This window comes from Spermophilus citellus (genome assembly GCF_964194105.1).
Source record: "Spermophilus citellus genome assembly, chromosome: 2".
NCBI lineage: Eukaryota > Metazoa > Chordata > Mammalia > Rodentia > Sciuridae > Spermophilus > Spermophilus citellus.
This window is the reverse complement of record NC_138183.1, coordinates 81,029,556-81,173,734: the sequence shown is the minus strand read 5'-3', so window position 1 is coordinate 81,173,734 and position 144,179 is coordinate 81,029,556. Positions and strand designations below refer to the sequence as shown.

Below are 144,179 nucleotides of genomic sequence, written 5' to 3'. Positions count from 1 at the left end.
AATGACCTATTCTGTGAATATTAGTCAGCCTCCTGGCTCTGTCACCCTAATCCTCACCCAATGAATAATGAATGAATTGGCCACAATTTTAGGCTTAAGCTTAAAACTATGGGTTTCATGTCACCAAATGAGACTTACTTATATTTTTTCCTGGGTGGTTAACCAGCCAGGACACCAACTCAGCGTCTCCAATATGACATCTTTCTCTGCGGAGAACTGGCCAGCACCTGGGTGTCAGGTATACTACTTTGGACTTTTTTCCATCATGGAGACTGTTTTGATTTTTCTGGAACATGCTTTGGATTTGCCCTCCCTACCTGCAATGCTCTGCTGGCACCATTTCATGGACTATATTTACTATCATGGTAGTCCACACTACATTGTTTTTGACCAGGGACTCATTTTACAATGAGGTACTGCTGCAATCACCTCAGCTCATGGAATTCACTGGATTTACCACATACTGTGTCATCCAAAGCAGTTGGAACTGTGAAATATTAGAATGGACTATTGAAGACTCAGTATAGCATTGGCTGAGAAAATTTTCTTTTTCATTGGTAGAGTTCTATAAGGCCATGCCCTATAAAATACAATATATTCTGTGAACCAGTGACCAATATATGGTCATTTTTCTCATAGCAGGAATATATACGCCAGAAAACCAATGGGTAGAGGTGGGAGTGGTTCTTCTCCATGTAATTTTACCTCTCTTTACTTTAAATTTAAGGTTTTATTAGGTTAAAAGTCTTCTTGCTAAAGGATGAATTCTTCCACCAGATCACACAAGGTCCCTTTGAGCTTGAAGCTGGGACTTCTGCCTGGCTGTTTTGAGTGCCTCCTGCCAGTGAACCAATAGATAGGTGTTAGTTAATTACCCTAGTTGGGTGATTTGTCCTGATCCATCAAGGGGAATTTTAGCTTACTTCTATACAGGAAAGGGATGAAAATGTCTGAATCTGGCATATTCTCTAGGGAGTCTTCTATTAATTCCTTGCACAGTAGAGTAAGTTCATGGAAAACTGTAGAACTCAGTATTGGCAGGGCCATTAATGGCTCTTTTGGAATAAATGTTTGATTCACCAGACAGGTAAAGAATGAAAGCACATGAATAAGATGTCAATGGCAATCCCTTTGTATTATAGAAATTTAATTATTCCCTGCATGTGAAGTCTAGGTATTACGTCCATGGATCATGCTAATATCAAACTGTATGTTAAATAATCAGATAATCTTAATTTACTTCTTAATTTTTAAAATAAACACAAATAAAGGACCTAATGTTTTCTTTTTGCTCCTTTGTGGGATGTATTTTACAAATCAGGGGTGAACACACCCATTTTGAAGATCATTGACCTATATTGTAGATGATTTTATGGATTAACTGGATAGAGGAATGATTTCAGGGATGTCAGAAAGATTTCCCCATACAAAATAATATCTGACCTTTTGAGTATTTAACTCTGAAATTATTCTGGCCCAGACCCTTTGTGAAAATCAAAATCATTAAGCATCACTGACAACAGACTAAATTCCAGGTGAATTAGTTTATTAGAATGTTTTTTATAGATATTGTTAAGGGAAGGAGACATGGTGGAAAGGGAGGAGAGTGGAATGAACAGATCTTAATTTAGTACCTTTTTGTTGTGCTATGAAATTTAACACATTTATCTGATTAAGTCTTTGAATAATTCTATTAATGAGAATTATTGATGTTCGACAGATTAGAAATCTCTGTTTCTAGAAATTAAGTTGCTTGTTCAAACTCATACAACTTCTAAGTGAAAAAGCTGTTTCAGCTGACTCTGACCCATCCTGAACTAGGTTCTGTTATACCTCATTATTTGAAACTTTATTCCTTGGACTTTGTAACTGATTATTATTAGTTTTCTTTATTTGAGAGAGAGAGAGAGAGAGAGAGAGAGAGAGAGAGAGAGCCTGGACTTACGTAGATAGTTCGCAAACAGAAACAGGTATTGTTGTTTTGTTTTATTTTTTGTAAATTGTTTACTTTTCAATTTCAGAATAAGCTTTGATTGTTACAGAGGTTTGGCACAGTAATAGAGTGATCTTTTTGTCTCAAAGCCTAATCACCCACTGAGTTCAGATTTGGGAAAACTAGGCCTGGCCTTCTCCCTCACTTAGCTAGGATTCCTCTGCTCTGGGAGCCTTGTAATCCAAGGTAGGTCTGGCCTACTTCATTTTTCTTTCTGCTGGGAGGAGGGTGGTCAGAGATAATCCAGTGAACAGGTGGTTGTCTAGGCTCACTTTGCAGGACAGAGGACAGTTCCCCCTTCTCAACTAGCAGGTGTAGCAGCCACAATACCTGGTGTTAGCCAGAAGTCTGGGGAGTAGCTATCACTTCTGCTGTGATATGATCTTTCATTTAGCTACCTTGAACTTTCACACCAAGATTTGACCGTCCTGATCTTAGTTCTCCCTTCCCAACAAATGCTTGCACCCTAGGTGCTAACTATAAACATCAGAATTGGGGCCCTCCAAACTATCAAACAATTTAAACATCTGCAATATGAACCTATGATGAATTTTTAAGTTATTGTGCAATTATTACATTTCTACAATCTATGCATGCCTATGTCCTGCCTGTATTTAATTGAGTATGTTGCAAATGTCTATTGCACCATGCTCTCTTACATAAGCAGATGTGCATGGACCTGAATTAAAAAATAAAACAGAAAGCAAAAGAAGAACTGCAGATCTCTTATCATTCTAATCAATAGCGTACATCATAGACATTTAAATTGGTGCTGGATATCAGAAGCAGCTTCTGAGTCTATAAAATAAATTGCATACAGTTGCCCTAAAATGACAAGATAACAGTATTCTCTCCCATGTTAAATGTTGGAATGTATATTTGAGGTACATGGATTTTTATTACTATCTTTTCAAATAGGTAAATTTAAGAAAATATTTTAACCAAATATTTATTGAACTTCTGATAACCTAATGCAGAAGTCTTTCCTTTCAGCAATTAGGCTAAAAAAAAATCACTTGCTGACTGTGTGACCTGGGGCAACCATAGGTTAGAATCCTTATCTGTACATAAGGAAGTCTCCTCACAGTGATGTTAGGAGAGTTCACCAAAAATAGAAAAAACATGATTAAAAAGCATCAAAAAATAATAGGAAAGACATAACACAGTGCTAGGCAAACAGCAGGTTATCAAATAAATACCAGTTCTCTTCCTTTGTTTGTATCATGTATACAAAAATATACGCAAATGCATGTGTACTCAAGCATGAGAACCAAATGCTTCTCAAGACATTCTACTGCCTGAGGACTCTCTCAGAGTTTCAGCCCTAAAGGTAAGAAACAGTGTTGTTTTATGTTAATGAAGTTGCTTTATGTGCAAAGCTGACTACTTCCCCTCTACAGGAGAATTACCAGGCCTGGGACTGATGGGAGCTGGTATCATAGCTCATCCACCTGACAGCCTCCTGATTCCTGGGGATGGGTCTCCTGGGCTGGAGATCCTAATGAAACCTCATGTATACTGCAGAAGGACCTGGAATTCTTAGCTGCAGCATGGTTGGAGGTTTCTGGTGCTGCTAATGTGGCAGATACAAATCAGAAAAAAAAAGTATATATCTAGTAATTGTGACTGGAGGCAAGATGAGCATTCCAAAACTCCTCTGCTCTTTCCCTCTTACAAATAAATTCTCTTCTCTTTTTTTTGAAAGTGATTTTGCCATTTTGGAAAGGTATCTGTATGATGGAATTTTGCTACAACCCCACCACTCCCAAATTTAGAGGTTTATGTTTGCATTTGGTAGATGACATTGGGAGTCAGGTTTTGGGGCTGAGGTCCTTTTGCTTTAGCTGGGCTGATAAGTTTGCAGTTAGCTGTAGGGTGAACTGGGAACTGGCTGGCTGAGATCAGTCTCAGCTGGGCTGCCATATTCTAAGGTTTGGATATGGCTTGAGTGTGTTCCCCAATATTCCCTGTACTGAAAGCTGATATTGACCCCAGTGCACTGAGGTGGTGGAACTTTTAAGAGGTGGGGCTTAAAGCAATGTGGGTAGGTCATTGGGAGTGCTGGCCTCAGAAGGGATTAATGTAGTTCTTGGGGACTATGGTTTGTTACCTACCATGAGAGCTGATCATTATAAAAAGAGCAAGCCTGTCCCTTGAATGTCTCTTACTTTCTGCTTGTCATGTGACTACTCTCTCCCTCTTGCACACACTCCTGCCATGATGCCATCCACCAATTTATGATGTAGTCAAGAGCTCTCACCAGTGGATGGCTGAATTACTAGGACTGTTTGATCTTGGAATTTCAGCCTCCAAAACTGTGAACTAAATAAAAAAATCTCTTCTCTTCATACAGTACCTAGCCACAGTTATTTTATTATAGCCACAAAAATGCATTAAGACAGTCTATCATCCTTCAACAGGCCAGTTTAGATTTGTTTACATGGCAGTTGAACAGGGTTGAATGGGGTGGGGGAGAGAGGGAGAGCACGCAAGCATACCTCCATGAGTTTGGAATCCACAGCATCCTGCTTGCTGCCTAAAACAAGTACAAGGCCAGTTAGGACTTAAGGAGAGGAGAAAGAGATGCTTCCTCTTCTTAAGATGAACTCTAAGTCACAGTGTACAGTGATTTGACATAGAGAAGGGTGAAGAATTATAGTCAATTGTGCAATCTACCACACCCTGGGAGTTCCAAATTACAACCTGCTTGGAGGCCACAGCAATGAGTACAAAATTTAGCATAAAATGCAAATGTACCTGGCAACTGAGGCTGACGGAAGAGCAGCATTTTGAAGGCATTAAAAAAAAAACCCTCCTGTCTTTGCTTTAAGGTGATTTTGTCATTTTGGCAAACATTAGAAAGACGTCTGCATGAGAGGCGTTTCGAGCGGGGAGCACTTCCTAGGCTGGCATGACTGCGTGGACACTGGCCAGACTGCCTCATTGTTTCCAGCCACCTTAGCCATCTTTGCTGACCGCTGTAGGATTCCTGCAACCGCAGCAATCAGAATCGATCATGGAGAGGGGTGGCTCGCGTGGCTTGGCTGGGGTGCAGCTCAGCTGGCTTCCATCATGCTTCTTAAATGTTTCCTCTCAAGCTTTTAAGGGTCTAAGAGAGCTGAGTGCACAGGAATCCAAACAAGTCTTAAGACTGGCTTGTTCAAAATTGGCTCAGGACCATGAAGAGAGGAAACAAAAGATAGGGTGAGGATAATGACCTTCTTGAAACAGCATTTAGGAGACTTTTCTCTTCCCCTGCACAGATGGCTCCAACTCCTGATGCTCCTTTCTTTGGGTATTGTGACTCTCCCTCGGTGGGGGCCTTGTGGCTCAGCCCGCTCTGTAGCTGCCTAAGCTGGCAGGCACAGACTGTGACCAGGGACAACTGCTGTCCTTAGAGGATATTTTATCCATCATTTTTTATCTGTGGTCAGTCAAGGAGAGAAGAGGCTTTGAATTTTATTCACAGGACCTGAAGAAAGGAAAAGAACACTGTTTTTTTTTTCCTAAGTGCCTTTTCTTTCTTAAAGGTTTTCTGGTTTTCCTTCTTGACCCAGACTAAGACTGCAGTGAGGCTAAAACAAGTGTGGCATTTCTCATCCTTCGGCACCTTTCTTGTCCCTTACCCTCCCGCCCCTCTTGCTAATACAGAGGTAGGTGCGTTCAGTTGCAAGCTGCGTTTTAGGGAATAAATGCCAATGGCTGGGTCTTGTGCATTGGTGCTAAATGAGAACAACTGACTCTCTTGAACATTTATTTTGTTCCTTCTGACAGCAGCCAGAGAGACTCAGGGAGGAACTGCAAGATGGCATTGCCCTCTGCCTTCTGGGTCCAAGGTGAAGGACTATTACAGCAGGGCCTGGATGATGCTAGAAGGCTTAAAGAAACACCATTGAGCTACTCTCAGGCGATCGATTGGGATATTAGGGTTTTCGGTTTTCCAATACTTGGCTCTTTACAATCCAATTCTATAAAGATTTATGTAGCATTGGGGGATGGTGGGAGATGCAGCACATACGATTTTGAAGCTGTCAGTCAAGAAATGAGGCCAAATGATGCCTTTGAAGTGCTGGCACCTCTCTGCTAGAGTACTTCCAGGAAGATAAAGGTCTGCTGAATGTCACGGCTCCAAGACTGGCAGGGGAGATTGGACTCCAGTTCACAGGTGCTTATGCAGCACTTACCATGAACCTGGCACTAAGCACTTTGCAAATAGGGCTCGATTCATCTTCACCACTCAGGTCTTGTTCTTTCTATTTACAGATGAGGAGACTGATGAGCTTCATGGTTTGACCCAGATGACACCCAGCTCACACTTGTCAGAGCCAGGATGAGAGTCCTGGCAATCTGGTTCCAGAGTCCATGTTCTTAACCTCTGTGCTATGCTGCCTGCCATATGTATTCAAGCTTATTTGGCTCATCCAAACCCTCCATCCCCCCCTCCCCCACTGAGTTATTACTTTCTGAGAAGATGGGGGTAAGAGGAGAAGGGTAAAGGAGAGTTTTAATAATTTTATGCTGAATTCTGTGCTCTGCTTTTTATAATCAGCCTATTTAATTCCCAGAACAATGCCATGGCTATGAGATGTTCCTGTCTACAATTTAGATATAACACTACACGCTCAGAGAAGTTAAGCGACTTCATGGATGGCACACAGCTAGTAAGGTACAGTGCTGGAATGTGTTCTCACGAAATTTCACAGATCTTAACTCCCACCGCATTTTGTTGCTTAATCGGTTTTAGTTATCTGACCTTGCACCAGTTTCAAAGAGCTGAGAATTCACTTCCTGTCCTCTGATCTTTCAGTCACTTCCTGTACTGGATTGTCTTTCTAGTTCTTCCTATTTTACACTAGGCGGTGGGTGGTGGTGGTGATGGTGGTGGTGGTGGGGGGTGTTGATGTTTTGAAGCTGTGTGAAGTTCACTTCCTACCCACCCAAAGTTGCAAATCTCAGTTTTCCGCCAAAATATGGTCATGAATGTCTATGTATGTCTAACGTGCTGCCATGGCCATCTCATTTCACCCTGCAAGTTGACTCCACTGTATTACTTGGAATTTCACCCTGCACTTAACCCTGTAAGGGCATCTTGCAGATTCCTTACCTAGAGGACAAGGTGTGCCTGTGGGAGTGTGCATCACCACCACTAGGAAGCACAGGCAGAGGGGGCCATAGCAGCATTGCAAGCAAAAGAGACTCTAGAGAACTCTGGTGCCCTCCAGCGAAATGCTGGTTCTCCAAGGGCTTTCCTTAACAGAGCAGATTTCTGAGAGAGCTGAAATTAATGTCATAAATCAATGTTTTAAATCTCTGACAAAATAAAATAAAACACAATAACATGAAAAAGCCAACAAAAGCTTCTCTCCACACTGCATTTTGCAGCCTGCAAGTGTTTTCGTAGATCTTATTTTACTTTCACCTCCACCTGTTAGGTGGCGAGGACAAGTGTTTTCATTCCATTTTACAGATAAAGGATCTCTGAAGTTCAGAGAGGACAAGTGACTTGCTTGAGATCAAACAGCTAGCCAGAGATTGATCTGACACCTGCATCCACATCTTTTCCCTCCAAATTCAGCAATCTCTCTAAGATAGTTTAATCTTCTTTTATATGACCTATAAAATAATGCTAGCAATAAAGAATTAGGCTCAAATTACAGTTTCATCTTTGAATGGCCTTAGGTTATTAAAAATACAAAAGCAGTAATAATTGCTGACTTCTTTGTATTCTTACTACCTGCTAAATGCTTTATACATACACTCCTCTAGTTGTTCATTTGACTACCAGGGGTACCCACTATGATCCAGATGTTGTGCAAAGAGGAAAGTATTATTTGCTCCATTTTATAGTTGCATAGTTTGGAGTTTAACAGAAAGTAAAATGACATCCCCAAAGTCACACATTCAGTATGCAACAGAACCAGATCAAACCTGGTCTCATGACCCCCAAATTCCTAATGCATACTATTTTACATTTGCACAGGTCATATAGAATTAGTAGCTATTTTGAAATGAGAAGACAATGTCTGGCTTTGAGCCATGCATTCTTGTGCCTGTAATACAGTTTTAGTGAAGGCAAAGGAGAAGTATACACATTATCCCCCCATGACCTGTTGCTGGTGGCTATTTATTGCATGCTTCTTCTATTATGGGTAATAAGTTCTACTACATTTGGATCTGTTTCAAGAAATAAATTCTAGTAACTGCTTTTTTACAATGTTAATTATTTTACAAACATCTTTGTGAACCCTGTCTGTGCTCAATAAATAATCATAATGATAATTATCATGACATATTTGACACCTATGGAAATAAGGAACTCTTAGCCCAGAGCCAGGCATGGCAGATGCATGGACACACAGTGAGGAAAGTTTTCTCTCCAGGGTCTCTGTCACTTTCCTTAGATCTAACTCATAGCCCCTGCTGACTCCTTGAGGCAAGTGTAAATTTCTGTAGAAATGTGGAGATATGGTGGTGGGAACTGGTGCATTGAATGGGCTCATTAGTCCACTCGGGCTGCTATAACATTATACAATATACTGGTGGCTTGTAAACAACAGAAATGTATTTCTCACAGTTCTAGTTGGCTGGGAAGCTCAAATTTAAGGTGCCAGGGATTCATTGTCTTGTAGGAAAACCCTCTTGCTGGTTCATAGATGGCACTTTCTTCTGTGTCCTTAGATAGCTAAAGGAAGAGCCGGTTCATTGGGTCTCTTTCATGAAGGCATTAACTCCCATTACCTAAGCACTCCACCTAGGCCCTCTCTCCCGATTTCATTGCCTTGAGATTAGGACACAAACATTCAGACCTTTCAGACTTATACCATTAGAATCAGCCATCATGGTTTGAATCACGGCCTGAAGGTCCTGAGAACATTTTTCAGTGGATAACACCAGAAGCTCTGAAGTTTCCTAGGGAAGAAGCTTTGGTTTCTGCCTTATCTCCTTCCTGTTCTTTATCACTGAATGACTGCCACATCTTTCAACTCATTTCAGAGCAAAATGCTGTCACCTATACCCACTTGACCCACCCTGGAGGTCCCTTGCAGTTTTTCTGGACAAACTTCTAGTGGCTTTCTACCTCAGGTTCCTGCATCTTGCTGCTGGAGGCCCCCATCTGGCATGAGAAGGGTCCAGGAGTGAACTAATTAGGGGCAGGAATCGATGGACAGGCATCCCATTTCTGAGATGTGCTGTCAACAGGGAGTTGCCCATAATGGTGACTTGATTATTAATATACCATTTCTCCGCTTTATTCCGTTCCTGTCTCTCTGCCATACTCCATCATTATACTTCAGGGATCACCTCCCAGATAAGCCACTTGCATGCAAATCTTTTTCTCAAGTTGTGCATGGGCTGTGGAAGAGGGAATAGAACACCAAGATGACCTCCTCCTAATCATGGAGGATTCTGCCTTATTTTCATTGTTCCAGTTGGTAGTTAAGGCTTTTCATGGCTTTTCCCCAGCCTGCAGTGAGAGTGATCTTTTTAAAATGCAAATATGGTTTTGACAACCCCAGACTTAGAGCTCTTCATTGACTCTTACCTTGTGCCAGAGAAAGTCCCAGTGCCTTGGACTTAGCTGCTTGTCAGAGGCCACCCAGGCTCTGTGGTCTTTGTAGCCTCCAGCCTCCCACTCAACATTTGCTTTGCTCCACCCTGGCCAGTCTCATGGAAACACTAACTCTGCTCTTTTCTTCAGGGTATTTACACAGAATGTTTTACCTGTTGAAAGAGAGAGAGAGAGAGAGAGAGAGAGAGAGAGAGAGAGAGAGAGATTGATTGATTGATTCTGGCTTCTCTGAGTTCTCCTCTCCATCTTTACTCCTAACCTCCACTTGCCTTTCTGGTCTCCAGTAGAATCTTATTCCATTGGCAAATGAAGTTCTTTCCAAATCTGGGTGAGGCATTCTGTGAAATCTCACAGCACCTTATCCATACATATGCCTGATGGCTTTATATGATTAGACCCTATTAACTCACATAGGCCCCATCTCCTGATTTCATCACCTTGAGGTTAGAACACAAACATTCAGACAGAAACAAGCTAAGTTTGCCTTTCATCTTCAAATTCTTAGGAATTAATACCTAGTATGTGGAAGGTGCTTAAGACATATTTAGTGCAAAAAAAAACCCTATGGAAACATATTCTTGATGACTGGTGTGGTTGAATCTTTTTCCTGGTTTATATTCTAGGTGTATATATTTATACATTTTTTTCTATGAATAGTCTGCCAAGCTATTTTAATATTTGTTTTCTGTTTTCTTATGGTGACAAGACTCCACACATTAGGAATGCTTCTTCCCAAATCAGGTGTGGTTCAGTCTTACCTGGATACACCTGTCTCCAGGCCTCAAGTAGGAAGAAATAAATAAACCAAACAACAACACAAAAACTTGCTCACTCAGCTCTTCCTCTGTAAAGGATGTGTCTTTTCCCTAAAGACACCTCTACTAGCAATACCCTCAGCAGGAGTGTTTCACAGACCTATGAAATCTCTGATGCACTCTTCCAGTTGCCTGTACTTGTGTTCTAGCTCCCTGGCTTTGGGTTCTTGCTTAAAATTCCTTACCAATGCTTGAATGAAGCACCAATCTAATGCACCAGTTTGGTCAAAATGTCAGACTTTGAAGGAAGAGTGAACAGTATTCAGGCAAGATTTTCCAGCTCTTACAGCTTTAAAGTGGGCCTGACTCATGGGCTCAAGACGAATGCTCCTGAAGGAGGTGTTGCCGCACATCCTCCATGCCTGGTGCCTCCCTCCCTGTCATCACAAGTGGTCTCTGAAGAGCTCTTATAGGCTTGGCTGAAGAAAGCTGAAATCTTTCCCAGGCAGCCTGCACAGAGCAGTGACTTCCCAGGTCTCCAGATTTCAGTTTTTTGATTTTGAGCACATTTTTTTGGGGGGTGAGGGGGATTTCTTTCACTTTTCATAGAATCTACTGAAGGAGGGACCAAGGGTGCATCTGGTTCTTGGACCTAGCTCTTATGAATTTTAAATGGTAGAAACATATGTAAAGTCCCTAGTATTATGCCTCACACTTAGTAGGTTCTTCCTGGTTATTACTTTCTCTTACTTTCTTGCTGTTGACAGATTCAGTAATAAATCCCTGTGTCAAGAAACAATCATGACCCTGTAGACAGCTTTATACTCACAGGAATCTATCAAAGAGGAGGATTTATAGAAACTTCTAATTACTCATAGTTTCAGGGTCATTCAGGAAAGGATGACTGGGCAGTTAGCACACAATTTCAGTAATAATGCTATTAGTAACAAGAGCAATTAAAAAAGCTACTTTACTAGATATATGGAACATGCCTGAAACTTGACTTGTGTTACCTCTACACAACATCTTTGTAAAGATGGAATATATTATACTCATTTTATATTTTACAAAAATAATAGCCATTACAATAGCTATCTTACTAGATACCTTGAACATAATGGAAATTTTACTTGTGTTATCTTTAATCTTCATGATATCTTTGCAAGCTGGTGTGTATCACCTCCATTTTACATTTTCATGTCCATCAAACAGTTTGAACTGAAGTGGGTACTCTCAACAGATAATGCTAGTTCCTTCTCTCCCCACCATTGGTTGTTCAAATGTGGCTTTTTTGCCCCCTGAATATATCTTGGCCAATCCCATAGTTTGCCAAGTCCTTTACAGATATTCCAAAAGCCTCATTTTCAGGTTTAAAAAAGGTCAACTAAATCAAAGCCCCCAAACTTCGATCTCTCACCCAAATAATAATTTCTCCCTTTTACTCAAACCCAGGCTGAACTCAGGCTGTTGAAAATACAGGGAGGAAGGAGCACGCATGGTTTATTCTTTTAGCACTTGCACTTCCTCTTTCTTTGGGGTTAAAACATCAAGAAGAAATGAGGGGTTGAATGAGAGAGGGCATTTTACTGGGCTGGTGTTTGTGCCTCTCTCCTGTTGTTGAATGCCTTTTATTAGGTCACATGTCCAGACTCTAATTAAACAGGGAAGAATCTGGAGAGGTCTTTATGGCCTCCTCCCTAACACTCTTTGACCCCTCTATTTCCTCCCACTTTACCTGCCCCAGTCTTCTGCTGAATCTCCTCTTCCCTCTATCTCTTTGCTCTGGGAGTTCTGACCTGTGCTCTCTGCCTTAAAGCATAGGATTCTTCAGCTTTCTGTGTCTGACTCCTTCTCAGCCTGTTTGTGTGGGGGTTGACTCTCTGGCAGGCAGCGTACAAACTCCTAACATTGGTGGGATTCTTGGCAGAAGTATAAGCAAAAGTCCAGAACTTGAAATATTTAGGTGTATTTAAAAGGTGTAAGTCAAGTTAAAAATAGTTTAATAAAATGTGTTCTATGCTCATTTCCCTGAAAACCATAATTTCATTGAAAGCAAAGTGAGAAAGCGAGAGATGGGCAAGCGAGAAATAAGGACTGAGACCAGGCAGAAATCCACCCGAAAGCTTTTGTCCAACCTGAGAAATAGAGGCCATCCCTTTATAGAGTGGAGAGAGGCCCTACGATGTTCGGGTGCTCAGCTTTTGTGGGTTAGGGGTTTGGAGTTGTCTTGGCGCTGTGGGATGCGCTGGGGGTGCTGGCGTCAGAGCTAGGCAGGTGGGGAATAGCATGGGGTTGGCTTAGGTTGATGGCACCATGGGGCTTTCCAGAGCAAAGAGGTCCTGTCCTTCTGTATTGGCTTAAGGTTATGGTACCATGGGGTAGGTCACTAATGGGGGTGGGGGGAGTTCGGGTAAGAGGAAGTACAGGAAAGGAAACTTATCTCATAAGAAGGCCGTTAACATTTAAGATCGCTGCTCAGATGTTAAATCAATACCCTATGTTCATAATCATCTGGAAGGCCAGGCAGCATTGTATCTAGAATTCTCATCTTTGAATTCCAGGCTAGAAACTGATTCCAAGCCTAGCCCCAGCCCATTGTCCACCTGTCTTCTCTTTCCCCCTGAACTCCAAGGGCTCTAGTAGACATACCTGTGAACTCTTACTCTTAAATCTGCCAGCAAAAACTGACCCTTGAATACCCCCTGGCCCACTAGTGACCAGGTCTCCTGTTGGAGCGTGGTTTGACTTGAGGCTACTTGGGACTAGAATTCTGTATTCTAGACACAACTCATGGTCTAAAAGAGGGTGTGTGGTAGTCAGATGAGCATGTTCTTAGCTGGGATTTTCAGGCAACAGGAAAAGGGCCATTTGATAAGTTTCTTCCTGCAGGCATAGTGACAGATAGTAGATCTGAACCCAGCACGAACTAGTTCCACAAGACATCCATTTTCATTATGCAGGCTGCATCCGGGACCCCGTTTTTACAAGATGACCAGGGCATGGTTTGGGAGCGGGTGACCACATGCTGCCAATCACTCTACAGCCTGCAGTTGAGGACAGGCTGATTTCCGAGTACCCAGAGCTGAATCACTGACACTATGACACACAACTGTTCCTGCATCTCATTTGGCGGCTGCTTTATGTCCACTGTCAGACACTGGCCTCAGGAGAGTCAGGGAAGCGCCCCTGGCTAGTTCGAAAGTTCAGTCAAATGGTTGCACAGATTACTTGGGTCTGTTCCTGTGATTCAGCTGCACTGTGATTTGTACAATTAGAACAGCTTTCTCGCCTGAGGCCTTTGAAGAACAATTACAAAAACAAATAGCAGCAGCAGTAGCAGCAGTCGTAGCAGCAGAGGAAAAAAAAAGGCACCAAACAAGACAAAGGCCCTTCCCCTCACTCCTGCCCTGCGGCAGCTCATGTCTTCAGTGGAAGGCTAAGCGTATTTTTTTATCCCAGGCCTCAAAGAGTCAGCTTCATCAAGAAAAATAGCAGTTAGCTTCCCACGTAATTACTACAACAGTTTCTAACCCATTATTTCATAATTCTTCAGAAATGAGTAAGCCAGAAAGATTCTCTCACTGGAAATTTCTCCCATTAATGACTGGATGACCAGTCCAAGCCAGCCGTTCAGGGCTACTGAAAGGCCAGATGTTGGTTTGGCCAGTTGGAACCAGGCACCTGGGTGGCTCCTCTGTGATCTGCCTCACCTGGTGGGCTGTTTCCTTTAGACCCTGACACTTCCCTTGCTCTCAGCATGCCTGGCAGCATTTCTTCTAACATCAGTGTCTTCCATTCAGAACATGTTACCTTACTGTCCAATTATGCCTGAATGAAGACTATTCCTAAAAAACTTGATAATAATATTCAACACCTGCGTAGTGCCTTAGAATTTGTCCAGCCCAGGTAGGAGATCTCAGCATTTTCATTTTGTAGGTAAAGGAGAGGAAGGTCAAAAGGCCAAGATACAAAACTAACAAGTAGTAGAACCGAGTCAGCTATTCAAGTTCTCTTCATACCAAACTATACTATTACTACATGTGAGATTCCCCCAATGGCTCACGCTATCTCGCACAGTTTACCACAAAATCTTAATTGTTGTAGAGGGAAACACACACACACAGACACACACAGACACACACACACACACACACGCACATAATGCATGTTAATGGTAGGAAAATTAGAAACACAAAGAGAAAATAGAACAAAAATTACACAGAATCTAAGCATACAGTGCTATTTTGATGCCCATTTTTGATATTTTGCCTATGTATGCATAATTTCAAAATTGTTATCATACCAGAAAGACTATTTTTAACTTACTTTCTGTCTAGTGGTGGTTTATGCATATTTTCCTTATGTCCACATACACAGAAATTTCTGTACATTTGATTTATGAAGTTCAAAGAATGAACAAAGCTAAGTATTGGAGCTAAAGCATTTCAACTCTACTTAAGACAAATGGAAAGTATTAGGAGTCACCTTGATAGCATTGATCTGGCTTTGTAAATAAGTAAGTTTCCAAACAAGCTTTGGAAACCAACACATTCATCCATAGAGAGCTCTCCCTAGAGTGTTACCCAGCCCCTTATGGGACTTATTTTATTCTATTATCTGGGTGTATTGTACAATCCCCTGTTATTGGACTTTTTGTAATTATCAACAGTTCCAGGATTGACACCTTCTTCATATACCTTTGTTCACTTTCTGATTATTCAAGATCAAAATTGTTCAACTATAGTCCATTTTGGGGATTAGAAGCTTTAATTCCCAAGCTGAGTGCCTGGGAAAAGTGATGTTCCCCTTGAGCTGGACCCATTTCTGAGCCCTAGTTGCTGAGGGGCCTCCTGTCCTTCCAATACTCTCTCTCATTTTCAACAGTTCTGGTGGCTTCATTATTAGACACACATTCCTTTGGATTAAGTCTTTGTTCTCTACAAAAATGCAATTACCTCATGAAGGAAGCATCTTCTGAGGGTACATTCTGATGCATGAATATTTCTTCATGTTGTTTTATATTGTTCTTTGTAATTGTTTATAAGTCAGAGAGAGAAGCAATGGAGAAAAGTTATTATCAATGTAGATGCTGAAGCCAGCCTGTCTGGATTTGATTCCAGCTCCACCAATTACTAGCTGGGGCAACCTTGGTCAAATTGTTTCATGCTTCTGTGCCTCAGTTTTCTTATCTATGTAATAAACATAATAGTATTACTACCATCATAAAGTTGTGACAATCCAGTTGAAAAATCTAATATGGTGTCCAGAACATAGGTATTTGCTCAATGAATGTTGCTATTATCTTCTTAATTGAATTGCAATCTCTCAAACTCCCAGATTGTGCTTTATAATGGATGGTGTGGTGCTCTGTCTCAATGCCAGCACTTACTGCATATGGGTAGCTTCTTAGCATCAGCTACCTCCTACTCAAGAGCTTCTCTGACCTCTAGAGTATGCCCCAAACTCACAAAGCACAGGGTGGGAAGCCCTTTACAAGTGACAATGGGGACAATGTTGACAACAGGGAGTGGTAGATATATATCTTATCTTTTCTGCCACCCAGAGAGAACAAATCTGAGACCTGTTATACACCATACCCCAAGGGTCTTCTGTAGGATGGAGCCCTGGTTTCCCTGGTAACCTGCTTCTGACTCTTGATCACCACATCAGCGTGCTCCATTTCTTTTCTTCTTGGTAGAGCCAGTGGGGAAGCCAAGCTAAGCCGGGTATTAGAATTCTTTGAATATACTGTGATTACAAAAAGACACAAAAACAACACAGTATTAATCATCTTGTGGTTTAGAATAACTATTTGTTGAATAAATGGCCTCCAAGAGAGTGCAATGCAGACGTGTGGCTCTTTTCTTCTTTATGGAACTTCACTAATGAGCTCCATGCAGTGTCAGCTTTATCACTGGGAGAGCACTGGGCTCATCTTGGGGAGAAAAACAATTCCCTTGAGAAGTCTCCTTTCTCTCTCTTTTTATCCTAGGGTGGGTCTCCAGGGAGAGATTCTAATTCAGGGATTGCAAACTCATCTGCCTGCGGGGACCAGACAGATGAAGTGAGCTCACTTTAACTGCTCTGAAATGGAGCACATGTGTGACAGAAGGTGAGGCTGCTCCTCTCCGGCACCTGCTGGCATTCACGATGAAGGTCCATTGCGCCCAGTGATACTACCTCCCATTATTTCTTAATGTATACTTTTGTGTTAATTAGACTTATTTTAAATTATTGACCATTCATTCCTTTTTCATAAACATCTCAAACAGAGGCACGAACTTCTCTCACCAGTGACCTTTCAACAAGGTATCTCTGCTTTAAGCAATGACCCAAGTTCACCTTAGCAGCTAGGGGAACTAATTTAAATGAAAAAGCAGACCACAGCACCTGTCCCTGGTTTCCATGAGGCAAGGAGAAGCTACATTTACCTGGGATCAGCCCTTGCTTCAAGCTCCAACCCCCTTCACATGCTGTGTGGCTGAGTTCATTTGCCTTCCCGAGCAGGCGCTGATCTAGAATTATGGGAGGTTTCATTTCCAGATCTCATGTAAAATTAATTTTCATAATTCTCTCAGTTCCTGCCTGTCTATACATATCTTCCTTCATTAACCGTTTTATTTCCACATCTGAACTGTCTCTGTCCCACATCTGGGAAGCAAAGATTGCAGGGGACTTTTAACTATGAGTTGGCAAAATGCACTTAGGAGTCCGGAGGGACTGCTCTTGGGTTCTACCTGGCACTGCCCTTTCAAAATACTAGCTTAGCACCAAAACAACACAACCAAAACACATTGGTTTCATTATGAATAATTAAATTGAATAAAATCATAGCGAATATTGCTCTACAGGGATATTTAGGTGTGTTTGTACCTACGGTGGTTCTTGGCCCAAGTTTAATGAGTTTTTTTTTTTTTTTTTTTTTTTTTACTGTATAAAGGATGCTTTAAACTTGCATGAAAAGCTTAGCACAGGCACCCTGCTCTGAAGTGACCCTTCTCTGGGAAGAGTTTGGTTCTGCTTGGATTTTGAAACTTCCCCTAATGAAGTTGGGTCCTGTCCATCTACAGCTTGCATCTTGCCAATTGCTGCCTCCTGAAATTGGCCTGAGGGCCAGCCTGTTACACATCTGTTTTTGTTCCTGTTTACATGGGACAAGTGGAAGTTTCTACAAATGAAAGTCATCATTTATTTGGGGCCTACAAGGCTCTCCTCTGGGAGGGCTTTTCCTTTGTTACTTTGTGTGTTGGAGAGAGGTTTATTTTCCCCTCTCTTTTTTAATTAAACTACAAGTTTGGCATTGTTGCCACAGGGTTCACACCATGCTCTGTCAGAAGCAGGTGATGTTACACTGGAAATCTCAGGCTACAACAGTGTCCTGAGCCAACCTGAGGGAACAGTGGTATATGATGGAAGGATTTGTGAGGAGCGATGTGGCATGCTTCAGCAGAATTATTTGTTTTCATACTGGTGCACATTTTTTTTTATTAATGCTGTGGCTTTCTTTCTTTTCTTTTTCTTTTTTCCTTCTAAAGCAGTTGAATGAATTTTTAAACAAACTCTATGTGGTACTTCCACATAAATAAAGGCAGCTGCTCCTGTTGAAAAAGGGCAGAGGAATAAGAGATGCCACTGTCCCCTGATTCTTCTCTGAGCCTCACTGGGCACCTGCACGATGCCCTGTGCTTTATTTACTACTCAGACTCTATTCTCTAAGCCACCTGGATTATTCTGGAACTGGTTGGAAATGCAGAATCTTGGGCCCCATTCCCGCCTTCCCCCAGGTGATTCCAGTGCACATTAAGTTATGAGGAATAGCAGTCTTGACTTTTGGAAAGCAGATTTAGGAAGCGCTGGTCCTAGGCTTAACTCAATGGTCTAATAAGGTCAACCCCAATCACTGGATTCAAATGTTGCTTACTTATTTTTTCCAAAACTAGGTCCAAAATTTGATGTTATATGTATCTATTTTGAAAATTAAAGTTAATTAAACTTGATTTGATTTTCTTTGACATACTTTGAGATCATCAGAAATAAAATTATAACCAAACTTGGGAGTTGGTGGTCATGACCAGGAATATGAGAGAAATCTTTTATGGCTCTTTCAGAGCAGGATCTTTCCCCTTCAGGCCCAGACCTTCTGAAGGGGTGGTCATGGCTGTGTTTCCTAGAGTCAATGTCAAGTGATAGAATTACATACCTTTTTGACTGTTCTTGGTTCCAGAATGACTTTCAGCAAATTTGTCCATTGCATTTTACAGTGTTATGATCAAGTCATTATATGTTGAATGTCTGGGTAGAACACTCTACCAATGAGTGAGGTGACTGATATGTTATACAGCCTTTCATTGTCTCGTGCCATGTGTTTCTAATCAGATGACTGTATTAGTCAGTTTTCTGGTGCTATAACGAAATGTTCGACACTAGTTACTTATCATTGGAGTCATAGAGCCCAAGATCAGGTGGCCTTATCTGTTTGGCCTCTGATGAGGGCTTCCTTGGCATGTTATTGTGGTGGGAGCATATGTGAGAGGGAGAGATTGGAAGTGAAACAGGAAACCAGAGGAATTCAGAGGCCAGGCAAAATTTTTCATAATAATTTACTCTCACAGAAACTAATTCACTTTGTGATACTAACATTAATTCCTAACCCTAAACTCCCACTAGTCCCCACCTCATACAAGTTCTCCCCATTCTCTCATCCTCACACTGGGGACCAAGTCTCCAGCATGTGAACCCATTGGGGAACACACTCAGACCATATCCAAGCCATAGCAGTGACCAACTTGATCCAGTCTTTTGGACTTAGTTTTGACACTGAAATCTCCTCGTTGCAGGGAGTCTCTCAGTCCTTGGAAAACTGGGATGTTGGATCGTCTACCCCATGAGCAGGAACAGATATGTTTAATTATCCAAAGCTCTGGGCACTACATATGGTGAAAATGGTAATGCAAGCTCCAAGTTTTGTTATTTTCTTCAATGCCCAAGTAGATGAATTTTTAAAAGTAGCTTAATGATATTGTTTCAACACTTATTTCTTAGATAGCAGTTGTAAATGATTCCAAGATATGAAACAGGTGTTTCTGCATGGTCCACTGGATAGAATGAAGAAAAATGTCCTCCCAGATTACCCTACAGATGACGTACCCAGTGGTTTCTATTTTCAAATGAAAAATACGTTCAATCACATAGTCGACAGGATTCCATCTGGCCCGTCTATAATATCAAGAGCTGCAATGGAAGCTTCAGTGTTGTTTCTAGATTCAGGCAAAAACCTTGCAATGTTTCATGAAGCAATTAAAACAGGTGTGTGTCATCCACACCTGCTGCCTCTGCAAACAGTCAACACCCCATACTCATGGTCCGGAAAATTACTTTTAGTGTGGGTCTGTGCAAGAGCAAACAAATGCTTTGGCAAGGCTTGTTTTCGCGGCCACCAGCATCTTAATATGGGATTCAGGGTTCCTTTTATAGAACTGTCACTTTCGGTTTTGTCAAAGAGGAATTCCTACCCAGTGGTCCTCTAATTTAGTGTCTTTGGATCTGGTTCTCATCTTTTTACAACTGTAACATAGTCCTGGGTTCTAGTAGTAGTGATGTTTGAATATTTTGTCTTTTATAGACAAGAGTGGTTGCAACAGTGTGAGAAGCCTGACTATAGGGGAAAAAAAGATTTGAAAAATGAAGTGCCATTCATGATCTTAACAATAAAAAAATTATTATTAATGGGAGCTATAGGTCTTCTAGGCCAGTGGATATTAAACTTGGTTAGTATCCAAGAAATACCCAGGAAGCTAAAAAAAATACTGATTCTTGGATCCTATGCCACAGATTCTGATTTAATTAATCTAGAGTGAGGCATCAGCATGAGACTTTTAAAGTCTTCCCAGTTGATTCTAATGTGCGTTAGGCTCTTATATAATAAACTTCAAATATTTTATATTTTTAACTAATGTAGTTGTACTGATTTGTTTCTTCTTTCCTTTGTTTTTTCATTTATGCTTATTTCTTTTCTATGAATTAACTGATTCATTGGTCTATTTACTTATTTATCCATTTTGCTTGTTTTAGACACCATACAATGAAACTTAAAATAAATGGGGGTGGGGGGCTGAGGCAAGTTAAAAATATATCTCCAGGATATGATTCTAAGATATATCATAATCAGAAATTTTCTCGGAGTCCAAGTATAATAAAAACTCTGATAGAAATCTTACCTTCTCATCTTCTATTTCTGATGTGGCTGAGAGTAAATAATCTTAAAAAGCATAGATAGTTTCTAAACAATTAAAATATCAAGGTTGGGGTCAACCTTGACTTTTTATCAGAGGCTTGTGCTAATTCTCTGCTTGGATTCACTAAATGAGCAGTTCAATTACTAACACTTTCCAATGTCATCAAACACAGGGTAATTCATGCCATTTATAAGCATAAAGATATTCCTGGATGCTGTGGGAGAACATTTATTCCTCATTAACAACTCTATCATTTTGAAATTTCAGATATTGCTAACTTGACAGATTTTAGACATGGGCTAGACTAGAATTTATTCTGTGATTTTTTAACCCTGGCATGTCTTTCTAAGTGAATGAGCCCTGAATGAAGCAAGCAGTCTAGAAACTATACTGAATAAATATGGCAATGGCTGAGTTTTTAAAATTATTTTATTTTATTTATTCTAATTATTTATATATGACAGAAGAATGTAATTCAATTCATATTACACATATAGAGCACAATTTTTCATGTCTCTGGTTGAACACAAAGTAGAGACACATCATTTGTGTTTTCATACATGTACTTAGAGTAATAATGTCCATCTCATTTTACTGTCTTTCCTACCCTAATACCTCCCCTTCCCCTTCCTCCCCTTTGCCCTATCTAAAGTTCCTCTATTCTTCCCATGTCCCCCCCACTCCATCCCCATTATGAATCACTATCTTTATATCAGAGAAGACATTCACCATTTATTTTTTTTACTTCACTTAGCAATATATTCTTCAACTCCACCCATTTACTTGCTAATGTCATGATTTTATTCTCTTTTAAATCTGAGTAATATTCCATTGTGTATATATACTGCATTTTCTTTGTCCATTCATGTACTGAAGGGTATCTAGGTTGGTTCCACAGTTTAGCTATTGTGAATTGTGCTGCTATAAACATTGATGTGGCTGTGTTCCTGTAGTATGATGTTTTTAAGTCCTTTAAGTATAGACTGAGGAGAGGGATAGCTGGGTCAAATGGTGGTTCCATTCTCAGTTTTCCAAAGAATCTCCATACTACTCTCCAGATTGATTGCACCAATTTGCAGTCCCATGAATGGCTAAGTTTTTGTACACAATTCTAGGGGACAGGGATGTGGTCTGCCTGTAAGATGCCCTATGGCCTAATGGAGGGGACACCAAATTAGGCACAAGGAAGGCAGTGTTCTCGCACTGAGTCTACCATGAAAAACCAAAGAGGCCCGAGTCTCAGTTCTCTCAACTGCAGAATCATGAAGCTGAAACAATGCCTTACAAACCTGAATATCTTCTGAGGGACCCAGAGAGCTGCCAGTCCCTGTGTTAGTGATGACTTTCAGAGAACATAATTGGGTGTTTCCTTGCGGTACAAATATTCATTCTTGAATCCTTGAGTAAATTAAATTGTTTCCCCTGCTCCCATTTCCCCGTTGTTCCCTTTGGCTGATGGGATTAGAAGGGTCTGAACATTTAAGATTGGAGTTGAGCCTTGGTAGCAGCTACACTGGGACAAACTGCAGCAACAGAGAGCAGGAAGATTCCCTTCTTCCTCCGATATGTTCCTCATTTTCAGTACAAGCTCGGCTAAGCTGCCATTCAGCAGTTGCAGGAAGAGATATATCATCTGAAGAAGCTGAGCCAAATATTTGATTTGGATGATTATGTTGCAGGTGTCTCATCAGAACTGCAGTGCCTAGATTACTAATTATTTTTCCTCAACCTAGTGCCTCTTGCAGGGAACACAGTGCATGGCAAGAGTCATGAGGGATGACTAATAAATGTGGCCCTGGGCATCTGATGCCAGGGTCTGGCCAGGGAAGCTATCACTGCAGAGATAATAAGATCAAAAGGCAGAGGAGAGGAAGTTTAGACTGGGAGAAATGGATGGTGATAGGGGCTCTCTATGGCCACTTTGCTTGGGTGAAAAAAAATTATTATTTAGGAAGTTGAACCAGAAAAGACTGCTCATGATCACAAACTCCTTTGAGCAGGTGCTTATTTGCCATTCTGAATACTCCCATTTTCATACACCCTTTAGTATTTGGTGCCATGAAGGGGTTAATGCAGCTTTCCAAGCTACCCAGATCTACTCAGTAATAACTTAGTTCCACATCTGTAGTCATTTTGCAGCACATAAAGGGCACTCATGTTCACTATTTTGTTTCAGCATCTCAACAGAGTGAGACAGATTTAATTATCTTGATTTTGAAAAGAAAAATTTACAAAGGTTTAGGGAGGGTAAGGGATGTGTGTGAGAGCACACAGCTAGAAATGTTAGGGCCTCAGGTGAGTTCTGACCTCAAGGCCAGGACTTTCCTACTCTACTATCTTGCTTCACTCTGTTGTAAGAGTCTCTATAACTCCTTTGTTTAGCATGTGGTATAAAAGAGATCACAGTGGGGAACTTCATTCCCATGATAGCCCATTTGGCTTCCAGTCTCTGGGTCCATAGATTATCTGAATTCTTCTAGATCTCTGTCTTCATGTAAGAGCTTTTGGATGAGCACAAACTCACCACTCCTATAACAAAATGCTAAAATACGATCCATACACTGATGTTGTTCAATTTTGTATCTTTAGTCCAGATTCCTTTCTTGAAATTCAAATGCACATATCTAGCTACTTATTCGACTTGTCTCCTATGCAATTGAGGAATCCAAAGGTGCAAACCTCCTTTTTCTCCAAAGTCCAAAACCTGACCTTCAACCCTTTTCTCTATGTGCACAGCATTGCCATTCACCATTTGTTTTCATAACTTAAATCTACTATCATCTCTATTATTTTATCTGTCTTAGTCCTCCTTGTATCTTACTAAAAGCACCAGCTTCATAGGACCAGTGCAGTCACAAGGGAGACTGAAATCAGAAGGCCATGTTCTTGGGGGTTTAATGCTCTGTGGTTGCTGTCCTTGAATTCTTAAGAGTCTTTTCTTAGAATTTGTGTTTTGTAAGTGAAGTCCAATGGGACACTGGAGCATAGGTCAGGGCTTGGAGCCCAAGCACTCATGGTTCCACCACTCACTGCCTTCCTGCTCTCCCAAGGCAGAGTCTCAGCTGCCCACTCTCCATCATTTGCTCAGTGACTGGTGTACCGTGTACTCCAGGTGGCGCTGTGAGAGGGGGTATAAGTACCCACTTGCTATGTAGGGGAACCGGGCCCTGGGTGCTTTGTGAATATTCTCATGCCTGAGGAAGCATAACATAAAATAGCAAATAAAGTATGCTATGATGAATTGAAAAAGAACATAGACTATATAGATATAGATATAGACACACACAAATATATATATATATTTTTAAATATATTTTTAGTTGTCAATGGACCTTTAATATTTATTTATATGTGGTGCTGAGAATTGAACCCAGTGCCTCTCACATACTAAGCAAGCACTCTACCACTGAGCCATAACCCCAGCCCCTCATATATATATTTTTAGCAAGCACCCCCGCACACATTCATATTTTATTTGTATTGGGTTCTGCAAATTATGAGATTTGCCCTGCTAGCCAATTATAAAGTCTTAATGATTCAATTTCTCCACAAACAGCAACAAAACAAAATAAAACAAACAAAAGCAACCCACCTCTTCGATCTGTTTCCCTCCATTTTTATTGACAATTCTTTGGTTTGAAAACTATTTCCTTTCATCAAGCTGGCAATGACAGCTTCCTCTCTGTACTTGTTGATCTTCAGTCTTGTCCCCATTTTCCACCATTCTCTTTGCAGGGTGTGGCCACAGTCTTCTTCTAACAGAGCTGCTCTTGTTCCATCACACATATGAAATGGCCTTGATTTCCATCCAGATGGTTCACTATTGCTCCTGGGATGGATGTCAGAGGGCTTAACAAGTCTAAAGAGGTTCCTCATAAGTTGTTTACTAGCTGTTAGTGATGAAAGTAGTGAATTTTATGTGCCAACTTGGCCAAGCTGTGATACCTAATATTAACCAAGAGTTTAGATGTTGCTGTGAAGGTAATTTTTAGATAATAATAATATTTAAGTCAATACAATGGGAAAAAGCAGATTACTCTCCATAAAGTGTGTTGGCCCTAAAGTGGGGTTCTTAAGAGAAAACGGACACTCCCCAGAGTAGACAGAATTGAGCCTTTGGAAACAAGCTGGAATATTAACTCTTCCCCACATCTCTAGTCTGCTGACCAGCCCTACAGAATTTGAACTTGTCAGTCCCTAAAATCATAAATTTCTCTCTATAGTCTCTGTCTCTCTCTCTGTCTGTCTCTCTCTCTCTCTCTCTCTCTCTCTCTCTCTCTCTCTCTTTCTCTCTCTCTCTCTCCCTCTCTCAGTTCTGTTTCCCTGCAGAACCCTAATACCCTATCTCTTCTGACTCAGTCTTACAATTCCCTATTCTCCCTTTAGCCATTTGAACTAACTTAAATTCATAACCTAATCACCTTGGAACATTTACTATTCTGATTTTTATGAATGGAATACTTGTGTCCATTATTCTTCATTTTATTACTTACCTCCAAATCTGGGACACAAGCCCCTCTTAGTTTTCCTCTACCACTACATACTATCTTTTATCAAACTCTGTATTTGATCATTTTCTTGACTACTTCCTTCACTAGTCTCTGGGCTCTAAAGAGTAGGGACCATGTATATTTTGTTCAGATTTTTATCCACAGTAAGAGAATATTTGGCCTTACAAGGAATTGTTAGACAAAGGAATAAATTGTTTAAAGAGCATAACTTTGTATTGTTAAAAGGAATGACAAGCTTACATAACATATGACCCAAGCCCAAGCCTCCATGATCTATTTCATAAACCCTTTTTATTAGGTTTTGTTTTGAGGAGACATTGGCAGTCTTGATGATAATGGTTTAAATTTCAACCTGATGAAGAAAAGAATAAGTGGATTCTACAATAATTGCCTTATCTCTTTCAAGGCCTGAGGGTAGATGTGAGGCAACATTAAAGGATTAGGCTGTATTTAATGGTCTGTGAGGGATATCATTAATGAGTAAGAATCAAATCTCCAATATTCTCTTTGTGCCTGGGGTACTCCATTATGGATCAAAGAAAATTCACGAAGCACAAACAAATGACCATATTTTCTGGGAAGAGAAAGGTTCATGAACATGGTAGGAAAGGAAGAATATTAAGGTCTCATCCCTGTGGTACATCCTTGCCAAGACTGGGACTCCATCAACTTTTATCGTATGATAAAAATGTTCCCTTATGGTGACAGGGAACCCTATCAATCACCAACATGCCAAGGATGGTTATTTTAGTTCATTTTACATCCACTCCCAATTGGTGAAGCATAGGATGACACTATAAATTCTTCCCATATGAAGGAGGGGCTGTTTCCCAGGAGGGTTTTTTTTTTTCCTAGAGACATTTTCCTAGGAATTCTTGATACATGGAACCAGGTTATTGCTGAGCTTCAACAGTCCCCCTGAAAATAAAGCTTCTCTGGAAAATCTATTTTTCAGCCTGAGGAGATGGGTCCCCGGTCCTTCACAGTTTGTGAATGATCTTGACTCCTGGTCTAGGCGTAGTTGCAGCGGTGTGGCCGGCGGCTTGCAGGGTACAGGGTTACCTCAGGTGCAGCGGGGACTCCTTCCCTCCTCCTCAGGCACCGCTGCTGTGTGACTGCCCAACTCTTGCTCTGTAATAAGTAGGTTTTCTACTTGTGCCGTTGGAGCTGCAAAGGCAATCACCCCCTCTCTGAGACCCACGCCTCCCTCCCCACCCATACGTCACCCCACAGGCTGCCTGGCAGAGGCAGGGGGCAGGATACACAGCGTAATAAATTCTATCCACTGCTGAGCCGAGGGATAACAGATGGATAGGTTTCCTCGTGCAATTTCCACTTCACTTGGTTTGGGTATAAAATAGCAGAAGGGTGGTTTCTTCTTGTGCAATTTTCAAACGGATGAAAACAGAAGGAGGGTTTGTTAGGATGGGAGGAAAGTGAGGGGTTTGACTGTCCTTTGGAGAGCCAAATGAACACGACGCCCCGAGACCCCTGTGAGAGATGAAGCCTTGATTTTTCTCCTAGATAGGAGTCTGTTCTTCCATCCAAAGCCGCCTGCTCATCCCACCAGGCATGGCGAAGGAAACGATCTCAGGGAGGCCAGACAGTCTGTTGTTCATGTTGTTATAGTGTTATGGTGATTGCAGTACAAATTCTCAGGGTGAAAAAAAGGTATAATGACAGATTGTGTGATTATACCCATACTTATAATTAAGCTGTTACAATACAGACGAGCGCCTGCTCTCGCATGTCACCAACAGAAACCTCTTTGCTTGGAAAGGAAAGTGACTCACTCTGGCAATTAGAAGGAGTTCCCTACAGGACTTCATTTTCAAACCTTATGAACACTGCAGTAGGAAGATGTGTCGCTCGCTTGAATTACAGAGAAAAGTACAGACAGCCAGGAGCGGCCACCTGATCTCTAGGTACAGGATGCAGTGCTGGTTAGGGAACGAATTATTACCCTCACAAATAACCTCTTTGCAATGCACAAAGGACTTGGCTCCTGCAAAGTACTTTATCATAGTGTTTATGTGCAACTCTGTGGTGCAAGTTGATCTGTGGCTTCCATTCTAGGGCTGAGAGAAGAGAAGGAGAAAGGGAGGGAAGGAGGGAGAGACAGAGACCCAGAAAGAGACAGGCACAGAAGGGGGAGAAAGACAAAAGATGAACACAGAGAATGTACCCACCAGACAACAGGGCAAGTTGGTGTCCAGCTGGGACCCCTGGCCACCTGCCAACAGGACCACTTCTACTGGCTGTCACTTGCCTAGTGGAGAAGTGAATGGTTTCTGCCTGCGAAGTTCTCAAGACCCCACAAAGGGCTGTTTGGGGTCATCCCAATAATTTCAAACTTTTTCACTTCAAAGGCAATCAAAGGAACTTGCCTTTCTTTTCTTTTTTATTTTTCTCTTCATGCCTACTTGTGCTGATTACTAGGTGTAATTCTCTTTCTTTGGCAGGTAGATATTGCTACAAGGAAATCTGTTCTCCTACCTGCAAATATGTGTGGTGGGCTTCTATTCAGGTAATCCTTAATGTAATTGATGTAAACATACTTCAGGGATGAAAACACTCCTCTGGGTAGCATCCAGCTCCTGTGGGATTTGTACACAGAGCTCCTCCTCCTCTGCTGTGGTGTGGACTTGGGGTTTCCATGGAGAGGACTGCAGCATGTGGAAAGAATTGTTAGCAGGAAATGATTGGGGTGCATCAGTGGGCTTTGTGGCTGCCATGTAATCTCTCTGTCTATTCCTTCCTTATCTGAAACTCCAGGTAAAATGTATCCACCTCCAGAGAGGCATCTTGAAGACTAATTAGCTAGTGATGTTTGTAAAGTATCTTGAAGATGCGAGACACAACAGAAGTGGTAAGAATCAATACTACCCTACTCATAAAAATCCTTCTTGGGTGCCAATGCTTGAGAAAATCATCTTGAATAATTTCCATGAACATGTAGGATGTATGATTGATACCAAGTGTTTATAAATAAATATTACCATTTGGTTAATGATTGAAAGAAATGATCTGATCAGACTAGGCCTATCCCAGTCCTTGTGTTATATACCAGGGCTCTGAGTGTTTGGCCAAAAACTTTGAACTTGCAGGCAGGCTGCAGAGCTTCTGTTCAAGTTGGGCCTAACGATGGGAAATTCATCCTGTTGTTCTCCCTATGAAATGTGCAGGTGGAAATAGTGGAACAATTATCCTATTGGGGAAGGAGTTAATGGGGAAAATACTAGAGTGAGAGGAAACCAATGGTCTTGGGGGTAACCGTTTTTCCAATCTCTTGATGAGATTTTCCTGTCCATTATCTTTCTCAGGGTGGTTGCATCTCCCTCTGGGGAACTTTTTCTCCCACCCTCAGTCTGGCTTGGGAAAGGGTGACCCACAATCTTCACCTGAACCAGTTAATAAACCTTGCCTCTCTGGCTGAAATGATTTCTTCAGGGAAGACTGTGTAATAACAAGGAACTCTGATCGGAGGAAAACCCAGCATTAATTTTGAAACTCTGGTAACAGGAAATAATCATGTAAGGTGTGTAGTGCAGGTGACACTTGCACCATCAGAGGGGGAGCAATTACTTAAGAGTGAGGTCAATCCACCACGAAGGACGTAATAAAACACTGAGTCCTGATACCACAAGTTTAAGCCCTGCATTCTGTCAAGTCTGAACTTTCAGTCAACAAATCAATACTTACCCTTCTCATAAACAAAGTTTAAGTTAGTGTTGAGTTTGGATTTGGGTTTCTGGCAAATGAGTGGGTGTTAACTAATATAATTCTCATCAATCTTTTGCTTGGAAGTTGACTTTCAAATTAAAAGTTTCTATTGAGCTGCCCTCCCTCACGACTTTCCTTCCGTCTGCCGTCCTAGTCCCATGACTCATCGCATCAGGGAACAAGGGCTGACTCTTCACCCACTGTGTGCAAGGTGCTGGGAAAAATACACAGAGAAAGAAGATGTGGCTCTATTTTCAAAATGGTGCAGTCTATATTGGGGCATCTGATGTATATTCCAGGCATAATAATGTTTACTTGAAAAGGCTACACAATAATTTATTTAGCATTTTTCAGAGATGATAGTGATTAAAGATGTTTGGAGAAAAGAATGATGGAAAGTTTGGAAACCTGAACAGAGGCTTATCCACTTCAAGACAGTAGAGTCTGAGATCAGGGAAGATCATCCCAGGTTGGAGGCAACAAGGGGTGAGGGAGTCCTGGACATGGAATAGAGGAATAGTAGATGGAACATAAATTTCCTGAAAGCCAACAGGAGGAAAGATCGGTTGGAAAAATTAATTTGGTCCTGATTGTGGAGGGCCTTTGTTGCCAGATCTGAGAGTTGGATTTCATCTCTGAACAGTGGGGAATCTATGGAGTCTCATTGGCAGGGAGGAAAGATGACGAAGCGGGAAGAGATGATACGGAAATGACTATTATTATCAAAAAGACTAAAGGTAAATGTTGATTAGGATTTGGATAAAAGGGAACTCTAATGCACTATTGGTGAGAAAGTAAATTACTATAATTCCTTTGGAAAACAGTATGGAGCTCTGTCATAAAACTACTGCATGATCCATTAACCCCAGTTTGGGGTATGTATCCAAAGAAATTGAAATTAGTATTCTGAAAAGATAGCTGCACTCCTGTGTATGTTGCAACATTGTTCACAATAATCATGATATGGAAGCAACCTAAGTGTCCATCAACATATGAGTGGAAAAAAAATGTGATCTATGATACATAATGGAATACTATACAGTCTCAAAAAGAAGGTAATGCCATCATTTGTGACAATATAGATGGGACTGGAGGACACAGAAAGACAAATTCTCTATTATCTCACTTTTATGTGGAATTTTAAAATGTTGATCTCAGAGAAAGAGACTAGATTGGTGTTTAGCAGAGACTGGGGTGGAAATGTTCAAAGAGTATAAAGTTTCAGATAGACAGGAGTAATAAATTTTAGTGATCTATTGCATAGCACAGTGACCATAGTTAATAAGAATGTGTTGAACATTTCAAATTTGCTGGAAGAGTAGATTTTAAATGTTCTCCTTGCCCCACCCCCACACATAAGTAGGTAGGTGTTAGATGTGTTATAGCTTGATTCAATCATCCTGCAATATATCCACATGTCAAAGCACCATAATATATCCCATGGAATATTTTAAATCCTTTTCAAAAGGCAGTGTGTTTTAATATGGACATGTTACTCTTCCTGTGTGAAAAATGCTGCAAACCTTTTTAGCTCTCACAACTTGGCCTAGAAAAGCATAGAAATGTGATAAAGATGAGAAAGAAATAATTTGGCATAGGTAAGAGTTTGTCTTCTTACAAGAAATTAGGAAAGTTCTGAGTGGCCTGTTGGTCTACATTACAAGAGTGCTGCTAAGTCAATTGGCAGTTTGGACCATGAACTTGGGACAAAGACCATCCTGGAAAGAGACCTAATCTAAGATGCCTTTTGAAAGTAGTCCTTCCTTCTCATGGCAGATGTACTTCTCAAGCTGTGGGCTCCCTTCTGCCTATAGGGCCGGAAACCAGAAGTGACAAGAAGTAGATTATAAAAAAAATACACATGTAGAACGTGGGGACAGCCTGAAGTCAGTGTAAGAATAGAAAAGGAGGGAAGGAAGGAAGAGATTTGGACAGAAAGAGAATTAAAACAACTGCAGTGCTAGTCCATATTAGGACTTGGCCAACTTTCCCAAAGCCATATTGCCACTCTCACAGCCTTTCACAAGCAATACTGAAGCAAAGAAGTGTGTTAGAATCACTCATTTCCCCTCAGAGGGTTTATATTTGCTGCTCCACCTTCTCCAGTTTCAGATTGACAAAAGGCTACTGAGAGTAGTTCATAAAGACTATGAGCTTAGCCTCTTTGTGTTGTTTTGTTTATACACAGACAGAAAAAAAAAAAGTGCTGCTGAGTACAGATTCAAATACCTCAGTATGGTTGAGTGCTTTTTTGTGTTCATGGCTGCCTGGGGCCTGTTTATTTTGGGAGGCCTATTGGTATTCATTTCCACTAGAAAGTAGCAGAAGGAAGCCAAATCATCTCTTTCCCACAGAAGGGGAGCAATAAATATTTTTAAAAAATATTTGGAAAAGAAGATCAGTGATAAGCAGGAACATGTCAAAAAATATTGCTGATTCTGTCTTAGGAACTTGGAAATGCTTATTGCCCAAGAAATCAGAAAACTGCTTTTGTTGTAAGGAAATGGCAATCTGAAAGTAATCCTTTTCTAAATCTCAGTGGTGGTGCTGTGAGCCTACCAAGGGTCTGAGGTCTAAGTACAAAGGAAAAGGGAAATGAAAAATAGGGAATGAGAAGAACCCAATTTAGAAAAGAGATAACTTGTTCTAGTGCAGACATACTGGACAGAGATCTTGAACGAGACAGGGCACATCTCCGTGCAGGTTTGTTTGAATTATCAATAGGTTTGCAAGTAGAAGATCAGTTAGGAATGAAGTCACATGGGACATTCCATGCGAAAGACTGTGGGATATCCAATTTGTAGGGAATTGACCTATTATTTCCTTCTGACTTTAATTTTATACAGCTATTCTACTAAGCTATTCCAGTGTGATTTCTTTTCTGAGCATTTCTTTAACTCTCTCACTTCCATGACAATTAAAATAAATTGACCTTGAAAAGACAAACTTCTCACCACTAGGAGCTTGAGCCCCAGAATAAAAGCACCCTTTTCAACTTCCAATCAATATAAGATTGATATTCAACTCCTCGAAGTTTTTGTGATTTCTGTGGAGAGTGGCACCTAGGCTCTCCCCATCCCTGAAACCGTCAGGGATTGCAGTACTTGCTCTCTGAGACATACTGTCATGGAGGATATCTCCTATGCTAGGTGTCTATTGATTCAATTAAATTGACATTACAATCTTGTTTTGGATAATCTATTCTCTAGAAATTAAAAAAACCTAAAATTTAAGTCCAAAAATGAGACAGAAAACAACCTATGCTCCCTGTTTATCTCTCTTATTGTTTCTTTTGTTGAGAGAAAACTTTTTAGTTTGAGTAAGTCCCATTTGTTGATTCTGGTTGTTAACTCTTGTGCTATGGGTATCCTATTGAGGAATTTAGAGCCTGACCCCACAGTATGTAGATCATAGCCGACTTTTTCTTCTATCAGACGCCGTGTCTCTGATTTAATATCGAGCTACATCCTGGGAACAAATCTTTACCCCACACACTTCAGATAGAGCCCTAATATCCAGAGTATACAAAGAACTCAAAAAATTAGATAATAAGATAACAAATAACCCAATCAACAAATGGGCCAAGGACCTGAACAGACACTTCTCAGAGGAGGACATACAATCAATCAACAAGTACATGAAAAAATGCTCAACATCGCTAGCAGTCAGAGAAATGCAAATCAAAACCACCCTAAGATACCATCTCACTCCAGTAAGATTGGCAGCCATTAAGAAGTCCAACAACAACAAGTGCTGGCGAGGATGCGGGGAAATGGGTACACTTGTTCATTGTTGGTGGGACTGCAAAATGGTGCAGCCAATTTGGAAAGCAGTATGGAGATTTCTTGGAAAGCTGGGAATGGAACCACCATTTGACCCAGCTATTCCCCTTCTCGGTCTATTCCCTAAAGACCTAACAAGAGCATGCTACAGGGACACTGCTACATCGATGTTCATAGCAGCACAATTCACGATAGCAAGATTGTGGAACCAACCTAGAAGCCCTTCAATAGATGAATGGATTAAAAAAATGTGGCATTTATACACAATGGAGTATTACTCTGCATTAAGAAATGACAAAATCATAGAATTTGGAGGGAAATGGATGGCATTAGAGCAGATTATGCTAAGTGAAGCTAGCCAATCCTTAAAAAACAAATGCCAAATGTCTTCTTTGATATAAGGGGAGTAACCAAGGACAGGGTAGAGACGAAGAGCTGGAGAAGAAGATTAACATTAAACAGGGAGGATAGGCGGGAGGGAAAGGGAGAGTTAAGGGAAATTGCATGGAATTGGAAGGTGAGCCTCAGGGTTATACACAATTACATATAAGAGGAAAGGAGGAGTAGGAGAGAAATTATATAAGTGTAAGAAACGATTTACAGTAGAAGGGGTGGAGAGAAGGGGAGGGGAGGGGAGGGGAGGGGAGGGGGGATAGTGGAGAATGGGATAGACAGCAGAATACATCAGTCACTAGAAAGGCAATTTGTAAATCAATGGAAATGTAACTGATGTGACACAGCAATCTGTATACGGGGTAAAAATGGGAGTTCATAACCCACTTGAATCAATCTGTGAAATATGGTATATTAAGAACTATGTAATGTTTTGAACAACCAACAATAAAATAATAATAATAATAAAAAACAACCTATGGCCAACATTAGAAATGATCAAATGAATGTTAGTATACCTCTTCTATAGAATATTATATAGCTATTTAAAAATAAATTACAGTGCAGGGCATTGCAGCATATACCTGTAATCCCAGCAATCTGGGATGCTGAGACAGGAGAATCTCAGGCTCAAGGTTAGCCTCAGCAACTTAGCAAGATCCTGTCTCAAAAAAAAAAAAAAAAGAAAGAAAGAAAGAAAGAAAAAGAAAAAAGGGGCTGAGGTTGTGGCTCAGTGAGTAGAGCACTTGCCTATCATATGTGAGGCACTGGGTTCGATCTCCAACACCACATAAAAAAATAATAATAAATAAATAAAATAAAGGTATTGTGTCCATCTACAACTAAAAATATTTAAAAAAAAAGAAAGAAAAGAAAAAAGTTTTAAAAATTGAATTAGATCCCTGTCTATTGATGGTAGTGTTATGTACTTCATTTTACAAAATGATATGGAAAGCAGTATGAAGATTTCTTAGAAAATTGGGAATGGAACCAGCATTTGACCCAGCTGTCCCTCTCCTAGGTCTATACCCAAAGGACTTAAAAACAGCATACTAAGTAACACAGCCACATCAATGTTTATAGCAGCACAATTCACAATAGCTTAACTGTGGAACCAACCTAGATGCCCTTCAGTAGATGAATGGATAAAAGAAATGTAGCATATATACACAATGGAATTTTACTCAGCAGTAAAAGAGAATAAAATCATGTTATTTGCAGGTAAATGTATGGAGTTAGAGAAGATAATGCTAAGTGAAGTTAGCCAATCCCAAAAAATCAAATGTCGAATGTTTATATATATATATATATGGAGGCTGATTCATAGTGAGATAGGGAGAGGGAGCATGGTAGGAATCGACGAACTCTAGATGGGGCAGAGGGGTTGGAGGGGAAGGGAGGGGACATGGGGTCATTAATGATGGTGGAATGTGATGATCATTATTATCCAAAGTACAGGTATGTAGACACAAATTGGTGTGAATATACTGTGTATACAACTAGAGATATGAAAAGTTGTGCTGTATATATGTAATAAGAATTGTAATGCATTCTGCTGTCATATAAATAAAAAAAAAGAAAATTATAATTTTCCAAATTTTATTTTCTAGATAAAGAAACTACATACAATGGTGCCTAAATCGTTTTCTTAAGATACCAGAGCTAAAAATCAAGGTACCAAGATTTATGCTTAGTCGGTTTGACTCCAGAATTTTTTTATGTCTACACTATTTTCCAAAGTTGCAGAGAAATACAAAGTAAAACATTTGAATAAGTAAAACTCCCCCCAACCATATCATGTGTTCATATAAATTTGTATGACTATGAAAAAAGGTGCAGAAGGAAGCAACCAGATTATTAATGTGGACTACCTTGCGGGTTAAGTGTAGGTGGGAATTAATGGAGTGGGAGAGCTTGTTATCTCTTTATTTAAACATCTTGCCTTGATTTCCAGGTTCTAGACAGTCCATGTTTTATAGTTGTATGTCTAGTTTATTTGATAAGGTTCTTTGTGTATCCATAATACATTCCAAAACTCATGAATCCATCTATCCATCTATCCATCCATCCATTCTCAACCCAGAAGATCCTGAAGTTTCTAATTTCCTTGACTTAATGAGTGTAGGTTACATGAAAGCAATAAACTATGCTTTGGTTGTGGACACATGGCTGGAATGTGCCTGAGCATGGACTCACTCCATCAACCATACTTATCAATGGAACACTCATTGTCTGTGGTAAATTTGACATTTGTTAACTCAAAAAAAGCTTCACAATTAAGTGGCAACTAGAATAGGAATATGAGATAAAAGAATTTTTAAAAATTGGTTTTTATTTTCATTTGTTAAACAATGGGAAATATGAGCATGTTTCTAGCTGACAGGAAGAAGTCTGTAGCAAAAGAAGGGTTGATGATACATTGATAGGGGAGAACAGATGGAAGGAGGTAAAGTTATATTGGGATGTTATTATAGTCCAGAAGCAAGGAATGCCCAAATCATGACTTAATGCTCTTTACTCTTCCCTACAGAATTTCTACTGGAAGAAATAAAATATGAGGAATAACAGACAAAAGAAAACATACTATTTATAAATTACTAGTCAAGATAGATATTGAAAGACTCAGAAAATTCAAGTTTAAGAATATGGCTAAGCAAATGTTCTCTCTGATATGTGGACATTAACACACAAATGGGAGAGGGAGAGAATGAATGTACTTTGGACTTGACAAAGGGATGGGGGAGGGGAATAGGAAAGACAGTAGAATGAATCCTACATAAATTTCTTATGTTCATATATGAATACACGACCAGTGTAACTCCACATCGTGTTCAACCACAGGAATGGGATCCTAATTAGAATAAGTTATGCTCCATGTATGTTTAATATGTCAAAATATTCTCTACTGTCATGTATATCTAACAAGAACAGATTAAAAAAAGAATTAAAAAAATAGTTGGAAGATGGGGGGTGGAATCAATACAACAGAGACCAGAACAGAGCCACATATCATCTATAGAAATACAGATTATAGTTGTGACTCAGTGGTAGAGCGCTTGCCTAGCATGTGTGAGGCACTGGGTTCTTCTCAGCACCACATATAAATAAATTAATAAACAAAATAAAGATCCATTGACAATTTAAAAAACATTTAAAGAAAGAAATAAAGGTTATAATAAAGGTGGTATTTCAAATCCATTGGGCGAAGCATAACCTATGTAATAAATTGTGTAAGGAAAATTAGTTTTCAATTCAGAAAAGTGGAAAAATAGACCCTTACCTTATAGCATTCATAAAAGTAAACTTCAGAGTAAATTAAGTAACTGAAAAAAAGAACTGAAAAGCATTTAGAGACTACATTGGAGCATGTTTTTATAACATGGAGGTGGAAAAGATCTTTAAATAATGTACAAGTACCAGAATCCATAAAAGAAAAGGATTGAGAGATAAAACCTCACACAAATTAAAAATCATCTTGGAACAATAAAAGTCATGATAAAGTTAAAAGACAGATAACATGCTAAGAAAACTCTATGCAGCATATTTAATGAGTGACTGGTTATTGTGTATAATATATAGAGAGTTTCTATAAGTCATTCAAAACTATAAATATGAGTGGAAGTTTTAGGTGGACAATTTACATGACAAATCCCCAAAGCCAATAAACACATGAAAAGATGCTCAACAACGCTAAATGAGGTGCCTGTGAAGAAACAGTATAAGCAATAGAAAATTTTGTTTGGAATATGAGAAATAGCAACTTTCATATAAGTTGTTGGTAGTGTAAACTAGTCCAGGCTTTCTGGAAGGTAATTTGGGGTTTATTTATTCAAATAACCAATGTATCCTGGTGAACATCCAAAAAAAAAAAAAAAAGAATATGGCTAAGATTCACAGACCTAAGTAAGGCTACACACTCCCTACTCCCCCACATATAAATAAGACATTCAGGTGTACATGCTTATAAAGGATGTCCCGGGTCCTGGTTTGCTTACATATACCCTATGGAAAGAATGAAAGTGAACAACATTTTAAAACTATTGATATTTTGGGGCAGATACTTCTTTTTTTAGAAGGGTGGGGAAGTCGTTGACCTGTATGAGGGAAGATACTCAGCAGCATCCTTAGCCTCTACCCACCAGCTGACAGTAATGCACTCACCCCTCCCAGCTGGGACAATCAAACATGTCTCCAGATAGTGACAAATGTCCCCTGGGATGAAAATGCCCCTGAGTGGTAGCTACTAGAGAACAGAATGACTGCCTTGTCTCTGAGAAGGAGACTCAATTTTGTTCCATGACAAGAAGGCAATAGATAGGCTCTACGTGGATGCAGAATTTCCTCCCTCTCCCAGGTGAAAAAGAAACAGTGAATATTCAGAGTTTTACTAAGCTGGTTAATGACTCTATCCTCTTAGGTGGGCAAAGACAACCGAAGTGTCCCAGCCCTTTTCATTTTAATTATTGATGGCCTCTTCCTGGAACTCAGAGCCTCATACATGTGAGGCAAGCACTCTACCAACTGAGCTATATCCCAGCCCCTGTTGATGGCCTCTTATCTCCCTGGGATGGCAAATAGGGAGTAAGGCCCACTGATGGAGGGCTTATCCTCCACTCAGACTGGGAAGGGTGAAGGAGTGAAACTAAGACAGTCCCAGGCAAATCAGGATAAGCTAGTGACCCCATCAGAGCCCAACAGTGTTTTCAAGTAGTCGGGTTTCCACTAGACTTGGAGGAGTTTCCTCAGAATTAATTCCCTCATCACTTACTCCTCAGAAACCCTCCTTTAAATCTGTTTTCCCACTATCCCCAAAGCCACTGAAATGAATCACAACAGTATATTAAATTAACTTAAAGGTCACAGGTTATTTCAAGTAAGAAATTCACCTTCTATTTCCTTTTTTGTAAAATTTATTTTTTATTTGATGTACAGTAGTTGTACAAATCCATAGGATACTATGGAATATTTCAATATATGTATATCTTCCCTGTGCACACTCACGATATTTGGACTAGGTTATCAGAGTTTATGTCTCATGCCTAAATAATGAAGAATGCCCAAACTTGAAAAGTATGAATTTTCCCAATTAATTCACTAAAGAGAAACTAAAGCCCCAGACCCAAATTCCCCCTCTCTTGATTGAAATTAAAATCTGAAAGAAATTATAGTCCATTGTTTTTACCATTCTTATTTCTTATTTTGTTCACTGATAGCCAGACTTGCTTACTTCACAAGGAGTCTCAATTCCTTTTTTTTTTTTTTTGCAGCTGTGGCCTGGAACATCTTCCACTGAGATGGGTGGAGCTCCCTCGAATACTTCTAAAATTGGATTAATCCAAACCCACTTGTCTCACCACTCTGGTTTTCTATAGTTCACAAGGGTCAGCAAACTATGTAAGAACCTCAATAGATCAGTCACACACACACAAAATGCAAGTGAATCCCATTATGACAGTAGTTTACTTCCATGAAAAGTTATTTCTCTTGATCTCAGCAGATGGTATAATCCAGACCTCCTTGCCGTTGGCAGTCAAAGAACATATCAGAGACTAAATGTTTTCTTAGGAATGGTAGGTAGACAAAGAAAACAGCAGAGAGAAAACAGGAGATGTGTTTCATAATCTGCTTGTCCTGACTATAAGACTAACACCTTTTTCATGAGATGGTCACTAGCCTTTTTGGGATTCAAGCAAAACTGAGTCCTGGAGGCACACTATTTGGGCATAAGCTCTTATGTTTCCTTTTCAGTTCTTGGACTTTTAACAATTACATGAGTTTTTTTTCTCTACACCAACCTGATTAATAAGGTTTTTCCACTTCTCTTCAAATTTTCATTGTTTAAATTAGATTACCCTCTATGACAATCCCCAACCCAAGTCCACCACAGCTGAACCCACTGGCTGTGATTTGAGTTTGTGAAATAAACCAGGCAGAATCAGATGAGGCTATATGCTGGTAGAGATGGTCAAGGTGTCGAATTCCAGGACTCAGGGATAAGCTATCTAAAGCCAAAGCTGAATTTCACATGAATTTTTTTCCTACAACATCTTCAAAATAACATAAAAAGAAACTAGATTTGGGACTATCATTTAGTACCACCTGCCCATACCAAATACTGAGAATTTAATTTCAAATGCTTAATAAACCAGTGTTCTCTAGTCCTCTAGAATCAAATGACTTTTACAGTTTGAAACATTGGTTCCCAATCATGGCTGGGTAATACAATGAAGGGAACAAAAAGCTCTAGTGAAAAAAAAAATAATTACTCCACCTATCAGACCTAAAAACATATAACAGGGAAGTTCTTGGTTTGAGATGAGTATTGGACCTCAAAGTCATCTCTTTTCCTAAAAATTAATACTAACTGAAGTAATTACAGTTGTTGCAAGTATACCAAGAACCTCAGTTTTTCCTACATGGTACTTTGCCCCAAATACCAGTTCCATATAGATATCAACATGAGCCTACACTTTGCCAACGTGTATAGGCTTTGGGGAAAAAAAAAAGGATTTTGTATGCCATTATGATTGCATTGCTGCCAAGTATCAAAGGATGATACTTCCCTGATGATCACCTCTCTTCCTTATGAGAGTTCAGGCCAAATATGTACAAAAACCAATAACCAAAAGAAAAACAAAATAACCCCTTATTAATGGCAAGAACCATATACAATCATAAACCTAGTATATAATGCAGGTCTGGAGGTATGATACCACACTTCAAAAATTCTCAGAGGTTTCAGGAAGATGTAAAATTTTGAGTAACTATCAACCTCATAGGAGAAAAAAAGAATATTACAAAAAATGCTGAAATATATCCTAGAAGTAGTTGGAGGTAATGCAAATAATAAAAATAATAATAAATGCTGGAGAGGATGTGGAGAAAAAGCAACACTTGTACACTGTTGGTGGGACTGTAAATTAGAACAAATAGTATGGAAGTTAGTATGGTGACTTCTCAAATGACTAGGCATGGAACCACCATATAACCCAGCTAAACACTTTTTGATATTTATCCTGAGGAATTAAAGACATCTTATTGCAGTGATGCATGCATACCCTTGTTTATAGCAGCACAACTCATAACAGCCAAACTACAGTGTTAATCAATGGATGAATGAATAAAGAAAATTATTTATATATATAATGGAATTCTATTCAGCCATAAAGAAAAATGAAATTATGTCTTTTTCAGGTAAATGAATGGAACTAAAATCCATCATGCTAAAGGGTTGTATGTTTTCTTTCATATGTGGAAACTAGAGAGGGAAAAAGGAAAAGAAAGCTGGAGGTGGACCTCCTAAAAATCAAAGGGAGATCAGTAAAGGAAAGGGACCAAGAGTTGGGAGATGGGGAGGGAGGGGAAAGGTGCTGAGGAGTGATACTGGCCAAATTATATTGTTACATTGTGTGCATTTATGAATATGCCAAAAATTCCATTAATATGTACAACTATAACGCACCATTCAAAAAAAGTAGGGGCTGGGGCTATGACTCAGTGGTGAAGCACTTGTCTTGCAAGCGTGAGGCACTGGATTGGATCCTCAGCGCAACATAAAAATAAATAAATAAAATAAATGTATTGTGTCCATCTACAACTAAAAAAAAATTTAAGTGAAAAAATTAAAAATAAAACGAAGCTAATAATAATAACAAAAGAAATCTAAAGAAAATGTGTTAAAATAGTTTGGAACTATAAATAAGCTTCCTTCAATATTATAAATCTTTGGTGTTATCATATGTATCTCTCATAAAAGTGTAACGGAGAAAACGTTTTCCATATTTCTATTTGGGTAGCTTCAACTGGTAATAATTAACTGCTTAGATTAAAGTACATTTAGATGGGAAACATATACACATTTATAGATGGGAGTCATTTCTGTTTTGATTAACCTATTTCTTTCCCAGAGCACTTCTTCAAAAATGAAATTGGCCAAAGTTTCCCCAGCTGATGTAACTTGATAGAAAATCTAGATTTCAGCTTACATATTTGAGTCAGTCATTGAGTAAGCTGACAAGTTCAGTGATTTATTTCCCAGGCCTAGCAACTGCATTCAAAAAAAAAAAAAAAAAAAAAACAACAAAAAACAAAACAACAAAAAAAAAAACAAAAGGAAGAAAGGAAAACAACACCAAAAAATGGAGTTAAGAGTTCCTCATGGAAAGATTGATTCCATGAGAGAGTCTCTGAACTGCACAAACAGAACCTATCCTATCCTTACAGAAATAGAGTCAATGCAGAGAACAGAAAAAGAATATAGTCATTAACTCTAGACAGATTTGACAGGTCATTTTTACCAAGAAAAAAAGAAAGAATTTTGTGAAAAATAAGTACTCAGGAATCTGGGAAATTAAAAACATAATTCCTGAAACATAAAACTGTACTCACTGAAGGATTTAATAGCAAGCCTAACCCTGCTGAAGATAGAATTAGTGAGCTGAAATATTAATCCACCTTATTCAAGAACAACAAGCAAAAGAAGAAAGGTGTTATAAAAAAGATAAAGACAGGTCTGGGGTTGTGGCTCGGCAGTAGAGCGCTCGCCTAGCACATGCAAGGCCCTGGGTTCGATCCTCAGCACCACATATAAATAAATAAAATAAAGTATTGTGCCCAACTACAACTAAAAAATAAATATTAAAAAAAGATAAGACACTCAGAGGATAAATTCCTGGTGTTCTAATGATTCAGTTTTAGGAAGAGACTCGAAGGAATAAAGAACAAAAAAAATAGAAAAAAATTCTTGTATTGAGAAAAGCCTTGAGTGTTCTCATTAGATCTGTCTACCCAATGATGAGCAAGAAGTAATTCAAAATACTTCCAAAAATAATTATGATACCTACAAAAGTCTTAGTAAAATTTTGGGTATCAAATTAATATCTCAAATTATCTCCAAAGAGAACAAAAAGGTATAATATGAAAAGAATCAGGTTGGCTGCCTGTAATCCCAGCATCTTGGGAGGCTGAGACAGGAGAATCAAAAGCCAACCTCAGCAAAAGCCTCAGCAAAAGTGAGGCGCTAGGGCTGGGGTTGTGGCTCAGTGTTAGAGTACTTGCCTAGCATGTGTGAGGCAGTGGGTTTAATTCTCAGCACCACATATAAACAAATAAATAAATAAAGTTCCATCAGTAACTAATAAAAATTTTAAAAAACCAGTAAGGTGCTAAGCAATTCAGTGAGACCCTGTCTCTAAATAAAATACAAATAAAGGCTTGAGATGTGGCTCAGTGGTTGAGTGCCCCTGAGTTCAATCCCCAGTAGCACCCCTGTACAAAAAAGAATCAGGTTGATGTCAAACTAATTTGAAAAACAGAATACAAGAGGATGAATTAATAGGTCCTTAAGTTTCTGTAGGAAATTTTGACCTGGAGTCTTTCATTAGTCTAAATAGTATAAATACTGATGATGGCAGAAGAAATGTTTTTCATAAAATGTATCATCCATAAACCTTTCATAGAGAAGTAAGCCAGAATGTGCTCTAGAAAAAACTAAGTACTGATCTATGGAAGAGAAATACTTGAAATAAAAGAAGCAATAGTCAGCAAAAAATCAAACACTAGATCTAAAAAAATCATTGCTACACAGCGCCTGGTGGAGCAGCTCAAGCTGGAGGCCAGCATGGAGAGGATCAAGGTCTCTTAGGCTGCGGCAGAGCTTCAGCAGTACTGCATGCAGAATGCCTGTAAGGATGCTCTGCTGGTTGGAGTTCCAGCCGGAAGCAACCCCTTCCAAGAGCCCAGATCCTGCATTTTACTCTGAAGACTTGGAAGAAGTTTGTTGAGAAATGCCTTCCAGCACAAAGTAATGAATGACTGACTCCAAGTCTCAAGAAAACACTTTTCTTTAGCCAAATGACTGAGATATTTCAGACCTTTCCAGTGTCCTGATCTTACAGCCAAAATTCTACAGAAATTAATGATTTTCTACTCAAATAAGGAAACTGAGTGAAGAAATAGAATTGTTTTAAGTAATAATGGCTTGGTTCTTCTGAAGAAGTGCTTTGTATTAAGATAAAAACCTTACCACCAAATATACCAAAATACACCTCTTTAATAAGTGAGTTACTGGTGTTGCTATACCTAGAATATCATGTATGTTTTATTAACTGGATATTTACATTTTAGGAAGGAAAACACTTTTGTTTATTTAAAAAAAAATGGAGTATTTGTAATCTGTTGTTCCTAAGATTTCTATACTATAATAAAATTTGTTCTATCATAAATTTACAATTACTAAATGAAGACAAGAAAGTATAAAATTGTGGGGGAAGAATAAACTTTACTAATAGAATGATGCCTTGATTTTTTCTAAATAAGATTGTTTTATTTAACACAAGAGGTGTTGTTTAGAAAGATTCATGTTATGATATGTATTAGGTTGTCCCATTTTATGTATGAAGCAGATTTGATCTCTTTTTAAGTTCCTTTACTTTATAGTTGTGGTTGCACTTTTAAAAAGATACTACATTATTTCATGCCTTTAAAAAAATGTTTAAAGTAGGACCCACATACAGAACATTGCAAATGATTGAAAACAAAGTAATGTGAAAATATTATGACCTAAAAGAATTCTTCATGTCACAAGGGTTTGACTTTGATGATGTGCCTTTGATTTAATTTGGGATACTTTTAGAAGGATACTTAGTGTTTGTAATAATCTTTGAAGATCTTGGAAATAAATCCTGTTTAATTCATCATTTTCTGTGACAGCAAAAAAAAAAAGAGGTTAGATCCTGAAGAGTTTTTATAGTGATAGAAAAATGTAAGTTAGCATTTTTCTTAGAAATGGATTCTTTAGCACCTTTCAAGGAAAAAAAATTGAATTCTGAAACACATTTGACAAAAAAAAAAGTTTCAGATACAGGATTGTGACCTTAGATGTAATTTCTTTTTTTTTTTACACCTTTATTTAATTTATTTATTTTTATGTGGTGCTGAGGATCAAACCCAGTGTCTCACTCATGCAAGGCAAGATCTCTACCCCTGAGCCACAATCCCTGCCCGCCAGAAGTAATTTCTAAAGGTATGGTAAAGAGATTTTTCTGTCATAGTATGTAGGTACTATGTTGTGGCTAATGTTAAAATATGCTTACAAGATACATTTCTTAAACTAAATAATAAAAAACTACTTTCCAACTCCTTGAAAATTTGTCTTTTATGAAAACCACTAGATCAATATTTCTTAAAATATATTCTGAGGACCAGTACATCAGAAGCTCTGAAATGCCTGAAGCAGATTTTGAACCCACTGCAAACTTAGTAAATAAATTTCTGAGGGTGAGGCCTGAAAGTTGATGTTAATTTTCCTCACTCCTGAACTTCTTCACACATATCTCTTTTTACATCATTTACCTCTCTCCGCTTTATGCTTTGATTATGTGTGTATTTCTTCTCCATTATAAGATTTAAAGGTCATATAGGCAGAGGCTATCCTTCACTACTCTCTAGCTCATTGTATATATTACTTTTTGCAGAGATATGCAATGACATATGCAATTGTGTGTGTCTCTTCACAACATTATTGTCTGTCAAAGCCCAAGAGAAATCCACTTGCTCAAACACAATCCTATGCAAAGAGTTATATTAATAAATGTTTTAAAATAAAAGAATTGTATGCTTTCTGTCAAAACATTAAAAAGATAAAAATTTTAGGGGCTGGGGCTGTGGCTTAGTGATAGTGCACTTGCTTGGCATATGTGAGGCCCTGGGTTCAATTCTTAGCACCACACATAAATAAATAAAATAAAGGTCTATCAACAACTAAAAAAAAAATCTTTAAAAAATATTTTTAAAAAATTTTAGAAAACACTCCCTCATCATGATCACTCCTCATTAAAATGTGAGCTATTTACATTTAAGTTTATGTAAACCTAATGTATAGTTACAATGAAAATAAATAACAAAGAAGTATGCAAAAGATATAATAATAGATCTATAATTTCTCCCCCAAATAAGCAAGGAAGCATTCTCTATAAGAAATCCCATAACTTGACCAAGTTGTTATCCTCAATTCCCTTCTCATCATTAATGCCAACAGCAGAGGGAATATTCTTGTAGCTTCCTGTTACATTGTAGAAACCAAGAAAAGGTGAAGGGAATAATAAGATAGTTAAATAGCATTTGTTATGGTTGGATCTTAAATGTATCCCAAATTCTCATGTGTTGAAAACGTTTTCCCCAAAGCCCTCAGTGTGCAGAAGTGGGATCCTTGAGAGGTGATTTGATCATGAGGACTTCCATCTCATGAATGGATTAATCCAGTGATGGAGCCATAGCTTAAAGAGTTTGGGGGGAGGGGCTTTGTTATAGAAGCGTTCTCTGTCTGTTTGCTTCCTGAACTTTATGAGGCGAGGAGCTCTTTTCTGCTATGTGCTTCCCACCATGATGTTCTGCTTTGCCATAGGTGCATAATAATGGGGAAAGTGACCATGGACTGAAACCTCTGAAACTATGAGACAAAATAAGTCTCTCTTCCTTATAAGTTGATTGCGTCACATATTTTGTCACAGTAACAGAAAACTAACCAACACAGCAGATCTACTAATCTACCAGTATACCCCCTCCTCTGTCTTTAAGTATTTCATCAGTGGTATTGAATATAAAATGAAGTGATCTCATATCATCCCAGGAGAGGTTGGAGAGAATTATATAGGACTTGCAAAAACATATGATGAAAATACAAATGGAGATGTTAAAATGTACATTAAACAAATTTTTATATGTCATTATTTGTTTTTAACATTAAATTTCACTAGGACTAATGTAAGTTTCTTTTCCTGCTAAATGGTAGAAAAGGCTCTGAGATGCCTTACTGGCTCTTATACTTCTGAGAAGAGAGTCCAGGAGCAGTGTTGCAGCACATTCCCCAATAAAAATAGCCTGAGAATGTTTATGATTAGGTCTCCTGGAATAGATAATTTCTATTTCTATTCTTGACATTTATTCTTAAGATATCAATCTGGGGGTGGTGGTACATAAACCATCTCTGAGACACTCCTACTATTGATTTTGGAATTTGAACATGAGATGTTTTAAAAAAATCACATCCCCACCTGAAATCTGGAGACACAGAGAATAAGCTAAGAAGTGTTACGCCTGAATTACAATTTCTAATACTATGAAAAAGGTCACATCAATGTGATAGAGCACAGAAAGGAAAACAGTCTCATGGGAGCAATTCTGGGACTCATTAATGTACCTTATCATTGATTCCAAAATAGAACCAGCAGGAATCGTCCTAGCTCCCCCATCTAGAAGCAAATAATTATTCACTGGAAAAGGTAATTCAAATGTGGCTCTTACGGAAAACAAATTAGCATATGAAGCTGTAATATCAGATTTTTAAAAAAACCTGGGAACAAAGGAAATAAAATCTAGTATAAAATGCAAGCTATAATGATGTAAAATTTCCCATTTTCCTTTGCTAGTTTTCTCCTTCCAGTTCCAAAATTACCTCTAAGCTAAAGATGGAAGTGACAAGCATCACAAATCAAAATAATATGAAAGGAAACCTTGTTCATGTTTGTAAATACATAAAACAAAACATCTAAGATTATAAAGAATATCAAAAACATTGAAATACAGTTGTCAAAATACTAAATAATGTTTGTAATGTGTGCTGCTTTATTAATAAATAGCAAGATCTAGCAGCTGGTTTACTGACTACCATAATTTTATGGTAAATTATATAACAAGGTATCTGCAGCACCCATATGTGATCTTAACATGTGAATCTTCATGCACATCCCCTGACACAGTTGTCCCACATTCAGTATGAAGGCTAACAGATCTGACTGGGGTACCTGAGAAGGGGAAGCATAAGAAGATCCCTGACCATTTTAGTCCTTCCCTTCAGGACCACTAAAGCTTTAATAGGGTCCTGATTATGGACTTCTCTGCAACACATTATAAGTGATACCTTGAGACTTCTCATAAAATAAGATCCAAGAATTTGAATCTCTTGTCCAAAGTTCAGTGCCACCTAAAAGTTGCCAATTTTTAAAACCTTTGCAACTGTGACTTTGCTTATCAAAGTGTCGGTGCCTAGACTGTAACAGTGATTTCACTTGCAGTGAATCTTACCACACGGAAAACAGACTAGTCTCCTGTGTCAGCCTTATGAAAGTCAGGGATTGGGGGAGTGATAAGCCTGTCCTCATGAGGATCCATGAGGATCCAACTTATTCCCATCAATCATTATTCATCATGAATGTCCAGTTGTAGACATCCTCCAATATAAACTTGTTATTAGATTTCTCCCTCTTATGTTAATGCACATTTATTATTACAATTGATTCCCAATGGATTCTACAACCCATTCTCTAAGGCCTAACCAACCAAGAATACAGAAAGAGTATGGAGAACAAGTCTTCAATTTTTTGAAGATGTAAGCCAAAAATGAACATATTAACCAGTTTTCTTAGTACTATTATATCTCTGTGGATGAGCCCTGGAGCTTGTGGAAGAGATGGTAGAACTGGTCCTCACCAGTGTGTAATCAAATGAGGATATGGTTTCCATGGGATCACCAAAGAATACTATATAAAGAGTTCATGAATATCGTAGGTGGTTAGTGAATGGCACTTGCAATGGTGTCACATGCAAATACTTTAGGTTTATGCCTGATGTGAAATTAGGATTATGACAAGAACAAATTTTCTTATGTAAAAGGCAGAGCCTTGAAACTTTTAATTGAGGAATCAAGATATAATATGCATTGCATTTCAAAGTGAGCTGCCAAAGTAAAATACAAAATTTCAAAAGAAATATCTAAAAAACAATGGCAGAACTCATTTCTCACACATATTGAAAGATATAAAATGGGTGAAGTACATGTAGTTTTAGAGAAGAAACTGGGGAGAAGATTTTGTAAATAGATGTCAGAGAGCTGAATCCGTTTACAAGGGAGGGAATAGAAGAAGCTTACCTCCTAGTCTCAAGTGAAGGGCTTCGAGGCTGGGGATGCAGCTCAGTGGTAGGGTGCTTGCTTAACATGCACAAGGCCATGGATTCAATCCCTAGCATCAACACCAAAAACCAAACAAAACAAAATTATTTAACATGCTCAAGTGAAGAGATGATTTTACGGAGCTCACATAGAGAAGTTCTCTATGTGCCACACTTCATTCGGTGAGAATCAAATATTCAAATGCAAAGAGAAGACATATTTGGAATCAGATTGATAAGCTAGCAGAGGGCTGTGGGCAAAGAAAGTGTATTTCCTAAGGATCAGATTTGTTCCACTAATGACAGACAGCTAGCCTGGAAGCACCAAGAATCTAAGGACTTTCTCAACTGAAGGATGCTAGTGGAAGATCATCAAATGCATAGGGGTTGCAGGATGAGTTGCAAGTGAACAACTAGAAGAGATGTTCAGTTTTCTATATTGAAGAAATGGAAAAGATAGACCCCCATCATTGAATTCTCTTGAGAACCCTAAAAAAATTGCACACAAGAGAAAAATGTACACAGGTAATGAAGCCATCCACTGATGATACAAATCAAATAAAAACTTTCTTTCCCTCTATGCTGCTTCTCCCACCTGTCAGATTCCAACCCTGCATGAGCCAAGACAGTCTTAATGTGGAGACAGAGGGAAAGTAAATGCCACTAGGCAGAAGACAGAAGAATCATCATGCTTTGAATGGTACCATGTGAGGAAAATCAAGATGGCTTACATTTGAATTAAAATTTCCAAGTTTTGGTTATTGCTGAAGCCTATGTGAATTTTCAATCAGAAAAGAGGAAGAATGAGCCGGGTGCAGTGGCGCATGCCTATAATCCCAGTGGGTTGGGAGGCTAAGACAGGAAGATTGCCAGTTCAAAGCCAGCCTCAGCAAAAAGCAAGGCACTAAACAACTCAGTGAGATCCTGTCTCTAAATAAATAATGCAAAAAAAAAAAAAAAAAAGGACTGGGGATGTTGCTCAGTGGTCAAGTGGACCTAAATTCAATCCCCGGTACCTCCCACTGCAAAAAAAAAAAAAAAAAAAAAAAAAGGAAGATGAAAGATTAAGAGGTCATGGGAAAATACAAATTTTTTTTATAATTAGATAACAACTTTGTTGTATTAGAGTTGTGTTTATTCAACCTACTGGTCATATAAAAGAAGGTTTTTATGCCCCTATCCTTTAACTTAATCATTTCACTGTGGAGAAGATACTCTCATAGCTTTATAGTTCAGCACCATTTTTTGTTCATTTCACTTTCTTTTCAGGATAGATAGATATTCATCTTTGCTCTGAAATGTTGCTCTGAGATTTTCTTGGTGAGATAAATCTAAGGAAGAAGGAAGACTCCATTATCCTGTGATTAAGATACACTAAGGCTTTTATGTCCAGAGAAAAAATAGAACAATACTCCCTATGCCCAGCTACCCTTATGAATTAAAGGGGTCCTTGGAGGTGTACTGAGGGCCAGTGGTGGGCTAGTCAATTGAATCATTAAGATAAATTGACTCTAGCACATCCAGGAAAGTGCTTATAGCTATAAACCTTAAGTACTAGGCACCAAATGCTAAAGCCTGGAACTCAGGCCTATTCCAGGCCAGGAGAATACAATATGGTGCGATCATCTTCCTTATAAATGAGGTCATGGAAGGTTCTGCTCCACCCACCAGCTTCTGAGATACCTTCCTTGTGTACCAGTTTTTACCTTCATAAGGCTTAGCCTTTCAGGTGGAGATACTTAATCCAGAGACATGGAATTTCTGCCTTAGGGAGTAAACAAAGTTCCAGTGCCCTCTCACCCTGCTAGCCTTATTTCAGCTCTGAGCCATAGTACTCCATCTTATTGTGGTTCCATCTTCCCATGTGGTGACAGGGTGCCCTAGATGCTCCAGGAGTGACAGAATGAGTACATAAAAAGGCCTTCTCAACAATATGGTGGGGTCTTTGTCCCTGAACCCAGCTGCAGAGTGGGAATACATTCTAAAACACTTCCTCAGCACTGTGCCTGCTCCTGGTATGGGAATTCACCATAGCTTTCATATTCCCACCCAAAGCTGGTGTGAAGGGCTCAGCAACCCTGCAACAGGGGTAGCACATCAGAACATCAAGTTGACTGTGCCCCACATTGGGACTTCTCCCTCTCAAGTCATCTATACAGCTTGTTATCACTGGATGCATGAAGAAAGTGGCTTGGAGATTTGGAGGGAGATATGTTAGAACTCTTAACTGCTGCTGGGGCTGGCATTTGGGGGCTCTGACCATTTTCTCTGATAAGGAATTGGAGCACTCACTTTCCAAAAGTGGTGTTTAGAGGACTGAGAAGTGCTGGTCTTTTATATGCTCTTCCTCTCTAAGGCAGGGTTTGTCACCAACAGCACCACCGACACTCTGGACTCTGCATATTTGGTTCTTGCTGTGAGGAGAGGAAAGGGGAATTCTCCTATATATAGTGTAGGTGGGATGTTTCCAGCATCCTTTGATTCTACCTACTAGTTTTCAATGGTACCAACACACAGACATACACAACCATAAAAGTCTCCAGGGGCTCAGGCTGTAGTTCAGTGGTAGAGCACTTACCCAGCATGCTCAAGGCCCTGGGTTCAGTCCTTAAACTGCAGGGGAGAGCCTCCAGATATTGCCCCATGTCCCCTGACCAGGGGGCAACCCTCCCTCCCCCACCACCAATTGAGAATCTTTGATCTAAGGCAAAAACCTCTGACTTAATAACCATCTCTAAGTGAATGATTTTGGTATTTTAATCTAAGTACAATGTTACTTCCCTGTTTTATTGGATATATCTAATTGCAATCCCTTTCTGCCTTTTTATGGTTTGATGGGCATTTAAGATAACTATTTTGTGGTTCAAAATTGGCTCTTTTGGCTCAAAACTGGTTTCTTTCATGACTGATGAAGATGGATTTGGTTTAGTGCATCTAGATTCACTCAGGCAGACCCTGTTTTAAAACACTCTTTATGAAGCTAAGTGGGAAACAGTAAGGAAAAACAATTCATTTGAAAAGGAAATACAGATAGTTGCAAGGCATTGTATTTTGAGCCGAAAATCCCCTGTGCTGACACTTGTTAGAGATGAGGAGAAGAAGGAGAGGAAGAATTCAAAACGAGCTTGTTCTCCCTTCACCTTTGTGGGAGAATGAGCTTTCCAGTAAACCATTTCATGGAAATTGTGTGAAAATAATGAGTTGATGTGGTAATTTTTCTGGGAAAATACTTGTTTCTCAATAAGATTCATGACTCTGGGCTTCAGACCCAGGCTGTTTGAAAGTGTGATGTAAGAATCACCTGAGAATACCATCGATAAACTAAAAGTATGGGTTAAAATACAGGTACCTGATTCACTGACTCAGAAATTTCCAGATAAACAACAAACATATTTTTAGTGCAGTCATCCCTCCGTATCTATGGGGCTTGGTTCCAGAACCACGTACCTCTCCCATCCCACAACCCATGGATGCTCAAGTCCATTATATAAAATGGCATAATATTTGCATATAACCTGTGCACATCCTCCTGCATACTTTAAATCATCTCTAAATTACTTAATTTCTTATAGTACCTAATACAATATAAATACTCTATAAATAGGTGTTATATTGGATTGTTGAAGGAATAATGGCAAGAAAAACATCTGTACATGCTCAGTATAGATATAATTTGGGACTGTGTGCATGTGTGTGTGTGTGTGTAGTACTAGGGATTTTAGCCAGGGGTGCTCTCCCACTGAGCTACATACCCAGTCTTTGTTATTTTTTATTTTGAGACAGGGTATCATTAAGTTGCTTTGGGCCTAGCTAAATTGCTGAGGCTAGCCTTGAACTTGTAATCCTGCTGCCTCAGCCTCCCAATTCACTGGGGTAATAGGCATCCATCAGTGTACCTAGTTTAGTACAGATTCAATTTTTAAAACAATATTTAAAATCTATAGTTGGTTGAATCTGAAGATATTAAACTCATGAATATCAAGATCCCACCATATAAGTCCCAATGATTGCATGGGTCATAATTATTCTAAAAAGATACTCACTGAAATTCAGATTTAACTGAGTGTTCTGTATTTTTATTTACAGTATCTGGTCATCCTGTCTGGCACTGGAGTAAAATAAACCTCTTTCCTGAAAACATCCTTCAGTAATTATTAGGCACATCATACACATAAGTTTATAACCATAATAGTAGAGTTGTTTGATTATTAATGAAATTAATATTATTCCGCAGATCACTGGAAAAGTAACATGTTACTTCTTTACTAGGGTCTGGTATTGACTACAGTCCCTGTTTAGAGAGGACTTTTGCAGCTACTGGAAGCCACATGTGCTTTACACTGCAAACTTGCAACATAAAGTGGCTAGCAGGAAGAACTTTTTGTTCTGGGCACTCTAGCCTTGCAATCTCTGAAGTTGCTGGTATCTCTTTGTGGGCTAAGACCAGGAAGTCTGGTTAAAATGTAGCTAATGCAGTAAGTAATAAGGCAGCAGTTTTCCTTTCTGTTTTAGAAAGGGACTTGCAGAGTCCAATAACCATCCTTTTGGTAAGGAAATATTGCCACCTAGCCACAGAACAAAGTATTTTCCCCCTGGGCATCAGACAAAGGATCAACTCCAGCTATATACACATTTTCGAGCATACAGATTTGCACATTTTGGTTTTGGTTGCTTTCCTCTTAGCATTCAGAGTTTGTAGGCTTTTGCAGAATGCAGGGGAAAAATATCTTTTACCAGTAGAGCCTGGACCTGTGAAAGGTAAGTGAGAAGGATCCTTTTAAAAAGGACAGAAATGTAAGAATGGGTTCTCTTTTGTATGCATTGGTAAATATGAAACTAAAACAAGAAAAACTAAGTGCACTTTGTTGAAAGAAACTTCTTTTGCCAAAAGCTTTGTGGATAAAGTTCACATTTATTTTGCTATTCATGAAATGTCCAAGTTTCTGATGCATGCCCAAGTTTCTGATGCACGTACAAGGCTGAATAAAAATCACCAGAAAACATAACCACACTACCAGTTGACTAAAAAAGCAACTATATAGCACAGAGGTAGGGCACTTGCTAAGAATGCTTGAGTCCCTGGGTTTCTGAGTTCCCAGAAATGAGAAAAATATCTAGTAAATAATACCTAGACTCTCATATATAAAAGTAGCCTGGCTTGGCTTCTATTTGAGATCCCTGGATCAACTAAGGGCTCCCTCCCTAAGTTAGTTCTCTAGTTTTCAAACTTGTTCCAGCAAAATTTCCAACATCTCATGATCTTACATTTGTGTTTCTAATATTGGAGATAAATCTTGCCATCAGAGAAGAGAAAATATTTAGTTTAGAAATTTCCCAAGCATATGATGAAGACCTTCTTCTTTTCTTCCTTCCTTTCTCTCTCTTTTTTTCCCTTTTGCTTTGTAAGGGGGCTGTGGCTAGTTATAAAAAGAAAATTCTTTTTAACTTGTCAACTTCATAATCACTCTTGGCCAGGTGCCACCTATTTTAATAGATAAGCCCTTGTGATCTGTGGCAACAAGGATTATGTTGCAGTTATAAATATTTACTCTCCCTTATTTGGTGCTAAATTTCAGAGTAGCATGTTCTCACAGTTGGTTACTAACTAGAGATATGTTTTGCAAATTTATACCACTTCTGTCAATTACAGTGTTTTGAATAGAAAAATCTTTTGTGAACATTTTAACTTTCAATTCAAATAATCTTGAGCTACTTACAAATACTTCTTGGGCACTTACAATGAGGCAGACATTGAGATGCAAGCTCACATAAATGAATTGGGTATCATCATGCCCATTTTATAGATGGAAACTATGGCTGGTAGAGTTTAAGGAATTTGGCTCTGATCCCACATCTAGTAAGTACTAGAACTACATCTGTGTCACTGGTTAGACCTCCAGAGGATGGAGAGATAACCTCACTAGTAAATGAACAAAATAGCTTTTAACACTTGGCTACATCTTTACTCAAGCCAGGTGGAAGCAGATTACACCTAAATATTTAGCCAATCTCCCTCGGACTCCAGTGAGAAGGATGATTGAATGCAAAAGAAATCTGCAGCAAGCTTCCCCACCCTGTGTTCTCATTACAAGTAGTAATCCTAGTACAGAAGATTCTAGATGTCTTAGGTAAGGTGACAGACACTGAGTAGTGTTCCAGTAATTGAATGCTGTATAACACAACCACCCTAAAGTCTGGTGGATTAGAAGCACAACTATATTATTTGTCATTTCATGTCTGCTCCACCTGGCATCAGCTGGCACAGCTCAAAGGATAGGCTTTGAATGATCTGAAGCCTGTTCACTTACATGATTAACCATGGGCTAAGATCTTAGCTGGGGCTGTATGCTAAAATTGTGTGTGTGTGTGTGTGTGTGTGTGTGTGTGTGTGTGTGTTGTGTTGGGCAAGCTAGGCATGTTCACCCCTGACCCCAGCTGAAACTTATATATGTGGCCTCTTGATATGTCCTAGGCTTCCTCACAAAATGATGGGTTCCAAATGTGAGCAGCCTCTAAGAGAGAAATCCAGGCAGAATTTGGATTACCTTTTATGACCTAACCTCAGAATCACTCAACTGTTGGGAACTGTACTGTGTCTGCAAAAGATATGTTCAAGTACAACTCTTGGTACCAGTGAAGGTAACCTAATTTGGAAATTGGGTCTTTGCAGATGTAATCAAGTTAGGATGAGGTCATACTGGATTAGGGTGGGCCCTAATTCAATGACTAGTGTCTTTATAAGAAGAGGAAAATTTGGATATGGGATACACACAGGAAAGAATGCCATGTGACTATGGTGGCAAGAGAGTGGAATGATGATCTACAGGCCAAGGAATGTCAAGGATTGCCAACAACCACCAGCACTAGGAAAGAGGCATGGGAAAGTTTTCCTCGGAGCCTCCAGAAGGAACAAGACTTGCTGACACCTTGGGTTTTTTTATATCCAGCATCAAGAACCATAAGAAATTAGATTTCTGCTTTTTTAAGCCATCCAGTTTGTGGCTGTTTGCTACAGAGCCCTAGGAAGCCAATACACTCATGTCTGCTGTATTTCATTCAATGAGACAGCAATGAAGTCCTGCATCACTTTAAGGGAAAGTAAATAGATACAACTTCTAGGAGAGTAGAAAAGTTCAGAAAGGGACTGAAAATACTGCCATGGTCCTTTGTGGAAAATATAATCTTCCACAAGTAGAAAATAGCAGTCCTTAAAATTTGAATACTTTCTGGCAGCTCTTTTGCTGCATCCTATATCCTGGGATATATAAAAGTTTGATTATATATATATATATATATATATATATATATATATATATATACACACAAACACACACACATATGTGTTTATATATATATGTATATATGTGTATATATATATATATATATATACACATTTTATATGTAGTTTATAAATACACACACACACCCACACACATATATATGTGTATATACTTTTTTTTTTTTTTGGTGGTGGTAGTGAGGATTGAACATAAGACCACACATATGCTAGGCAAGCACTGTATCACTAAGCTACACCCCAGTCCCAAGTTTCAGTACAGATACTGGGGTTAGAATCCCCTTCTTACCAATTAATTCTGAGATTAGTTTCATAGATGGTGATTTATCTTTGGAATACATATGTTCAAAGCCAGCAAAAACTGAAAGCACTTTTCATATTTATTTCCTGTGTCAAAGAAAGCTTTGAATGAAGTTCAATGATATAGTTTGACATAAACTGCAATTGTAATTTTGAATGCATTTTCAAATGTATAACTTTTGTGATAGTTTTAACAGGTTTATAGAATTATAATTCACATACCGTATTCACAAACCATAGTTTTATATCTATATCTATATATCTACATATATATGCTATTGGTTCTTATGAGTTACCATCATCCAATTTTAGAAGATTTTTATCTTGCCCAAAGAAACTCATACACTAACAGTTATTCACTGTTCTCCCCAACTCTCAGCCCTAGGCAACTGCTACTCTACTTTCTGTCTCTGCAGATTTGCCTATTCTGAGCATTTCATATATGAAATCATATAAAATGCAATCATTTGTGAATGGCTTCTTTCACCTTGCATAGTGCTTTCATGGCTCATTTGTGTTGTAACATGCATCAACATTTTTCTTTTAATGGCTGAATAATATTCCATTGACACATTTTGTTATGATTTATCAGTAAATTGATATTTATTTTCAATTTGGGTTATTATTGTAAATACACTTCTTTGAACATTTATGTACCGATTTTTGTATTAACATGGTTTTATTTCTCTTGAGTATATATCTAATAGTGGAATTGCTGAGTCATAGGGTAACACTATGTCTAATATTTTGAGGAATTGTCAAAGTTTTGCAAAATGATTATGCCATTTTGCATTCCCCCCAGCAATATATAAGGGTTTCAATGTCTTGCCTAATGCAATAGTCTATGTTCTGTCCTGGAGAAAGTTTAATATACACTTGAGAATAATGCTTGTTTGCTATTGATGAGTTGAGTGTTTAATTGATGTTTGTTAGGTCTAATTAATTTAGAATATTATTCGAGTCTTTAATATTCTTGCCAGTCTTCTGACTAGTTGTTTTTCCCATTGTTGACAGTGGGATATTGAAATCTCCAATAATATCACATTATCTATTTTCCCTTCAATTGTTAGTCTTTTCTTCATGACTTTTCTTTTTTTTGGGGGGGGGAAACATGATTATAATTTTTGTGTCTTGCTGATGGATTTACCCTCTTTTCATTTTAAAATGTCCCCTTTTGTATCTAATAACATTTTATACTTTAAAGTCTTTTTGGTTTTTGGTATTAGTATAGGCAGTTCAGCATTCTAATAGTTGCTGTTTTCAGGAAATATGTTTTTTCACACTTTTTCTTTGAACATATTTGTATCTTTGAATCTAAGGTGTGTGTCTTCTATAGACACTTTGATCTTCTTAAAATCTAGCTTGATAGTCTTTGCATTGGGGTTGTTTAATGCATTCACATTTAGTTTTATTATTGATATGGTAGTATTGTATGTGTCATTTTGTCGTTTGTTTCCTATGTGTTGCTTTCTTATTGCTGCTCTATTTCTCCTTTATTATTTATTTTTATATTGAGCAGATATTTTCTAGTATAACAGTATTTTAATGATCTCTAACTGTATTTTTGGAATTATTAGTGTCTATAAGGCTTATAAAATATATCTTATCAGAATCTAATTCATATTTATAATAACTTCATTACAGTGAAATATAAAAGCTGTATTCTTATATAGTTCCATGCCTTACTCCTTTTTGGTTTTATTGCATTTATACATATTACACATCCCACAGTACATTTTTATTATTATTTCTTTATATAATCAAGTCTTTTAAAGAAGCTGTGAGGATAATGGAGAAAAACATTTATAGAGTTTGTTAGGTCTATCTATTTATTTATCATTTCTGATTCTCTTCATTTCTCCCTCTGAATTCCAGTTACAATCTGATGTCAATAAAAGCCTGGATCCAAATTTGTTCTGTCTCCTTTGTGCTGCTATTGTCAAATACACTATATTTCTATATGTTGTGTGGATAAAAATCCAAACATAAACATATTATTTGTGCAAATACTTTTAAAACCAGTTGAGAAAAACAGAAGAAGAAATTTGAAATATACTCTTCTATAATTAGCTACACAATTAATTTAATTAGTGTTCTTGTTTTGTTTTGTTTTGTTTTTGTGAACTTGTGACGTTTTGGCTCTTGGAATATGGCAGACATAGGTGGTGAATGTTTTATATGAGCTTGCCCTATTGGACTTACCTCTTGTGCTTTACCAACCATCAACACAGGGCTCACTTCTTGTACTTCATGAACGTGATTCAGCTATCATGTACGCTGGAAGCTGATGCCCAGAGTTGGGCCCCAGGGTAAGATCTATGGAACAGACCTCAAACTGAACCAAAGCATGGAGCAATACCCAGCCATCTGAAGGTCTAAAATAGTCATTACAACTAACCCATAGATTTAAAAAAATAAATTATTTTTGTTCATATCACTGAGTCTTATGCTTTGATTTACAGCATTATGGCAGCAACAGCTGACTAATATGAAATCCTCAAAATCAATGTTACATAGATGCCTTGTTATGGTATAGATATGAGGTGTCCTCCAAAACGTCATGGTGAGACAATGTAAGAATGCTCAGAGGTAAAATGGTTATATCATGAGGGATGTAACCTAATCAGTGGATTAATCCACTTGAATGGATTAACTGGGTGATAACTATAGACAGCTAGGGTGTGATTAGAGGAAGAAGGCACTGGAGGCCTGACTTTGAGGTTTATGTTTTGTCCCTGCCACCTTGCTTTCTCTTTGCTTCTGGCTGTCATGAACTGAGCAGCACTCTTCCACCATGACCTTCTGCCATGATATTCTCTTTCACCTCAGGCCCAGAGGAATGGAGTTGACCCACCATGGATTGAACCCCTGAAACTGTAAGCCAAAGTAAACTTTCCCTCCTTTTAAGTTGTCCTGGTCAAGTCTTTTGGTCTCGGTGACAAAAAACTGACTAATGTGTGGCTGCTACCATGCCTACATGTGAAGCTACCTTGTAGTTAGAAGTTTTGAGAATTCTTGAACTTCTGTTACCTCTTTAACACATTTTATATGGTTAAAGTTCCTCAAGTAAAATTGGTAATGTGCCATAAAATGTCTCCCTAAACCTTTATTAAATATAAAGCAAAATAATTTCTATTCCGTTTCTCCTTGTATGTAACAAAAATTGTGTGTGTGTGTGCGTGTGTGTCTAAAAGAAAGAAAAAATATAATGGAACATCTCTGGGGATAGCAGTTATTCCCAGGGGAAAATTACAATCAATATGGGCATTTCCCCCAGTATACAGCCCTGGTGCAACTCAGTGCCTCTAAATACAAAAGGAACAAAGCCACTTAATAAATATTGGATCTTTCTCTCTCCACTTGAGAGAGAACACACTGTTCTAAAGAGTTGCAGGGATGCTCTTAGCAGCTATTTGCAATGCTGTGAACTTGGGTATTGTGTTGCTATGAAGCAACATATTGTCCAAACCTAACCCTCTCTTATAGGATCTTTGAAGAGGAAAAAGAAAGAACCAATGAACACATTCTAATGGAGACTCATTCATTCAGTTATTCATTCACTCAATAATTACTGATCAGGTTGACTATGTGCATAATACAGACACAGAGATCCCAGCTTATGGATATTTAGATTCCAGAGGAAGAGATAAGATATAAGTTTCAGATATGCCCTGTTAAACTTTCTGCAAGTTCAAAGGAGAGATGGGAACCATATTTTTCTTGGATTCTCAGTAAAATTTTCCCAGGGAGGGAGGCATAAGGATAGTGGCTGGAAGAATGTGTATTTTAGGGGCTGGGGATGTGGCTCAAGTGGTAGCGCACTTGCCTAGCATGCATGAGGCACTAGGTTCGATTCTCAGCACCACATAAAAATAAAATAAAGATATTGGAAAAAAATGTGTATTTTAATAGACAGAGATGGAAGGGAGAAAAGATAATTAAACCCATAACACAAAAGAGACAGGAAAGTCAGATTGTGGAGGGTCTTGTTTGTCAATATTAAGAGTTTGGGTTACATTCTGTTTGCAATGAGAGTCATGAAAGGCTCTGGCATGATCAAGGAACCTGTGGAGGTATGGTAAGAGATGAAAGAAGAGCTTGAATGTAGAGGACACTCTATTCTCTGAAGCAATACTCGTACTCTAGGTGGAAAATAGTAAATGGTGTGGAACTCAGGTAATAGAAATGCATATAGAGGTAAGGGAGAAGCATTAAAGATGCTTAAAAGGGTCCTGGTCATTAATTGGAGAGTTCATTTATTCGCTTGACAGAGAATGTCAGTAAGATATTGCAGCTAGTTGCTGGGGCACAAGAATGGGCAAAACATGCATAATTCCTCCCTCTTGTATGGTATAGTAAATATTTACCTTAAAATGAATGTGAAATAGGATGCAGATTATGAATGAGAGTTACATGTTATAAGAGCTTGTGGTGGGAGATTTGATGAGTCAGGGAGGAAAGGAAGAAATGCTACCTTGACAAGGCGACTTGTGAACTGAACAGAATATAGGGTGTGAATTAGGTGCAGATTGAAAGGAAGTACACTGTCGGCAGAGGGTACAGCATGATCAGTGGCCCGTTGTAAGCAAACAGGCCTCAAATGAGGTCACTGTGGAAGGGACTCGGGTATAAGATGAGGCTGCAGAGACCATACCACATCATGTCTGGAGGATGCAGCACCCTGTCGACTAGTGCTAGTTCAAGCGCCAGTGCCAAATGTGGTAAGGAGCTTGTTCTAGAATGTGTAAGTCAGCACACTGCTTCTTTTATCAAGAAAATCTTGTTCTAAAAAAGCCTGCTGAACTGCCTTAATGCAAAAGTGACTTACACTCTGAAGTGAGCTCCTTATATTAGGAGAACAGTAATAATTCCCAACCAGCAGCCAGTGTGTGGCTCCATGCTGAGTGGAGATGGTTGTGAGTTTTGTCTTTATGCTAAGAGCAATAGGAAATCTCAGAAGGATCTGAAGGGGAAGTGGTAGTGGCTACATTACAGAGCACAGTTTGGAAGGTAGCCAGAGTGAGAGGAAAGACGACAAGGAAGTTTGTGTCTTGTTAAAATAGGAGATGTCCTTTTCAGGTGAGAGAGCAGGAATTTAGAGTGAAGTCCAGTGGCAATCTGAAAAGAGGGAGGAGATTTGGGATAAACATGTGAATATTCCATAAGGAAGGGAGTAGAAAAATGAAAAGTGACCACATGTCAGTTAAAATAAGAGAGCCTATGCTGTTGGCAGGTTGACATTATGAGACTGGATCCAACAAAACTTGTTTCTCTGGAGTAGGTAAAGAGGGTCAATTTCAAAGATAAGTAGAGGGCACAAGCATTGTGGTTCAATGGAAAGAAAAGTAGCTAGGAAGTCAAGTAAAATATTGTCAAGATCAACTCTGAGTAGAGTATGGTGAATAAGAGGTAACAGGATGCCTTCAGCTGTATTGTGGTCAACATTCACTCACCAGACCCCTTAGAAGAGGAGAGTATATCTCTCATATTGCCCAGTAGCATATCACTCCCAAGTCATCACCTGCAGGGAGGCCAAAGCATTTTGTCTTGGGCCAGGTTTGAGCCCATCTTCTCAGAGGATCCCAGAGATGCTGTGCACAGGCACCTTTCATTCACAGTGTTCAGGGCAACATGTGGGTGAACAAACTCACCAGACATCCAAAGAAGAAATAAAACCATAATTTAACTGAAGCAGAGAAGAGATTGTTAGGCAAGGCTTGACAGAGATCTTGCCACAGTGAAAATGAGTAAGCTGAGGAAAAATAAATTTTAAATTCAAATGTTAAATGATTAATTAATATGATGGAGGCTTCCCTGAGCTGTGTCAATAGGCACCAGCCACAAAATGCTGATGACTTGTGATGATGAGGAGATTGTTCCAATAATTAGTCATCATTCAGTACCTCTTCTGTATCAACACTGTGCAAGATTGGCTTAGGGAATACAAGCATGAATGAGACATGCTCCTTGACTATGGAAGGAAAATCATGTAAAAAAGATGCCAGTGTTTTGTACTAAGTGTGTGTTTCAGGAACGTCAGGGAGCAGAGAAGCAGGGCACTAAAGAAATAGGAGAGATGAGTGTTAGGAGAAAAAGGCCTCCCTGGGATGGTGCCCACAAGCCAAGGCTTGGGGAAAAAATTGAAGTTAGACCACTCAGGAGTAGCATGATTAAAGGGCTGGGTAGGAATGACAGTATCAGAAACTTCAAGAAGTTCCATGTGTCTAAAGAAGACACATAGGAAGGAATGTAGTAAGAAATAAATCATTGGAGGTACTCCAGTTACGAAGGTGCCTAAATGCCAAGCTAAGGAATACAGATCTGATTCTGAATGTAATGAGAAATCTTTGGCATTCCCAAGATTTGATGTGTGGAGAAAGATATCTTTGTCAGAAGCCATTAATATTAAGGGGGAAGTTCAAATTGAGCCAGAGATAAAATCAGCAAAAGAAACTGCAAAATGTCAGAAAAGGTAGAGGCTGAGGATGGAAACCAAAAGAAAACCAACATGTAGAATAAGTAAGCAAGAGAAATGAAAATTGGAAATGATTTAAATTTTTTACTGACAGGAAAACAGACAAGTGAATTATTTATGTTCTTCTATGGGAATCCTCCATAGCAGGGAAAATGAATGAATTCAAGTTCTATGTATGGACATGGAAGAACCTAGCAATGGGAACAATGAAGCAGGCAAAAACATAGTAGAATGTTACATGCTATTTATTTACAAATGTAGCAGAAATGTAAAACTTGCAAGGATGAATAGCAAGTTCACAAAAGCAATTATCTCAGGGTCTGAGGGCACTGCAGTTGTGATCTGGAAGGCAGTTATACAGGGCTCTTCAACTAAAGTGGTAATGTTTTAGTTCAAGCTGGTTGTTGGATATATGAATGTTTATTTTAATTTGAGCATGTTGCATGACAAAGTCATCACTGTGGCCATATCTGAGGAATTTTAGAGGAATGTGTGTGCATGCATGCACATATGTGTGTTTGTGTGTGTGTGTGTGTGTTGGTAGTGGGTTGTAATATTCAGAAAGCAACAGATAGAAGAGGAACACTATAATGTCTAAGGCTTGACAGGAAGACTATCATTGGTCTAGAGAAGGGATAAAAATAGAGGTTTTGAAGACAATTATCAGGGTTCTTGTACTGACTGAGCTGTATACCACTTAACATCTCTGTTCCCCAGTGCCCTCATTTGTAAACTGTATTTACAAACTACAAAGCATATTCCTTGAGGAGATGATAGGAAAAATAAATAATTTCATACTTATTGCCTAAAAATAATGCCTAGGACATAGTACTAATTATCAGAGTTAGCCATCATCATCATCATCAATACAAATGTAGTGATTCAATGTAAATACAATAAAATACTGAGTTTATGTAACAGTTTACAATTTGCCAACAATTATGTGGGCCAAATAGAAACTACAGAAATTAAGGGTTATTTGTAGAAATTGATAGAGGCATAAAAGATTTAATGGATGACAATGCACTATTCATATATTCCTTATTGAGTAAGTCTCTGTCCTGACTACTCCAAGCACAGACACTTTCCTCAGGAGTTCAGGCTTTTTGTTTGTTTTAAAAAACTGACAGACTGTATGTTTATTTTCCCAGAGTTCATTTTGTTTCTGTCAAAAGTAATGCATTTTATATACAATTAAATGTTCCAATAAAAAAAATAAACGAGCATATGATTCTGAATTTTCCTACTGATAGTGAACGGTTTATTTTCAATAACTATTACACTGAACATAATTGTAACTTTTAAAAAGGACTCTTGAAAATAAATTATCTGCTTTCTGTGACACAGAAGTCACCCACAAGTACACATTTGCATTTTAACATAACTAACATTAAAAACTAATATTAATTCAAAATGATAACTAAGTTAAATACTAGCTTTATCTGCTCCAAAGAGAAGACAGAAAACAAAACTGAAGCCATTTGATTTACATGTGGATTTACATGTGGATTTGAGCAGCTTCTCAATTTTTTCTACTGACAGAGTATGGTTGACTTCCAGGAATTGAAAACTTTTTAATAATTTACCCAAGGACTAGACCCTGGTTTATTCTTTTTTTTTTTTTTTGGGGGGGGGGGGTTACCCAGGATTGAACTCAGGGGCACTCGACCACTGAGCCACATCCCCAGCCCTATTTTGGATTTTACTTAGAACAGGGTCTCACTTTGTTGCTTACCACCTCCCTTCTGAGAAGCTGGCTTTGAACTTTGGATGCTCCTGCCTCAGCCTCCAGAGCCGTTGGGATTACAGGCCTGTGTCACTGCGCCCGGCAGGACTAGATCACGTTTTAAAAATGCGTTGCTACATCCATTTCATATATTTATTCAGATTAATCAGTAAACTTTTTATGCAAACTCCACATTACACCCATCTACTATTTCTGGGCTTGGCCAGCCTCCCCGGCTTAAGGCCCCGCCCCTTTGGAAGGCGCAGTCTGCGTGTGGACGCAGCAAGCGCGCTGACGTCTACGCGCACCACCCGCGCCAGAACCCGCCCTCAGGCTTGAACCGCGGTCCCGCGCTGCAGACGTTGATGAGGCTGACGCCAACGGCGCTAACGGCTACGGCCGCAGAGCGGGAGGCAGCGCGGGAAGGCAGCGTCGAGGAGCTGGCCTAGCCTGGGAGCCCTGGCCGTGCTCTTCGGGGCTGAGCCGCTGCTGCTGCGCACAGTGCGGGGCCGCAGCCGCCCGGCGGTGGGAGCTGGAGAGGCTGGGCGAGATCTGGGGCCCCTGGTGGGTGCGGGAGTGGTCTCTGTGGCCGGGATAGCCTCTGGCCATGATCGATTCCGTGAAACTGCGCCGGGACAGCGCAGCGGACTTCTTCTCGCACTATGAGTACCTGTGCGCGCTGCAGGACTCGGTACCTTTGCCCGCCGTGCGCACCTGCCTCCGCGAGGGCGTTTTGGACTTCAATGCCCACCGCCTGCGGGTGGTGGACTGGGCACCCCTCCTGAGCACCCTCAAGATTAATAAAGATCTGCCCGTGATCTCCATCAAGAGCTTCTTCCAGCCGTGGCTTGGTGAAACAGGTTTGTGCTCCTCGGTGGGTGCCTCGAAATGGGTTTTCAGATAGGTCCAAGGTGGAGCCTGGGCCCTAGAAGAGGCGCTTTGTGCTGGAGGATGTGTGCAGTACCAGCGAGGCGAACCTGGCAAGTTATTGAAGGTCTTAAGGTACCGAGTTCTCATCCGTAACTTGGGCTTAATAAGAAGACGGAGGATAAGTGATTGCAAGGATTCCCTGAGTTAATGATGTTTGTAGAATGCTTAGCACAGTTTGGGACGTCATTAAATCTTGGACAGTTGTTTCCTCTTTCATTCAATGTCTTTTTTTTTTTTTTTTTTTTTGCCTGATACAAAAAAGGTAAGCGATTAGGAAATTAATATATTCCAACCCTTTTCTTCATTAAAAAAGTGTGTATGTAAGAATTTTGTAAAGCCCTTTTCAACTATTAGCCACTTAGAGATATAGGGTAATTAGAATCCAGACCCTCCGATTATTCAGAAAACAGGTGAATGACTACATGTGACAAAATGTTATTCCTTCTAGTACTTTTCACATTATAGGGGCTCAAGTCATATTTTCTAAATTGACCTGAAAGAGGCTCACATCTTTCCATTAGTAACCATCAAATGAGTATAAAAGAGATTTTGTTAAAGATGGATGGGGAAAGTAAAGTGTAAATTTATGAATCCAGCCTAATCTGCTTCGTGGGATGTTTGTAGCTAGCTGGGATGCCCTTGTAGTTTTGCCCCCTTCAGGCAGTTGGCTGGGGGAGTGGGAGTGGTAAAGTTTTGGAGTGGGGACACTTGAGAATGATAAACTTGGCTCCCTGCAGGATATATTTAGGATGATCTGTTAGGCAAAGTGATTGCTCTTAATGCTTCTGTTCTTTGTTTCTCTTTATTTTTAATTTTTGCAGGTTTTGTATTTGTAAATTCACCATGTTTAATTTAACTCCCCTATCAGTATTTGTGGTGCTTTCATGTTCATTATGGACATATGCAAAGCAGCAAAAAAAAAAATTGTCACCCAACATATATGTTACTATCTCACTCTTAATACCTTTTTAATAAAGACAGATCTTGTTAAAAAAATTTTTTAAAAGTAGTATCATATAACAAAAGTGTACAGATATTAGAGGTGGCCTAGGGTTTGAATTCTGGAGCTTACATTCTATGTGATCTGAGGCAAATTACTTTTTGAACTACAATTCTTACAATTATAAAAAGTATTAAAACAACTCTAAGTGAGTTCTTAGTATTAAAGCAGGTCATGTGTAAAGTGTCCTGGTGGCACTACAATGAGCTTAGTGTGCCTCTGCCCCAAAGGTTCTCCCCTTCTACTGGGGGAGACAGCAAGTAAGCACAAGCATCTGGGTCAGTGCTGTGGAAGAAGTGAGCCCAGGTGCTGCAGAGCACAGAAGATTGAAGAGGGAGGTTCAAGGAAGACTTCTTAGAGGAGGTGCCATCCTTTTGAAGGATGTGTAGAACCCAGCCATATGACAGAAGGAAACAGTTTGTGCAGAGTTGGAAATAGAGAATATGGCAAACTGGGGTACAGAACTGAAATTTAGCGTTTGAGAAAGATCTGAGAGTTGAGACTGATGAAGGCCAAATAGATCAGATGTTCAGTGTTTATCCTGAAGGTTGTGGGGAACCAATGAAGGACGTTGAAATGGACTTTTGATTTAGGGCCCTACTATGTCCTCTATATGGAAGACAAATTAATGTTGGGAAAGAATTGTAATCTAACAGCCCAAATTAAGATAGGGAGAAGGGCTGGATTTTGAATGATGAGAATGGATGGGGCCTGGTGACTAGTTAGAATTTAGAATAGCATCTTTCCCTAAGACACAGGACAACTAGATTAGGTTGGGAAGAGAATCTTAGTTCATCTTTAATGTTTTAAGACAGCTTCCAGATTTGTCTCTGTTAGGTAGATCTAAACCCTAGATACAGATTTGGGCCTTGTGGAAAGACAGGCATGTGAAGATAGGAGAGGATCTAAGTTACCCACAAAGAAGATGGAGAAAATATTTGAAAGGCTTTCAACATTTTCTAAATGGATGGACTTGAGTTATGTTTATAAGCTGAGAGAAAGTAACCAGCTGAGAAGGAGAGTGTGGAGATCTTGGAGAGGAAGTGATTATGGATTTATTTCAAACCTGACTATTAGTCATATGCCTAGTCTTTTTCTAAGGTCTGAGGTTAGCACCATCCATGGTCTGCTCTGCAAGGACCATTCATCACACCCCTGACTGAAGTCACCTTATTCTCTGCATCTCATTCAGATGTTGAATGATTCTGCACCTCTGAAGGGACTTAACCACAGTAATAGCAGAAATCAAAATAAATGAAAAATGAGAGGGATCTTAAGAGTCAAAACTAGTATACTTGATTTTGCCAAATGCTTTATTCTCAGTGTAAGAAAAAACGTATTGTGGACCAATTTCTTTTCAGATATCCTTTGCTGAATCTTATTCCTCTCTCAAATCCAGTGGGTCTAGGTTTTAACCTCTTATATGTCACTTACTCAACCTTAATTACATTTTGCCTGTACTATTGCAGAAGCTCCTAGCTAGTTTTGCTGCCCCTGAACTCAGTTTCCCTTAATTCTTCTGCCTACTTCAGTTCAAGTGATCTTTCTAAGATGAAACCATATGCTTAAAAAAATGTTTAAAGTGACTCACAGGACCGCTGCAAATTGGTGGCACAACTTGTATTTTGTCAAAGGTACTGAAATCTGAGTTGTGTTCTGCCAAGCTTCATGGGGCTAGTTATGCATGAGGAAGGGGTATTTTTTTTTTTTTTAATTGAAAGCAGGTGCCTTTTTCTAATCCTTTTCTTTATCTAATTGGTCCTCTCACAGTGAGACACATATTTTCTGACATGCCAGGAACTCACCTAGTGTGTGGTAGCCCTAGTTCTCATCACTTGTGAGATAAAAGACAACGTTTTTCCAGGCTTGTTTCTGCCTCTTAAAATTTGCAGCTCTTCTCCTCAACCCCTGCAGAGTGTAGTCATTCCACCTGCAGCATTTACAGTGCTTTGCAGGGGTCAGGCATGGTTGCCTTTGCACATTCCACTTCCTCTTAGAAGAATACATTATCCACTCTAACTTACTTTCATCTTTCTGGGTTCAGTATCAGTATTTTCTCGAAGCTATCCCTTAGGTGCAATTTCTTTGCCATCTTAAAAACCTCTATGTATAAGGTTTGTGTTTCTGTACCTCAGGTGACTTTGAGTTCTTGTGTTTTTCCTTACAAGGATTTTTTAAGGATATGGTTCATGTCTGCGCCTTAATAGTGAACGAATGTTTTTAAATGATGAACTGTATCATTGATATTGCTAATTTTACAATAACTTTGCTTTAGGTTCTGACATAAACAAAGTTTGCAGAAGTCGCGTTCCTGCTATAAGATCCAAAGATGTGACCTTCCAGTTGTGTAAAGCTCTTAAAGGCTGTCTAAGTGTATCAAGTATGCTGAAGAACCTGGAGTTAAATGGACTAATTCTGAGAGAGAGGGATTTAATTATTTTAACAAAGGTAAGCCTTCTTCAGTGTGGCCTGCAAACGTTTCATAGTTGTTTTGTAGGGGGAAATACTCAATAAATTTTTTTAACTCTTTTCCTCTAATAAAGGGATTGAATAAATCGACTTCGTTGGTGCACCTGTCTCTTGCAAACTGTCCAATTGGAGATGGAGGTTTAGAAAGTGAGTTTAAATCTTGTTTAACTTTTGACCCATCAGACTGGTCTCATGTTTGCCTATATGCCATATTAATCCCTGTCTGGTTTTATATTAATACCCTTTTCTGGCTGCTGCCTCTGTCTGAGCTACCTCCTGTGCCTCTTTATATCTTGATCCATTATCACTTCTACCCTTAAAGCTTATCATGTTGATTACTCTCTGAAGTAACTTTACTAAAGGATGTGTTAAGCCACAAACCACACAAACCTCTTCTGTCTGGTATTCTGTTTTTTGTGTTTATTCATCTTTTAGGGTTTTCCTTTTAAGAAATATTTATGGGAATGGCAATAGCAAAATGTAAAGAGGAAAAAAATCATTATTTTTAAATGGCATCTATAATGCAGTCTTAATGCACTGTGTGGTGTGTGCTAAAATAGAAAATATATGCTAAGTGCTATGGGAGCATATAAAAGGTCAGTGAACTCTTTGGCCAGGAGAGGGCTGGTCATGGAGATAATTACAAGAATTACATATGCTAACAAGAAAAGAAAACCATCACTAAGAAACTATAAATCTGCTAGGAGCCACAAGCAAATAATATGATGCATGGCACTTTGGGTCATAAGGTGACCCCAGCTAGCCATTGAGATGATATGATTATGTTAAGATTTACATTCATATGGAAATTGGACTGCTGCTGTTCACCTTGGCCTGCTAAGGGACTCATGTTATGGGACTCATGTTATGGGACTCCTGGAGAGTTCCCATTGGTTGGGGAAGGATAGTAGGAGGGAATTCCGGGGGAGGTCCGGGCCAGGGTTCTGGTAGACGCGACCACGTGGGTGGACCAGCTGGCTTGTCGGGCGCCTACTGGGATTGGCGGCATTTTCAAAATAAAGTTTTGTTCCTGCTTGAGTGGCTCCTGATTCTGTGCCCAGCCAGACTGCGGCATAAATCAAATCTTTCTTTGAGAATGAACTTTGGATTTCAACCTAGTCTATTTAAACTTTATACATGACTTATTAGTGATGATATTATTTGCATCCAACTTCCTTCTCTTTATCTGCATATCCATGATAGAAGTTCTAAGCAGGGATACAAGACTGGCAGCCTATGGAAAAATAAACAAATTTTAAAAATTCTGTGTTTGGTCCCTGAGCTATTCAAGAGTGGCAATTTATTAAAACATTGGTATGTGCACATGGTATCATTTGTTCAGGAGATTTCAGTAACAACCTGTTTTTGAAACTCAGGTGTCTTGAAGTTTAGGGAAAGGCATAAAATAAGAATATGGAAGTATACAAGTTTTTTTCTCTCTTTAGATCTTTGATAAGTGCATACAATAAACTTTAAGGCTTTTTAGTCCTTTAATGATCCAATTAATTACTATATTTTATTGTTTTAATATTTTCCTGTGGTTTCCTTGTTTTGCACATTTTTCACCATTATTTCACATCAGTGTATTTCAAGACCTGAGATTCAGGTACAAGTTATTGAAATTATTACATTTTAAACAATGCTTTAGTAATATATTGGAATCTGGCATAATATTGTTTATTTTATTAATTTATGTTCACATATTTATTGATATAAATTAGAATTTGTAGTTTATATATACAATTAATATAAACAACCTATATATCTATATATAATATAAAATGCATTTATAAATATTCATATATTGAAGGCATATTTATTTCTAGTACATATAAAAGTTATGTATTTTTAGTCTATATGTATATACATAAAACATTCATTTTCAGTATGTGTATAGTCAAATATTTTCTATTGGCATTTGAAATGAAATTTTAGTGTTTCATTCTGTTTTTCTTCTAAAATGATCAGTGTAATTGATTAAATAATCAGTATTCATCTTATTCTGAAGGAAATGAATATTTTCTGCTTTTACCTGATAGGGTCTATTAGCGTATTTAGGATTTAGAAAATGGAGAAGTTGCAGGAAGTGCCTAGAATGAAAATCTTAACTCCCTGAAAACACCAGAACTCAGAAGCAATGTAGTGACAATTATCTGGCTCTAGCCCAAAGAAAACAGGTTTTAATATATAAATTCTAATCTGGTCTTGTTTTCTTGGTATCCACACAAAACCAAGATAATATTTTTTACTTCACTCATAACCACTCAAAATGTGCTCTTATACCATACAGAAATTAAAGAACTTTTCTTATTTGATTTTGAGAATCTGAGTTCTGTGGAAATAGTCTGAAAAAAGGGAAGAAAACAAATGTCTTTAAAGTGATGAGTGTAGGTCTAACTTAATGCTAATTTTTGTCATATACAAAAGAAAAAAATGTTAACATTTCTTTAACATAAATCTATTAACATGGCACATGTAGGAGGCAATTAATAAATCAAGTTATGCATAGGCTTCATATTGTGTAAAACTCAGGTCATGGGTACTTAGAAAATCTATTAAAAAATAATACCCATTTACACAAAATTTGTTTGCAATTCTTAGGGGGTGAGGGTCAAGAAGAAACTTTAAATTAAAAATTCTAATTTGTAGGTTATCATTTCTTTTTTATTTATTAGAGAAGTCTTAGGTAAGGACATTTATTACAATTATGTTCTTTTGCAATGCTATATGACTTTCCTTATTAAGTTTTCTTTGTTATATCAACATTTATTTGTATGATTATTTTATGCCTTGACTGTAAGCTCTGTGGGAACAGAAATGTCCTTATTCCTCATGATAAACACATGAGTTCCTGGTACATCACACAAATATTGGTTGAAGGAATCAATGCATAAGCATGGATTCAACATTGGACATAGAAGTTAGAGAGGATAACATTATGTGTGCTAGTTGTCAGGGCAAGTTTCATGGAAAATGAGTCACTAGCCCAAGTCATATTGAGTACCTATTGTAGGTAAGGCCTTGGGCTGGGCATGGGTGGGATATGTAGAATTTGTTTTTGAAAGGTAGAAAGTATTGGTAGTCACAGTGGTAGAGAAGAGGCATCTTAGGTGGGGGCAAAGAGCAAGAATAGTGGTGTGGATTAATAAGTGGATGAAAAAACTAGTTCCCCTGGCGGGTGATGAATAATTGCAGAAAACATGATGTAGCTATTTTTTGAACCATTTTGATACGGGTATTGTTTTTTTTTTTTTTTTTTTTTTTCCCATAAGCAGATCTTGTGCTGAGGATTTGTAAGCAAATGAATTCTGAAGGAAGAGTTCTCAGATGAAATGAGTGAGAGAGTAAAGAGAAGGGGAAGAAACAAAGCATAGGTGAAGTCTCAGTGTCAAACTGATCCTGCCAGGAACTTCTCAAGTGAAATACACCTGAGTATGTCCAGACCAAGGTAAGGGAGCCAGATGATCATGCTCCTGTGTTCAAGACAGGCATTAACTAAGTGCGCTCCTAGGGAATGTAAACTTCCAGACCTTTCCTGTTTTCTCTGAAGGGGCAGTGACAAAGTAGTTCTAGTAGCTCAAGTACTATCATTAGAAGAGAGTAGCAGTTGTTTCTGTCCATTGTATGTTAGAAGCATTTGAGAAGTTTTGAAAGAAAAAATAATGATTGGGCTCCATCCCAGATGAATTAATTCAGAATTTCTTTATGTAAAGACTGGACATCAACAAAGGATTGATTATGGATTATGGATTCCGAGGTGAGGGTGTGTTAGGATGTGAGTGGCATTTTAGGGAGATAAATGCATAAGGATTTATGGCTAGTCTGAAGAAGAAAAAAACTGGTGGAGAAAATGGAATTTTAGCCAGAGGTGATGACTTGGACTGTGCTGGTGGCAAAGCAAATGGAAATAAAAAAACAAATGTGTGAGAGAGATTATGGAAACATCCAGGAGACTTAATAACTGATTGAATGTGAGAGCTTGAGGGGGTGGAGGAGTCAAAGATGGCTTGAAGATGTCCAGGCTGAAAGTCTGGCTTTGAAGCATGTCCTTTGAAGTACTACGATGCTCAGACTAGGTGGAAAATTATATCAGCATAGCCCTTTGACATTTTCAGTGGGAAAAAGGAGGATGCTTATTTTTAATGAGGAAGCTTCTCTCAGGGCCTAGACTATTCTTTTGTCAGAAATTAGAAATTCTATGAACACTTTCAGGCTTAAAGTGACTGTTTAAATCATATGCTTCTTAATGTAACAGAATAAAATTTATTTTATATGGCCTAAGAAATTTATTCCCAAGTAACTGTGAGTTTGTGTATTCAGAAAATGGTTTTCATAATTCTGTCATACTGTGTTGGTTTCAATATTCTAGTTGGAAGGGTTTCATTGCTTATTTCTACTATTAATATTGCTAAATATACAAATTTATAGCCATATATCTTTTTCTCTTAGTTATAAATTATAACCCTTGTCATAAGATATATTCCTAGATATATATTTAGCATTTTATGCTTTTTTAATGTGGTAAAGTGCTTCTAATGTTCATGGGGTAATAAAGACAATAACTTTTATTTTGACACAATAGTCATGCAAGTAATGGAAGTTTATATATTTTACTTCATTGTGTAATATTTCTTTGTAGGGGAAAAGCAAAAAAAATTGTCACATAACTACTAATGTCCCTCATTTAATATAATAGTTTCTCAGCAAATCACAGGAATAATCTGGTATGTTAGTGTCAAAGGACAAAATTATAACAATTTAGTTTGAAGATTTTAACTTTTTTTTTTTTTTTTTGATTCTAGAATTGGCAACACTTTATTGCATTAAGTAGAGTAAGTGTTCTAACAAGCTGAGCAGAAGAGGTTGAATTTATAGAATGGCTGAAACAAAGCAGAAGCAAAGAACAAAAATTGGATTGGTCATTTCTGACTTAATAGACAATAGAGGTCATTTCTGTTTGGAGGCCTGATGAAAGTCCTCAGGTCCTGGAGCAATGTGTGCTGATAGTGGTGGCAGTGGTAGTGATGGAGATGGCTGGGGTAGGGGAAGGGGAGTGATCTCAAGAGTTTGTATCTTCAGGCCCTGTAGTGGTGAGCAGCAGCAGACAGTAGAGTATGCACTTGCAGGTGGGGGGCAGTGGGCCTTGGTTGCTCAGGTCTTGAAAGAGGCACCTATTTCTGTGCTGGACCACCTGACCCCTATAGTTCAGGGCACTGCATGGATGGGGTCACATTTGCACAGCCAGCTATAGTTAGGTTCACAAAGTTACAAACTTTTGTTTGAGTGTGGGAGAATATTTGTGGAGCCCCAGTGATGGAGATATGTAGAGTTGTCTGTTGTCTGTTTCTTAGGGCATTGTGGACTCTTAATAGTAGCTCTGTTCTTAAGATTGCACTGTCCTATAGCAGTTTATTTTCTTTTTTTAAAATTTCTTACATATATTACAATAGTGGAGTGCATTATATTCATAATTATCCATTCACAGCACAATTTTTCGTAACTCTGTATATAAAGTATGTTCACACCAAATTATGCCATTATACATGAGCTCTCTTTTTTTTGTATTACAATTCTTAATACACCTTTATACCACAATTTATCATATCTCTGTTTGTATATAAGGTATGTTGACACCAAATTCACATTTCTGACAGTTTTTAAGGAGACAATGTGAGTTCCTTCTCTGAAGCAAAACTTCTGTGAAGACTCAACTCCTTCCCTCATTGGGCTCTAGGGGATCCTATGGGCTCTTATAATGACTGTGGAACTCTCCTGGAGCTTGGATTGTCAGCATTCAAGGGGATGAGTTCTGCTGGGACTCTCCTGTTTACCCTTTCCCTCACAACTGGTAATTTCCTTGACCAGGGAGCTGGGGTTGCAGCTGCCCTGTGCTTTGTTTCTTTCTCCATGCTGACATTCCAAGTATCTATATCCTATTAGGGTTTCACCTGCTATTCTGGTGCTCTCCCTAAACAGCTCACCTTGAAATTCAGCTATTCATTTGTTGTTATTTGTAAAGAAGGTGAGTGTTGAGCACTTCTGTCTGGCTACCTTATAATAGGTCATCCACTTCTATTTCATTTATTGAATTCTTTTATTTTAGGATTTCTCTTTAGTTCTTGTTTATTTATAATCTTTATCTCTGCTGAATTTTTCATGCAGATTATGGATTGTTTTCTTTTTTTTTAATTGATTATTTAAAGCATTACATAGCTCATGATATATCATCTTTCATACATTTGACTCAAATTGTGTTTTGAACTCCCATTTTCACCCCAAATACAGATTGCAGAATCACATCTGTTACATATTCACATTTTTACATAATGCCATATTAGTGACTGTTGTATTAGGAAAGGTAGCAGGATTGTTTTCTTAATTTCATTGAATTGTGTATTTGTATTCTCTTCCACCTTTTTGAGTTTCCTTAAAATCATTATTTTGAATTCTCTTCCAGGAAATTTGTCATTTTTCTTTTCTTTTGGGTCTGTTGCTAGACTATGCTCTTTTGAATGTGGCATGTTACCTTGTTTTTCATGTTTCTTGTGTCTCTATGTTGATATTTGTAATAACTGATATGGTAGATGAGTTGCCTAAACCAATTTTAAAGGGTGGTTTCTATTCACCCATGCTAGGTCCTGAAAAGTAATCAATAGCCCTGCCCACCAACCCTAAACCCTACCCATCCATCTTTGGTTGCTGGAAAGTAGCCAGGCAGCCTTTTCTCAGTGAATCAGCCCACGAAGGCCCCTGGGATGCAGACAGACAGCCCTATCTACACACAAGTAAAAGACTTGCCCTGGAGATCTGTGCAAGGATATTGACTGGATAGGTACATTGGCTTTGGTTCCATTTGGGTACAGTAGTTATATGTCTGTGTAGCTGTTTCTGCTATAATCACTGTTGGCAATTTCTGCAGGTGTCTCAATGGCCTAGGCTGCATGGATTTGTGAGATTGCTCCAGCTGCTGGGATGGGTTTGCTGGTGTCTTTTGATATGATGTGTATGGCTGCAGGTGTGGGGCACCTGTCTGCTTCCATAGTTCATGTGGGGAAGAACCCGTGCAGATGAGATGCTGCTGGCACAGTAGTAGATGTGGGGAAACTGTCAAATTTCTGAGGGTTGTCTGTGGGTGAGACCACTCTAATGTACCCAGGTAGGCTTGATATATTGTGCCTGGTAGTAAGGATTATATGCCTATTACTGTTTGAGGGCTGCTTAGGTGCCTCTGTGGTCCAAACTACACAGGCTGGGCTGCTCAGTTGCTTCCTAAGGTTACAAGAGGGATTGGGCAGGGCAACCTGTTTTCTTGGGTCTTGGCTGGCAGACCTTAGGACAGGTTGTCGGCTTGCTTCTCAGGGCCACAGGAGAGTGGGCCAGGGTTCCCAACTGTTTCCTAGAAATCTTAGAGGCCTCAACTGCTCAAGGTGAGTTTCTCAGCTTCTTCCCAGGGCCAGGTATATGTGAATAGGGCTGTCTGTCTGCATCCCAGGGGCCTTGGTGGGCTGATTCACTCAGAACAGGCTGCCTGGCTGCTTTCTAGCATCCAAAGATGGATGGGTAGGGTTTGGGGTTGGGGGGCAGGGCTACTGGTTACTTTTCAGGATGTAGCATGGGTGAATAGGGCTACTTTTCTGTTTCTCTGGGTCCTTGATGGACCCAGTGTTTCAGGGTGGGTTGTTTGTTTTACCAAGCCAAGGGTGGGTAGAGGGGACTACCTGTTTCCCAGGAGCCACAGCAGGCCAAGCTTCTCAGGGTGGTTTCCCAGGTGATTCTTGGGACTGTGGGAAGGCAGGCAGGGCCACCTGGCTAGTTCATAGGGCTACGTTGACCAAGTTGCTGGGGGCAGCTACATCTGCTACTGTAGGTAGATCTCAATATGGTGCTTGAATGGGAGAGGGCATAACATGGGCTAAGCTCTTTCTCTGGGGTAAAACAGTATTATAGATTTCCTATCAGCACACCAAACGAGGCTTAGGGCCTGAGGACTGCAGAATTCTCTAGCAGAAAACACTTAAGATTTCTGTGGGATTAATGTCAACTTCTGGGGGCCTCCTGCTTACCATTTCCCTAACAAGCAGAGTCCCTCTTCAGTGTTTCAGGCTGATCTCTAAAGAGATGGGATGTTGGATGCTGTGTGCTTAATTCCATTCTTCATAAGGCCATCATTTGTTTCTATGCTTTGGGATATCCCTGCTGCATCCTTACTGCACTGTGGTGCTCTTCCTCAAACACTCTAGTGGAGCAGCTGTTTCTTTCCTTCCCGCTCCTCTTCCTTTCCCTTCCCCTCCCTTCCCTTCCTTTCCCTCCTTTCATCCTTTCTTTTCCTTTCCTTCTCTCTCTCTCTGCATGTGTATTGACAGCTGTGTCAGACATTGCTAGTCAGACATCTTGCTGATATCACTTTTAACTGTTTCAGATAATAATGTTTGAGCCTTGTTCTCATTGTGGTAGAAGCTGTGGGTATCCATGGTTTCCTAATGCAGGAATCATTAAATTTTCTTTTTGCTTAAACTAGTCCAACCTCCACAAATTGCAATCGCCAAAGAGTTTTTGTCATCAATTATTCTTTAGGTCCCAGGTTTCTTCTGTCTGTATGACTGGATGAAATTTTGATTGAGAATTTCATACTTTTCATGTAATTCTGATAATCACTTTTATAGAATTTCATTTCAAATATGGTTTAATGTTTATTTATAAAACAAAAAGCCCCATGAGCTCTATCAAAGTATTTCATTAATGAGTGTTGAAGTTATTCCCCTTAGTTACATTATCTGTCTACCTATTAATCTAACTTTACTTTTTGGTGTGCAAATTGAGAGTAATGGGGAAAACATAAAGTCAGAAAGATTTTGGAAATAGACATAGTTCCAAAGTATTTTATGTTGATTAAAGGAAACAACCAAAAAGATTTGATGTTCTGGGTGCTGAAGCTTGGGTTTTGGAGAAAAATCTTTTTTTTAGAACTATATGATATATAAATTCCCATATATATATGAATTTAAATATTTTAAAACCCCATGAATATAATTTTCTTAAATTAAATACATGCACACGCGCGCACATACACACAGCACATACTTTTTAGTAATGATTGAAGTTGTCCTATTAGAAAGAAATAGATATTCATTTTAGGAAATAGAGAAAAATGTTCTTTCACATATTTATTTAGCATTCATTATATTGGAGACATACTCAAAATATAGCAATGAATAACACAGATGTATTGTGTGTTCTTGAGGAGATTAAGTTTTAGCAGCATAAAAAGAAAACAAAAGTAGCCATAATCCTGCCCCTCTGAAAAAATGCATTTAATATTTCTGTGCATTTCTCTCCAGCTTATGTTTGAGTATGGTATGTGTAGATGCAACACAGATATCACACTCTGCATATAGATTTTGGGTTTTATTTTTTTCCTTTAGTTTTTTTTTTTTTTATCTTGAATCTTAAGCAGTTAACATTCTTTAGAAGCATTGTCGTTTTTAATGGCCATAGTAAGTCATATATATTTACTTTTGAAATGTTATTACAGCAGTGAGTAGTTTGTCTGTAAACACTTGTCTACACCTTAATTATTTCATAAGATGCATTCTTAGGAAAGAAATGAATGGCATATTAAAGGTACTTTTAAATAAATATGAGTTTTTTTCCATAAGGAGTGAATTATATTAGATTTCTGCAAAAGAAAACTTAGAAAATGTTTATCTCACTTCACCTTTGGCATCACTAAATATTGATGCACATTTTTGTTTTTTGCTAGGATTTTTTTTTTCTGATCTTCGTTTTTGTTACCTTCCAGTTGTCTGTTCTATAGTCATAGCCTTGGGTTTAGAGCAATGTCAAACTCAAAAGACACAATGAGTTTCATCCAGCTTTTTAAGTAAGTTTCGCAATAGGAAAAATACAGGTGGAGAAGAAAGCAACATCATAAAAAAGATTTTGTGATGTTCAGGCACAGATTATAATTTCCTACTTAATATATTCCCAGTGATGAGAAATGGAGCTGGGGGATAAGCCATTTCAAGAGTCTCATTGAGTTGTTTTATGTAGTAAATGAGTTAATATATGAAGAGCAATTAATTTCTGGCACCTGACAACTGTATTAGATACTATTTTATATTCTTGCTGCATCAGAGAATGTTACAAATTTCATTTCAGCTATTATAGTTTAGAAGACTCGAGAGGAGGATGAAAGTCAGTTGTCTTTATATATTTGCTTACTGTCTTCTGTCTTCTCTCCTGATGTTAACATGATTCTTATGTATATTTTTTTATATCATTCTGAGATGTTCCTTTAGCCATTTAAAAAAGGATGGGTCTTCTGGTAACAAATTCTCTTGGCTTTCTTTCATCTGATAATGTATTGATTTTTGCTTCATTCCTAAAGGATATTTTCAGTGAATATAGGATTCTTGTTTCAGAACTATTTTATTTCAACATCTAAAAAATATTGTGCTGCTTCCTTCTGCTCCTCGTGGTTTCTAATGAGGAATTAACTGCCTTGGAATTGTTTTTTTCACTAAAAGTGTCATTTCTCTGTTTTTCTACTTCTTTGCTGAATACTCAGTTTTTTTCATTTAAGTGCATTTGTAATTACTTGTTGGAGCATTTTACATTGTTGGAGTTAAACTTTTTTTTGTTGTTGTTAAATAATCCTCTGACCTGTTTTTCATCTTGATGTTGGCATGTACTGAGTTTCCTTTTTCTTTCTTTTTTTTTTCAAGAAATAATGAGTTATTTCTACATCTTTACATATTGTGACTTCAGGAAAGCTATTACTGTCTAAAAGTTTTCTGTCTGGCAAGGTTACCCTTTACTAGTCCTCTAGCTATAGAGAATAGGTTTATGCCATTTCTTTTTAAAGTGTTGGTATCCTTCATCATTTACTTGTTTTTAGCTTCAAATTTGGGATATATCAGGTAATAAGAAAACTAAGAGAACTCACCACCCCCATTGGGTCCTGAGGTCATTTGCTTGCTTGCTTTTCTCTTTCAGAGTTTTCTTATATTTGCTTAATGAAAAACATCCAAGGTTTTAAAATAGTTCTTAGCAGAAAGAATAAGAAAAGTACATATATTTACTGTTTTTTTCTGTTCTCAGAAGTGGAACTTGACTGGCTTCATAATATTTTGTGTGTGCCCTCTTGAAAAATAATAGCCGTCCTTCACCTAGTATTTTGCTAACATGGTATATGTGAAGATAAACTCTTTTATTTTCTATCTGGGCAATGATTGAACCCATTTCTTGCTGAAATGTGGGTAGATGTATTTAGTTTCCAGCATAAATTCTAGTATCTAACATCTATATCCTGCGATTCTGTGCCAATAGTAGGCATTAAATAAGTTGGTTCTTCTAGTGAATGCACAATGTTATTATCTCTTAGCTTCAAGTCTGATTCTTTGTCAGTGTTAATGGAGTTATACTTTAATCTTCTAAGATAAATTCTTAAAGGAATCTTTAGTCTCTTCTCCGTACACTATAAAATTATGGAATCATACCACTCAGGCAGGATGTAATATATGACTTCTAATCATTACCTACATTTTGCCTCCTCAATCCACTTTTGGGAATTGATGAGTATAAAAAGAGTGTGGAGTCAGAGGAAGAGAATTATGAAATATTATGGTTGTCTCATATCACTTTCCATGTGGTTGAAGAATAACTAATCATCCTTTATTATTATTATTTGTTATTTTTTGGATTGGATGTAAGCATATTTCTCTAAGCCAAAGGGACAGAGAGTGGGTGAGAAAGAAAACTCTAACCTTCAGGAAGGGTGTCCTCATTTTCAGAGTGATGCATTGATCAATTATTGACTATTTGCTCTATTTATCTTCATTTTTTTTTAATAGTTTAAGGAAATTCCTTTCAGATTTAGACAACAATCAGCTTTTAGCATTGCTGTTTCTAATCTCTGTTTCTGGGTTCTTAAAGGTATTTTAAGAGAAGGGAGCAGCAGCCAGCCAGATGTCATTTAAAACTAGAATCTCCCAGACTAAGCTAATCTTAAGGAAAATTTAAAACTAAGTCTAAATGAAGGCAAATTTTTAAAAATCCAATTGAACAATTAAATTGCTAAAATAATGTCTTCATTTAAAAATCAGTGACATACAAAAATGATTTTATTGTTTGAGTTTTTAAGCATTTTCAAATCTGTGAATCAAGTTTCTCTTGGTGCTTGAGTAGATGCCATCTGCTGATCTGTAACTGAGCCAGTTTTTACATTTGGGCCTAAATTTAATATTTAATTCAGATAGATTAAATGTGAATATCTTTATACAGCAATGAAACATTTGTAGATTTTTATTTTAATACTTTTAAAAAATTGCGTATATTTATTAGTAGTAACTTACATAGAGTTCTTCAAAATATTGTTTTATATAAAACCTATCCTAGAGGTATCAGTTAACTATTGCTATATTAAAACAAACAACAACTTAAAATCTTAACAGTAATCAGAAGCTTAAAGCAATTGAATCTAAAACTCAATGAGTGGTTTCTTCTGACTGAATTGATCTCAATGAGGCTCATGTGCTCATGGTCAGCTGTGAATTGGCTAGGTGAATGCCCATCTTGGCTGTGCCCATCTTGGCTGTGCTTTTTCTTATGTCTGGGGCCTTGCCTGGGACACTGTATGGACTTTCCTGTGTCCATGTGTCTCATCCTCCAGCAACCCAGCCCAGGCATGTTCTTGTGGTGAAGGCAGGGTGAAAGCATGGGAGAGTGAGCCAATGAACTCAGAAAATGTATCACAACTCTTGAGGCCTAAACTTGGAACTGGTAAAATGTTACTTCCTTTACATTTATTTTGTTGGCCAAGCAAGTCATAGGGTTGATGAAATAGGCTCCATACCTTGATAGAAGGTCTACAAAGTAACCTTCAAAGGTTGAATATATAGGGAGGGGTGAATACTTACCTTCATTTTCCCAGTCAGTCCATTCTTAGGAAGGGGCATTTATTATACCAGGCTTCTTTTTATTGCACTAGTTGTTTTTTCTACTTACCCACACAGTGTATGAGTTTGAATGTTTTTAGTAAGTGGGAAAAACATTTGTGCCTCAGGGTGTGTCATGGTCCTCAATTGCTGATCGAGGTAGCTGTCATGAAATCATATTCTTTTTATATAATGAGTACTTACTAGTTTTTCACAAAATCAGCTTTAGAGAAACAGAATTGAAAAAAGCAGATTTTATACAATTGGAAATTTCTGGTATTTTTCAAGTGCTGTCATTATAGAATATCTTATGAAGGTGAAGAAAGACATTTTACATTGCTTTATCAGTTCATTTGTTTTGACTGTTAGTCTCAGAGAACTGGGGTGATAATATTATAGCGTTATATTAACTCTAGTTATCAGGGTCTTAACTTTACTTCATATCCTGTATCCTACAAAAATTATTAGCGTTGTTAGAGATTCTTTTTGGAAATAAAGTTTCAGGATAAGATTTAAAACAGGGTGCGTTCTTCCTGACATGGAAATTTTTGTAAGAGCCTGCTCATCCTTTGTTGTTGCCCTTGCCTTTATGGACCTGGAGATAGATGAAAAAGATAAAATTGTCATTGAGTTGTGGCAGCTTCAAGCTGTCCTGTTTGTTTGTCCCCAAATCCCCCTGTGCCAACTCCAAAATCTCCTCTTGCCAAAATTAGGTTTGGAAAAATAACATATTTCATATTTGACATATGCTTGAAATTAACAGGAAATGCAGCCAAGATTTGGAAATTAACAAGGAAAAGTTATTTCTGAAAATATTTGAGAGCCAAAGAAGTGTTTGGCTTAAAACATTAGGGCTTTTATCGTTTAGTAAATAATAATAATAATAATAATGATGATGATGATAATAATATATAAGAAGGAATAGTTAAAAATTTCTTTCTTTTAATATATATAAATATTTTTTATTTAGAATCCTTTTGTCACACACACACAAAATTAAATGAGTAGTCAAATATACTAATCTCCTAATGATCTGATAAATCTTACTCTCTATGACTTTTTTGAAGTCATGTATTTCTGTTTTCCATATGCAAGAAAGGATTTACCACTGATTTGCTACCTGTAATATAGGAATTATTGAAGGGACCCAGGACAAAAATCAAATCTTCCCTTTCTAATACAGAGCACTATTTGGACCTGACTTCATGGTAAACACATTATTATTTCTATACTAAGTATGGAATTATCTTCTGTAGCAACTTACCTCTTTGGATTAACTTAATTCAAGGCAGGGAACATTGACTAGGCAATCTGTATATAACAAGTCAGTGAGGTGTTAAAGAAGGATATAGGAGATTTGCTAACTGTGTTCTTTGACCACAAGAGATTTAAAATCTAACTGAGGAGAACAGGGTTCTTAAATAGGAAGGGGGTTTTTCTTGCCAGGACCCCATGTATAGGACATGCCTTCCTTAAGAGTTGTTGAATAATATATAAGAAGGTAAAGGCCTATCTAGGTTAAGAACCTTTGAGTTTGTTGATTTCGTGAGTTGCAGCTGGATTCATGGAAATGAGACAGTGTATGTTCTCTGCTGAAAATTTCACATTTTGAAGAGGATTTTATAAATTAGTGGAAAACCTGCTCTTTTATTTTGTATTGCAATGTCTTCCTTGTTTGTTTCTTTGCATAATTATGAGATGGGGTATTCTCAAGAGGATATTAGCCTGACACAATGATTTCTGCCACTGAAATAGAGGTATTTGTTTTGGGAGGTTGCCTCTCATTTCCTCTGCATATGTTCTTAGCCTCGTGTTTCATTGAGATGGAGTCTGGTATCTTGTGATCAGAAAAGCTACTAGAATTATGAAACTCTAACAGTTCACTTGAGGAAAAGTGAGCTTGTCTCAACCAAGTGCAGGATATTACTAGGTAGCTTGTTTATAGATATGGAATTTTAAGATTCTAAAAACTATAAGATGATCTAGTTGTAGCATAGTGAAGAACTACTAAACATGATCCTTTCCCTACTACTTTAGCAAGGAATCCAGTAGAGCATTTAATTTTTTTTTCCTTGATGATACCAAAGCAGTGAGTGGCATTTGCAAATTGGATCAGGTAGTTACCACTGTTGACATCATCAGGCCCCTAACTTTTATATATAAAATAGAGCTAATAAAAATACCTTTCAGAATTGAAATATGCCTTTATTGCAGTAATATATAGGTAAACTTTTTTTGTTTTTTTTTTTATAGTGCAAGAAATAGCTAATAAACTTGCAAAAAGTAGAAGCACCCCAAAACCATACTTAACTCATGTTTCCTCTGGAATAACTACATACAGTGCACTTTGAGAGTAAATGCACTGACTATCAAAGAGCTTTTTGTCTTATAGAAAAATTAATAGAATAATTTAGTATCTAAAACCTCAGATGAAAAGTGACAAACAATGTGAGGAAATTATTAACAATGATTCAGATAATCAATGGATCACTTTCTTTGGAGGCCATCTGGAAAGGCTTCTTTGTGAGGCAAGATTTGTCAGGCAGTTTGAAGTGGGCCTCAAGGGACATAGTGGATTTCAACAGGTAAAGATAGAGAAAAGAGGTAGGAGGATATTCTAGACATGGGGATGGAAGTGAATAGCGTTATATAGGTGAAGATGGTGAAAGCAGACTCCTAAAAGTTGGAAGAAAGAGAACTATGGTTTATATTGGTAGCCATCTGGAAATCCCGTCTTCCTGGGAAATGCAGGATTGGGGTTTAGGTAGGAGAGAAGGAAATAATGAAGTTGTAAAAAGAGAGGCAAACTGTGATAAGAAGTGAGAGAAGTGGGGAACCAATACCATGGTTAAGGGGTATCAAGGAATACAACAAAGACCAAACAAACTTAAAGAAACAAAGCTGATTCTTTGTCTGATTGTCAGGCAGGGAACATGCACCAGTGAAGAAATTCATCGAGGGGACACAGAGGGGAATGTGTTATTAAAGGGGTATAATGATGGTTGTAATAATTAAACTAGCATTTTGGATAGGATAGAATCACTTTTTTGGTCTGTATGTGTTTGATTAAAAAATTTCCATTATTCATTAGAAAATGGTCTTTAATTAGTCTAGAAGGTTTTGGCATCCCAGGGTCATTCAGAGTTTATGGTTATATATCAGCTTCAATTCTTTAGGAACAGTTGTGATGAAATAGGACAGTAGATTTTGATATCTCTTATGCAAGTGTTACTATACACAGAAAATTTCTATTTATATGAGTTAGCAAGAGAAAAGATGAATGAAGCTACTTGATTTGGTTAGTAATATGATTTTTGCTTGTCTTTTGCTTTTTCTTGTCTCATAATAAGTCTGTTTTTGATTTGAAGACATTTTCTTGAGTGACCACTACTAAATTTAATGCTCCATTCATTAAAGTTTTTAAAAATTAGTTTTATTGAAATATAACTCCATACTATGTAATTCATTTATAGTATACAATACAGTGGTTTTTAGTTACCAGTTTGAGAATATTTTCATCATCTCAAAATCCTGTTTTCTTTAGCTATCATTCTCTTTTTTCTTCCCTAGGCCTAAGCAACCACTAGTCTACTTTCTATCTCTATAGATCTTTCTGTTCTGGAATTTCATATAAGTAAAATCCCATAATATTTGGTATTTTATGACTGGTTTCTTTGAATCATCCCAATGTTTTCAAAGTTTATCCATGTTGTAGCATGTATCAGTGTTTTATATGGCCAAATAATATTCCATTGTAAGGACAGCTGAATTTTGTGAATCCATTTATCATTTGATGGACATTTGGTTGTTTTTACACTCTAACTATTCTGAATAATGTTGCTATAAAAATTCACGTTCAAGTTTCTATGTGAACATATGGGTTTAGTTATCTTGGCCATATACATAGGAGTAGAATTGTTGGGTAATATTTTAACTCTGTGTAATTGTTTGAGTATATGAAATACTTTTTTCCAAAGTGGCCATACTATTTTATGTTCCCAACACTGTATGAGGCTGCTAATTTGCCACATTCTTGACAATACTTATTATCTGAATTTTTGATTCTAGCTTTCTAGAAGAGTGAAGTGGTATCTCATTGTGGTTTTCATTTCCATGATGGCTAATGATGTTGAGCATATTTTCATTTGCTTATTGGCCATTCAAATATCTTCTTTGGAGAAATGTTCTTTAAAATCCTTTGCTTATTTTAAAATTCAATTATTTATCTTTGTATTGTTGAGTTCTAAGTATTCTTTGTATACATCAGACATATGATTTTCAAATATAATTAATTCTCATTATTTGTGAGTTCCATATTTGCAAATTTGCCTGTGAACTAAATGTATTTTTAACTCCCTGTACTTTCTCCCATTGTCTGTGTTAGCTTTTTACTTTCTTGATAATACAATTTAAAACACAAAAGTTTAAAATTTTGATGACATTCAATTTGCATATTTTTTTTTTTGCTTTTGATTTTGGTATAATATCTAGGGAGCCCTTCATTAAATCCAAGGTCATGAAGATTCACCTTTATGTTTCTGTCTAAAATTTTTATTTGTTTATTTATTCTTTATCATCCTGTGGGTTGAACCCAGGGCCTTACACATGCTAGAAAGTACACTACCACTAAGCTATACTTCTAGCCCTGTCTTAAAGTTTCAGTTTTAGCTCTATTTATTTATTTATGACAGTGGGATACATTACAATTCTTATTACACATATAGGCAGCTTTAGCTCTTAGATTTAGTTCTTTGAAACATTTTGAGTTAATTTATATGGTGTAAAGCAACTTTACTTTCTTTAATTTTAAATTTTCACAAGTGGCTAGCTAGTAGTCTTAACACTGCTTATACTACTTGATGGAAAAAATATTCGTTCTTCATTGAATCATTGCCAAAAATCCTGGCACTATTTTTGAAAATCAGTTGGCCATAAACGTAAGGATTTTTTTTTTTTTTTGTGCTCAATTCTATATGTCTGTTCTTAAGCCAGGACCAGACTGTCATGTTTACTGTTACTTTGTAGTAAAGTTTGAAACTTGAGAAGTGAGAGTTCTGTTTTGTTCTTTTAAAAGATTATGTTGGCTCTTCCAAACCTCTTGCAATTTCAGGTGAAATTTAGAATCAACTTGTCAATTTCTATAAAGAAATTTAGTGGGATTCTGATGGGAATTGCATTGGATCTATGTATCAGGTTGGTAAATATTGCCATCTTAACAATGTGAAGTCTTTCAATCCATGAACATGGTATGTTTCCTCCAATTATTTAGATCTTATTGATTTTCTTTAATCAATGCTGTATAAATTTCAGAGTATAAAAGTTTTGTAATTATTTTCCTAAATGTATTTATGACTATTTTATTCTTTTGGATGCTGTTATAAATGGAATTTGTAAAGTATTTCTTGATTGTTTATTGCCCCCTGTTCAATCTTAATTGTGTATAGTCTCTTAACATGTTTTTGTATTGCATACTTCTGGACCCTAATTAATACTGCTTCCTCACTCTAGAATGTCTTCCCTCTCCAAGTCTCATTGTTTAATTCTTACACAGTGTGGTTGGTAAAGGAAATTGATGTAGCCACTATGGAAAATAGTATGGATGTTCTTCAAAAAATTAAAAATAAAACACCATATGATCTAACAATCCCACTTCTGGGTATATATGCAAAAGAACAGAAATTAGTATGTTCAGGAGGTATCTACACTTCCATATTCATTGTAACATTATCTACAATAGTTAAGATATGGAAATAATCTAAGTGACATTTGAATGAATGAATAACAAAAATGTGGTACATATACTCACACTACAAAATATTATTTCATATTTTTTTAGAAAAGGAAATCCTGTCAATTATGATGACATGGATGAAATTGGAGGATACAAAGCTAAGTGAAATAAGCCAGGCATGAAAAGACAAATACTGCATAATCTCACTTATATCCGGAATTTTAAAAAGTTGATCTTAAAGAAACAGGGAGTAGAATGGTGGCTGCCAGTTTGCTGGAATATGTGGGAAACAGGGAGATGTTGGTTACATGATGAAAAGTTTCATTTATTCAGGATGAGTACACTCAGGAGAGCTAATGTACAGCATGGTGAACAGTTATGCATTTGTTAGTTAGCTCATTGTGGTAATCATTTCATAATGCATACGAATATAAAAATTGCATTGTAGACCCTATATATATATACATATAATTTTAAATTTGTCAATTATACTCAGTAAAGATGGGTGGAAAAGACTCACCATATTTCCTAAAAGGAAAGGTAGAGAGCAGTGGAGAGGTGAGGAGAGGAGAGGAAAGGGAAAGTTAATAGTTCACAGTTTTCTTTATTACACTTGAATATACAGATACCTTAGGGGAACCTAGTTCAATTGCTAGGTGCCTGGATTTTTAAAATGGAATCTTTGGGTCCAAATCACAATTCTACCATTACCTTGACATCACCTATGATTTAGGGAATGTTATTTAACTTCTCTATTTTTCTATCATACAATAAGAACAAGGTGTATAACTATTTGCATTAATTTCTTTATTTCATAGTTTTGGTGAGAAGTCTGTATATATTAATATGGGTATAGTTCCTAGCCCATCATAATTCTTTATTATTTTTATCTACCCAGTTTTAAAATCCATGCTGTTTATACCAACATGGAAACATAGTACTTACACAGACTGTGCTTGATACATATCTGTTACTAGAAAAGCTGTGGTGATGGTGGTAGTGGTAGTTGTTGTGGAAGCTATTTCAGCTGGAATTGAGTCTCAAGGAAAACATCAAATGCTTTTATTTTCTAATGAAAGTGTCAGGGTAAGATTCAGTTACTTGATCTAAGCCAAATGTCAAGCTTTTCTATCCATCCTCTGAGAGCACCACTATTGGAAATGACTGCCCTTTCATTAAATACATTTTTATGCTACAATTTCTTATTTTTTCATGGCCATCTGTACTGAGAATTCAGATAGCTATTAGAAGTCTTTAAAATCTGCAGATCATAAATACTTTGAGATCTAATTCTGAGTATTACTCACTTTTCATGAATACCTTAGCACCTAATAGTACAATGGACATAATAAGATTAAAATGTGGGATAATTATATAAAGTAAAGAACCCTAGATATAAAATTCTTAAAAATTCTCAAGAGCATGTAATTAGAGAGTGCATAGGGTACTGGAAAATATACCTTTTAATAAAGGACATCAATTTTCTTTCTTAGTTTTAATAAACATCCCATTTTTTGATAAACCCAAGATTTCAGAATATGTTCTATATCCCTGATCAAATGAGCAAGTTGCTGAAAAAATTGTAACTTATTATCCTCATTTATAAAATGTATTTGATTTATACTGACCATGCATGATTTATACCAAGATCTATCAAAAATGACTTTGCCTCTTTTTTGGACAGCAAATTACAAAAATGTGCCAAGATGGGTCCTATCATTACATGCTACAAATGCTATTTAAAATGTAGTATAGAAATTACCTAAAACAACTTTGGATCAAACTTCAAAATATCTTCTCTAATGTATTCATGAATTCAGTAAATAAGTTTAGATCCACATTTGTCTACCTTTCTTTTTTCTTTCTCTTCTGTTTCTTATGTAGGGCACAAGTCTTATACTTTCATGGTTGGCTAGAGTCCTATGGGCTGTAGATGATGGATTATATTTATGCAAAACAATTGAGACTAAACTTTCCTAGAGTATCACATCCCTGGAAACTTGAATCTTGTGGTTGATATAGCTAATGTCAGTGGCTTTTACACCTCTGGGGTACATTCACTTCCTCCGCTGGAACTGACTCCCACTTAGGCACGTATCCTCCAATTTAGGTTCCTTACTCTTTTTCCTTTCAAGATATTCTGAATCATCTGGACATCATTTCCTGCAACATTTTCTCTCATTCGTTTCTTGTCCAAAACTCATTTTGTAATGATGAGGTTAGATCACTTTTCAACATAGCATAAGTATTCATGGATCTAATGACATTTAATAGTGAGAACTGGGTTGTTCACTTTTCTGTAGTTATTCCTACACCCTTGAACAGCTCTGGAGTTTGTGATAGAGTTCATTAATTCATTCATTCATTCAATGATTCTCTTGTTACTTTGTTTATTTGTATTTTGTGTATTCCTGTGTTGGGTTTTATGTATATATTGGGATGGATTTTTCTTCTGCTCTTATGTGTGGGCTTTTTAGGGCACAGCCTTATTGTTTCAAAGTGTTCTAGTGATCTAGATTGACACACTTTGTAGGTGTGGTATCTACAGCCTTTGTATTAATTCTGTTTTTGCTGTAGGAGTGGATGCTTATGAGTGGGATTTGAGGACCCCTCTTAGTATTCCTAATTGCTGCCTGGTCACTTGGTAGGTACTTGTCAGGACAGTATGGCAATGATCTCTTGGGCTCCCACACAGCAAGCTGAGGTGTGGCCTTCTCACTCTGCTAGCTCGTTGAGAGTCATATATTGATTTTCAGATACAGGTTGTCTATGCAGTTTTGGGATCAGGTAAAGTCAGCCTGCTTCTCTGATCTACAAGCTTTTCTATGCCAAATTTGTCCACTGTGTTTCTCTCTCTGTATTATTTTTACCTCTGTGATAAACCAGTGCTGTTGCTGTTGCTGCTGCTACCACATCTGGCTTGGTTCCAATATATTCTTTCTTATTCTTTGTTCAATGCACCCGTGTTTCTGGGTCTCTAAGAGAGTCTGTTTTATATTTAATTTCAGTGAACTCCCTCTTTCAAGCACCTTGCTGAGAAGCATTTCTCCCCACTGCTTATATCTTGAGCCTCAGAGCAACTGGAAATGCAGCCTTCCTCTAATCTGCCATCTTGAATATTCCATTCAATCATTCTCCTATCAGAAATAGTTATTGTTACATACTCTGTGCTAGGCATTCTGCAGGGCTCATACAATCTGTTGATAAGTGAGAAACTCACTTTGGTTTGCTCAGTTGTTTATTTTTAGGTCATGTCTCCCCACTAAGCTATAAATATTATGAAGTCAGAAACCATATTTTTTGTACCCCCTCATATGTCCTCCTCTGATATGGTCACTTATGAAGTGATTTGTTGATTGAATGACTCCAAGTCTTGTGGGGAGTAAGACTACAAAAGGAAAACAATATTCTGTCATTTATTAGGAAGAAGGGCAATATGATTCTGAAATGAAAATAATTTTATCCCTACTCATTTGTTAAACTCCACAGCTATCTTCAGCAAAAGCTTAGAATATTAGATCAGGGAGAGTCTTAGTAATACTCCCTCTCTCTCTTTCTGGTGAGGCAAAAAAATTAAGGAGATCACCCAAGGTTCCACAGTTGTCAGACTACAGATTTGGGGCTATTGTCTGGGTTTTAAATATGCCACATCTTGATCATTTTGAGTACACTGTGACACTGTGTGAGGGTTTCCTCACACAGTGATCCTATATTATACTTAAGGCTTTAGATAGTAAGGTGAGATTGTATCACCTAGATAAAGATCTTAACCCCTTAGAAAGTTCTGTAAGCAAACCAGGATAATCAAATAAGGCAGATGTTATTTGGCATCAGATTTTAGGAAAAAAAATAACTTGAGTTGGCTGAATCCTAGAGCTTACACTTGTCTCTTGCATGAAAATGTTGCATGAAAATGTGTTGGGACTTTGACATGTGTGGCAACCAGTCTTCAAAAGAGTGAGTCACACCTCCTCCTACTCTGCAACTGTTAGTGCTGGCTTCTGGCAAAAGGTTGGAAACATTGCAGTCATGTGGCTTGGCTTGCTGGGAGAAAAGAGGCCATGAGCCAGGAGAAAGCAGGGAAGAAAGACTTCCTGAGGGAAGTCAGGAAGAATATGGGACAAAATGAGGGTGAAAATGTAGCCCCACATAATGGACCAGATCATTGGACATAGATTCTAAGTAGGAATGAGGCTAATTCAAAGTATTTTCTAAGATTCACCACCCAAGAATTGTGTTTATAGGATGGCTAAACAAACAGATTAAGAAATATAGGTGATCTTTAATTCCTACAAAGAGGAAATACATTTAGTTTTGAAGATCCTGAGTGGGTTGTATTATAAGGATTAATAAATGAGGCAACTAAGGTAGAGCAGGAATGGGACAGGCAAATTGGTTCTAGATGGGAAAATGGGAAACAAGGTAGAATCTTTCTTAGGAAACAGTTTGACAGCTGATAATCTTGGGTGACTCATGATCCCTCTGCCAGCTAGAGGCTTTGAGCTCAATTTACTTGTGCTGCTTGTGGCACATACTGTTGGGCTATGGTCAACAGATTTCTTACTAGTTCTAGGTTAGGGTTGTTGCAGGGGGATTCATGCCAATTTAGCTGAGATAGGCCTAAAAAATTATGGGGACAGACTATCTCAAATAAGAATTGTGAAACATTTTGGAGTGAGGCTTCATTGATGAGTGATATATGAGGACACCTAGATTTGGATCTTGGGAGAAGGTAGAAAGTTTTGAAAATATACAAGAAAAAAGAAAAGTAAAAGAGAGCTCTGCACAACCAAAGAGTTTTTATAGTATGTACAAAAGCAAGTAGCAGTGTCAGTTTAATTGCTGTTCAGTGGAGTGAATGAGGGTTATGGAGTGAACAACAAAAAGGCAGCTATTATTCACATGTAGAGTAGGTTGACTTCTGACTCAGGCAAGGGCATGGATTTCTGAATATGAGTAGTAGTATATAATATGTGGTGAAGGAATCAGAATAATGAAATGGGATAGATAAAAGTATAATTCAACATTTTGTGTAGACTTTTAGTGTTTACAATTGATTTCATATGTATTCTGTATTTTTCCTAGGACAAAACATGTGAACAGCTATTATTTTATTACTATTAATTTGAGGACACTGAACTTCAGAGTCAGATATAATTGCCCAAGGTCACACAGGTAGAGAATCAGGGACTAATTTTAGGTGTTATATTCTGAATCCTGAGTTTTACTTCCTGGGTTATACAGCTTTATTCTAGTGAAATCTGTGCATTGCCCTGGCTGATCTTGCCTGGCATCATGGCTCTCTTGATCACCCTATCTTAATAGTGTATTGTCTGATGCGTGGCATATGGTGGGCACTCAAGAATTGTGTTTATAGGATGGCTAAACAGATTAAGAAATATAGGTGATCTTTAATGATGAAGTAAATTTTATAATGATGTGAGTTAGACATTTGTTCCAGTGAACTTTGCTCCTAGATATAGTGCATTTTCATTTACCACCAGTGTTGGCTACCTGGTCCTTTCCTAATTCAGAGTTCAGCTGGTATTGCATCAAAATTTGGATTAAACATTATATGATATTAAACTACACCATGAATAAATATTACCTGTTTTATATTAAACACTGCTCTTTAGTATAAAACACCTACTAGCCCACAATATTTTTGTTTTTCTCTCTTCCCCTATACTTTCTCCTTTCCTCTTTGATTTAAAATCAGAGGACCTGTGATTAGTCCCTGATTCACTGTTGGCATGACTATATGTGACTCTGAGGCTCAACATCCTCATGTATGAAATCAGGATAAAATAATATCTATTCATAAGTTTTACCCTAAGAAAAATAGGGAATGCATAAGGAATGGAATGATAGCTTTATTTTTATTAATACCTTTTCTCTAGTTAGTTTGTATTTTGTACTCCTTAATATTATTGTGTAATAAATCATATATTTTTATCTCCTTTGGAAAAACTAGTTTGTTTTCTACTTCTTCCTTGTCTCCCACAATTTTAAGTATAATATTAAGTACTTAATTGACTATTTATAAATATGTGTTGATGGGGTAATCTTCTGTAAATACAGTGAATTATTTTGTTTAACTTTGTGTCTTTCATGGTAAAATAAAATTTATATATGTCATAGAAGTTTGAATTTGCTTGTCATAGAAAGACCTTGGTTTTAGCATCATAAATAGCTAGGTTTTTATTCCTGCGTAGCACTTAAATAGGACTTTGGGTAAATTTTGTAATATTCAGAATCTGTTTTATCATTTCTAGATGCAAATAAATAATTTTTATCTCCTAGTGTTATCATGATAATTACATGTGCTGAAAGATGAGAAAACACTAGAATGCTGTATAACACTTAGCATTTCACCTACTTTCTGCTGTATTTTGAAACAATATTCTAGAGGAAAGACTAGTTTTAATCTTAGATCCTGATTTATAAGGTGCATAATACTGGACAAGTGACTCAATCTCTCCAAATTCAGTTTTCAGCACAATGAGATCAAGTGAGATGATCAAACATAATAGACAATGAGAATGGATTTTTGTAGACTATAAATGAAAAAATGAAAGCTATTTCTGCTATCCATATTTTATTGATAAGGCACTAAGATAGAAGATTGTGTTCTAATCTTCTTTTAGTAGAAGAAACTTGTTTAATGACTTCAAGGTTTTCCAACCTAACCTAATATTTGGAGATCTGGCCTCAAAGTATTATCCTTTCTATCTTGTACATAATAGTCTAATTAAATGGAGCCTTAATTATTATCATATATACTTTATTATATTTAGAGTATTATTCCACTGTTTGTGGTAAATACTGGCCTTTTCTGATGCTAGACATACTGTCAATCTATTCACATTATTTCATATCCACTTTTTCTCTCCCACTCACCATATCTTTGAAAAATGACTTCATAGCTGATCATAGAAATAAACACATTATAACAGTGAATAAACATCAAATATGTCATGTAACACATAATCATAATCTTTAAGAATGGAATGAGCAATACTCAAACTGTCATTCATAGAAAACATGAAAGAGTATGAATACCCCATACACATTTTCTTAAGGTGTTATGGAAAGGTTTGTCCAGGATTCAGATGTAAGGTTGGTATTAGGCTTAGCTGTCTTTTTGAACATGAAGGGTCATGTGATTATTTGGCTTCCATTCATTGAAATTCCAGAACCTTCTTAGTTAGATTTATCTTTTCACATGGGAGCATTAATCAAGATAAATTCCATCACAACTGTTGCCAAACATTTCTTGCCATGTGCTGTGTAGTTAGTTTACTCAGAGCCTACTTCCAAGGACTATAATTTCACTGTTTCATCACGTTAGCATTTCATCTGTCGTTCTGGCAATATTTGATGGCTCTTTTATCCTTCAGGTTTTTTCTCTGTATAAACTATTGATATATATGAAAATGCATGTGTCTCTCTTAGACTCTCATTACCATCTTGCCTGCTCTGCTAGTTTTGCATGCAGCCTGCAGTAAATTCAGTGTGGATGGTCTAAGTAAGTTATGGAAAAGCCAAATGTGATTGGACAGATTCATAAAATGCAGTCAGATTGTACACTGCTGAATATATATTTCTTTCTCCTTCCTCTATACCCACACACAAGGCTGTGTTTGCATATATACACACTATATAGGAGAAGTCTTGGCCACACATAAATAAGTTGATAAAGTCCAGGAGTCACATAGCACTTACCAGACACTGAGTTGCAGCTCATGAATCAGCTATAGCAAACTATAAATAAATGACCATGGGCTCATTACTGTGCCAGTTATGGGCCTTTTCCAGTGATTGCTTTTTAATCTAAAAATAGGGACCAGTGGGCTGTTTAAAATATTTCATGTCAAGGGAGTAAATATCCATAATCAGCTGCCCCCCTTGTTTTTCCTTCTTGAATCAAGACATATTATTAATGCATAATGGGTAGGAAAAATGGTTGGCTACGGGATTTCTAGGTTGTAATTTTACCTCAGATGCCAGAACACAAAATCTTGTGTGACCTTGCATGAATGATTTTCTATCCCTGGGTTCTTGTTTACCAATTTTCTGAAATGAATTTGCAATCATGTCAGAAAATTAATCTCAGCAGGTTAGCTGATTGGTTTGCTTTCTGGGCATCCATTCCATTTTTCATGATTCTTAACTTCTCATTTCTTGTGCAGTATATTTGTCAGAACTCTTTGGGTTGCAAGTGGAAGAAATACAAGTGGAATTGGCTTAAGCAAAAGGAGGAACTGATTGACTTATATGCTCCCACCAAGAACAGGGTTTGGAGAGCAGACACACAACTTCCCTTTCTTACAAAGGAGAATCTTATTCTTATTGGGATTTCCCCTTTCTAGACTTTGCCAGGTCTTCTGGTGAATTCAGCTTTTATGTCAGAATAATCAGGGCAGCTGAGCCCTTCCTATGAGAACTTTGAGACAGAGAAACATATGCTAGTGGGAGAAACATCTGTGGGAGGAAACAAATCATCATTTTTTGTTGTATCAAAGGACTTGTTGGGCTCAAATCAGTTAAATATATTTGATATGGTCTGTAAAGGTTAAAATGTGGTACTCTCCTTCCCCTTTTGTAAAAACTTTATTACTATGCTTGATTTTGTACCTTTCACAACTGTGTTTCACATTTATAATCTTTTATACTTCTCTTATTCTTGTTTATACTCCTATAACCCTCTTTTCCTCTCAATACCATTTTCAGATTCTGTCATGATGTCATCCAGTTTCTGATTACAGATAGATAGAAAACACACCATGTGTTCTTATTCCTTGAGCTCACATTCTTTATTCACAAAGAGAAGACCTTTACCTTCTTCCTACAGCTACTGGTGTTAAGACATCCTTAAAACTGCTCTACCATTACATTTTGGTTAGGAGTCACCATCATGGTGACTTATATGCTTCACAGACAAATTCATATCCACATTTCAAACCACAGCTTGATTAGGTTTGGACTTTTGTGATCAGATGGTTTCAGGAGGGTTTGGCTTGCTTTTAAGTTTCCTTGTATTGCTGAGGTCTTCATATTAATCTTAGTGGGAATTCAGAAATATCCAAGAGATGTGTAATGAACTGGTGGGATGACTGCCAGGAGACTCTTTGGATGGGTCAGTTTGCATTACCCCCAACCCCCTCCATGTTTTTCTTTTAATTTTGGCTGGAAGTGACTAAGGAAGTGTGTACTTGATATGAGAATCCAAGGAATGATAGGATAAGGATTACAGGTCTGTTTTTTGGGTGAGCCTCTGGACTGGCCCCATGGTTATCTGAGCATTTCAGAAAGAGAGGGAGGGAATCTAGGTAAGCCACTCTGTCAGACATGGGTACACCATTTTCTGATAAAGGGTGTCAGAAAGTGGAGAAGCAGCATAGCCTCTCCAATTCTGCATGACACTTATGACTGTTTTAGGGCATAGAAGCTTCTGAGGAAACTAGCATCATTTTGTTTTCAGGGTTTTGCCAGGAGTTTTGCCATCAACAGGAGGCCTCATATTTTCAAAGACATGGACATCTTCATGGTGAGCTTCTGCTGCACTGAATTCCATCAAATAACTTTGTGTTATTTTTCCAGCAGCAGACAGCAGTGGAAGGGGAGAACATTACCAAGAGGAGGAGTGTTCATGAACTCTCACAAGACACACTTCAGGTATTCCTGGGAATTACCAAGTAAGACCTGGGGGAATCTTGTGTGGACAATGTAAGCCAATAGTCAGTTCAATAGGAGTTATTTGTTTCATTCTGGCAGTTATACATGATGAGACCTGACCAAACAGTTTACTCTTGTAAAGACTTTGATTTTATGGTCCTTTGAAGGAGGTATTATAAGAATTGATGCAAATATCTCCAGGAGAGGGACTTTAAGTAAATGGAAAATGACTATTGCCACATTATCAGATCAATGTTTTGTTCTAATAATTAGTTATACATGATAGTAGAATGAATTTTAATACATCATACATAAATGGAGTATAACTTCTCATTCTTCTAGTTGTACATGATATAAAATTACAACAGGGGGCTGGGGATGTGGCTCAACCGGTAGCGCGCTCGCCTGGCATGCGTGCGGCCCGGTTCGATCCTCAGCACCACATACCAACAAAGATGTTGTGTCCGCCGAGAACTAAAAAATAAATATTAAAAATTCTCTCTCTCTCTCTCTCTCTCTCTCTCTCTCTCTCCTCTCTCTCTCTTAAAAAAAATTACAACAGTTGTGTAAATATATATGCACATAGGGTAATGTCTGATTCATTGTACTGTCCTTTCTTCCTCTATGTCCTCTTTCCTTCCTTCACTCTACTCTAATTCAAAATACCTTTATTTTTCCTCCCCCCCCCCACCTTATTGTGAATTAGCATCTACATATCAGAAAAAACATTTGGCCTTTGGTTCTTTGTGCTAGGAGCCACAGCAAAGTATTATGATGCATGGCACCTTTGGTTAAGGTGACTGCCAGCTAGCCATTGAGATGATATGATTATGTTAAGATTTACATTCATATGGAAATTGGACTCCTGCTGTTCACCTTGGCCTGCTATGGAATGGGACTCCTGGAGAGTTCCCATTGGTTGGGGAAGGATAGTAGGAGGGTTTTCCGGGGGAGGTCCTGGGCCCCCAGTTCAGGGAGAAACAACCACATGAGTGGACCAGTGTGCTGGCCAGACGCGTCCAAGGTATTGGCGGCATTTTCAAAAATAAAGTTTTGTTCCTGCTTGAGTGGCTCATGATTCTGTGCCCAGCTGGGTTGCGGCAATATGCCTTATTAAAAACTTAAGCAGCACCTACCCTGCTCCTAAAACCTACCCTAATCACCCAGAATCCACTGCAGCAGTACCCCCCAAACATTGTCAAGCAAGTTTCACCCTTCTGTATGAACTTCTGATAACTGACATGTTTGTAAAAAATGACTAAGCCACTCTATTAACCATTCTCAAAATTGTTCCTGCCCTTGACTCTCTCCCCCCGCCCCTCCCTCTCATTGTAATTGGACACAATACCTTTACTTTTATGTGGTGCTGAGGAGCAAACCCAGCGCCTAGAGGCGAGCGCTTTACCACTGAGCCAAAACCTAGGCCCTTGACTCTCTTTAGGTATAGAAGACCTATCTTCCTCACTGCAGGGGGAAGGTGTGGGATGCCATATATAATGCCACTAAGGTTAAGCTAAGGGGTAGGAAGCAGTGCCACCTCCTCAGGTTTCAGCAGGAAGAGGAAAGGTGTTTTTTGAAAACATGATCTCTTTTCCTTAAGGAGAGGTCCAGGAGATTTGGTCACCTTTTTAGAAGTCCAGAGAGGCAATCAATAAAAGCTGAACTACTTTCTCCCCTTCCCTAAACACAAGGACAGGTTGCCCAAAACCCAAACCCGCAACACAAGAAAAGACACCATATTGTTAGAAAATGTATTGGGGAAAATCCGTATTCTCAAAAAGGGATAAATTATTTGGGGGGAAGAAGATTTTCTTTCTGAAAATCCTGGAGAAGCATTTTCTGTTTGAACAACAGGGACAACTCTCCCAACACAGTGCCTTTAACAAAAGGAGCAGCAGCTGGAGCCACCTGACCAACTCTATGTTTGCATGTAGTATTCAGATGGAGCAAGGGTTCCTTGTGCGGCATGGATGGGTGATGCTTCTGACATCTTTTCCTGTACTGTCACACTTTTCTGGGGCTGTCTGTCCCTGTCCATGACCCATCTATTATTCCCTGTAGGATACCTCTGACCAGCAAAGCCAACTTCTTGGCTGCAAGATTTGGCACTTGGCACCTTAGCACAGGGAGTCTTGACATTGAAGGCATGTTTCTGGACGGGTTCTGCCTGAACCGGCAGTCCAGTCTTGTGCTCAATTTTCCCAGGCCTCATGGGGGTGGAAAGAGGCTTTTGCGGGGCGGTGGCCTCTACTCCATGCCGACCTGCTAGTTTCTCCTCTAGGATCTTCCCAATGTCTGTCATGATTTTCTGAGCTTCAGTATTCCCAGTAAAGGCAGCTCTCTTAGCTGGGTTTCTGCCTTGCACAGATGATGAAGAGCTGCCCTTTTTCAGAGAACCTTCTTGCCCTTTGCTTTTTATACCAAAATAAAGCCTTTGAAAAAAGTGCTTGAACTGGCTTTTAAAATTGTTTTCAGGAGAAGGCTGTCCCTTCAGTGACGGGGCTGAGGAGGACTTGCTCCCAAGTGCCTCCTTTAATGTTCTGTCTTGAGGATGGGGGAGCTTCCCTCTAGGTTGGCGTGTCACCAACCCTGCATCCCCTCCACCAAACTCGGCTGTTTGGGGTACCAGAGGGCACACCCTTTTTGATGCTAATGGTACCTTCTTGTCCTGACACTTACATAAGACATGTGTCGGGATCCAGGGCTCTTGCCCCTGCTCTATGTTGATCCCTCTGTTGTCACAGTGGGCTTGTAGCACCTGAGGAGCTGCCATGTCCCCACTAGAAGCACTATGAAAATGAGTGAAAGTCTTAGAAGTCAAGGTCTTTGAAGTCAAGGTCTTGCACGTCAAGGTCTGTGAAGCTAAGGTCTTGGAAGTCAACTTATCTAAGGCCAGTGTCAACTCAGTAGAAAAGGCTGGAACCAGGCCCTGCTCCCTGCTCTCCATTTTCATCTTCATCTCATTAAGCAACCGATTTTTAAGATCTAATGATTTGGAATCTTTGAGAACTGATATTCCTTCTGGGGGCCTTTCAACGGTCAGGGTTGATTCAACTTTACTCATATTCATATCTGTCCCGGAGGAGCTTTCTGACTCTGTGGTCGTCAGGCTGTTCGTAGACTGTGATCGAATAGCACAGAGCTCCTTTGCCTTGAATATCTCCCTTGATTTGTTAGACATGGGAAAATATTCTAAATTCTTAATCATTTTTCTCTGAATCTTTTCTATACTATTGCTGGGACTCACTCCCTTATTCCATGATTTGGGTCTGGCCCCAGCCTGCTTTGTGGGCAACTTTGGGCTGCATTTATTGGCTATTACAGTCTGTTTCTGACTGTCTTTATCTTTGTCACTGCGTGGGAAGGGCAACGAAGCCCGTCTGTCACCCTCAATTGCCTTGACATTCCCTGTAAGCTCAGGGTTGGTGTGAGAGGGTGAATGTGTTAGGGCCCTCTTATTTTCCTTGCTCACAGGTGAAGGGGCAGAAAGAGGATGATCTAGAGTAGGGCCTGAAATTATTGTTCCCACCTTGACTACATGAAAAGTACTAATGCTTTCTTTAAGGGGCTTGGAGACCCCAATTTTAGAATCCTTGCCAGAAGTCAGACTGGATGAGGAGGAAATGTTGGAGCGAACTGAGGACCAGGATGGGGTTCCTTTCATTTTGAAGATGTCTATGGATTCCTGAACCTTTTGGGGAAGCCCACACATCATCCTCTTATGAAAGAGTTTAATATGGTCTTCCAACATCTTTTGTTTGTTGGAACCAAGGAAGGAAATATCCTGGGCGGTATTGAGGCCCTTCGTGTCCTCATACACCAGTGGTGCCAAATCACTGTGTTTTGTTTGGCTAGGGGATTTCTCAGGACTAGTCAATATCGGCTCCATAGAATGCAATGATCTATTCACAGTGCCAGGCATCTGACACACATGGATTTCCTCAAATTTCTTGCTCAAGTGTGCTTCCAGGGCTTCTGTCAGTTGTTTCTGAACTGAGCTCTCCTCTGAGATCTTTGATTTTTTTCCAAAAAGACTATTCAATTCGTTTTTCAGGTTTGTCTTAAAGTCAGAGTCCAGATCATTATCTGGAGCCCTCTCTGAGTCACTCAATGGATCATCTTTTGTGCCAATCTCTGGACTATTTACTTTCTTCACTCTCTCCCCTAGTGGAAGTAATTCTGAGCTCTTCTCATGGAAACTTCTGGGATGGCTCAATTGTAAATCTTTGCTACTTTGACCCTTAAACAAAGAGATCCATGAAAGTCCATAAGTGGACTTTGACTCGGATATCTCGGAAATTTCTGTTTCAGGACTCATCCTTGACAGACACTCATGGACTCTGCGGGGCAGACCCCACCGGTGTTGAATAAGCCTTTTCCGAAGGTGGTGCTCTAGCTTCTTCCGAAGCTCTTTTTTGAGGGGAAAATCTCCCGGAATGATGGTTGTTGGAGCATAAGCCTTGGAGGACCGTCTATCAGATAAAACACTGGGAGCTGGAGGACAAAACTCTTCCTTGGATTTTTGAACCACAAAGGGTAAACCCCACAAACTTTCCTGTCCTTTCTGTAATACATTATATTCCAAGTCATGAATTTGGGATGGCATGAGAGATTGTACCTCATCCTGGAATCTATGAATCCTCACTCCACCATCACTAACCTGAGATGAAATAGGTGGTGACAAGGTAGGGACCGAGAATTGAAGCTGGTCTTGGGGTGGAACAGGAGATTGGCACTGAAGCTGGTCCTGGGGTGGGACAGGAGATTGGCCCAGTGCTTGGGTCAAGGGTTGAGATTGGATCTCAGCCAAGGACAGAGTTGGGGGAGGGGTTAGAACTAGAGATTCAGGGGCTTCAATGGAAGTGGGCATTGAATTGAAGCAGACATAGGTTGAACAGTCACCTGAGACAGGTACTATAGATTTCAAGGACTCACTGTGCAAAGATGGGAGACCCCAGAAGAATTGGGTACATTTTTTAGGTAAGTTATCCTCAAAGGTCTTAGGATCTGAGGACTGGTGGTCTACCTGCAATTCCTCTGATTTGCCTTTACTGCTCTGTGAAGGAAGGGAGACAGGTGAGTCCTGTTGCTCAGCAACTGACTCTAACCTTTTCCCTGAAGAATTCAATTGGCCGTCTGGCTTAAGTTCTTTTGGAAAGGATTTTGTTTCCTTTTCATTTTTGTTCTGCATCAGGAAATCACCCTTCTTTTTTATATGTCTCTCCAGAAGGGCCAAGACATCAGGGCATAGAAATGAGAGGTTTCCGGGCTCTACAAGGATGGCTGCAGTATCCCTCTCAGAAGAGGCCTCAGGAGGATGGAGGTCGAGGAGGTTTTTGTCATCATCAGAGGGCTCCAATTGAGAGGGAGACAAGTGTTCGGCATGAGACTGGTTTCCAGAGAACTCTGCCACTGGAAGGCTTGCACTGTCAGTGCATGAGGTTGTTGGGACATTAGTAGACAACCCATCAGGGCTATCCACCAGAGACAAAGTAGCTTCAGGTTGGGCAACAGGTTTTGCTTCTTGACTGTCAGTTGGTGGGGGAAGGGTTGGAACAGGTGGGGGAGGGGTTGGAACAGATGGTTGAGGTGGGATATGATCCACTGGCAATTTTGAACTCAAGGGAGAAGACTCTGGTAGCAGAGAGTCACCCCGTAATGAGGGTCCAGGTAGGTCAATTAAAGGGTTAATTTGGTCAGGTGAACCAATAGAGGAAGGAAATAGAGTTGGCTCAGTTAAAGGAGTTGAAACTGAAGCTCCCGGAGGGATTGCAGAAACAACAGCAGACAGAAAAACTGATGACTCTCTCAAGGACGTCACGGAAGACACACGGGACACAGAATTAACAGCATCTTCCAAGGACGCCTTATAGATCAGTTGACTGACCTTAGCTGTTGTTCTATTACACACCCGACAGAGCGGGTCTGGACATAACAGTTGCCGAAAGTGGAGGAAATCATTATTCTGGCTCATGGAACTGCGAGAGACAGAAAGCCAAAGCTGTAACCAGAACCACTACAAGGGAAGCAAGATCTGCAGTTCTATGGGTGGTGGGGAGCCCGCTACCTGCTCTACATTCCACACATCTATGACCTCACAATACCCTCCCCTCCCAAGTTCTTTATTCACGTACCCATGGCTATGGCTACCCCTCCTGTGATTAGGGCATATTGCAAAGAATTCCTGGGGGACTGAGTAAAACATACCAGGAAAGGAATCAGTAAAGAAGGGAAATGACTGATCACCTTCTCAGAATAGAAAGCAGCTTCCTCCCCTCCTCTGCTTCTCTCCGGCAAGTTCTCCGACCTGGAAAACCAGGACAGTTGGTTATATATAGTAAAGGTAAAAACACAGGTTATCATTCAGGAGTTTTTACAGGAAACAGGATATTAAAGTCAGAAAGCCCTAAAAACCTGCAGATAAGGTCATAAGTGTCAGGGATAATAGTAAGAAGGTTCACAGGTATATGTGGTTCCATTTAGAAAGTACTTTCACCTGTACCATCCTACATGCTGCTCAAAACCACCACCTGAAGCGCAAGAGTCAGTAGCTAACTCAGAGATGAATCTAATCAGCCAAGAATTAAAATAGTTTACACCATGTCACCAGACAGAAATTCTGACTCCAAGGCAATCAGGGGTCTTTGGACCTTTCACAGGGCCACCTACTTGGCAGTAAATGTCCAAGGCCCAGGTCCATCACTACTTGATTCACACCCAAGGAAGGGTGGGCAGGGCAGGGACTCTGAGGAATCTCTCAGGTCTCACTGCCTTCTCCTGAGCCTCTCCTCTGAGACCCCTTTTCCTGAGAGAGACTGCACCTAGAAACTGACATCCTCCAAGATCATGGAGCTGTAGAGAGATAGGAAAGTTCACCCTTATAGAGCTCAGGTTGAACAGGCAGAACCTTACCTTTAAATGCTCCATTTTTCCTTCTCTTTGTTCCCTGACGCTGAAAACAAAAATATGGTATATTAAGAACTATGTAATGTTTTGAACAACCAACAATAAAATTAAAAAAAAAAAAAGATCTTCATACTAAAAAAAAAAAATAAATAAAGACTTTGCTGTATTCCTGAAAAAAAAAAAAAAAAAAAAAAGGGGCTGGGGCCCATTTCTTTTACTCCTTTCATTAACAAGCTTAGACATTCATTAGGCAAGAATTGGACAACTCTTCATTTTTAATTAGTAGAAATTGTACTCCTTCCTTTTATTAATCTTGAAGGGCAATGAAATATTTTCAATTTTTTACTTCTTTGATAATTTCAAAGGACATTTTTGTCTGTGAGATTCCACATTTGATGGTCTTAAACCCTCTGCTGAAGGAGGGCATAGAATCTGAGGCCAACAGTCTCATCTGTGCTCCCCCAGGGAACCCTGCGTCCTGGGGCAGAGCTCAGGCTACAGGCTCTACTCAAGAGGTCAGCACTGTTTTCCTGACCAGCCCAATACGAAGGCTGGGTGAAGAGCATCTGACATGGGAATGAGACTCAGAATCTAGTCAGAAGAGACCCGTCTCCTTCACTCTCTATCCAGACCAATCTGGAACCCTCCACCACACCCCAAAAGATAGTCTGTGAGCTTTAGATGGAAATCTTAGTCCTTCCTGAACCTCTGACTTTCCCTAAAGAGTGAAGTTCTATCTTGTCCTCAGACTTCCCAAGTCACTTCTTTTTTGAGCCAACCAAACATTTAGTAATGTGAGCATGGAAATAACAAATCCCATCTGACATTTCACATAAGAAACTCCCAAGGGAGTTCTCTCTGCTTCCTTACCTTCTGGGTGGCTTTATTTTTCTTGAGTGTTGGTGAAAATAGTTTCAATACCTGAAAGGACAGGTATAGAAAAAGCAATACCAACCCACTCAAAATGGTACTTTGGGGATCAATAGCCCAAAGAATTGAACCAAGATCAACCATGGTTCGGTGTGGCTATTCAGCAAAGAGAACATTCTTCATTGTCTGAATCGCTCGGTTGCCTAAGGCAAATGAGTTCTGAGGGTGCCCGGGCTTCTCTATATCTCCAGGCTTGCTTCACACACCATTGAGGAGTCACAAAGGGAAAGGGTTCTGAGGGCGGGGAGAGAAGACTCCAGGAGGTTGTTCCCCTCCTCCACCTGCCCACCAGCCAGCAGATCCCTTTGCTCAGGTCTGTTGCTCCATTTCCCAGTCCACTCTTTCCTCATGTCATGCCTTCATTACCTCAGGGAGCATTCCTGTTTGTTTCATGTGTAACCAAGATGTTTTACACGAGTCCCCTTTTTACTGTTTGGATCCCTTGACTTACACCCCACCAATTCCACTGCCTTGAAAATCTGACATACACTGCCTGGAATTTTTGCTTGTACCAAGACATTTACACTCTTGGGTCACCTACATCCTTAAATCTATCTTATCTACAGAAAGCTTTTGCTTTACTCTAACTCACATGTAAAACTTAACGTTCTTTCATACTTAGGTAGTTTTATAAGTTTCAATAGCAGATTTTTGTTTCAATCAGCCTGTAGTATCTTCGATCACAGTGGCTGACTCTCATTAAAACTAATAATTTGTTAGTCAACACTCTTGAAACAAAAATAAACATAAAAAGAATCTAAATAAAATTGAAACTTCAAGTGATCTTGGAGATAAGTCTATAACGTTTGTTTTTTTCTGAAGTAGTGAAGATTAAACATAACAAAGACTATTGGATGTGCTCTATTTCCCGCCCCCTGACAAATTGATCCAGTGTTTTCAAATCTGATAATCAACCATCTCATTTTTTTTCAATTCTTCATTCATTATTTTGATCTAACTTGCTTCTAGCTACCTAAAACTCAAATGGTCCCTGCCTCCACATCAATTTCATAATGCTTATATGACTTTCTCAAACCTGAAGCAGTGTGGCCTCACCAATGAAGGAGCCAAAGCTTTACTAGAGGCCCTTGAAACCAATAGAACACTGGTCATTCTGGATATAAGAAAAAATTCACTCATTGGTATGTCACCTCATTTTTTAAAAAAAACTAACAAATAGCAGAATAAAAAAATTTGTTCATGTATCGACAATTTTTAAAGCTTAATATGTTTATCTTCCTAATCTTATACTTTTCTAATCTTGTACTTCCTTATGTTTTTAGCAGGTGATTTGCCAATTAAAATGAGTTATACTTGTAAATTGTTCTTGGCTGCTACTCTGAATACAGGTGAACCCAGATAATAAACCTGCTTCTACCAAGAGCATTATTTCTGTTTTTTTTTTTTTTCTGGAACCTCTGAATTCTTGGGAGAGAGCATTTCATTCATTTGCTAATTTGACTAATGATTTTTTAATACTTCTATGTGCCAAACACTGGTTTAGGCACTAAACTTACCAGCTAGTTAAAGTCTTACTCTCACTCAGCTTATGTCCTAATGGGGGAAATCAAATACAAATGAGTAAACAGATAAGTAGTGTAATTTGAGATAGCAGGAAGTGCAAGAATGCCTTAAAATAAGAAAACAGATGGGGTCTGATGAGACTGTACTAGATAGGTTTGTTAAGGGACAACATCACTGGAAAAGTGACATACAGAGAGATCTGAGTAGAGAGAAGAGTTAGCAATTCTAGAACAAAGAAATAATGAGAATAAAAGTACAAGGTGGTAGAGTTGATGGAGTATTTAAGGAAAAGCAAGGAGACCAACATGGTTGGAGCACTTAGTGAGGGAGAATCTGGTATCCTATGAGATCAGACAGCTAGCCAGGGTCTACTTTGAGGTCTTAAAGGCCAAGGTAAGGACCTGGACTATTTAGAGTGAATTAAAACCACAGGAGAGTTTTGAGCTGGAAAAAGGCATGAGCCAAGTAGCATTTCATTTGGGAGGAATAAGAAGGAAAACAGACTAGTTCGAAGTTGTCCAAGTGAGAGATGGTTATGGCTTAGCTTAGGGTGGAAGGTTGGAGGTGATGAAACAAAGTATAACTAAGAAGACGATTTGTAGATAGATTAGATGTGAGCTATGAAGGAAATAGTAATTTTTAAAATGTCCCTCAGTGGTAATGTGTATGACCAGAGTGGTACAGTTACTAAGAAAAGGAGGATGAGAGAGGAGCAGCTTCATGGGTGTATCACAACTTTGGTTTAAATATTTTAATTTTATGGGAAAAGTAATGATTAGTTGACTTTTGTTTTTAAATAGAAATAGCCACTCATTGGAAAAGTTACTACAATTTCAATTTTCATTTTACTTTAGATCATTCTATGATGAAAGCAGTTATCAAAAAAGTTCTTCAGAATGGAAGGAGTGCTAAGTCAGAGGTATAACATGTTTTAGTCCTCTAGAAAGAATTTTTATTCATTTACTTTTGTTTTTAGTAAAATAAAATTGCCAGGGCACTTTCTTAAATGAAGTTTTCAGTCAGTTAAGGTGGCTTTTCTGTTTTTAAAAATATTTTGAGACTTAATTTGGAATCCTAAAACTGCAAATTGCAAACCTTTTGTTAAGAATATCCTAATAAATTTGAGTTAAGGTTGAATCCTCATACCAGTACTGAAATTACCTATGTCTCTCTTCCAGTACCAGTGGATAACTTCTCCATCAGTAAGGGAACCATCTAAAACTGCTAAACAGAAAAAGAGAACAATAATTCTGGGAAATAGTCGAAAAGGAAAAGCTACTATTAGAATTGGTAACTCTATATGTGTTGTCTTTTTAATACTTTTAAAATTTATATCTTCCATGTGTTCTAATGTGTTAAAATTACTCTTCTCATTGTCTGTATTGACACATGTATATCTTCTCAGGACTGTAATTGTTCTGAAACAGATAACAACAATTTATAGAATGTAGAAATAGTTAAATGAATCATTGTAGAAAGAATACTAGTATTTCCATTTTTTAAATTAGCCGTTTTTGTTTTTTGTTTTTCATAAAATGTTCATCATTTTCAGTGTTTCCCAGTTGATGATTACCTTGCATACTTTGCAGTTGAAATTGGGATGCCCTTTGGTGACACTGCTTTTTAGTGTCCTTTGTTGTTTTATGGTGCTACAGAGGAATCCAGGGCTTTGAGCTTGTTGTCAAGTGCTCTACCAGAGTCATGCCCCGAATCTAATTTTTTAAAATTTTTTAATTAAAAAAAAAAGTTTTTAATTTTTTTTTTTTTTTTTTTTTTTTTTTTGGTACTGGGAATTGAACACAGCAGGTGTGCTTTACCACTAGGCCAGTCCTTTTTATTTTTTATTCTGAGACAGGGTCTTGTTAAGTTGCTGAGGCTGACCTCAAATTTGTGATACTCTTGTTTCAGTCTCCTGAGTTGCTGGGATTATAGGTGTGTGTTGCCAATTTTTTTTTTTTAATGGAGTAGTACCCTTTCTTAAAACTATAGGAAACAACATTTTTTCTCCTTGTTCCCCACTTCTCTGAAAATCCCACTTAAAAGGTATTGAAACCTGGCACAGTGGTGCACACCTATAATCCCAGCAGCTAGGGAGGCTGAGACAGAAGGATTGGGAGTTTAAAGCCACCTTCAGTCTCTAAATAAAATACAAAGTAGGTCTGGGGATGTGGCTCAATGGTTGAGTGCCCCTGAGTTCAATCCCTGGTACCAAAAATAAAAAAGGTTATTAGATATTAGATAACACCTTGATTCTTTAAATGATGAAGAAAAAACTTAAAGTATATATATAATCTTTATGAAACAATGTTGCAAATAAGTTTATTGACCCTAGATGGAATGTTTTAGAATAAAATGTTTTCTGTATTACTTGTTATAATGTATATTTAATCTTCCAAGTAATACTTAATCTAATAATAGTTATAAATAAAAATATCCATGATTTTGTGACCAAGTATATTGGTAAAAACCTTTTAAATAAAACTCTTTAACAATGAGTGAAGTAAATTTCAGTTTGGAGTAATTTAATTCACTAAAATTTTTGTGTTATTTTCTAAAGAGTTCTTAACTTTTATTTTCTAGAACAAATTATCTTTAGCACAATTTTTTTCTTTGTGAAAAGAAAAAATGACACAGTAGAATAAGTTAATCTAAATCTATTAGAAAACTGGCCTTTTTTGTAATAACTTTGAATTTTGAGACAGTAAAACCATAAGAACTAATATAGAAAAAAAAATTATGTTTAGGATCTGCCAACTTTCTACTAGTTAAAGATTTGTGGTAACTTTAGTTATATGCCAGATACATCAAGGTCACTGAACAATTAATGGCAATCTTTTATTTGGATTCAATCTGAAATCTTAACAAATTGTTTGACTTAGTTCTATTGAGGCATATACTTGAAAATGGTTAATATGAGGAACTGGGGATGTAGCTCAGTGGCAGAGTGCTTATCTAGTATGTGTGAGACCGTGGGTACAGTCCCCAATACAGTACATACACACAAAAAAGATTAATATGGAAATTTTTGTTAGATATATTTCAACATAATTTTTTTTAAAGTTGTTTGATGATTTTTGTTTAGCTTTTATTAAGGTATTGTTTTATAATAGCAATGGAGATAAAAACAGAAAACACCTCCAATTTCATTATTCTGTCAAATAATATTTTCTCCTGTTGACTGTGAGCATAAATATAATTTGGCATTTTTTTTTCATTTCATAGTAAATTTTTATATAATAGTTAACTTTTTTAATACATTCATAAGGTTTTATTGAGTTGATGGGTCAATATTTTAAACTGGTAAAAAGCTGGGAAAGATTTAAGTATTTAAGTATTTAATAATTTTAAAAATCCTAGTGTAAACATCTTCATACCTATAACTTCTTGTTTTATTAAAACCTGTATATTTTTATTTACTGTTAACCAGCTTATTTGTAGTGAATAGTAATAAATGTATTAGGTAGTAGTACATAAAAGTATAGTATTTATCTTATCTACCAACTCTCATATCAGAACAGTTATATTTTAGTTGTCAATCAAATAGTATATACAATTGAGACTGGTGACATCACACTAATTAAATATTGCTAAAGGTTTATATCATGTAAGCATTCTTTTAAGTATTTCTATTGGTGTTTATAAATAAAAATAGAAAATGTATATTACATCTATATAAAACATGTTCAAAATTTTGTAATTTTAGTAGCTAGTTTGTGTAATAAAGCATCATAGTTGAGAATAAAATCAAATTTGTTTCTCAGCATGGTTAAAGAAAGTGGGAATATGGCTGAATTTTACAAACTCACTGAGGTATTTTAAGAGTAATTTTGTTTCTTGGGCCTTTTTTTTTTTTTTTTTGGATTTGCCTCAGTTATTTGGAGACATAGAGGTAAGCCAAATCAGAGTCTTGGCTGTATAGTTAGATTTTAGTGAGAACAGGGGTTGAATATGTGAATTGTATCATATTCATATAGTAATTATATGTGCAGAAAGAGGATAAGAAGTTTTATTATATTTTTAATCTTCTGCCAAAATAGGTTTATTTTGACTTTAATTTAAAAAGTTGTTTGCACTTTTTTTAAAAATTTTTTTTAGTTGTTGATGGACCTTTATTTTATTTATTTTTATGTGGTGCTGAGGATCGAACCCATTGCCTCACATATGCTAGGCAAGTGCTGTACCACTGAGCCACAACCCCAGCCCTGCATTCTGAAAGTGAAGGAAATGCTATATATGTGAAGGCTATCCACAGGAACATTTGTGTGTGTGTGAAGATAATTAGGTTAAAAAAAAAGAAAACTGGAAAAGGAGAATATGAATAGAGCTCCTGTGTATTTGAAGAGGCATATAAATGTATCCAGAGAAATCCCATAACACCATGTGGTGATTATCAATAAGTTACAATATATGAAGTGTTTTTCCTATATTACCACAAACATTTTATTTTAGATGCCATCCTAATAATGGCTAAAGTGCCCTTGTTTAGTAAAACAGACTGGAAAAATAAATATAATCATTTTAATAAATGAATATTATTTGTTCTCACTAATATTAGAAACAAATATTTAAATTTGAATTTTTAATATCTGGTTTGTTCTAATAAAGTGTCAATATATATAGATATAGCTTTTGGGGCTGGGATTGTGGCTCAGTGGTAGGGTGTGCTTGCCTAGCATGTGTGAGGCATTGTGTTTGATCCTTGGCACCACATTAAAAAAATAAACAAAGGTATAGATCTAGTTTTTTTCTGCCAAGTGTTTTATATAAAGATACTTAACTCTTCATTGTTGAAATATAGGTTCACTCTTTTATCCAATGTTTTATTGATTTCTTTTGTAGTTTCTAAAAAATCAAATGAGCACTCAAGGTCATTTCTTAGTTACTATGAGGATAACATATACTCAGCTACTACCCAGTAACCTTCAGTCTTTTAACTTTGATAATTTTTATGTAGTAAAATTAATCTGCAGGTGAAATTTTGTTTTAATTCAGAAGGTTCTGTTGGGCAGGAGTTATGGGTATACCTATTTTGATCTGACCTTGAGATTCAGAAATACTCAAGATGTTCTGAGATTCAGTAAATGGAATGTTTTTGCATGATGCACAATTGTTTGGAATATATTTGTATTTACTTTAGCATGTTTTGCATGACCCATATACTTTTAGTCAAAATTATAACCTGTTACCCTGGAGAACTTAAATTTTCAAAACACTGCTGCCCTATTTAATAAGAGTTTTACAAATTGGGTGCTGGGAATGTGGCACAGTGGTGTAGTGCTTGCCTGTCACACATGAGACTCTGGTTTTGTTCCCAACGCAGCTAAAAAACAAACAAAAAACAAATTTATAGACTGATTGTGTTTATTGGTTTAGTATCATTGTTAATTGCTCATTTGAATCCTTTTAAGAATGTGCACATAATAACTAATTGATAGCCTTTTATTGCATCTGGAGTCTTTCTTTTTAACATTGTCCTTAATACAGGATTGGCGACAAAGAAACCTGTAAACAGTGGAAGAAAACACACCCTTTGTAAAGAATGTACTTCTGAACCTCCACTACCTGGTGTATCTGGTTTCTTGCCATGGCGTACTGCAGAACATGCAAAAAGGAGCAGGTGGGATTTTTTTTTCCCATCTTTTAGTCATTCACAATTCTTTTGGGGGGGCTTCTATTATATGGAAGTTATCTGGTTGTTTTTATAAGGAGAAAAAGATAACTAACATATGGTTTCTGCTTAATGGGTCCTTTAGGGAAGCAAAACAAAAAAAATTAGTATAACTAGGAATTTCATGTTACATCTTAAGTGTCACAACAGGTTGTAACCCCATGGGAGTGCATAGAAGACTGAAATTATCTTTATTTGTGCAGGTAAGAAAAGGTTTCAGAAAACCCATGTGTAGTGTAGCTGAGTCCTACAGGACAGAAGCAGAAATTTGGATATGTAAGAATAGGGAAAAGGGCATTATAGGCATGGGAAATAGTTTAATGCCAAGTGGATAAGAAGTATGGATTAGACTTACTAAGTCATCTGGCCTAACTCCCATTTTAGTAAATCAAAGAAGATTTAATAAGTTTTACCTAATTACTTACCCAGGACGTAGCTATTTGTAATAATTTTTGTCAAAGAAGTTTTAAAAAATTATACTGTAATTTTAGGCTTGATAAGGGCATTAAACTACTATACATGGCTGGGGTTGTGGCTCAGTGGTAGAGTGCTCACCTAGCATGCATGAGGCACTGGGTTCAATCCTCTGAACCACATAAATGAAAAATAAAGATATTGTAGCTACCTAAAAATAAAAAATAAAATAAAACTACTATACTTTATTTTCTAATAACTGATTTGAATATTTAAGAAATTAAGGATTAATAGTTGCTTAAGACAATAAAGAATTGATTCTAAATAGGTCTAGAAATAGGTACTATGTAAAATATCTGTTCAGTTGCTCACATTTAAATTGATGTATATAATAGGCAACTGACTACTATGTTTATTTATAATTAGTAATGTGAATTATTATTACATAAACTAGTGCTGAAATACCAGATTTTACATTTTAATTTTATAACTGTGTTTTCATGTCTTTTTCTTGGGATGCTTAGTAATCTCTAGTCCACTCTGATCAGAAGGAGCTGTAAATCAGAGAGTAATTATTATCAGAGAAGTTAGTCTGAAAATCTCAATCATCTTGAGCATAGAATTGAAATGCATTTCCCAGAGAGTTATCAAAAAATCATTATGCTGCAGTTTGTTCAGTTTTCTCCCTCGTAAAGCTTTCTAGGTGCTTATTTTGAGATTATTTCTATACATAGTTTTATATAGTTAATAGTACTAGTAAGTGTGAATACTTGGTATTAACTGATGGTGCATTTACATCAAAATATAACAATTTGTTGATTTTCTTTTAGGGGTTTTCCATCAATCAAAACTCGTGTTATATCTGATCAGCTGCAGGTATGTGCTTATCATATTTGCAATATGTAGGAGTTTGGATTAAGAAAGATGAAGGGTCATTCTCTGCTTTTTAAAACCTGAGTAGAACCTTATAAGAAATACTTCCCTCCCTGAAGTTAATCCACTTAAAATTTTTCAGGTTGCTCTCTCAACACCACAGTATTGTTGTATGTATATGGCATACACCATGCACCTTGTAGTTTCATCTGTAGCCAAAGAAGCCATTTTTTCAGTTCATAAACTACTGTTGAAATGATTTCAACCACCATTACTGACTTGATACATGAAGCTATCATACTCAAAAATGTCCTTCGGTTTTCAAGAAATGTTGTTTGGGGGAGATATATGCATTTCTACATAATTTTAGATCCTACGCCCAGAACAAAGCAACAAATGCCAGAGCCTCTGATTTCTCATACCATTTCTTTCTCCCTCACCAGGGCCACACATATTCCCTGTCCTATAGCCTCTCGATCTTGGAGCAAACTGATTCTATCAGAGTATTTATTTGGTTCTTCTCCCAGTTGTCCCAAGAGACCATAAATTTTCTCTGCAATCTGTACACTCAGAAAAATGAGAAATTATACCCCATCCGATTCAAATGTATGATATGTTAAGATCATTGTACTGTCATGTGTATCTAATTAAAACAAATAAAAATTAAAATAAAAACAACACTAATGAGATTGAGACAGGAGCATCTGGGGTGTCAGTACTGCCCCCTGCCTACTTAATAGATGGGTATACATCTCATTCTGCCATTGAGGATTTTCGTATACTGCATGGTTTGCTGCTTATGGTAGAAATTACATCTAGTAACTTGTTTTTCAGATGTATATCAATACTTTTTTTGATCTGTAGACTGTTTATGAAGTTGGACCAGTCAGTTTTTAAACGATAGGAAACATATTAAGCAACATTCCAGTGCTAATGAAACTTGACAAGAGTATAGCATTGTTTTAAGGATGCGAAGGTAGTTTGATGGGCCAGTTTTAATTGTATATGTGTGTGTGTGATTTATTAAAAGGTCATTTTAATGTTTGTTAATTACAGTTTAGCTTATTAACTAATCATTCTTATAATTCTTTATCAGTCTCCCTACTTAGGAGTTTTCCTCCAAAAAATTGTACTTAATAGACTCTTTGTGTCAGATAGTACAGAGTAAATTTCTCATCTGCAGTAAAAAATTGACCTGAGAAAAAATGTTTGTCCTGGCTTCTCACTTGATTCATGTGCAAGAAATTTACTAAACTAAAATGGGAAATTTCAAATATTAATCATAACCATGTAATACAGTACAGTGTTTTAATCAAGTTTTTCACTGCTGTGACCAAAGGGACCCAACCAGAACACTTATAGAGGAGGAAAAATTTATTCTCCTCTGAAACTTCTTACATTGTGTTACATGTGAGCTTCTGGGGGACTTAAATATTTCAGAAAGGTCACTTTGATTAGATGCCTTTTATATTTGGTACTTGATTGATATTATTGTTTATACAATCTTGTCCTCTTTATTTGAGCCATCAGATTTTCCTGTGACTGTGACAGTAGAGAGTCCTTCATCCTCAGAAATTGAAGAGGTTGATGATTCTTCAGAAAGTGTTCATGAAATGCCTGAGAAAACTTGTTTAAAACAAGAAGCATTACAGGTACAAAACTATTACTTTAAATATATAGGGAAGATTATTTGAAATTGTGTGGTACTGATTCGCGCGGCCTGCCCCGCGGCTACAGAAGGCGTGGCGCCGCAGAGAAGGGATTAACTAGTAAGCAGGGAGATAAGTGGCTGCGACACGGTGCTATCCCGCCAGCCAAGCCCGCACTGACCCCCAGGCTGAGTTTGGGATTTCAGACGGGGAAGGAAGCGGTACAGTCCCATCCCCCACAAGGGACACTCCACTAAGGCAACCAGCGGCCACCATCTTGGAGAGCTGAAGTATCCACCGCCACTCTCCGACAGATTACAACAACAAAACAGGTGTGTGTCACTCAGCTCAGCCCCCATACATAGGGGGATTTCGCATAAAATCTCTCCTAGGCTTTCCGAGGGAGGGAGTATCAGAGAGAGCCTGCATAAACACTAAGGGAAAACTAGAGGAACCTGACCTTCAACCCCCCCCTCCCATCAGCAGCCAAAACAAAACCTGTCTAGCCAGCGCTGGGGGAGGGGCAAGCAGAAAAAATCAAAACCATAGAGTGCCAGGGATCCCAAAAGCCAACTGTGTGACCCCGGAGATCCAGGCTGTCTGATTCGTGCGGCCTGCCCCGCGGCTACAGAAGGCGTGGCGCTGCAGAGAAGGGATTAACTAGCTTGCAGCGAGATAAGTGGCTGGGACACAGTGGAATCCCGCCAGCCAAGCCCGCACTGACCCCCGGGCTGAGTACGGGATTTCAGACGGGGAAGGAAGCGGTACAGTTCTATCCCCCACAAGGGAAACAAAACAATAGAGTGCCGGGGTTCCCAATAGCCACCCTCCACACCCAACAAACGGCAGACCCAGAGTACAGTTTGAACTGCCGAGAACCATCACTCAGGGGAAATCTGGTCTAGCAGGAGAAACCAAGACTAGCAGGAGAAACCAGGGGACTAGAGGCAAGGCCCTCATGACTGGGCGGCTGTAAACTGCAGGCCCGCCGGCGACAGTTCACCCACTGCCTGCGTAACTGGGCGGTAGGAGAACGCCCGCCCGCTGACGACTGATCACCTGCCCGTGGCCTGTGATACTGGGCGGCGGGAGACTGCCCGCCTGCCGCGACCAGGAGCTGAAACCAAACAGAGACAGTCCAGTCACACACCCCCCATTAGGGCACCCCGGCAAGGAGACTGGGGCCCGTCATAGCAGAGTAGTGTCGTCACTGGAGCTCGGACGTCGGAATTCCTTCCCAGCGGAATCCACGTTAGCAGGCATAGTTTAACAACACAAAGGAGAGACATCAGAGTAATACAGAAACAAAACAAATCTATAGAAGAGAGCAGAAACACGACAATCAAATAGAGCTGGAAAGTAACGTGGAAAACATGAGAAAACAAGGGAAAAAAGGATTACAAACAATGCAAGACAACTCAATTCTGCAGGAAGACATAGAAACATTAGAAACAGGGATAGGGAAAGAACTCAAGGCATACCTAACTCGAATGGTAAGGAATATTAGAGAAGACATGAGACAGCAAGTCCAAGAAATAAAAGTATATTTTGAAAATGAATTAAACAAACAAATTCAAATGGTAAAGAACGAGCTCTACCAGGAGATAGAGATCTTTAAAAAAAATCAAACAATAATCCTAGAATTGCAGCAAAGTATAAACCAAATTAAAAACTCAAACAAGAATATTACAAATAGACTTGATCAAGTAGAAGTCAGAACATCAGATAATGAAGACAAGGTTTATCAACTTGAAAAGAATATAGTCAACACAGAAAAGATGCTTAAATCCCACGAGCAATCTATTCAAGAGATATGGGATGTCATAAAAAATCCAAATTTGAGAGTCATAGGGATAGAAGAAGGCACAGAGATTCAAACCAAAGGAATGGACAGCATATTAAATGAAATAATTCTAGAAAACTTCCCAGAGATGAAAGATGGAATGGATTGCCAAATCCTGGGAGCCTACAGGACCCCAAACATTCAAAACCATAATAGACCAACTCCAAGACATATAATTATGAAGATAGCCAACGTACAGAAGAAGGAGAGATTATTAAAAGCTACGAGAGAAAAGAGGCAGATTACATTCAGGGGTAAACCAATTAGGTTAACGACTGATTTCTCATCACAGACTTTGAAAGCGAGAAGATGCTGGAACAATGTATTTCAAACGCTGAAAAATAATGGATTCCAATCAAGAATACTGTATCCAGCAAAATTGAGCTTCAAATTTGACAATAAAATTAAAATCTTTCACGATAAACAAAAGCTAAAAGAATTTGCAGCAAGAAAACCAGCTCTGCAAAGCATTTTGAACAAAACACTACAAGAAGAGGAATTGAAAAATAGTGCCCAAAACTAACAGCAGGAGGTATCTCAGTAAACGGGGAGGAAAATAACCAAAAAGTAAAACTAGCCAAACTAAAATAAATAAATAAAGAAGCATGACTGGAAGTACAAATCATATCTCAATTGTAACCTTAAATGTTAATGGCCTAAACTCACCAATCAAGAGACATAGGCTAGTAACCTGGATCAAAAAAACAAATCCAACAATACGCTGCCTTCAGGAGACTCATATGATAGGAAAAGACATACACAGGCTGAAGGTAAAAGGTTGGGAAAAATCATACCACTCACATGGCCCTCGGAAGCAAGCAGGAGTGGCCATACTCATATCGAATAAAATCAACTTCAAACCTAAGTTAATCAAGAAGGATAAAGAAGGACACTATATACTGTTAAAAGGAACCATCCACCAACAAGACATAACAATCATCAATTTGTATGCACCAAACAATGGAGCTGCAACGTTCATAAAACAAACTCTCCTCAAGTTCAAGAGTCAAATAGACCACAACACAATAATTATGGGTGACTTCAACACACCGCTCTCGCCATTAGACAGATCCTCTAGACAAAAACTGAATAAAGAAACTATAGAACTCAACAGCACAATCAATAACCTAGACTTAACCAACATATATAGAATATATCAAACATCATCAAGTGGATACACGTTCTTCTCAGCAGCACATGGATCCTACTCAAAGATAGACCATATATTATGCCATAAGGCAACTCTTAGTAAATATAAAGGCATGGAGATAATACCATTCACCATATCTGATCATAATGGAATGAAATTGGAAATCAATGATAAAAGAAGGAAGGAAAAATCCTACATCACATGGAAAATGAACAATATGTTATTGAATGATCAATGGGTCATAGAAGACATAAAGGAGGAGATGAAAAAATTCTTAGAGTCAAATGATAATACAGACACAACATACCGGAATCTATGGGACACAATGAAAGCAGTTTTAAGAGGGAAATTCATTTCTTGGGGTTCTTACCTCAAAAAAAGAAAAAACCAACAAATAAATGAACTCACACAACACCTCAAAAACCTAGAAAAGGAACAGCAAAACGACAGCAAATGTAGTAGAAGACAAGAAATAATTAAAATTAGAGCAGAAATCAATGAAATTGAAACAAAAGAAACCATTGAAAAAATTGATAAAACTAAAAGTTGGTTCTTTGAAAAAATAAATAAGATAGACAAGCCCTTAGCCATGCTAACGAAAAGAAGAAGAGAGAGAACTCAAATTACTAACATACGGGATGAAAAAGGCAATATCACAACAGACACTACAGAAATACAGAAGATAATTAGAAAGTATTTTGAAACCCTATATTCCAATAAAATAGAAGATAGTGAAGATATCGATAAATTTCTTAAGGCATATGATTTGCCCAGATTGAGACAGGAAGACACACACAATTTAAACAGACCAATAACAAAGGAAGAAATAGAAGAAGCCATCAAAAGACTACCAACCAAGAAAAGCCCTGGACCGGATGGGTATACATCGGAGTTCTACAAAACCTTCAAAGAAGAATTAATGCCAATACTTTTCAAGCTATTTCAAGAAATAGAAAAAGAAGGAGCTCTTCCAAATTCATTCTATGAGGCCAACATCACTTTGATCCCAAAACCAGACAAAGATACTTCAAAGAAAGAAAACTACAGACCAATATCTCTAATGAATTTGGATGCAAAAATTCTCAATAAAATTCTGGCAAATCGAATACAAAAACATATCAGAAAACTTGTGCACCATGATCAAGTAGGATTCGTTCCTGGGATGCAAGGCTGGTTCAATATACGGAAATCAATAAATGCTATTCACCACATCAATAGACTTAATGACAAGAACCATATGATCATCTCGATGGATGCAGAAAAAGCATTTGACAAAGTACAGCATCCCTTTATGTTCAAAACACTAGAAAAACTAGGGATAACAGGAACTTATCTCAACATTGTAAAAGGTATATATGCTAAACCTCAGGCTAGCATCATCCTAAACGGAGAAAAACTGAAGGCATTCCCTCTAAAATCTGGAACAGGCCCTCTATCACCACTTCTATTCAATTTAGTTCTCGAAGTACTAGCCAGAGCAATTAGACCGACAAAAGAAATTAAAGGCATAAAAATAGGAAAAGAAGAAATTAAATTATCGCTATTTGCGGATGACATGATAATATACTTAACAGACCCAAAAGAGTCTACAAAGAAGCTGCTAGAGTTAATAAATGAATTCAGCAAAGTGGCAGGTTAGAAAATCAACACGCATAAATCAAAGGCATTCCTGTATATCAGCAACAAAACCTCTGAAATGGAAATAAGGAAAACCACTCCATTCACAATATCCTCAAAGAAAATAAGATACTTGGGAATCAACCTAACAAAAGAGGTGAAAGATTTATACAATGAAAACTACAGAACCCTAAAGAGAGAGAGAAGAAGATCTCAGAAGATGGAAAAATGTATCCTGTTCATGGATAGGCAGAACTAACATCATCAAAATGGCGATATTACCCAAAGTTCTCTACAGGTTTAATGCGATGCCAATCAAAATCCCAATGGCATTTCTTGTAGAAATAGACAAAGCAATCATGAAATTCATATGGAAAAACAAAAGACCCAGAATAGCAAAAGCAATTCTAAGCAGGAAGTGTGAATCTGGAGTATAGCGATACCAGAGGTCAAACTGTACTACAAAGCAATAGTAACAAAAACAGCATGGTACTGGTACCAAAACAGGCAGGTGGACCAATGGTACAGAATAGAGGACACAGAGACTAATCCACAAAGTTACAACTATCTTATATTTGATAAAGGGGCTAAAAGCATGCAATGGAGGAAGGATAGCATCTTCAACAAATGGTGCTGGGAAAATTGGAAATCCATATGCAAAAAAATGAAATTGAATCCCTTTCTCTTGCCATCCACAAAAATTAACTCAAAATGGATCAGGGAGCTAGATATCAAATCAGAGACTCTGCGTCTGATAGAAGAAAAAATTGGCTACGATCTACATATTGTGGGGTCGGGCTCCAAATTCCTTAATAGGACACCCATAGCCCAAGAGTTAACAACAAGAATAAACAAATGGGACTTACTTAAACTAAAAAGTTTTTTCTCAGCAAGAGAAACAATAAAAGAGGTAAATAGAGAGCCTACATCCTGGGAACAAATTTTTACCCCCCACACCTCAGATAGAGCCCTAATATCCAGAATGTTCAAAGAACTCAAAAAATTAAACAATAAGATAACAAATAACCCAATCAACAAATGGGCCAAGGACCTGAAGAGACACTTCTCAGAGGAGGATATACAATCAATCAACAAGTACATGAAAAAATGCTCACCATCTCTAGCAATCAGAGAAATGCAAATCAAAACCACCCTAAGATACCATCTCACTCCAGTAAGATTGGCAGCCATTATGAAGTCAAACAACAATAAGTGTTGGCGGGATGTGGGGAAAAGGGTACACTTGTACACTGCTGGTGGGGCTGCAAAATGGTGAGGCCAATTTGGAAAGCAGTATGGAGATTCCTGGGAAAGCTGGGAATGGATCCACCATTTGACCCAGCTATCGCACTTCTCGGACTATTCCCTGAGGACCTTAAAAGAGCGCACTATAGGGATACAGCTGCATCAATGATTATAGCGGCACAATTCACAATAGCTAGACTGTGGAACCAACCTAGATGCCCCTCAATAGATGAATGGATAAAAAAAATGTGGCATCTATACACAATGGAGTATTATGCAGCACTAAGAAATGACAAAATCATAGAATTTGCAGGGAAATGGATGGCATTAGAGCAGATTATGCTAAGCGAAGCTAGCCGAGCCCTAAAAAACAAATGCCAAATGTCTGCTTTGATATAAAGAGAATAACTAAGAACAGAACAGGAAGGAAGAACATGAGGAAAAGACTACAGTAAACAAAGACGAATGGGGGGAGAGAAACAGTGAGAGAAGGGAAAGCATATGGAAATGGTAGGAGACCTTCAATGATACATAAAATTATAAGAAGTTATGAGGGGCAAGGGGGAGGGGAAAAAAGGGAGAGAATTGAACAACAGCAAGGGAGGTAGAGAGGGAAGATGGGAGGGGAGGGGAGGGGAGGTGGGATAGTAGGGGATAGGAAAGGTAGCAGAATACAACAGTCACTAATATGGCATTATGTAAAAATGTGAATATGTAACAGATGTGATTCTGCAATCTGTATTTGGGGTGAAAATGGGAGTTCAAAACACAATTTGAGTCAAATGTATGAAAGATGATATATCATGAGCTATGTAATACTTTAAATAATGAATAAAAAAAATTGTGTGGTACTTACTTGGCAGAAAGCTTGACTGTGAAACAACCCTGGATACCTTGCATGGGATCTGTTTACCCCTTTTCTAATTCATATCCCCTGGAAAGGTTTCTTTTTTTAGAGCAAGGGGACAGAAGAACATGTGACTACTACAAAATAAAAATCAAAACATATCACCAATAATATATTTTTCTTTTTTTAGAATCATAGAATATTATATTTAAGGAGATCATAAAATAAACTCAAGGAAACTAAATATTGTATGATGTAGTCACCCAATTCATTGTTCTTATTTTACATACCAAGAAATTAATGGGCTGGGGCTGGGGCTCAGCGATAGTGTACTTGCCTGGCATGTGTGAGGCACTGGGTTTGATTCTCAGCACTGCATATAAATAAAGGTCTATTAACAACTAAAATATTTTTAAAAATCTAATTAAAAACTGATGGTTTAGTTGAATTTTCTTGTAAGATAAAATTATAACTTTGTGCTTAATAAAAGTAAAAGGGAAGAAAAGTTTTGATATTCTCCTTTCATAAATAAATTTTGTTACTTTATATTGCCTCACATCTAATCTCATTCTATTCTTCTGTTTATGTGGCCAGAAAATAAAAATTTATAATATTTTTGTACCTTAAAAAAGATTGTATTTATTTATTTTCAATTTTAAAGTAGAGCTTATAACTTATAGTAAGGGAAACACCATTTGGAGAGTTCCTGTTCTTTGTGTGTGTGTACTACAAAGTTCTTATTTTATTTGTTTGTTTTGTTTATTTATTTTTTTTGGTACAGAGGATGGAACCCAGGGTGTTGCACATAACAGGCCACAAAGCTACACACCTAGCCCCCCACATAAAATTATGATTTTATTTTAGAATGAGACTTTAAAATATAGAAAGTTATCCCTTTCTATATTTATCTACTTACTTATAAACAATAGAAATTTAATTTTCACTATTCTGGTGGCTAGAGAATCCAGGATCAAGGTGCTGGCAACTTTGGTATCTGGGTGGGGGCCTGCATTTTGGTTCACAGATGGCACCATGTTGCCATGTTCTCCCGTAGTTGAAGGGCAGTTTCCTATTTTTATGTGACTATGGAGATTACTGATCCGGGGGAAAAAAAAAATAGAAAGCCATTTGCGGCATAGCTCAGTGGTAGAATACTTTCCTATCACGCATGTGGCTCTGGGTTCAATCCCTATCACTAAAAGAAAAAAATAAATAAAAAGCACCAGACTTTTATTTTTTTAAAATTACTAATTTGCCGAGTAGAGACAAAATCTTTGGTTATCTAATCCTAATCCATTGTTGTTTTAGATGTGTTACATTTATTCCCTTCACCAGGGCACTACAAGATTACATTTCTAAAAGTGGTTAGAGCCATTGGGAAAGATCAAGGTTCAAAAATGTAGATAGAGAACTTCTGGTGTCCTCTAAGCTCTTCTTCATTTTGAGAACCCTCTAAAATGATGGCATCAAGAAATTCTAACTATGTAAACCCATAGCAATCAACAGTCTAGAAGAAATTCTAGGCCAGATGTGGTGGTGCATGCTTATAATCCCAGCAACTCAGGAATCTGAGGCAGGGATATTGCAAGTTCAAAGCCAGCTTCAGCAATTTATGGAGACCCTGTCTCAAAATTAAAAAAAAAAAAAAAAAAAAAAGCCATTGTAGAAGAAATTCTAATACAATTTTGAAAAATAGAAGACAAGTGGAAGAAAATCTAACTGAACAGAAGAATAAAAGAAAATCATCACCTGGAATATGCACATGGGCAGCCCATGCTCAAAGGGAACCTAATCCTCCCTGCAGAAACTGCTCCATGGTCTGCTGTGCCTGCCAGAGGGAGTGGGATTAGAACTGTGACTAAAGTAGGGGTTGCTCCTTACAGTTTATATGTAGAAGAGTTGACTCCCAGCCCTACCTTCACTCTCTTAAAGTGAGGTAATCTGACTTTGGAAAAAAGGTAAATGATCTGAGAAGTAGAGTAACTAGAGTGAATTTCACGCCCTAGGAAAGGACAGTTGGGGATATCGTAACCTAACTGGCGGCCCACTTCTTTAAGCATAAAAGAAGCCAATCATCAGTTTCCAATGAGCTTCTATTCTTTTATTCTTAAATACAAAATAACTGTGGTTCACTGCTGGTTCAATAAAACTTACATGACAGGGGAAAACAAGATGAAAAATGCATCCTGGTAGGGCCAGAAATAATTGAGGGAACAAAAATATTTTAGGAAAAAGGCATCTATAAAATAATAATAGGGTATAGTTTAAAAAGGAACTTTCAGAAAGCAAGAAAGGTCTCTGGAGGTTAAAATATGACTGTTGAGTCATGTGTAGTGGCACATACCTGTAATCCCAATAGCTCAGGAGACTGAAGCAGAAGGATTACAGGTTCAAGGCCAGGCCCCACAACTTAGTGAGACCCTGTCTCAAAATAAAAAGGACTAGAAATATAGCTTAGTGGTAGAGTGCCCCAAATATGTGTACATTTGTTGAAATAAATTCAATAGGAGTTAAGGAAACTTATTTCTCATTATATGTAAAACAAAGAAATGGAAAATATGACAAATGATATGGTCTTGAGGCTGTGTCTGTGAGGTCTAACATATTACTACATGTTACCTATACCTTGTCTGAAATGTTTGGGACCATAAGTGTTTTCAAGTCTCATATTTTTTAGTTTTGGAATGTTTGCATATATATGCAAATATAATGAAATGTCTTGGAACTGAGACCTAAGTCTCAAAACACAAAAGTTACTTACATTTTATATTCATCTTATACACAAATCCTGAAGATAAGTTTATACAGTATTTTTGATATGCCTGTGGGTGTTTTTTTTTAAGTTGTCAATGGACTTTTATTTTATTTATTTATATGCAATGCTGAGAATTGAACCCAGTGCCTCACACATGCTAGGCAAGTGCTATGCCACTGAGCCACAACCCCAGCCCAGTATGCCTGTGTTTTGACTGCAACCTCACATGAAGTCAGATGTAGAATTTTCCACTTGTGGCACCATGTTGGTGCTTAAAAACTTTCACACTTTGAAGCATTTCATATTTTAGATTAAGGGCTGAAATCTCTGGTCAGGAGAGAAGGAAATTATCCCTCCAAAAGCAAGCAAATGTCTCTTAACAGTAAATCAAGGTCTCAGGTGTTTTGCAAAGGGCTACCCTGTGTTGAACAAGATGAATGAAAATAGACTTATATAATTGGACACTCTTTTTTTTTTTTAAGCTACACATGACAGTACAATGATCTTGACAATTCATACATTTGAATCAAATGGGGTATAATTTCTCATTTTTCTGATTGTACAGGTTGCAGAATCACATTGGTCATACAGTCACCTATATACATACAGCAATAATAATGTATAATTAGACACTCTTCGTTGTGAAATTTTAAAACAGTGAGGAAAGACATTTCAAAAAGGAAAAAAAAAGTTAAATTTCTAAAAAAGAATAAAAATTAACCTTTTTCATGCTTCTTATCATCTATTATAGATTCCAGAAGGCATTGGAAAGATACTTCAAAGTTTTAAAGGCAAATAATTTTGCACCTAGGGTTTTGTATGTAACCAAGCTGTCAGTCTTAAGTGGTGGCTGAATAGGATATTTTGTACATTAACAAATTTGAAAATTTACCTCCTATGCTACAGCTTTCCTTGTTTAAAAATGTATGTAATCCAGCAAAATCGGGGGAAAAAATAAACCCAAAAGGAAGATGAATTCAGTATAGAACAACCAGTCTAGATTTGTAACTTTCAGTGATTGTGTGATTGAGAGCTTTAAAAAAAACTTGAAGCACATTACCATGTATTCAGCACAGTTAGAAGGGAGGAGGGAAGATTGAGAAGGAAGAAGGACATCAAACTCCAGAGGAGGAGAAAGCTCTGTTGACACAAACACAAAGCAGACTATATTGGGGCAGATTTTTAAACTACCATTGGTGTATGACAGGGAAGAAGAATCCACTTGGATTTGATAGTAAGAATACAAGTTAGTAGAATATTTTGTTGAGTGATTTTACTTTGTAATTTTTTGTTCCATAGTCCCTATTTTCTTCAAGGAGCATGAATTACTCCTAAAGGAGTTGTTAGGACAAAGGGGTATTGCTTTTTCATGAAAATGGGACATTATGTATTAATTCCACTAGAGGGAGAAACTATTTCATGTAATTGTACTTTGGTGTTCTATATAGAACCAGTCAAGAATGGAAAAGTTTAATCTCTTTCCAGTGATGAGAGATTTTTGTTGTTGTTTGTTTGCATCATTGCTTAAATTTCAGTGTCAATTTTTAGTATTAAAACCATTATATGAATAGTAAGAAGAGGCATTCTGAAATTTCTTTTTCCCTTTTGCTGTAAATATTTGGTTGGCTTTAACATTAAAGAATCAGAAGTTACTACTGGGCTCAGTGATACACACCTGTAATCCCAGCTACTTGGGAGACTGAGACTGGATAATAGCAAGTTTCAGACAAACCTTAGTAACTTAGCAAGACCCTGTCTCAAAAAAAAAAAAAAAAAAAAAAAGAAACAAAGAACTTGAAGTTTTTAGAGCATTTACTTATTTTCAAACATGTTCTGAGTATAAAAATATATACTTATTAAGGAAAAATTTGAGTACAATGAAAAATTTAATTTAAAGGAAAACCATTTATGTGTGGTTTTATGAATTTTATTTTATTTTTGTACTGGGGATTGAATCCAAGGGTGCTTTACCACTGAGCCACATCTCCAAGTCCTTTTTAATTAAAATTTTTTAAAAATATGTTTTTGCAATTGTAGATGGACACAACACCTCCATTTATTTTTATGTGATGCCAAGGATTGAACCCAGCGCCTCACACATACTAGGCAGGCACTGTATACCACTGAGCCCCACCCCCAATTTTTTAAATTTTGAGACAGGATCTTGCTAAATTGTTCTGGCTGGCCTTGAATTTGTAATCTGGGATTACATAACAAAATATTTTTTAAAAAAGAGGGTAGATCATAAAAAATCAAGACATGCACCACTATGCCCAGCACATCTGAATATTTTATAATCTACACTTTTTTTTTTTAAAAAAAAAAGAAAGTATCAAAATATTTTGTCATTGAATACTCTTCAGAGAATATGTTTAACCTTATGAACCATCTCTCAAAGAAAAAATGCAGAAAATTTTTAAAGATACTTCTAAAGCTCATTTAGTAACTCTGATTGAGATCTTTATTATCATTGTTTTTTAGTGGCTTCATAGAATGTTCCTTCATATGGATGTGCTATTTTTTGTTTTACTAATTACAGTTTGGAAACTTTTACTTCTAGGGTTTTGTTTTAGTTCTCTGATATTATGTTCATAGTTCACCTTGCCCACATTTGTGATTATTTCCTGAGGGAAATCAGAGAAAATTGTTGGTATAATCTAGAGATTACTCCAGAAAATGCTATCAGTTTCCTTTCCTAATGTCAATTTGTAGTAGAGCATCTCCACTCAACACATAAGCAGGGTTAAACCTAAAGTTGAAACTGTGTTTAAGTGAATATTCAAAGCCTTTAAAATAAAAATGTATCCTGTTGTTTTAGTAAACATACATGTTCTGTTCATTTACTGTTGCACAACCACTCCAAACTAGTGGCTTAAAACAGCAGTAGTCATTTATTTTGTTTATGAACCTGGGGGTTGAGTTGTACATTAATTTTCTATCGCTATAAACGTGGTGGCTTTAAACAGTACTCACTTATTAGCTCACAATTCTATCAGTCAGAAGTCTGGGGTAGGACATGATAAGCATCTCTGCTCAGAGCCTAAAGCTGAGGCCCAGGTGTCAGTCAGGCTGTATTATCATATGAATGCTCTGTAAAGAACCTTCTTCTATTCATGCATACATAATTCACTTGCCTATAGTCTCAGCAACTTGGCAAGGCCCTCAGCATCTTAGATCCTGTCTCAGTATAAATAAAAATAGATGGACAGGTGATGTAGCTCAGTGGTAAAGGGCCCCCAGGTTCAATCCCCAGTACCAAAAACAAACACAAAATCCTAAACAACAGCCTCGAAAAAAGCAGTTCCCTTCCTGTGGTTAGGACTGAGATCCCATTTCCTTGCCACCTGTCAGTTTGGGGACTGTCTTAGCTGTTAGCCATCCCCTCCTTGCATTCTTTGCAACAACATCATACTTCAAAAGAAGCCAGCAATGGAGAATTTCTCTTGTGTCTAATTCCTTTTTTACTTGATACCTTTTATCAGGAAGAGCTTGGTCCCTTTTAATTGGTTGCTTGATTAGGTCACATCCACCCAGGGTAATTTTCTTATCTTAAGATCAATTGCTTTGGGGATCTTAATTGCTTCCCTTCAAAGCGACACCTAGATAAGTGTTTCATTGAATAGTGGGAGGTGCAAGAGGGTACCCCAGCAAAAGGATTCTTTGGGGGTCATTTTAAGGTTCTGCCTACCATAAGTAGTGACCCCTACTTTCAAGGAGTCTTAGTTCCTGAAAATGATAAAGGAGTTAACCCATTTGCATTTTATTTTTTTGACCTTGATGAAGGAGAAGATTACCATATTTGTGACCAAGACTGGCACCCAACTTCCTTAATTCAAACCTGGCTCTACTACTTAACTAATGATGTGATCTTGAGTGTGTTAATCTACTTTTCCTTTCCTTAGTTTTCTTATGAATAAAATAACACAATAATTGTACTTTACTTGTAAGGTTTTGATAATTCAATTAGATAATACCAAGAAAACTCTTCATATATCTGGAACAATGCTTGACATATGATAAAGTGCTTTGAAAGTGTTTACTTTTTAAAAATGCATTGTAGTTTGCAATTACAAAGCATGTTAATAGTTTCCTGCCAGACTCGGGAGGTTGAGACAAGAGGTGAGTTCAAAGCCACCTTCAGCAATGGTGAGGCGCTTAGTAACTCAGTGAGACCGTCTCTAAATAAAATACAAAATAGGGCTGGGGATGTGGCTTAGTAGTCCAGATTTCCCAGTACAAAAAAAAAAAAAAAAAAAAAAAAAAAAAAGTTTCCTATTATGAGGGACTCACAAATAAGAACAGAATTTTCCTTTCATGGCCTTTACTTTTCATTTATGAATCACTAACTAGATCATGTATACACCTTAGGGTGAACTGCCACAAATGTCTTGGAAACAGTGAGATTTAAATAAATTTGTAGCATGCTAATTTGGTATGTTTTGCTAATTAATTTCATTAGTGTGGTATGATATCACAAGTAGTATTCTGTAATTCCAGCTCTGCCCCTGAATACTTGGTGGAATCTGTAACTGGAAGAGCTTTGGGATAAGAGATCATAGTATGAATGAATTATAATATTTACTCTCTTCATTCTAGGGAAAACTGGAGGAGTGCCTAAAGCAGTTAAAAGAGGAAAGAGTAATAAGGCTTAAAGCTGATAAACGAGTCAGTGAGGTAAATAAGTTTTACATTCTGAAAGTTTTTTGTTTTTTAGTTTGAGTTTGATTTAATTCTAAGCCATATATACATACATACATGTAAACTTTTAAATATAGTTTAAAGTAAGAAAATAATAGTGATTGCAAATTGGTTCCATTAGGATAAGCTTTTTTATTTTGATGTCATACCTGTATTTGTTTTTGACAGTATTTGCTGACATATATGAGTATTTTTTTTATTTGTTGTTTTAAGATATACATGATAGTAGGTATAATTTGAAATTACACATATATAGGGTGCAATCCATTACAATTTTGATCTCGTTCTTGTGGTTGTACATAATGTAGAGTTACATTGGTTGTGTATTCATGTATGATTATAGAAAGTTACATCCAGTTCTCTACTATCTTTCCTATACCCATCTCCCTACCCTTCCCTTCCCTTCATCCCCCTTTGTCTAATTTAATGAACTGCTATACTTTCCCACCTTATTCTCCCTTGTTATGGATGAGCATCCACATATCAGAGAGAACATTTTTTTCTGGCTTTTGGCTTTTTGGGACTGACTAATTTCACTTAGCATGATATTCTATAGTTCCATCCATTTACCTGCAAATGCCATAATTTCATTCTTCTTTATGGCTGATTAATATTCCATTGTATATATATATACCGAATATTCTTTATCCATTCATCTGTTGAAGGGCACCTAGGTTGGTTCCATAGCATGGCTATTGTGAATTGAACTCTTATAAACATTGATGTGGCTGCATCCCTGTAGTAGGTTGTATTATTTTAATCTTTGTATTTATTTATATTTAGTGTCATGTAATTATATTTAAAGTAAGATGTAGTCTCTTATTTGTCTCTAGGCCTTTATACGACTGCAGTTTATTTTCTAACGCATGAAATGGACTTATTAGGCTTATACTGCATGTGCAGTAGCATAAAATGAATAATTTAAGTATAAGATAGTGGAAACACCACAAATGCAATGACAGATAAAAATCTATACTATATAGAGTATTAAATTAGACTAAGATGCATGAAAGCTAGAACATTTTTTATAAACATATATAATAATATAATTTGTACAAAGAGTATAGGGAGGAATTTTTGATAGTAATGCATTAGATTGAAGGACACTTAGTCAATTAAGAAATACTGAACACCTGATTGTATAAGGCAAAAATTACATTGCAAAGAAATGGTCTTTCTGAGAAATTAGTGCTGGGTTTGTGTATGATTTTAGATAAGTATATGATGAGAGGCAGCAGCATGCAGGGGAGTAAATATTTTCAAGAAGCCAACAAGGAGGTTGCAGGTATTGGTCATTACCAGTTAACAAGACTTCCAAATCTTAAATTACTCTCAACTTAATTAATCCTTAACATTTAGCAGAATTATAATAGACTTTGCTCAAATCAGTCTCTATATTTTGTTTTCTAATTTACTTATTTTGTGCTTTTTAGTTGTAGATGGACACAATACCTTCATTTTGTTTGTTTATTTTTATGTGATGCTGGGGATCAAACCCAGTGCCCACACATGCAAGGCAAACTCTCCACCACTGAGCCACAACCCCTCGTTTTCTAATTTAAAAGAAAATCTTAGGCACCTAATTTTCTAGTGTAGAATGATCTGGTATAAAAATGTAACCAGTTAATGATCTTTTGAAATATTATTAATGAAATAATAACTTCCTGTTTTGCAGGAAATTTTGTCAAATGTCTCCAAGTTGTTTTTTTTTTTTTTTTTTTTTTTTTTTGTTGTTGTTTGTTTGCTTGGTTGGTTTTTGTTTTTGTTTTTTGGTACTGGGGATTGAACCTAGGGGTACTTAACCACAGAGCCACATTTCCAGTCCTTTTTTATTTTGAGACAGGGCCTCACTAAGTTGCTGAGGCTGGCTTTGTACTCAGGATCCTCCTGTTTCAGCTTCTCAAACTGCTGGGATTATAGGTGTGTGCCGCAGTGCCCAGATGTTTCCAAGTTTTGATCTGTTTACTCTTATTGTCATCACTGTGAAGACTTATACAAATTAATTATATTTTTTAAATGTTTTATTTTAGTTTTGTTACTTAAAATTTTTTCTTTAGATTACAAAAAATGTATGAAAATTGTGTCACACTCTCAACCTTCTTTTGTAGCTGGAACATGAAAATGCCCAGTTAAGAAATATAAATCTCACTTTGTCTGAAGCCCTTCATTCTCAGTCCGTGGCAAGCATGATCCTGGATGATGAAGGTGTTTTGGGCAGTATTGAGAATTCTTTCCAGAAATTTCACGCTTTCTTGGATCTCCTTAAAGATGCTGGGTTAGTTTATTTCTGTCTAGGGCATTTTTCCTTCCATAATTTTAATCTTAGTTTGCTAAGGAACCTGAGTGATTTTCAGAGCTCTGTAAGCTATATTTAGTTTGTAATGATAATATACTTGTTTTTTACATGAAAAATTTAGTTGTTAAAAAATGCAAAATGGCAATTCTGCCTTGGTAGAGAGCCCATCATAAAAAGTAGTGCTGTAGTAATTGGTAGGTATAACTCTTGGCACAGACTAAGTTAAAGGCAATTATAATTGAAAATATTCAGGAATGTGTAGAAATTTTCTTGCCTTTTATTCATCTTTCTTGTTGAATAAGTTTAAATTGATATTTTTGTCCTATTGTAATGCTTATTAATCTCCTGGATAGATATAAATACAAATATAGATTGGTGGTTCTAAACCAGGAATAATTTTGCTAAGAGAAAGAGCTGGAGATAGTTGTTGAGTGACATTTTATATGTGAATGGGTTGATAGTGGAAATATTCATATTCTTAGAAATCGTAGGAAAAGTGGTAAAGTGTATGGGGATAAGAGGCACAAGGTGCCCCTGGTAAGTTAGAGCTTAAAATGGAGGAGTGATGCTAAGGACATAAAGTCAAAAGATATTAATACAAAGTTGTAGAGAATATGGAGTACAGGAAGGATTGGAGATCCAGTATGTACCCCAAGCATGAATATGGGAATATCTGAGAAATGTAGAGAGATGGGGGTTATGATCTGAAGTAAAATAATGGCTTCTAAGATCTTAGAAGCTTAGGTATTCATTTGTACAAATATTTTGTGCTTGTAGGAGTAGGGAAATCCGAATTATTCTGATGAGATTACAGTAACCCTTCTTTCTCGTTTGTTCCTCTTATGCAGGCTTGGGCAACTTGCCACAATGGCTGGTATAGATCAGTCAGATTTTCATTTACTAGGTCGTCCTCAGATGAATTCTACTATTAGTAGTGCACCTAAAGAAGAAAAGAAGGCACTTGAAGAAGAAAAAACAGATCCAAAGCAAAATGCCCTAGGACAAATGCAGAATATCCAAGTAAGTGGGCAGAACTTAATGATCAAAGAATGATTAGTAAAAAGGGAATTATTCACTTAGAGAGAAAATGAGAACTGTTCCTCAGCTCCCAAGCTGGGGGACCAGAAGCCTCTTTAGGGTCCTTTCCATGTCTGAGATTAGTAAGTTTGTGTCCATTTCATAATATTATATTGTAAATAAGAAACTTATTTTGACAGTTTATGATTTAAAGCAGATTGTCTTCAGTAAAGAAGGAAAGATTAGAGAAAATACTCTAAATTTTAAATTTTGTAAATGTCTATTTTATTCACATTCCATCTAGGTTTCTATTTGTATGCAGTCAGCTTACAATGAAGGAACACTAATGAAGGTACAAATACTGATACAGATAATTTTAAAAAATAAGTAGTCCAGATATAACTAAAAGGCAATATATTGTAGGTAGCCACTGGTGATGGGAATGGGAGGGGAAAACCTGTCTGCCACAGGACTCCCCTGCTGCTTTTCCCCTGCCTTACCTGGAGCCCCATCTCTCATCAACCAATCTCAGACTGTTCTCAGGAACTGACAGTTTGAGAACTCAGTTGAGTTACACATTGGATACTACTTACATGCATGTGGTATATAGAAAATAAATTCATTTTCTTAGGAAATAGGTGTTGTTTTGTTGTTTTAGGTTTATTTGTTGCTGTTTTTGAAGGAGGGAAAGGGAAATGGACAGTAATTACATTAAACACAAAATCTGAAAACGTTCTAGACCTAACTCTGAATATAGTACATTTTGAGTGTGGAGTCATTTGCCAAGATACAATTAGTGGGGAAAAATGACTCTAAAATCTTCTGAGCAATCAGCTGATGGCTTAACAACAAGATTACAGAATTACAATCAAGTTCTGCACTCTTTAATGGTTAGCTTTGTTTATGACTGAATTTTTTGTTTTCCTTTCCAGTTTCAGAAAATCACGGGTGATGCTAGAATTCCTTTGCCTCTTGACTCCTTCCATGTCCCAGTTTCTACTCAGGAGGCCTCAGGAACTTCCAAAGACAACCTGGGAGACCCAGCTCCTGAGCAGCGGCAGGAATCTTTTGAAGGATTCATGGCGAAAATATGTTCTCCTTTAGCAGATATGATTTCTGGAACTGGAAATCAAAGAGAAGAAGAGGAATTATCTAGAAATAGCAGTTCACCCTCAGAGAAAATGACCCAAGCAGGTGAATATACCAAAAAACACTTTGCCAAGAAACAGCCTGGGAAGGACGTGCATTCCTATTCTGACTCCTTTATAAACCAGAAAAGCAAAGGAATTGGGGAAAATAGGTCTTTGGTTCATGAGTCAATTAAAAGTGAGTCTTCAAAAAACTACATTTCTGTCAAGAAAGAAAGTAGAATAGTGACTGTTTCATCCAAGACAAATAAAAGTAAATCCAATCCACTAGAACATTCTGAAAGTGATACTCTTGGATCTGATTTTGAAATTCAAGAAAGCATCCATTCTCTATCACGCTTGACGTAGATCTAAACCTTCTGAAATTATGTTTTTACCTTCAAATTTTAATAAATTTTCTTATGTTTTTATTATGGCATATGGTGTCTTAAAATATAGGAATGGAAGCCATTAAAGGAATGTTTATCTGTGCTTTTTATCATAATGAAGATTCTGGCATATTTTCCCTTTTGATACTTTGCACTGTTCATTCAACAAATGTTTACTATTCTGGGTACTGTGGCTTTCAGCAACAAAGAAAGCAAAGCTTTTACCCTTATGGAACTATTACTGTGTGGAGGGAGAAAACAACAGCGACAATGCAGGGGAAGGGGACTAGAAAGGGATGAGATTAAGTTGATTAAGTTAGATATAGAAATGCAAATCACATGGCCAGAGGTCATTTGTCATTGACCAGAGCAACAAACATGTACTTAGGTACTTAACCAACCATGTTATGGATTACAGCAACCCTATACAGGAGTAAACTACTGTTATGCACATTCTGTAGGTGAACTTGAGGAGATTGTGAATTGCCCAAAGTTGTCCAGATATAAACAGTACAGCTGGGTTTGGAACCAGAACCAGTGCTCATATTCATTTATCCATTTTCCCTGTTAGGAGAGAAACAGCTTAACAGATGGCAAGAGAAAAGCCAATGAGCACAAGAGGTGCAAAAGGGGGGGGGGGCTATCAGAAAGTATACCTATCCCTTACCCCAGCCTTTTTCAAAGGCAGAGTATGTAAATATGACCACATATCTAGACTAAATCATCCCTCCTCAGTAAAATATGCACAGATAAATCCTGTAGAACAACCAGACTAAGAGAAAAGCTGAGATTGTCTGATTTCTCCTAAACACTCCTTCCTGTATGTTATCAAAGGACTACTACAATACTCTTGAATCCATTAATCTTGGCGCTTTAATAGTATGTGGGGTGGAGAGACTCAAGATGATATTTTAAAACTGTGTGTTCCATTCCATGGTGGGAATACTGAATGAATTTAATATGTAGGGAAAAAGGAAGCTGTGAGAAAGATTATATAATATGAGACTAAGGTCATGTTTTTATCTAAGAAGAGATCATTTGGGTACCTAAGCTGTCTTAAAGTAGTTAGAAGCTGGTGAATAAGGAGATGAAGAGAACCACAAAAACAGGTAGTTCAGAGTTCCTGGAATGTCATCAGACAATGACATGCGACATTCAAGTAGGCACCCAAGAGGATGAGACCTGGTCTTAACAATCCCTGTTGCCTGAAACTAGTTCTCTTTCCTCAGGAAATAATGAGCTAATAAGAAATGACAGTCCTAGGTTTGAACATTAGATCACTTAGTATGGAAGGTACACTAAAGAAGCATGGAGATTATTTTTCTTCTTTTCTGAGGAGAATTTTTAAAAATTTTTATTAATTCATTTGTTGGTATTGAGGATTGAACTCAGGGATGCTTTACCACTGAGCTACATTCCCAGCCTTTTTTATTTTTTGAGACAAGTTCTTGCTAAGTTGCCCAGGCTGGCCTTGAACTTATGATCTATTGCCTCAGTCTACTGAATCATTGGAATTATAGGTTTGTATGACTACAAATGGTGGGTTTTTAATTAAAGAACTTAAGCTCCCACTTACTGTCCTACCCCTACTGAAAGTATTTTGTGGACAAACATAATGGAGATAGTGGCTTAAATAAAAGTAAGCTGTTTTTTGTTGTTGTGTTAGTTTTTTTTTTTTTTTTTTTTTTTTTTTTTTGCAGTGCACCTCACACATGCCAGGCAAACACTCCACCCTGAGCCATATCCTTATTCCCTTAAGCTGGTTTCTTCACTGTAGGACTTCTCAGCACAACATAGGGCAGTGTTCATTCTAAATCTTTAATAAGATAGTCATATTGTAGCTGAGCATGATAGTACATGGCTGTGATCCCATTGACTTGGGCAGGAGGACCACAAGTTCAAGGCCAGCCTCAGCAACTTAGTGAGGCCTTAAAAAAATGTAGTGAAACCTTGTCTCAAAAAGGGCCGGGGAATAACTCAGTGGTAAAGTGCCCCAGGGTTCAGTCCCCAGTTCTTAAAACATCTTTTTCTTTCTTCTTTTTTTTATGTGCAGCCATTCTCAAAAATGTTTGATTATAGAGTCCTTTTAAAATAGGAGTTCCTAGCAACTGATTATACAATTTGATAACTTCTGAGTTAGTCATAGTAAGAGGAGAAAGATTTGAAATAAGTATGATGAAGGAAATAAGCTTGAATCTTAGGAAATAAGATAGCAGTTTGTTACAGCAGTTATCTTACTGGATATCACCCTCAATTTTGAAGAAGGAGCGGTATGTACATCCTTTGTGCAGTATGTACTCCATAAGATTGGGTGGTGGTGTCAGGGTTGAAAATAACCAAACTGCTTTGGAGAAAAGAGTTTGGTTTCGGATGTGGTGAGCTGTAAAGCACCTGTAGAATTCAGGAGGAGGTGACTGGTAGATGGTTTGTTTTTTTTTTTTTTTTTTTTTTTGAGAATAAAATTACTGCTTTTATTTCCCAAAACCGTAGGGGTGGGGAAGCAACATGATAAAAATGAAGATCAGTTCCCTAGGATTCATTCTGCCTCCGGAGAGCACATAGGAGCTAGGTGGTGGGAGGGGTCGATGCTGCGGCGGTTCCCTTGGGGTCTCAGCCCCACTGAACTGTCATCAATCTAAATGTTAGTGGGTTAGAGGGTAGAACTAGGCCGCTGGACCGCCGCCTTCCCCCTCCCGCACACTCTCCCAAAGCCTTCATATGTCCTGGTCTCTGGCCGGCCTCCTCCTCTTCCCAACACCCACCTGGCCCTCACTGGGCCCCCCACTCCCCTGGCGCCTCAGGGTGGCCTCCTCAGACTCCCCTCCCTCCTTGCTTCCCTGCCCTCCTGCCAGCAGTGGTCTCCACACCCTGGGCCTGGAGGAGCCCACGGGGGGCGTCTCATAAAAGGCATATGTCCCAAGACCCAGCCCATTGCCCTCCGCCAGAATGCATACCGTGGAACATGTTAAAATGGCAAAGATTAAAAGCAGTAAGACAGGAGAGCGAGGCTCAGTGCTGTCCCCCTGACACCCATTCTGGGGAGGGCCTGTGGCAAGCTCTAGTGCCCTCCTGCAAGGCCCAAGTCCTTGAGCCAAGTAGCCAAGGACTGACCGGAGCCTTTGGGGGGAGAATCTGAGGGCTGAATCTCGGACACTCAACTAGGACAAATATCTGAAAGAGGTGGGCGCGGGGCTGAGCCTCCAGGCTGGCCAGCCCCCCCACAACCTGGCCACCGCCTCTGCCGAGCCCACACAAGGGACGCCCCTCTGCTCCCAAGGTCGTGGGCTCTGGAGTTAGGAAGACGGAGGAACAGAAGCTGCACAAGCCTGGGGGCCAAGAGCTCCAGTGGTAGGCGGTGGACATCCCCTGGGCCTCGAGGTCTGAGCTGGCCATGCTGCAGGCCTGGAGCCCTGGACAGCTGGAGGGAGGCCCCAGGTACAGACCCCAGCCGTGGGAAGGAGACCCAGTGCACAAAGCACACCTCCCTCCAAACAGGAGGGCAGAGCCAGGCCAGGACCCTGCCCACAGACCCCAAGAGTATCCGAGGGACTAGGGTTTGTCAGGCCTGGTGGCCAGGTAGAAGGGGAGGAGTCCCAGGCCAGACCCGATGGATCTCTGGTCTCCTCAGATCTTTGGGGGCAAAGGCTGGAGGCAGGGACAGAGCCACTTCCCATGGCCACCTCTCTCTCTGCTCCTGGGGAGAATGAGCCAGGAGGTAGTGGGTGAGGGTTAGGGCTGGGAGGGGGCAGGCCCCAGAGGGGTTGGTGGGGTGAAGGGAAAGAAGAGAAAGAAAACCAAACATGGGGTCCATAGGCCAGTGTGTACCCCAGCCTCATGGAAAACCCTCAGAACAAAAGCCCGCCCCTCCCTCTGGCACCCGCCCCCACCTGCGCCCCTTCCCCATGGGGCCCTCTGGGGGGAGAATCTGACGCTGAATCTCGGGGCGCTCAACTAGGACCAACATCTGAGAGAGGTGGGCGCGGGGCTGAGGGCGGCCACTTCACTTGTGGAGGTAGGCGTCCAGCCACAGCTCCCCAGACTTCTTCAGGGAACTGATGATGTCCATCAGGGCCCTCAGCAGAGGCTTCTCCTGGTACTCGATGCCGTGCTTGGCGCACAGAGACTTCACCCGCGGGGCGATCTTGTGCAAGTTGTGCCGGGGCATGGTGGGGAAGAGGTGGTGCTCGATCTGGAAGCTGAGGTGCCCGCTGAACCAGTCGTTGAAGAAGGACTGCTCCACGTTGCAGGTGGCTGCCAGCTGGCTGCTGAACCAGTCGCGGTAGTGGTCCAGGTCAATCTCCATGACGATATGATTCATCTGTGTGACCCACACAAACCAGTGGCTCTCCAGGAACCTGATGAAGTTGAGGAAAAGGAGGGACCCCAGGATGCCGTAGAAGGGGATGTAGGTGCAGAAGAAGCGGGCATAGTAGCTGATGGCCCAGGCCAAGTCCACCCAGTGTTTGTGAACGATCATGGTCATGATGATCTGATACTGGAAATACAGGGGGATGAGCAGCGGCGGCCCAGTCAGGAAGAAGTACTGGTGCTGGTGGTTGTAGGGAAGGTACTTCAGCTTCTTCTTGCCGTACTCAAGGGCCTGCCATTCACCGAGGACGAACACGTGAAGCATCTTCACATCTGGATCCTTGTGGAAGATGTTGGGCTTGGCGTGGTGCTGGAAGTGGCGATGGTTCCACCACTTGGCAGAGGCTCCCTTTAAGTGGCCGATGACGAACTTGTGGACGATGTGGTTCCACTTGGACTTCTTGTAGACAGAAAGGTGGCCATAATCATGTTGCAGCCATCCAGCTTGGGCCTGAGAGGTAGCAAGGACAAAGGCTGTGACGAGGGTAGAAATCCAGCCATTGCCGAAGTAAAAGACAGTGAACCAGGCGATGCTCTCCGTGGCGATGATGTGGGCCAGGAGGAGGAAGAAGAACAGGTGGTTGGTCTTGAACAGGTTCATGTCCTCAGCAGTCTTCCTCAGGTTCCGGAAGTCCTCGGTGATCTGAGCACTCTTGCCACGATCCAGGCTGGGCTCCTCTGGGGCCCACTCACCAATCAGCAGAGGCTTCAGGAACTTGCGGACAAAGTCAAGGTCAGGGTGGAAGGCATTGAAGGCATCCGTAGCATCTTCTCCCGCGTAGTGCGCGATGACCCGGTGGCCCCCCGGGTGCCGCGTGGACCATTTGGTGACGTTGTAGACCTTGCAGTCGACCACGAGCCACTTGTCGGTGCGCTGGTTGCGCTTCTGAATCTCCTCCCAGCTGAAGGTGGGCATCGGCGCCTCGCGCTCGGTGGCCCCCTCGCCCTGGTTCCCCCCCTTCCCCATGCTGCCTACCCACCGGGATGCTTCGTGCGCCGCGGTTTCTGGGAGCCGGCGGCTGGCTGCACGGACCTTTCCCTCCTGGCCCGCACCCTCCTCGCTTTCGGCTTTTGTCTTCTCCTACTCCTCCTCCCACCGCGACCCCTCCCCTCGCCTTCGCTCCTCCTCGCCTTGCAAGTATCCCTGCCTTCCTCCGGTGTATCCCGGTTTCCCGGTGCCCCCAAGTGGTCCCCTTCCTCCGCCCCGCCCTCAGCCCGCCCGCTACGACTGTTGCCTCCAGTAAAAACTCCCGGGGAGCTCAGGGCCTCGACGCCTCCTCCTCCCGCCCCTCCAGCTCCCCCCGCCCGGGGTTCCGCATCCTCCCGCGTTCCCCGCCGCCTGGGTTTCCACAGGGATCAGCAGAGCGCCTGCACCAATCAGGGATCGTCGCCCCGCCTGCCATTGGCCCAGGAGGATCTTTCGAAGGCCAGCGGGCTGGAGCGGTGGGTCCCCGGCTCCCCCGCCCGCCCGCGTGGAGTCCAGCCCTGCGGCGAGGCCCGCTACGTGTCCGACCTCCTCCCGCCCCTAGATGCAGCCCTAGGGCCGGGAGGAGATCCCAGAGGGGCAGACCAGGGGCGGCGACTGGGCTCGGCCGAGCTCCGGGGCCACTGGTAGATGTTTTGATGAGTAATTGAAGACATGGAAAGAAAGAAAAAAGTCAATCAGCATAGTAGCTAATATGAGAGTGGATGAGATTGCCAGGAATTGTGGGGACTGACATTAAATGACAAGCAAAGAAAGGGTTCTGAAAGATATAAGTGATTGTGTTTCAAGAAGAAAGAAAAAAAATATGATACCATGCTATGAAGAAGTGTTCATTGGATTTTGGCAGTTAAATCCTGGTGACCTTAGGGCAATTCAATGAATTGGTTGATGGAAAAATTACAGTAAGTAGATGGGACAGGGCTGTCCTGAGGAGACAGAGAAGACAAGATAGATTACTCTTTGAAGGAATTTGGATAAGAAGAGGAAACAGCTAAAGACAAATTCTTTAGAATAAGAAGGACTTGAATTTGATGGGATGACAGGAAAGAACTAATTGAAGAAGAGGACCATGTATGCAGCAGGATCTCAGATAAGGTGGAGCATAATATATGCTTATAAGACTTCAATAGATCTGAACAGATGAGGATGGAGATTTGGTTTCTGGATTTGAGGTGGCTCATCTGCATACATCAGGGCAACAAGTTCTTAAGATCTGGGAAATAGAGATTAAAAATCAGATAAGGTCACATCACAAAATACATAAAAAATAATTATGTACTATCAGAGTTGGAAGATGACTGGTTAGTGTGGAGGGAGATAAAGGTGGAAAATGGAAGTTAAAAGAAGTGCCTTCATTTTCTAATCAGTCTAATTTCAAAAGGGTAGTTATAATCTCTAGCCTTAGAGTCTAACACTTGCTTTTCACAGAATCAGCAAGATAGGAGATGACTGTTTTTTTTTTTTAATTTGATTACGTACCACATGCAGGAACTTGTATATAACATGATATATTTATATGACTTAACACATTCTTCTGCTCTTCCAGAATCCTCTTGAAATGACTGTAGAAGCGATAAAACTTTTTAAAAAATTAATAGCAGAGTTGGAAAACCAGAAAATGAATAATATGGTATTTCTAGAAGACTAAAAGGCAGATTATTGAAGGACCAGTTAGTTAATATGTGGAATAGCTAAGCTATTCCACTTTGGAGCATCTAATTCTGGATTTTGATAACCAGAACTAAGTAAGTGCTATTTCAAGTGGAAATTATGACATAGGCAACTTTGGGATTGGAGAATAAGGTCATTATCCAAAATGACTACAAGAAGGAACTGAAGTTCCCACCCACACTCTTTTGCTATAGTAACCTGCCACTTCCCTTTATAATTGCCATAGGTACCTAAAATTAGAGTTTGTATTCATTGAAAGTTAACCAGTATTCTCATTTGGCTGAGGAAAAGTACTTCATGGTTTAATCTGTGGCCCTCATCTATAAATAGGAATAGCCAAGAATCATCAAATCTGAAGCAAACTGGTTACAAAAAGGGAGAGAATCCTAGGAGAACAGAATTGACATATATATTTGTTGAATTAATGACACAACACAAATATCAAGTTGGTATTAGACTTTACATCAGTAACTATATAACTAAGCAAACTGAACAATGGATTTTCAATTCAAGGAAACTGATGAACAGAGATAAGAATAACCCCTTGTCTTGGTGACCTGCTAATCCCCTTTAACAGAAAAAGGTTATAAAAGGTTAAATACTTACACATATGTGAAAAAGTCTAACTAAAATATAACATGGATGGAGACAGGGCAGGATATAGGAAGTGAAAACATGTGCAGGAGGTTGTAATATTCAAGGGCAGGATAGAGATAATGTATTATTCTTGGTATTGATAGAAAAATAAAGTTAAGGGTATACTAGCAAAGTTAGGTGATGCTTCAGTAACAACCTCCAAATCTTGATTTCCAGCATAGTTTTATTTGTGTTCATGCTACTTGACAAATTGTCTAGCGTTCCTACTGGATATCACCCTCAATTTTGAGAGCCAGCCTGGTAGAACATTATGTGGAACATTCCTTGTTGTGCCCAAGGAAAGTGTATGGACGGAACATACAATATGACTTCAAACCTTCTACCTAGATGTAGTGAACGTCACCACTACTCACGTTTCACTGGCCAAACAAAGTCACATAGCCATGCCTGAGTTAATAGAATAATGAAGTTCAGACTTGCCACATGGCAAGAGAAGGAGAGAGAGAACCAAATACATGTCGACAACTTTAATAGCTACTAAACGACCAGGAAATGGAATTGAATTTTAAAATCTGCCAAAAGATAGAAGAAAAAAAAAATACAAAACCATGAGTAAAAAGACCAAGTTCTTTTCTTACAGTAAATGTGAATAAGTTAAATTCTGGAATCCCTAAGCTTAATGAAAAATACAAAATCTAATTATATATTATTTGCAAAAGATAAATTTAAAAGTAATGTCATTGATTATGAAGAGACAGGCAAAAATATAGCAGGCAGATGCTAACAAAAGTAGATGTGTTATAAGAAAAATAGTAGAATGAAACAGACATTATTACTTTATGTATATATGTGACTGTATGACCAATGTGATTCTACAATATATATAATCAGGAAAATGAGAAATTATATCCCATCTATGTATGGTATATCAAAGTATATAAGTGCATTCTACTGTGATGTATAACTACTTAAAACAAATAAAAAATGCAAAATAAAAGAAAAGGAAAAAAGTTGAATAAAATTATCTACCCATTTAAAAAAAAATAGATGTGTTGACTTCAGACTAGAACCCAAGGTGAAAACCATTAAAGAGGACCTAGAAAATTTAGAAGAACACTATTGCACATAGATTTTTTAAATGTCTGCAGTTTTAAAACTTCATTTCAAAATTATAAAGTAAAAATCTTAAAATACAAGAAAAAAAGAAATCTGTAACACCTGTACCTCAGATACAGTATTTAATCGCCAAGATATACAAAGAACTCAAAAAACTTAACACCAAAAAATAATAATAATAATAACCCAATCAATAAATGAGCTAAGGAACTGAACAGCCACTTAACAGAATAAATACAAATACTCAAAAAATATATGAAAAATTTTTTAACATTTATAGCAATTAGAAAAATGCAAATTAAAACTACACTGAGATTCTATCTCACTCCAGTCAGAATGGCAATTATCAAGAATACAAGTAACAATACATCTTGGTGAGGATGTGGAGAAAAAGTTTCACTCATACATTGCTGATAGGACTGCAAATTAGTACAACCACTCCAGAAAGCAGTATGGAGATTTAGAAAACTTGGAATGGAATCACCATTTGACCCAGTTATCTCACTCCTTGGCTTACATCCAAAGTACTTAAAATCAGCTACAATAATGTAGAACTATGGTACTATAAATAAAAGACAAAAGATTGGGAAATGTGTGTAATACAACAAAAGGTTTAAGGTACATAATATAAAGTGACTACAAACAAAAAATTGGACACCAATTACACACTTAAGAAGAAATACAGCACATAAAAACATTCAGCTTCACAAGCTGAGTTATTTTAATACATTAAAATGACACTTAAGAATTGGTAATAGTGCTGGAGAAGATGATGTATGGAAATCAGTACTTTCAGTCATTGTTGAAGGAAATATAAATAAGTAGTTTTTTGAGTGGGTAACTTGGTGGTGTTTGTCAATATTTAAAATGATCTGCCTTTGATCTAACAACTCTAAATGTAGCCATTTACCCTAAATATTCATGCAAGTATCCTCTGGGGTATATGGCAGTGTGTACTGAAGCATTTTTTTAAATAAAAAATTAGAAACCATAATTGTACAAAAATGCAGAAATTGTTGAATTAGAATATACCCATTCTGCTCTTATTTACGCTTTGGGGCTAATATTACATATGGCACAATGACATATGTAGTATTATGATTGACAAGATCATCTCCGATAGGATTAAGATATAATTTTTTTAAAAAAGATAATTTACTGACATGTCTCTGACAATCTGACTTACTAGACAGCAAACAATATATAATACTGGACAAATATTTCTTTATTCAGGAGTGAGTCATGGAAAATTTAGGACATTCAGATTATTTAACTTGAGTTCAGCCTTTTTGTGACTTTTCTGAAAGTGCAAATAATTCTTTGGATTCAGAAAGGTATACAATATGCATGGTTTCTTAAGTTTGGTTTTAAAATCTAAAGTTTTAAAAAGAAAGTCCATTATAAAGAATCAAATGCATAGACAATATGTTAAGTTCACTCTGGAGGCCAAAAACCTCCAAAGAAAGCAAGAAGAAACAAAGAAAATGTAGAATTTATATATAAATACAAAGTATGTATTGAAGATCTATTTCTACCAATAAATATTAAAACAAAGAAAAAAATTTCTAATTCCTACCATGTAATAGTCTGCAGCAAATAAAGACAATAGTTCTACAGTGTGGACATGAAAATATTTCTGAGACATACTGACAGAAAAAAACAAGTGGCACAATAATCACACACTCCAGTTTACATTCATATAGTTAAAACCAGTTTACAAATACATACTGCTTTTGTGTATCTGTGTGTGCCTAGACAGTAGTACATACTAAGTTAACTGGTTTCTTCTACTAAAGCAGTTGTTTTGAGGGAGGAAGAATGCAAGACAGTTTTTCATATTTTAACTCCATTTACTTTTGGGTTATTGAATTTTTTTAAAGTAAGTCTGGTTTTATGTTTGATAAGTGTATAAATTCCTCTTCTGTCATGAACCTGGGTTTTGTTGGGTACACAGGCAGAAGAATTCACCAAAACAAAGAGAAGCAGTTTAGAGTTCATTAGGGAAATGATACCCTAACCCTAACCCTAATCCTAACCCAGGATGT

General features: G+C 38.1%; 3 protein-coding genes across 3 annotated transcripts; 1 reads left to right on the top strand and 2 right to left on the bottom strand.

Annotated features, from left to right (window-relative positions):
- Nucleotides 1-64,194: 64,194 nt before the first annotated feature.
- On the top strand, nt 64,195-133,377 carry LOC308641540 (centrosomal protein of 78 kDa-like; the record flags this gene model as incomplete). The annotated part of the gene is made up of 17 exons (XM_081280215.1): nt 64,195-64,566; nt 67,912-68,084; nt 68,180-68,252; nt 96,375-96,426; nt 98,511-98,689; nt 101,644-101,890; nt 105,255-105,427; nt 106,664-106,728; nt 106,988-107,099; nt 111,294-111,426; nt 112,722-112,767; nt 114,288-114,416; nt 128,467-128,544; nt 130,677-130,843; nt 131,713-131,884; nt 132,186-132,233; nt 132,814-133,377. Exons 1-17 carry the CDS (start codon nt 64,314-64,316, stop codon nt 133,375-133,377), a joined length of 2,664 nt encoding a protein of 887 aa, XP_081136341.1. The 5' UTR covers nt 64,195-64,313.
- Nucleotides 98,238-104,369, bottom strand: LOC308638466 (spermatogenesis-associated protein 31D1-like; the record flags this gene model as incomplete). Its single annotated transcript, XM_081275948.1, is given in 5 exon segments — nt 98,238-98,439; nt 98,441-102,427; nt 102,696-102,756; nt 103,362-103,401; nt 104,226-104,369. Coding segments are annotated over 5 exon segments (4,434 nt in total).
- A 3,727-nt stretch (nt 133,378-137,104) lies between the features above and the next one.
- Nucleotides 137,105-138,965, bottom strand: LOC308632482 (acyl-CoA 6-desaturase-like). Its single transcript, XM_081264576.1, has one exon. The coding sequence runs from the start codon at nt 138,730-138,732 to the stop codon at nt 137,398-137,400; it is 1,335 nt and encodes a 444-aa protein (XP_081120702.1). The 5' UTR covers nt 138,733-138,965; the 3' UTR covers nt 137,105-137,397.
- Between the last annotated feature and the right edge of the window lie 5,214 nt (nt 138,966-144,179).

Bases quoted from the DNA above. Each gene is read 5' to 3' on its own strand.
- LOC308632482 (XM_081264576.1), bottom strand. From the start codon at position 138,732: ATGGGGAAGGGGGGGAACCAGGGCGAGGGGGCCACCGAGCGCGAGGCG.